The following is a 144,179-nucleotide window of genomic DNA, read 5'->3' as shown; positions in this document are numbered from 1 at the left end:
TATGGTCAGTACTTTTGGGAAAAATAAACATACTGCTTGGCCTTGCTTACCTTGTTAGTTGTAAATATCCTATCATCCCTTTGAAACCCAAACAACCCCTTCACTTAACTAAAAATGCAAATTTCCTTCACACTCTACATGCTAAGTCCTCATCCATGATTACTCATTAGCATTTCAAATGCCTTTTCCCCCCAACTTCTTTTGTTAATTTCAAGCTTGCTGTCTATCTGCCTCTAATTCAGTTAAATCACACAGACAGACCATCTACACTCACACCCATAACCCTACTTTCAATAAACCGCAATAATATTATGAAAAATATAGTTTTGTGACAGGTGGAATACTCTGCACTTGCCTGGATGAATGCAGCTCCAACAACACTGAAGCAATTTAACATCATTCAGGAAAAAGCAGCCCAATTGATTGGAACCACATCCACCCTCTTTAACAGTCACTCCCTCCACCACTGACACACCCATGACCTCTGCCACCTAGAAGGACAAGGGCAGCAAATGCATGGGAACAGCACCACTTGCAACTTCCCTCCAAGCCACACTTCATCCTGACTTGGAACCATGTCACCCTTCCTTCACTGTCATTGAGTCAAAATCCTGGAACTCCCTTCCTAACAGTACTGTTCTTCTAAAGCTTAAGTAGTGAAAACAGCTCTTAGCTGCAAAAGTGAATTATGCCTATTGAGAAAACGCTCCAAGACATCGAAAAGGATTACTTTTCCTACACCATGTGGTGCCTACGCCACATGAACTACAGTGGTTCAAGAAGGTAGCTCACCATCATCTTCTCAAGCGCAATTAGGAATGGGCAATAAATATTGGTTTAGCCAGTGACGCCCACATCCTGTGAACAAGTAAGTTAAAGAAAATTGTGTACATCCCTTTTTAAGTCCATTATCAGCCCATTAACCCTTTTACCACAGTTTTATACCTATATAAGACCTTTCTATTCTCCTTTGTGTTGACTACCAGTCTCTTCTCATACTTTCTCTTTCTCTGATTTGTATTTTCGATTCCCCTCTGAGGCTTCTATATTCAATCTGATTATCAATTGTATTATCCTCCTGTCACCTGTAATGTATACCTTTTTTTCTGCTTCACCTTAGTCCTTATCTCTTTCGGCACCCAGGGTTTAGCTCTGAATTTATTTGGTCTACCTTCCCCCCTCGTATTTGAACTATCTCCTCTTCAAAGGCAGCACATTTTTCAGTTACAGTTTTGCTTGCTAATCTTTTATTCCAACTTATCTTGGCCAAATCAGTTCTCACCCCATTGAAATTGACCCTCCCCCAGACTCTGCACCTGATCTAGGGGCAGCGCTAAAAAAAACTATGTAACAAATTGTATAACTAATGGGCAAAAAGCCCAAATTCACAAATGACAGGTCCCGGTGGAACTGGGCTCTTCCTGGCTCTTCCAGAGCCCAATCATGTGCACCGCACTTCTAGGTTTCGATGTAAATAAGATCACCTGAAGCTACAGTGCTGTTGCATTCCTCAATAGCGGCGAATTTTGCAATGTTCTCCATTATTGGGACTGCAAGAGCAGGCCAGTAAAGCACATAAATAGAGGGATAGAGCCAGAAAGTTGTGCTAAACCTATTGAAAAAAATGAGTTCAGCCCCAGCTAAATTATTGTGTCCAATTCTTTCGGTGGAACATGAAGGCTTTGGAGATGGTTAAAAAAAAACAGATTAACTACAATAATTACGGGAATGAGGATAGGCTGGTGAAGATAGGCTTGTTCTACTTAGTGCAGGGAAGGAGATTTGATAGGCATGTTGAAAATCATGAAGGGTTTCAAAAGTATAATTAAAAAGCTGTTTCCAATGGCTAAAGTGTTGATGACCAGAGGGTGATTCCAATAGAGCTGACTTTGGGCAGTTGAGCAGTTGGTTTGGAGATTCTTGGTTCTGCAGGTTAGCTGAAAGGAGTTGTCCTGTTTCCTTTTTGACTGTGGCTTTGCTGACTTATGACTTGCTTCTAGCAATCAGATGGAGAGGAGTGATTTTTTACTTGCAAATACAGGGATGCCTAGTTGATGTTCTTCAACTGTGATCTTCATAGCACACCTAGCACTGGAACAGAACACAAAACGTAGTACACAGAACTAGAGTTGCAGTTCACTTTTTAGTCATTTTTCTTGTGTATTCCTGAAAGGGAGAAAAACAAACATGTCTTTTGCCTAGATCTGCTTTCTTTTCAACTCACATCATGTCCACAGTCTGGAATATGACTCACAGGAGATGGTTTCTGCTGAGATGGTAATCAACCTTCATTATCTCCACAATCACAGGAAATTACAGCCCAGCTTTTGCATTACATCTTTTCCTTCAAAGTGCCCCCACCTTTGCTTGATTTTCTACATTTTAGTAACATAGTTCTATTATTTGACCAGCACGATGAGTTACAGATGTCATCATTCGAACCTTTGATATGATGCCAATAGCTTGGCTCTTCACAACTGCTGAGATCACCACTGCACTCAGATACTGTGATGATTCCAGACTCATTCTTTCAGTCTGCCAAATAAACCTCTAATTTGGAAATTAATGGAAGTCATGTTTAATAGCGGGTAGGAGAAATGTGTTACAGCATTGTGTACAGTACAGTTTTATCCATGGTGTTGGATACTTTGTCCAGCTAGTTTACTGGATGCATTCTACCTCTTATTGTCTTTATGTTCTTAGCCTGCTGGCATTTCTTCATTGCTGCTGCAAGATCAGTTGTAAATTTTCCTTTAAAAGTGGATGGACAAGTTGATGAGGTTTTATAATTAGGGGGCATAAAGTATAAAAGCAAAGAGATAACAACTAAATCTATATTGGTCAGGTCACACTAAAATATTCTATTCACTTTTGACCATGGAATTATAGCACAAAAGGAGGCAATTCAACCCATCAAGCCTGCACTGGCCCTTTCCCAAACCCTTGCATTTTTCCCTTTCAAATGTTTATCCAATTCCATTTTGAAGGCTACTATTGAAGATGTACCCACCACCCTATCAGGCCGCTCATTCCAAATCCTAAATATTCGTTATGCAAAGAAGCTGTTCCTCAAGTCACTCTGGTTCTGTATCACTCTAGATCTGTGCCCTCTGGTTATTGACACTTCAGCTAATGGAAACAGTTTCTCCTTGTTTACCCTAGCTAAACCCTTCATGATTTTAAAATGTCTCTATTAAATTTACTTAGCCTTCTGTGCTTTAAAGAGAACAACCCCAACTTCTCCCACCTAACCGCTTAAGTGTAATACCTTATCCCTGGAAAAAAGAACACTTTTATAACTTCTCCAACGCCTTGACATCTTCCTACAATGTGGTGTTCAGAATTGGACACAATACTCTGCTTGAGACCGACTTAATTTCTTATATCGGGTCACCATAACCTCCTAGCTTTTGTATGCTATTGTTCTACTTGTAAAATCCAGGATCCCATATACGTCATTACTTTAGAAAAGATGCCTATGCCATGGAGGGGGAACAGCAGAGATTTATGAAGATGATAGCAGCCATGAGAGACTTCAGTTATGAAGAGAGACTAAAGGAATTGCAGCAGACAATGTGAAGAGAACTTCTGGTGGATTCATTCAAAATTATGAGAGATTTTAATAAGGTAAAAAGGGAAAAATATTTCCATTTGTTTGTGAATTGTGACTAAATAGCTAAATTTTGTTAGGTCCCAAATCACTGCACAACCTACGAAGTATATAGTAATGTAGAGAAAGGCAGTAGCCAATTTGTTGCACAGCAATGTCCTACAAACAGCACTGAGATAACTGAACAGGTAAGCTATTTAGTGAAACAAAAGCACATTATTCCAATGTTGGAAATGTGGAATAAAAACAGAAAATGCTGGAAAAACTCAGCAGAGCAGGTAGCATCTGTGAGGTGAGTAACAGAGTTAATTGTTGGAATAATGAGGGGAGAGAGAGACAGCAAGCCCACCCACCCACCCCACCTCCAAACACCACATCGACATGGAGCCAACATGTTCCATGCTGACTCACCCTACAGCCAGAAAGCACTGCAGGGTGGGCTAAGGAGGGCTGAGTGGGACTTCTGCCCTCACAATCGGATTGGCCGGCATCTCTATCAGTCTTGGCAGCGCCCAGAAGGTGTCAGTGGCTGCTGCCAGGACTGCAGAAGGAAAAGAAAATCAAGGCCGTTGATCCCTGGAGCAGGTAGGCCTTGGTCCTAAGAATGGGCGGGTTTGCGTAGGTTAGGGAGAGGGCCTCTGGGTCGAGGTAGTGGGTTTAAGGAAGGAAGCAGATAGGAAAGAAGGGGCTTTCGACCTATGCAGGCCACGCCATGATCAGCCCTTTGACAGTCCCCGAAGAGCGCCCCCCCCCCTCCCCACCCCCCCCACCACCCCCACCCTCTTTTCCTACCCTTTAAACACCTTTAGATGCCCACCCCACTTAAAACATGCCTGCTGGGGGCACAAATAATTCAGCCCAATGTTTCAGGTTGATGGCCTTTCATTAGAACCTATTTATTGATGGTGATTGAAGGATAGTGTTGACCAGGACACCAAGAAAGCTCACCTGTTATTCTTTGAGTAGTTTTAGAATTTTGCCACTTCTTTGGGGGCAGGCAAAGCCTCAGTTGCACATTTCACCCAAAATATGATACCCCTAATAGTGCAGCACTCTCTCAGTTCAGGACTGAAGGGTCTGTCCAGTTTGTTCATTGTCACCATAGCCTCAGTGGAGCTGTTGGCATCATCTTGCTTCTTCTCTGGCTTTCTTCAAGCCTCCTTCAGTCCGCGCCTCAATGTTATCCACCCATCTGATTTTGCTTCTTTGTCTTCTTCGTGTGCTCTTCTATTTTTACCCTTAATTTCTCCTTCAATTATTTCCAGGACAAGACTGTTGGGCCTTCATTTCCAATGTCTGTACTTGACTATCTTTCTCTCCGTAAATGTACTTAGCCGCCCTTTGATTCCTGAACTTCTACTCTTGATCTAATCCATTCATTTGCCTTTCCATCCATCCAGCTGAGTCTGAGCACCATCGGCCATACTCACATTTAAATAGCTGCTCCCCTATTCTCTAAAGCCTGTCTAGACTATACGATTAAATATCCGAAGGAAGGCAAGAACCATTTCTGGAAAGGAAAGTTCCAAGGTGGTCATGTGGTTGAATATAACCTTGTTTATCTGACCCATCATGTTAAATAGTTCAGAAGGGGCATGGTCTCTGCACACCCTGATCTGCATATCATCAGGTAAGTTTGTAAACCATTTGAACATACTTGTCTAAGCATCTGAAAATAAGGACAGCTATTCTCAGAATTCTGACTGTCAAATGCTTTCGTTGTATCAACAAACATATATTAACTCCAACAATTAGAACTTATTCCCATTTGAGGACATATAATTAATCAGAGTTAACCAGTGAATGAGTTAAAAAAAAAGAGCGATTTGGTCCTTAGACTCTCCTTTATCTTTCTGGTATGAATTATTAATGTGTCACAGATACATCAGGACAATTAATCCTGACTCAAATTTGACCACTGTTGCCAAGGGCCTCAAAACTGTGCCAAATACAAGTCAAAAAAAGAAACTAGGTTGATTAGAGGCTGGATGTCCAACGGAAATGGACTGTCATGATTCAACATTGCCAAGTCTTTGCAGGTTAGTTGAATGAGGCCATTGTGCAGAAACAAAAGATTCTTCTGATTGGCTGTCAGCTTACATGGTCTGGAAGAAACTTAAGGCTGCATTCATCCCTAATTTTGCTCGGACACAAATATTAATTAACTTAAACTGCGTTAAATCACCTTAAAATATAATGGGTCCTATTTTCAAAAAGCTAAAATAAAAATATTGCACAACACATACAAAATATTACTTGAGAAAGTTATAGACGTTTATTGCCTGCAATAGATTCTGACACAAGACAGTGTTTACATGCTTTAAATTAACAACAGCTTAAGTATGTATCTCCAACTTACCAAGGACAGATCAGTTACGCAGCATCTTGCTTCCACTTGAACAAGAGTTAGGATTTAAAGCAGTTATCCAGTCAAAGGCATGAATATGAACAGCCCTTACTTTAGCCACATAACAACAGTAAATGCACACTAAAAAACAATTAATTGAGTATGATGCATGTTGGGACAACATGACAAGGTATTATATGAAAGCATGTGTTTGAATTTCTGTAAGGGCTTTCCCAATCATCTGCCCGAGTCACACAGATATGGCAGTTCAAGGCTGAGTTCTTAAACCCGAGAATTTGGTGAATGAGAGAATTCATTGCAGTGAGGGAGGAGGTGTTGTTTTGGCATGTTGCAAAAAGGAGTGGTCCAAGAGAGGGATCTGGGGTCAGCGAGAGCTGAGAGCTGAAGTCTAGAGGTGTTAATTAGGTGTGCAGGTAGGTCATTGGTGAGTTTTAAGTTTTTATTCCCTTGAAGCTGGGTCAGTAGTTTAAACCAGTGCTGGGGAGAAATAAGTTAATTAAACTTATAGCACAACTAGCTAAACTTCATAATATAACTATGGATATTGATTGAGTGATATTCAAAACTTGAAACCTAATTAGTTACATAAAAAAGGTGACAGGGAAGGTACTGTGTTGCAGCTGTAGAATGTGGGTAGGGGAGGTCTACCTGTGTATGCCACGGCAACAACATTTTCAAAAATGTCTACAGCTTGTGGAACTTTGACTCCAAGTTGATGAGCTGGAGTCTGAACTTTGAACATTGCGATGCATCAGGGAGGTGGAAAATTTTCTGTACACTTTATCTCAGGAAGCAGTCACACCCCTTAGGTGCTTTAGATTTGGTCTGTGGTCAGTGACATAAGGGTGTGACTGTAGGGGAGGCAGGTCCAGTGATCCGGAGGATAGAAATAGAGGAGCCTCCATTGTCACAATTGTCCAATCAGTTCAAGGTTCTTGCAGCTTGTGTAGATAAGAGTTGGGTGTTATGGTCCCTGTTGATGGTAATACTGGACAAGTCAAATCCCAGGTTGTAACCTGGCTTGATAGATCCCAACTATTTTTTTTAGAAACTGTGGAGCAAAGTTATTGAACAAATTCACAGAAGTATGCTGATGAACTTTTAACATGAAGAATAAAATATTTATTAAGACAAGCAAAATGAACTATACTACATCAGACAAAAACATTGGAAAGATCTCAATACAAACACAAGAAGATTATTCAATTTCCCAATGTTCCTTTACCCAGCAGTATCTTTACATACACACAAACCAGTGAAGAGTTACCACTAGTTTAACACACGTGACTTGAGAGGCACACATGCAAACAGTTTTCTTGCCATGAGTCCTTGAGCATTGATTTGATGCTTCTTACCCAACTCGTATCTCTCCCCGAGACACTGAAAACCGCATTTTAAACTCACTATTGTTTCAACTGTAGAGAAAACACATGAGTCCCCTAAACTCAGGGCAGAATCTTCCGAGATTTGCACTAAGTGGCTTTTCATGCCACGTCGTCCCAATCCTGCCTCATTAATCATGCATCCCTGTGAAACATGACATTTCGATGCCGGTCAGGCTCTTAATTGCCTGCCATGCTGTCACCTTGCCACTTCATCATGCCAAGTGGCATATTTAAAGTGCAGCCATGAGCATACTTCTCAGTGCTTCCACCCTATTTATCCTGGGATAAAGTCCTACGGTACCGAGGCTGGCCTTTTAAACAGGCCTTTTGTGGGGGAGATGGTGGCACCGTGGTAATTTCACTGAACAAGTAAATCCAGAGGCCCAGGCTAACACTCTAGGGGCATGGGTTCAAATCCCACCACAGCAGCTGGTGGAATTGAAATTCAATTAATAAATCTGGAATATAAAGCTAATCTCAGTAATGGTAACCATGAAGTTGTCATTTAAAAAAAAAAATCTGGTTCACTAATGCCCTTCAGGAGAGGAAATCTACTGTCTTTACCCTGGTCTGGCCTTCATGTTACTCTGGACACACAGTAATGTGGTTGACTCTTAACTGTCCTCTGAAATGTTCAGTTCAAGGGTAATTTGGGATGGGTGGAAAATGCTGACTTTGCCAGTGACATCCACATCCCATGAAAGAATAAAGGAAGGGGAAGATCCTGGCAGTCCCTGTGGCTGCCTCCAAACTTCTTCCCGGGTTGGCTGGCCTGACCCAAGCCCAGCCCCCAGCGATGAAGATCCCCTTTCTCCCGAAGCGGGCAGGGCAAGCCAGGAATTTTCCCAACCCTGTTCCCTGCTTCAAGGGTGAAAATTCAGATCCATGTGTCTGACATAAAAATGCATGGAAAACCTACAGTAGATGCTTACTCAATGCTTTCTGTCAACTCAGTTATTTATAACATTTTTGGAAGCTTTACGTTTTTTCTTTTGAGTTTAACATTTAATAAAACAAAAATGAGAGTTAACCAAGAAAGGCAAAGAAGATAAGAATTAAATACAACACAAGGGCATGTTAGCTTGGGCAAGATGGAGAAAAGGTCACAAAGCTCCAATTAGCAACAATTTTTGAAGCAGATAGCAATATTTTCATTACAGAAGGGGAAGACTGTTCCTGCCTGTTAAATATGACAGCCATGGTCTTCAGGGACTTTTCTAAAAATGGGAGATTACAACAGTTTTTAAAATTTGAAAAAAAAATATTCAAGTCAAAAATTAACTCAGTGATGGCAACTATTCTCATATTAAGACACTTAACATTGACAGTTAGAAAAGTTGATTAGAATCAGCAAAACAGTTACAGTTGCTTTGGTTTTTGCACTCATGGTACCAAGTCCACAATATATTAAACTTATGGATGTCACGCACTTCTTATTGGGGTATCACCATTCCATGACGTATAGCCATGCCTGCAACTGCATACATCTACCCGTAGATGGAGCTTAATAAACTCCAAATGCTAATGAACACCATACCTACAAAAGGTGCTGGAAATAAGAAATAAAAACAAAAAATGCTAGAAATACTCAGCGGGTCAGGCAGCATCTGTGGAGAAAGAAACAGAGTTACTGTTTCAATTCAATGACCTTTCAGCAGCACTGGAAAAAATTAAAGATGTACAGGTTTGAAGCAAGATGCAGGGCAAGGGAGGACAAAAGGGGAGGTCTTTGATGCCATGGAGGGCAGGAGAGATTATATACCAAAAGGGATGATGGTACATGACAAAAAGGGGTGGTAATAGGACAAATAAAGAAACAGAAGATGGGCCTGCAGGGGGTGTGAATGTGAATAATTGAATCATTACCAACATTTACCATCTGAAAAACTAAGGTGAGAGCTTCTGATCTGAAATTGTTGAGCTCAATGATGAGTCTGGAAGGCTATAAAGTTCCCAAATGAAAAGTGAGCTGACGTTCCACAAGGTTACATTGAGCTTCTTTGGACAGTGTAGGAGGCTGAGGACAGAAAGATCAAAGAGGAACTGGGGTAGAGGATTATCATGGTGGTTCAGTATCACACTAGTGAACTGGAGGAGGTGTTCTTTTCTCCATTTGGTCTTCCCAATGTACAGGAACTTACATTGTGAGCAACAAGTACAGTGAATGAGAGTTTCCCAAACTTTATTTATTGTGTGCTCCCTTCCAGCTCCATCAGCTTCCGGCTGCTGTGGATGAGTCAACTGGAGACTCAGCTGTCTCCCAGATCCCATAGTCAATGGTTGGCATCAAAAGTGTGGAGTAGTTGACCACCACCCACCGCCTCCCTGCCCCCATCACTACCCACCACCACTGTTCCCTTCAGACCCCTGCATCTCTAGCCAGAAGCCACAGGTTCTCAGTAAACCTGTGGCAGTGAACAGTTTGCCTCCCTTCTTCAGGCAAAACATCAGGTAATTGTGGGTAGTGGTCTCCTCCTCCTGGATGGTGCTTTGCTCCAGGTGACCTTGTGGGCTCCAAGTAGTTTGGAAGAGCTCAAGTCCTCTGTGGAAACCTAAAACTCGCATGAGGAAGTTCAAAGAGCAGTTTTCCAGTTGATGATGGCCCCTGAGCCATACTCGCCAACCCATACCTGGACCTAATTGCATGCTCTTGCATTTAGGAATATGTAACAGATAAGAAAACGTCCACCAGCTATTTCATTACAAACGTTAAAAAAACACAATGAAGCAATAATATTTTTTTTAAATGAGGGAGAAACTGCTTCATCATTTGCATTAGATCTGAAATTCACAATCTTTTCCGCAGACCCTTGGGGATGTTTCACATACCCCCAGGGGTACATGTAGCATGGTTTAGGAACCTCTGCGGTGTATGAAATAATAGGAATAAATTGTAGTTTCACATAAAGGAGTGTTTGGGATCCTGATGGTGATATGGGACAAGGGTAGGCCCTGCATCTTCTTCGCTTGCAGGGAAAGGGAGCAGGGCGTCAAGGTATGGTTTAAGATTTCAGGAAGGGAACAATCCCTTTGAAATGCTGAGAAGGGAGGGAAGGGGAGATGCATTTGGTGGTAGGGTCACACCGGAGATGGTTGAAATGGCAAAAAATGATCCATTGAATGTGAAGTGAAAGGTGAGGACAAGGGGAGGCCTTTCGTACTTCTGGGAGGAGAATGGATGACAGCCGAAGATGGGGGAATGAGATGGGGTACAGACAAGGACCCTGTCAAACACAGTAGAGGTGAATCCTTGGTTGAGAAGATATATCTGAAGCATTAGTATGAAAAGAGGCACCGTCAATATCGGTATGATGGAGATGGGAGAAACCAGGAAAATAGAATACAGATTCCTTAGGAAGCAGCCTGTGAGGAAGTGTAATCAAGGTAGCTGTATATAGGTTTATAGTGGATATCTGTCATTTGCCTATCCTCAGAAATGAAGACAGAGAAGAAGGAATCAGAGGTGGAGCATGTGAAGGAGAGTTGAAAGGTTGACATTGGAAGGAAGGTTAGCTAAATTTTCCAGTTCAAGGTGAGGACAGACAATAGCATCAATACAGCCATCAATGTGCTAGGTTCCCACAGCAACACCTTTTATTTGACAGAAGCGAATGGAGCCAATGGGAGACCCCATTGTCTTCGCCTGCCATGCCACCAGTCCTCACATTTAACATTCTAACATTTCTATCATCTCCAGCGTGATACCACCATCAAATATATCTTCCCCTCCACTCCTTTACCATTCTTAAGAGATCATTCCATCTGCGACATTGTGATCCACTCCTCAATCACCTCCCGTTCCCACGGCACTTCCGCATTCAAGTGCAGGAGAGGCAGCGCTTGCCCTTTTAGCTCCTCCCTTCTCATTGTCCAGGGTCCTTCTAGGTGAAAAAGCAATTTTCTTTCTATATCCTTCAATTTAGTAAAGCCTTCCCTGTACAGAATGCACCCACTTCTACATTGGGGAAACCAAACGCAGGTTGGGTGTCCGCATTGCAGGATACCTCCATTCATTTGTTAAGAGTGATCCTGAGCCATCCAGTCACCTGTCCTTTTAATTCTCCATTCGCCTCTCCACGTCGTCTCTATCCTTGGCTTCCTACATCAATTAAGGCTCGCCCAGCGTGACGTACACCAGGAAGCGCTATGTGCCATGAAAGGTCCATTAGCGTGCTAATCTCTAACAACATATTGTGCTGGATTTTACCAGCTCAGTGGAGACACGCTGGGAGGTGGGAAAACTGATAAAATGGAACCAGAAGGCGCTAGGAGGGGAGACTGTTGGTTAATTGTACCGGTTAAGGGTCACCATTTGCACCCCCACCCCCCACCCTGCTATTTTACAATCATCAGGAGGGGCTGCTGACACATGGGGAGACTGCCAGGGAAATCCTGACAACCTCCCAGGTTGGGAGTTCTCCTTTATAGCTCCTCCATTGTCCACAGAAGGGCCCACCAGCAGCAGTGGTTGCCCCTGTAGATATGGCACCAATGCTGGAAGGTTCTACCTCCACAAATCATCATGGTCTGCTTGCCTGGCGCTATTCATTTAAAAAACTTTACCTCGTCTTTGAGGGCACATTGGCATTAAGGCACCTTCTCCTTCATCCGAGATAAAAGCACACTCGACCACTCTCTCCAGCAGCACTGACTCACCCTATCTCAAAGCTGTCCTTATCCCCAGTTTCATTTTATTCTTCATCTCATCCGATGCCTTAACAAGAAACTTTTCCTCTTCCTTTCAGGTGCTAAGGAGTGCAAGCTCCAACAATTCATTAATACCAACACACATCCAGGACTCTCCACTATTTCCCGTTCCTCTGACCCCATCCCATCTTCTAATCCCAGCCCTTGCCTTATATTCACCATACACTCTGACCTTCCCCTCTCTGATGCTGAAGGATTCAGTTTCATACCCTTATGCCTTCGCTTCAATGAATTTTGGGCTCTGCACAATGCTGAACTCTTCTTCCACCATGTATCTCTGTGCTCACTTCTTTGGGCAGAAGTTTTTCACCCGCCTCCAATATTCTCCCTCCACCTGGACCCCTCCCTCTGGCCTCTTACCTGCTCTCAATCTTTTCATTGAGAACTGTCGGCATGATATCGGCTGTCTCAGTTTCTTTGCTCCTCTCACCCACTCTAACTTGTCGCCTTCTGACCTTGCTGCACTCCATTTTCTTAAGTTCAACCCTGACATTGTCATCAAACCTGCTGACAAGGGTGGTGCTGTTGTTGTCTGGTGTACTGACCTCTACCTCGCAGAGGCTGAGCGCCAACTCTCACACACTTCCTCCTATATCCCCCGGACCATGACCCCACCTCCGAACATCAAACCATTGTTTCCAGGACTGTCACTGACCTCATCTCCTCTGGAGATCGTCCCTCCACAGCTTCCGACCTCATAGTCTTCCAATCTCACACAGCCTGCCTCTACCTCCTTCCCAAAATCCACAAACAGGACTGTCCTGGTAGACCAATCATGTCAGCCTGTTCCTGCCCCACAGAATTCATTTCTTCCTATCTTGACTTCATTCTCTCTCTTCTTGTCCAGACTCTTCCCACTTACATCCGCAATTCCTCTGATGTCCTATGTCATATCAACATTTCCAATTTCCTGGCCCTAACCACCTCCTCTTCACCACGACGATTGGATGTCCAATCCCTCTACACCTTCATTCCCCACCAGGATGGTCTGAGGGCTCTCCACTTCCTCCTTGAACAGAGGCCCGAACAATCATCATCCATCACCACTCTCCTCCTCCCACTGAACAATTTCTCTGTAAACTTGTCTCACTTCCTCCAAATAAAAGGTGTGGCTATGGGTACCCACATGGGTCCTAGTTATGCCTGTGTCTTTATGGGATATGTAGAACATTCCTTGTTCCAGTCCTACTCAGGCCCCCTCCCACAAATCTTTCTCCGGTACATTGATGACTGTTTTGAAGCCACTTCATGCTCTCGTCTGGACCTGGAAAAATGTATCAATTTTGCTTCCAATTTCCACCCCTCTCACCTTCACATGGTCCATCTCCGATATTTCCCTTCCCTTCCTTGACCTCTCTGTCTCCATTGCGGGTAATAGGCTGTCCACCAATATTCATTACAAGCCGACTGACTCTCACAGCTACCTCGACTACAGCTCCTCACACCCCACTTCCTGTAAGGACTCCATCCCATTCGCTCAGTTCCTTTGCCTCCGTCATATCTGTTCCAATGATGTCACTTTCCAAAACAACGCGTCTGACATGTCTTCCTTCTTCCTTAACCGAGGTTACCCCCTCACTGTGGTTGACAGGTCCCTCAACAATGTCTGACCCATCTCCTCTGTCTCTGCCCTCATACCTTCCCCTCCCTACCAGAACCATGATAGGGCCCCTGTTGTCCTCACTTTTCACCCCACCAGCCTCCGCATTCAAAGGATCATCCTCCGCCATTTGCGCCAACTCCAGCATGATGCCGCCACCAAACCCATCTTCCCCTCATGCCTCCCCACCCACCCGACCCCAGTCAGCATTCCACCGGGACTGTTCCCTCTGGGGCGCCCTGGTTCACTCCTCCATCACCCCCAACTCCTCATCCACTTCCCATGGTACCTTCACATGCAATCGCAGAAGGTGCAACACCTGCCCCTTTACTCCCCCCTCCTCACCATCCTAGAGCCCAAACACTCCTTGCAGATGAAGCAGCGCTTTACTTGCACCTCCTTCAATTTGGTCTACTGCATTCACTGTTCCCAATATGGTCCCTTCTACTTTGGGGAGACCAAACGCAGACTAGGTGACTGCTTTGCGGAACACCTCCAGTCTGTCCGCAAGCATGCCCAGATCTTCCTGTTGTTTGCCATTTCAACACACCACCCTGCTCTCATGCCCACATATCCATCCTTGGCCTGCTGAAATGTTCCAGTGAAGCTCAGCACAAACTTGAGGAACAGCATCTCATCTTCTGATTAGGCACTTTACACCCTTCCAGACTTAACATTGAGTTCAACAACTTCAGAGCATGAACTCTCTCCTCTATCCTCAACACTTTTTTTGATCCCATATTCTCTACATGCATTTTTATTTTTTATCCACTTATTTTTATTTCTATTTTTATTCATTTATGCATGGTTTTATCCCTTTTTTATCCCCCTTCTAACTCATTTTCTATCCTTTTTTTGCTCCACCCCCCCTTAAACAGTATAAATTTCATCACTTCTCTTCAACTCTGAAGGAGGGTCATTCGGACTCGAAACATTAACTCTGTTTCTCTCTTCACAGGTGCTGCTAGACCTGCTAAATTTTCCCAGCATTTTCTGTTTCTGGTTCTCTCCTATATCCTGTAAGCTTAGCAGTGGCGACCTCGCATGTCTGCTAAGGCTCTGATTGGGCCACCAGCTCTGGGAGGCAGGCTGCTAACCTCAATTGAATGGCAGTTCCAATTGTGGCCACTTAATTGAATAACATGAGTGAAATGCCATCTAGGGTCCTGTCACCTAATGACGCTAGCTCAGGTCCTGCTCTCAGTCCAAGCAGTGACTTCTTCAATGGTGATAATATTCAGCCTATTGAGTCTAGGGTTTTTCCTGCCTTGATCATTAGTACTAAAAGTACAGAAATAAGACAATAAACTCTTAGATAATGCAAGCATAGTCCTTATTAATCTACTAAATTTAATTTCACACGTTTATTTGACTAAAAAAGAGAGGTCCAGGCTTCAAACAATTTAACGTTTAATTCAAAGGCACTTCTCCAAGATCCAAGATCAAGTCCTTGTATAAATTACTTTTTTAATATTTCATCTATACAGTAAAAATACATTTCAAGGTGAATGTTTTTCGTTTATCTGGAAATAGTAATTAATTACTTTGAGAAATGATTAGCAGCCTATTGTTGTTGGAAAGCAAGGTCACATTATTTTCTACTCTCTGAAATATATGTTCTGCTACAGGGAACAAATGAATTGAAGGCAGTCAGATTACAGGAACTATTGTCATTAAAATGCCTACTTCCACTTAGTTATTTTTGAAACTGTAATCTGTTAAATAGCCTGGATATGTGCATTGCCCATTCACTCATGCATTTTAATTAGCAGAAATAATGCAACAAAGAATTGAAAATGATCTTTGCAAAGCCACTTTCAACAAGTGGAAAACAATTATTTTGAAACTTTTAATATTAAGTACTCAAGTTCATCAAGCTGTTCAAACACAGATCTGTCCTTTAATCAGCAGTCAGACTCACCACACCCCTTTGATATGCACAGAAAATGTATTTTAAAGATTATATGCAATAGAAATCTATATCTTAATAGCTGTCATGCCCGAATCTTGAGGAAGCACCAGCAAAAAGGGAGGCCTAAAGGGGAAAAAGAAAAAAATATTTAAGCAACTTTGACTGAAGAAGATACTTGATGTTTGTTAGATTGACTACTGCAATGACTTGATAGACCAGGCAGGTTTCAACAAGAAACAGATAAACTTTATTACAGACAGCTTTTCAGGTGCTACATGCTTGTCAGAAAGACCCACACCCTAGATAACCCACGCTTAGGGGTCATTGGTCAGATTTTCCAAGAACATCACGTGACCCTTGATAAACAGCAGGAGAGGCTATACCTTCAGTTATTACATTTCCTCACCCTTTAGTATTTTACAGTTTCTATTTATAGAGAACATTTGAATATCCAACAACATATACATATATACAACTTAAGGTGATTAAAGATTGAGTCTCTGAGGTGCTCTCCTTATTCGGTTAGAGCAGCGTAGCTCTACCACTTGAGTTTCCTCCATAGGATCGACATGGTCAAGAACTGCAGCACAAGATACATCATCAGAAAGTGGCAGTTCTGGGTTAGGCAATTCTACAGAGACATCAGGCATGTCTATTTTAGGTCAACCTGTCACCTCAGGGATTGATGGTTTGACGTTAATCACAGGCGGAATAGTTAGTTGTTGGAATGTCTATCACAAATATGGTCCACGTGTTTTCAAACAATTCTGTCTTCCACTTCCATCTGGAAGGATAAGGGACCAGTCTCTGAAACAATGGTTCCAGGAACCCAACAAGATCCACTTCCAAAATTCTGTACAAACAACCTGTCACCTACAGTGAATGTACGAGCTTTGCTGTGAATATCGTGATTCAATTTTTGATTACTCTGATTCCTTTCTACGTTCCCCTCTAAATTTGGAAATTCCAGACTTAGCCTTGTATACAGGCACATTTCATCAATAATTCAGACAGTATTGAACTCTTTGTCAAATGAGACATTGTACAATAACAGAGAAGAAAGTGGGAAAGCCGAGTTTCTAGGGCACCTTCTGATAATCTCTTCATTCCAGATTTGAAAATTTTCACAGCTCTGTCAGCTAAACTATTTGATGAGGGATGGTATGGGGCTGTTTTAATAAGTCTGATTCAATTTAAACTCATGAATCTCTGAAACCCTGTACCAGTAAAGGCATTATCTGAAACAATGACTTCCAGTAGGCCATGTATACTAAAACATTGACACAGCTTTTCAATGGCTGCGCTCGATGTTGGTGATCTGACTTTGTATATATCCATCCATTTAGAATGTACATCTACAATCAACAAAAGCATGGTCCTTAGGAATGATCCTACATAATCAATATGTAGTCTAACCCAGGGTCAACCAGGCCGCTCCACGGATGCAGTGGAGTTGAAACAGACAACTTCTGTTGTTGCTGACACTGGAGACAGTGCTTAACCATGCTTTCAACATCACTGTCTATGCCTGGCCATCAGACATGGCTTCACGCAAGCATTTACATCTGTGATATGCCTGGGTGCGCACTATGAAGTTCTGTCAAGAGTGGTTCTCTTCCTTGTGAAGGGACAACAACTCTTGATCTCCACAAAAAATTCCATCTTGACAACATAACTCTGTTTTTCGGGCATGGAATGATCTCATCTCTTCAGATACAGGAGAATTTGACCACACTTGCAAAGCAAGGGCCGGAATTTTCCAAGCCCCTGACAGCAGGCGTGATAGGTGGCGTGCGTGGAAAATATGGCGTGAAGGCAGATTGCGATCTTCTGCTCAACCCGCCGACTGTGGGCCATATTTCCCACCATCGGTCGGCGGGGAGCTAATTGTAATACTTTAGCATATAATTAAAAGGCCATTCTGCCAGCTCTTGGAATCCTGCCATATCATCCATCCACATCGGTGGGAAAGCACACCAACGCAACAGCACGCAAGTGACATGCACTTGGCGGCCTTCTCTTTGGGGGAACTGAAGTGAGTGAGCAGCAGTGTTCTCCACAGCTCGCCTGTTGTTTACAGGCCTCAGGGGCACCGGGGTTTGGGGAAACTGATGTCAGGCTCCACAGGCGACAGCTGAAGGGCAGTAAAGTGTCTGGGGGCATGTGCTGGCTAGCCTCGAAGGCGACTGCTGACGGGGGGAGGGTCAAGTGCTGCCCTGGTGCTGCATCCCGCACGCAGGCAATCGAGGTGGGGGGGCAGGGTAGGTGAGGGAAGTGGCCACGCATTAGGGACACCTGAATAAACTGACTACACCTCTGCAACTAAGACAGATCAGGCGCAGCCACAGTGATATGACGGGCCAAGCTCCTAGCCTGCCTGCTCATCCAAGCATCGCGGAGGTACCAAAGGGCCACCAAGCACTCCATACCTTACCCCCCACACCCACCCCACACCCCGGCATAGACTTCGGGTCCGCCCCCCACTTTATTGGACCGCGGAGTTGTTGGTCTGCATACAGTGTACAATCTCCTCGCCAATACTGGCCATGTAACAGTCACTGCTGGAGGTGCTCACAGCCCCTTGCAATCTCAACATCCTGGTTTAGATCAGTGTCCCCCATGTCGCAGGTTGACAGGGCAGCCATGCAGCGCACTCATCTCTGGCCATCTGAGGGGTGACCAGCAGTCTCCGGGAAACATTAATGGGTGGTCACAAAGGGCCTGGAAAGGGGCTAAGTACAGCCATGATAACCACGTCTCTCTCTCTCTTTCATGCTGCAGGAGGGCCATGTCAAGATCATGGATCCTGGTGACCTAGCTGTATGCCTGATGGCCTACAGAGATCGTAGAAGACGGAAAAGAGAGCAACTGAGGCACCTGTTCACGCAAAGACAGGAGCAGCAACCTCATGAAGAAGAGACAATAGGGGCTCCCGCACACACTGCCCAGGAGCGACAGTGAGCCATGGCTGGTCGGTGCCTAGCAACACCCAGGGTCTATAGAAGAAAACCAGTGTCACCGATGACTGCACATGTCTAGGGACCTGGTGGCTCACATCTGCCACTTACTGCAGGACTTGGCACCAAGCGGAAATGGAGGGCATCCACTGCCAGTGGCTGTGAAAATGACCATGGCGCTCAATTTCTATGCCACTGGCTCCTTTCACAGATGACCTCTGTGGGATTTCACAATCCATCACCCACAAATGCATCCATGAGGTTATGGAGAGACCAAGAGCTGATGCACAGCATCACTGGTTACAGGTGCTGGTGTGATGGGGTCCAGCCTCGCCTTACAGGTGCTGAGAGCACACAGAGAGAATGAGAGAACTGTGTGGCACCTGCCCACTACATTCTGGGAGCAATGACCAGCACCGCCGAGATGCAGGCATCAGTAATGTTTCCAGGCAGTGTGAGGCTGGATCATCACTGTGGTCTGAAGGCTGCACAAAGTACAGGGAAGAGGCCCTGGACTAAGACACCAGCCTTTAGCTTGTGCAGAAAGGTTTCACATCTGAGTGACATGAACACTGCTCATCAGAACAAGGAACCATAGGCAGGGTGACATTCTTAGGAGATTATTGGCAATAGTGAACATTATGTACAAGTGATCAACACTCGTAGCCAGGCTGTGCAACTACTTTTACCTAACTTTCCTAACCCTGCCGCTACGTCTTGGTGCTCCCCGGACATCCACAGCAGAGTTGGAGCCAGCCTGCTGACAGTGACACCCTGTCTGTGATGACTTTGGCGGGCATCCTCTGGAGGGCTGAGACTTGGAGGGTCCTGGCCTGCTTTCAGGGTCCTGCTGTGTGGCAGTGGCACCCTCCTAGGCCTGTAAAGCTGGATCTGCGGAGGTCACAGGAAAAGGGGAGTCAGCTGGGCCGGTCACACCCAGGGTGACCTGGGTGGAAGACCCTGGATATGCACCTGCTGATCCTCCTCCCCATGGGTGCCTGAGGGCACCTGGCTGACTCGGTGAGCGGAAGGGGTAGCTGGAGTGATATTGAGCTGCCCAGCACCCCTCTCATGCACACACTGTTGGAGACCAACTATGGCATCAGCGATGGAGTTAAGCCCGCACAGCAGTGCAGTAGTGATGTCCTGGACCAAGGTCTCCTTGGCGACCGCCATCCTACCTGTGTTGACTTAGGTGTATTGGCATGCCAGTGGCTCAGCCTGAAGGCGGACGGACTCCTCCATCGTGCCTTGCAATCTGAGGAGTGCAGTGGACATCCTTTTCTGATGGTCCCTAGCTTGCCTTTGCAGCTCCAGCCACTATAACATGACCAAGTCCAGAGGCTCGTCATCTGACTCAGACTCAGCAACATTCTGGTCTCCAGCAGTCCCCCGAGTGCTAGGGATCTAGGAATTCCCTGCCTCCACCTGCTGTGGATCAGAAAGTATGATGTGCTCACCAGATTGTGGTCCCGAGGCTACTCTAAAGCTAAGTCCCACCGAGGTGTGTGGCTCTGCACTGGTGGACAGTGCGGGTGAGAACTGTAACGGGATTTCAGGGAGGGCGCCTTCAGATTCCTCTTCAGAGGTTTCTTCAGAGCTTGATTGGAGGCCCTGGGTCATGGACTCTGTCGCCTGTTTGGCAGATGTGCCTGCAAAAACAAGGAGAGACAATTAAAGCATGGCAGTGGCCTATGAAAGAGAACACATCACTCACAGCATGGTTGTCTGATGGATGTTCCACTGCTGGATCCTCACTTGGTAGAGCAGCGCCGACCTCATTGTCAGCACAGGGGCGGTCTCAGATAACGCTGACCAGCTGGATGTCTCTGTTTTCAACTTATGTCAGAACTTTGATTTCTGGCATCCCTCCACCTGTCTGCGACCCTTCCCTCCTGTTGTGAGCCAGTTTGTCCTGCATGGATAGAGATGGGGAGAGTGTATCAGGACGCCTGCTGGGCCAGATGATAAGTATGCCTGGCCTGTGTGGGTGGTGAGTGGTCCCATGGACGGGATGAGGACAATGACGGTGTGTGTGTGAAAGAGTGAATGGTGATGTCTCTTGCACTGGCAGTGAGTCAGGGCCCTGTGGATGTGTGATGGGTTTGTGAGTGTGTGAGTTGGGAGTGACGAAAGGAGTGACTTACCCTGGCAGAACAGAGGAGATCATTCATTCTTTTGCAGCACTAGGTGGCTGTCCTCCTCTGCAGGGTGTTCATGCTGACCACCGTTGCCTCTGCTTCCCAAGCCTGGTTGGTGACAGAGCACATCCCGGCAGGTTTCCGCGTCATCCAGCAGTTCCTCGAGGGACTCATCATTGAACCAGGTGTTTCAGTCTTTTTGCCTGTTCTAGCCATGTCTCCCAGGCAGTGGTGGTGAGCTGGAGGCGATGAGTGCTTTGCTGGCAGCTGCCCTTTAAAGATGACGATTGGTGTGCTGCAACAGCAGGGTGGCAAGCGAGCAAATGAGAGCCTGCCTGCCATGGAAATGACGTGTTTCGCAGGGGTGAATACATAATGAGATAGGCTTAGGAAGATACAACATGAAAACCCGCCATTTTCATCAGCGGGTAGGACTGCATTTTACCCGCCCGCTACCGCACTTAGTGCAATTCTGGGAAAATTCCGCTCATTCTCTCTGAGTTTTGACAATATTGGATCTCTGCTCATCCAATTTCTAATTTGCTTTGCACATACGGGTGAAGAATCCAAGAAATTCAATACAAGTACAACTTCTTGTGGCACTGGAGCATGTACAATGCTATCTGGTAATGGGAGACAACTGAGTGCATCCGCATTTGAAAAATGTAAGCCAAGACGGTACATAAAGGTATACTTGTGCATAGATAATATCAAAGCCCAACGTTGTATTCTTGCTGATGCTATTGGCGGAATGACCGTATCCTCACTGAATAAACCCATTAATAGTTTATAGTATGACTGCGGCATCCGATGCTGTTCATTCTAGCTCCTTGAGATCTCGTGTCAAGTTAGCCTTTTCTAACCTGATATCTGTCTTTTCTTTTCCTGTTTGTCGCAGAGTTTTGCCTTGTCCCTCATTTTGATTTCACAGTCAGCCAAATTTCTCTCTGGTGAAATCTTAACTTGGTTCAGTTCGGTAGTTGAAAGCTACCCATGGCTTCATTATCCACTCGCATCTTGGAAAGTTCTAAAACTTTTCTTTCCAATGTTTCCTTTGTTTCATTCAGCTGATTCTCCAGCTCTTCAGTCTCTTTCTTGTATCTCTTGGCTTCCTCCTGATTATTGAACATTGTTGAGTCTTCTCTGTCAACTGTTTCTTTCGTTTGTTCAGAGTGGCTCTAAATTCATTTTGTTCCTCTTCATGATTTTCCAGAGGAACCAATTCTAACCTGAGGAATCCTTGCAGCGTGTGAATGTCCTTCAATCCTTCTGGCTCATCCCAAAATACACTGTCATATTTTGTTCGCAGTTCAGGAACTCCTCCTGTTTTCAGGTAAAATATTTCAGACCAGTCAAGCTTGATTTTCTGTAACCAGTCTCGGCCCGGAAGGCACGGTCCTTCTCCTGTCACTATTATCACTGGAAGCTGGGCGGTCTGTTGCCTATAAGAAACAGGTACTGTGGCGATGCCCTTTACCTGTATGGATTCTTCAGTATTTGTCTTCAATTTAGCAGTTGTCTGGTCCAGATTCAGTGGCTGGGTATCTTCATTTAGCTATTTAAATGTGTGCTCTCCCACCACTGTGGTTGAAGCTCCCATATCTACCTCCATTATTAGTGGCTTCCCATTAACTTGGATCGTGACAGTGATAGATTCATTTTTTACAGCGGTGACATTGTGCAGGGAATAGATGACAGTGTCGGCATCTTCAGGTTCTGCTGTATTTTTCGATTTAGTCACGTTGGTTTGCTGCTTTATGGGCTGTTTCGACTTTGCCCTGCATTGCCTTACTATGTGACCTTTCTTATGGCAGTAATGGCATTCTGCCTCCTTGAATCGGCAGGTGCCCAGTCCGTGATCACCCTCAGATCTATAACAAATAAACATTGGGGTCGCTGCTGAAGTATTTCTACTAGGCCTTTTCATGTTTCTAACAGTGGACATGGCCTTTTGCTTCGCTGCTGTGTCCCTGGTTTTTGCACTTTGCCTGGTGGTAGGTTCCTACCCCACCTGAAGAGTAGCGCCATGTTGTACGTGTTGTAAAGCTGGCGAGTCTCTCACAGCACTTTCTAAGGTGAGAGATATTTCCAGGGCGCGCTTCAAGTTAATGTCGACTTCTGCGAGTAAGCGGCACTGAATGGCATTGTTCTGAACGCCACAAACTAATCGGTCCTGCAGCATATCATTTAGTGTGTCCCCAAAGTCGCAGGGTTCTGTCAACTGCTTCAGCTACATAGGCTGTGATGGACTCTCCCGGGGCCTTAACTCTGGAATTAAACTTAAACCGCTGCATTATTATGGATGGTTTCGGCTGGAAGTGTGTTTTCACAAGGTCCACTAGTTCATTAAAGGATTTAGAATTGGGCGAATTCAGGGCCATCAGACTGTGGACGAGATTGTATGTCTTGCTACCACAAACGCTCAAAAGGATTGCTTTCTGCTTCTCCTCCATGGTAATTTCATTCGCCATGAAATAAAAACCGCTCTACATACTGGCTCCAATCTTTCATAGTTGCAATGTAAGGATTGATTCTGCCGAAAAGTGGCATGACTGGTGAGTAGTCTTTTCTTTTTTCTTAAGATTCGATATACTCATGTTAACAAGGCAAGGTGCAGAGTCAGAGCTATTTTACCCTCATCGTCAAATGTAATGACTTGATGGACCAGACAGGTTTCAACAAGAAACAAAAACATTTATTACAGAGAGCTTTTCAGATGCTACATGCTCGATCAGGACTCCCATCAGATTACCCATGCTTAAGTGTCATTTGTCAGAGCCTCCAAGAACATCACGTGACCCCTGATAGACAGCAGGAGAGGCTATACCTTCAGTTACTACAATTACCTAATTCTAGTAAAGGTTTGGAGAATTTAGAAAGCCTCAAAAGGGCTCATAACATCTCTCAGCTGACTGTTCAAGCACATAATGGGAAGAATTTCCCCGGGAAGCCAATAAACCAGCCAAATCTCTTTTGATAGCAGCAATGTTAGCAGGCTATTAAACCAAGGAGTACGTCACAGCACAGCCCAATTCTCTCATCCAAAACCCACTTATATCACTATCCGGTGGTGCTCAGTGATCCAAGGGTAGTTATTAAGCCAGCAGAAGCCATCTTCCTAACCCTGGAGCGCTGAATTATAAATCAAATAGTACTCCCTGTCAAGGTTAGCTAACTCAACACAGTTCTAAAATTGCCTAGATTTATCTTTTGTATTCTTGTCTTTGTAAAACTGTTAATAAATGCTGGCTGAGTTTAATAAGAGCCACATACAAAATGGTGCAATATATTTTATGGATTTGGACAGATTGGCTTTAAAATGATACTAAATGAGGCAATTAATGATCAAGAGTGGTGAGTCAGCTGCCATAAAGCCATCTTCCTAACCCTGGAGCATTGACTTTTAAATCCTACTAGTACTCCTTGCTGAGATTAGCTAACTCAACACAGAACTAAAATTGTCTAGATTTATCTTTTGTATTAACTCATCTTTGTAAAACTGTTAATAAATGTTGGTCAAGTTTCATAAGATGGTGCAATATCTTTTATGGATTCAAGCAGATTGACTTTAAAATAATACTCAATGAGGCAATTTAAAAAGATAATTACTTGGGGAAAATAAGTATAGTCATATAATTTTTGAACTCAAAATTTAATTGGATTGTGGAAGGAAATTGTTTGATTTTCATGAGGTGTTTGTATAGATTTTAAAAATATCCTATTGTCAACATGGTTGGAAAATTTAGATTGACAGAATAATTAGGTATGAAAATAGCTGCCAAAATAAACCTAAATACACAGGTGTAGAGAAAAAGAAAATGTCTGTGTGTTTCATCAAACAATGACCTGGATAAGGAAAAATGATTCATGATAAATTAAATGATCTGATCTAAGGTTAAGTTTCCACTCCTTTCAATTGGTAGAGCTTAAAATCATACTCATAGTTATGCACACCTACTTTGATCTCAATAGGGCATAAAGCTAAAATTAGAATACATGCTTTCATTGCTCCAAATCAATTAATCCAGAACATTTCAATGAGCACCATTTTGCTCACAATTGGTCCTCTTTAAATTTCCATCGTATGACAAATATCCATCTGTAAATGTTGCTTTCCTGAACATGCAGGCAGGATAGTCACAATACATGTCATTATCCTTTAATGTCTGAAAAAATTACAAATGATCTTTAATCCACATTTTTTTAATTTTTTGAAATATTGCATTGCATCCTTTTCTCACAGATGGCAATGTTTTTCAGCAAACTTTACACAAATGGTTAAAAAGTGTAGGAAAGAATGGTAAATCATGGTTTAGTGGAATCAGCATAAGCATTGAGACCTAAGAAATTGACTTTTCATTTTAATTTTAAGTAGATCATACTTCTAAATGTGATTGAAATTAGATGATCATTATTATTCATACTTCGCAATCACAGTATGAATTCATAATTCAAACTAACTTGTATCTGTAATTTTAAGTGATCCATCATTTGTATAACTTTCAAATGACCTTGAAGGGTAGCTCAGATGATTTGAAAGCATAAATTTGCAACACACCCAAGTTACACAAAATTGAAATACACTGACATCACAGTGGTAGGACACCTTGAAACATTAACTCTGTTTCTTTCTCCACAGATGCTGCCAGACGTGTTGAGTATTTCTGCCATTTTTGTGTATTTTTCTTTCAGACTTCCATTATCCACAGTATTTTGTTTATGTATTCCTGTCACAAATACCCTGTACTTTTGAGGATAATTGTCCAGCCAGATAATGGATTCTGAATAAATATCACACCGTGACCATTCTGAGAGGCATTCAGTGAGCTTGGCCCAGGCCAAAAGACATGATTATTTGATCAGAAAATGACAAGTCATTTCACCCTCAATTAATGCTACTCATTTGTCGGCTAGTTTTCACACTTTGATCAGTAGGATAATTCTTAATACTGTCAGAAATGGTTGATCAGTGTATGAAGGGCTTTTTGCCCATATGTTCAGACCTTTCATATTGCAAATGGATAATGGCCACCCACTACCCTGTAACTACCCTGTGAGATATTCATGTAGACATTCATCTAAAACTTTCTAATGGAGGCATTAACCCATTTAAAATGCGAAACGCGCAACATAGTATCATGAATTTCGTGGATTCTGCCTCCCCTCCCTCACTCCTCAGATCCTCTTGACCCTTCTGCATATACATGGATATTTAAGCTGACACATGTGGTACAAGTTTGATACACTCTCTGTGCAATAATTAGATTCGGGGAAACCAACATTATCCCTTTGTCTCCTTCCACGGCATTATTTTTCTGCTCCTTCTACTTCTGTTCAACAAAGATCTTTTTCCTCCAAGATATTTTCAATTGAGATCAAATTGAGATATCCTTCCTTTGGAGATAGACAAGGTTCACCATTCACAATCTCTAAAGGAGACAATCTTCCCATAGCAGAGACCTAGGGGACATATTTCCTCTGCTTGCTCTATGTCAGCAGAATTGTAAACAAGCAGAAAGGTTTCCTCCAATTGCTATTTCTAGCAAAATCAGAGACATGGTTTTGTTGAATACTCATGATTTTGCTTGAAATAACAAACATATGAAATTTTCCCACACTGTTTGCAATGCCTGCTGTTATAGTGACAAGGATTGTATGAAGGAGCCAGTGGATTCTTGTACAGTGCTCATTACATCCAAGGAGTGGAGACTAACTGCTATTTTTAACCTATTCAATTGAGTTACAGTTATAGAGTAATCAGCATTCAAAAGTGAAATATTTATTACATTTAATAATCATAATAGGATGATAGTGCCCTGTAGATAACAGCATTGAGGTATTTGATCAAACTTATATCAGGCACAGTCTGGTAGTTGGGAGGTGGTGGTGCAGTGGTAGTGTTACTGACCTAGTAATCAAGAGGCCCAGGGTAATGCTCTGGGGGCTACTCAGCTCCTGACCTCATTACAGCCTTCGTTCAAACATGGACAAAAGAGCTGAACTCCAGAGCTGAGGTGAGAGTGACTGCCCTTGACATCAATGCATGCATTTGACTGAGTGTGGCATCAAGGAGCCCCAGCAAAACTGGAGTCACCTGGAATCAGAAGGAAAACTCTCCAATGGTTGGAGTCATACCTGGCACAAAGGAAAATGATTGTGGTTGTTGGAGGTCAATGACCTCAGCTCCAGGGCATCACTGTAGGTGCTCCTCAGGGTAGTGTCCTCGGTCCAACCATCTTCAGCTGCTTCGTCAATGACCTTCCTTCCATCATAAGGTCAGAAGTGGGGATGTTCGCTGATGACTGCACAATGTTCAGCACCATTCATGACTCCAGAGGCACATGGTCCATGTCCAAATGCAGCACAAATGCCAGGCAATAACCATCTCCAACAAGAGAGAATCTAACCATTGCCCCTTGACATTCAATGGCATTACCAACACTGAATCCCCCACTGTCTACATTCTGGGGGGGTTACCATTGACCAAAAACTATCTGGACTAGCCATATAAATACTGTGACTACAAAAGCACGTCAGAGGCTAGAAATCCTATGGCTAGTAACTCACCTCCCGACTCCCCAAAGTCTGTCCATCATCTACAAGGCACAATTCAGGAGCATGATGGAGTACTGCTCACTTGGGTGGCTGAGTGCAGCTCCAACAACACTGAAAAAGCTTGACACTGTCCAGGACAAAACAGCCTTGATTCACACCCCATTCACAAACATTCAGTCCCTCCACCACTGATGTGCAGTAGCAGCAGTGAGCACCATCGACAAGATGCACTGCAGGAATTCACCAAGCCTCCTTAGGCCGCATCTTTCAAACCCACAACCATCTAGAAGGGCAAGGGCAGCAGACACATGGGAACACCACCACCTGGAGGTTTCCCTCCAAGCCATTCACTATCCTGACTTGAAAATATATCACCGTTCCTTCACTGTCACTGGGTCGAAATCCTAGAATTCCCTCCCTAAAAGCATTGTAGGTATACCTACGCCACATGTACTGCAGCAGTTCAAGAAAGAAGCTCACCACCACCTTATCAACGGCAATTAGATATGGGCAATAAATGCTAGCCTAGCCAGTGCTGCCTACACCCCATAAATAAATTTAAAAAACATATTATACTGTAAAAAATTACATAAATATGTGCATCCATTTACCTTTTGGTTATGCATCAATATTCACACGGTAATGGTGAAATTGTTGTTGGCTACTATTTAATTGCCTTTGAAAGTTTGGCCTTGCAATGGACCCAGTTGCTTCCTTCAACAAAAGGGAAGTTCCATTGTGTAGCCCAGCAATGCGGTCAGATTTGAGGGCCTGGATTTTCATCCTTCAGGTAGGAAGTGAGTTGGGAAAATTTCCAGCTCCACCCACCCGCCTTGGGAAAAATCTCCTGCAAAAGTGGGATCTTCATTGCCGGGCGCGGGTGTGGGTTGGAGTGGGCCAGCCGACCCAGGCAAAAGTTTGGAGGTAGCCATAGGGGCTGCCAGGTGCGGAGGTGGGCTGTTTAAAAGGCCCGCCTCGGTGCTGTGGGACTTTATCCCAGTTAAAATCAAAACACAAAGACCCTCTAGCCCTCATCCCTCACCCTCCACACACTTCCCATGCCTCATCCATGCCCTACCCATCCCCAATGCCCCTCATGCCCCCAAGCCAAACTCTGCCTTTCCACCCACCCCCAATGCCCCTCATGCCCCCTATGCCAACTTCCTCCCTTCCATCAACCCCCCAAGCCCCTTATATTCCTCATGCCAATCTATGGCACTTCCATGTCTATTGACCCACTATACAATGCGTAGAACCAATGAACCCTTTACTCTTGATAGGGTGTGTAATAAAAAAGCTTTTAAAAAAGTAATTAATTCATAACTTCATGTTGAGAAGAAAGTCATTTCACTACAAGCTAATAAAAGTGTCAATCATCCAGGTCTTTTAAAATACCAATGACAAAAACCACAAACCCTTGAAGCCACTTAACGCTGTATAAATAAACATTGTGAAATTGACAGTAGAGATCAGAGAGTCTGAGCTGTCAATCAAGCAATGTTTTATCTGGGACGCAAATACTTTAATAAGTGTAATGGTTACCTGATCTCTCAGCTAAGTGTTTGGCTGTTACTATAGGGTTCATTGGTTCTATACAATGTATAGTGGGTCAATGGGCATTGAAGTCCCATAACTTTTCATGGGAGGGGATGAGGGCCATTGGATGTGCATGGAAGGGCAGAGCATAAAAGGAGAATCTTTTTAAATTATCTTTTAAAAGGTCCCCTCATAACTCCTCTGTGTGGCCATGAACCATAACTTTTAAAAACCTAGCCAACGCTTTGAAAATTGCAGAGGAGTGGGACATGCCTGTCTCCGCACTGGAGCCGGCTAGGTCGGGAGTGCCGGATGTGGGCTTTTGACAGGAACCAGCCTGCACCCTTTAAAGACACTGCCAAAAATCAGACAACCCTGAAATGGGGTAAGGAATCCCATAATTGGGACCAATCTGCCATTTTTAAAGGGTTCTCGAGTCATCCTGATTCAGCAAAAATCCAGGCCAGCACTCGTCCTTGATTTTAATACTCAGGAGGTTTTGGTGCAGATAGAAAACAAGTAGCTTTAATGCTGGGGTGGTGTAAGTTTGGTGAGAAGGTGAACAGCACTCCAATTCGAGAACTTGACCTAATATGTTATTTTGGGCCACAGATCCATGAAGCCTCAGGAACCAGATACTAAACTCAAACCTGTGCTTCCATTCATTCACATCTATATCTCAATGGGCAGGTACTAACTGATTTTCATGTTCTAAATAATGGATTTGTCCACCCAGGTCCACCAAATTAAAACAAGGCAAACTGGTAAATAATTGAGCACAAATAGGACTGAGCTCTCTGAGTTGCATCCCAGCCCCAACCTCAATCCCCTCCTCTATTGAAATCAGACATGCAAATCAGGATTAAGAACAGGTTTGTTTCTGTTTCTGTTGTTCAGTTAACTTATATGTGACTCCACGCCTTCTTTTCATCAATAAGCCTGTCAAAATACAACGCTCAGTCAGAAAAGATTGCATAAAACTATAAAACCTCATTATATTAAGGCCACAAGCTTGTTAAGCAATGCTATTTTGTAATGCAGGCCTGTAATCAGTTTTGTTCCAAAGCTCAAAAGCCACTGTGCACGCACAGGCAATGCCACATGGAAATACTTACATGATGCTTTGGGTCTCTGGGTTTTGGAGAAAAGTTGAACCTTCAAGTGTGCAAGGGCCACTTAGTAAATACAGAGGCTTGGCATAGGGAAGGGCGGGGTCTTTTGAGGGGGGAGAGGGGACAGATGGACGGTGATGATGCTTAAAATCTGCAGGGAAACTGCTGGCTGCTATACTCAAATGGGCACAACATTATTCCAGCATCAAGCTCACCACTTAGGTAATCTCAAGAAAGGACAAGCTCCGTAATTGGAGTGTTATTGAGCTATTCTAAACTCAAATTTCTCACCAAAACATACAGCATTCCATCATGTATACAGGATAAAAGCTACAGGATGAAAACAGTAATGTTTTTTTGTTTTGTCTTTACTGTCAGCGCCAGGACCTCCAAAATCTTGAAAGCAGGGAACAGTGCCCAAACACTTCAGCTGACTGTATTACGAGGCTACACAATGGAACTTCCTTTTGTTGAAGGAGAAACTACACATAAACTGCTGTGTTGACCTAATCTTCATCAGCAGGATGCAGTATTTTCCTTTCCAAGCCACATAAAAACTTGCACCTTGCACCATTTCTGGCAAAAAAGCTGAGCATATTTGTATCCACCTTTATGGTATTCTTGGCATTATCCTCTTCATAACACTCTTTGCTGATTCTCATATTCAATGTGATCCATCATCTCTAGTTTCTCTTTTATGCTGTGCTATTTTCTCAAAGCCTAAATACAAACCCAAATCAGAGGTCAGACATTCAGAGCCCAAGGACAAGAGTTGCATTCAACCTTCATTTTTACCGAGGGTGTACATTTGGAATAAGTAGGTAGATTGAGCTTCCTAACTTTTTCTCCTGCCCATCATTGCATAATTGGGCTTAAATATTCCTAAATTTACAATTATTTTTTGTTCCAAACGCAAGTCAGAAATACTGCTTGGATTTTTCTGTGGGAGGAGAAATGTACATCAGGCTCTGGATCTACCAAAATTATGTATGGTCATTCCCATGCTAAATTCAAATCTTCTGCTTTACTGTTTATTCCAGGTGGACACTCAAGTTGCAAAAGGGGCTTAAATAGCTGTACAAGCATAATCAATAATGTGCTTGAATTTGCGGGGTCTCTGCAATGTAGAAGAACTGCCATGCCTTGTCCTTTTGGTGGTTATTTTTCCTGGGTAAATTGATGACATCATTTGCCCTCATGATCAGTGAGTAACACGATGCATCTTCACAAAGTGAATTGACAGATGTTGCAAATGTCCCTTATGGCAGCCTAAAGAAGGCCTTGGATATATAGAAATTGAACACCAGTTACCTTGACTCCTAGCAGTGCAGTTTCAATAGCCAACGCTGTTCAATTAACTTGTTATCACTATATTCTTCATGACTCTTGGTCTTTGAAGTAAAAGTTCTCTTCTAACAGGCCTAGAATGTTATACCTGTGTCTGTAACTAAGGGTTAGTGGAGAATGATTGATTCAATCCCTTTAATTATTTTCTTCTTCAACCACCAAAAAGACTCAAAGAAACACTGAAGAATATTCCCATGTTGGCAAATTTGTGTGCAGCAATCAAACTCCAAACCAATCACCATTAAGAAGCTACTTCTGGAAAAAGGAGAACATAACAGGACCTAAACGTTCATGTTAATCAAGGTTAAAAATATTACATGAATCAGGTACCAGCATCACAGAATTATATTTAAGCTCATTTGTATCAGATTACATATTGGAACATCCCCAGAAGGAAAAAACAGTTCGGACGAGTACTCGTCTTTCTCAGTTTTTACTGGTTTTCCATTTTAAGGTATATAAGACCAGTTCGGATCAGAATTCTTATTTCTCAGTTTTTGCTGTTTTTTTCCTTTTGGGTAGGAACAGGAGGAGGCCATTCAGCTTCTCGAACCTGATTTGTATCTCAGTTCCAGATTCCCACCTTATCTTGATATGCTTAGTGAATAAAAATCTTTTGAGATCAATCATGAAAGCTCCATTTTGTCCCAATACCTTCTGGGGGAAAGGATCCAGATTGCCACTACATCTTGTGTGAAAAAGTGCACCCTAATTTCCCTCCTAAATTGCCTAGCTCTAATTTTAAGGTTATGTCTCCTGGTTTTTGATTCCTCCACCAGATAAAATAGTTTCTTGGCATCTATTCTAACGAATCCTCTTAACATTTAAAGCACCTTGATCAGATCACTCCTCAACCTCCTAAACTTCGAGGAATAAAAGTCAAGTTAACGTAGTATATCCTCAGAATGTAACCCTACAGGCCATATACCATTCTGGTAAAAATAATATGAAAGTGAAGCTGCTGCACCAATTGTGGACAGCACTGCATGCCTGTGTTTAAGGCCTTCTTAGAAGTTGTGTGATAAGTTAATGAAGAACCAGTGAAACATAGATGTGGTAATTATGGTTTTATCTAATGTGTAGTATACCTTTAAGAACAACATTATAAAGGAAGATCAAATGATCTTGTGTAGCCAATAGAAGAGTAGCACAGGCTACCTCTGTAGTCAGAAGTATGGAGATAGGGTTTGGTGCAAAAGCAGACATGTGTAGCTGCTGAGTGCCTTTGTAAATAAACAATGTATTCCACCTAAGAAGTGCCTGCTGATCAACTCTATCTATAGTACCAACTCGGCCATCCCACAATGAGCGTGCAACTGGAATTCAAAAGTCCCAACAATAGGCTTCAACTTAAATCCTATACTAATGGCATGAGATGCATTTTGGTCCAATGGATCAGTTTGTTTTTTCTAAGCCCATTTTTGTTCATCAGCCAAAGTCCTCGGCTGCCTTTCCAATGCATGTGCTGAGTTCTTAGTCAAGGACAGGCTGTGTGTCACCGTAGATCCAAGATATGCTATACAGGGTGGTAGCCCATGCATAGAGACCAGCAGGCCGCCCATAGCTCCGATTCAAGGATGCTGTCAAAAGAGACATGAAAGCCCTCAACCTCATTCACAACAAATGGGAAACTCCTGCTGATTATCAATGCAAGTGGCAACTCCAGCTGCGGGCAGGAGTTCACCACCATGACATGTGGTTTCTGAAGCTCCAAAGCAGACATCAGCCTTGCAAACAAGGGGCCAGCAGAGATCATTCTGCACCACCAACAAGGGACAACTTCATGTGTGGCACTTGTGACAGGCTATGCCTTCCAGATTCGGTTTGTTCAGCTATTAAAAGACATGCAGCAGATGATTCACCTGAACTCACCAAAGTCCTTCAGATGCTTTCCCATCACCGCTCGCAAATGGAAGGATATCAACCAATGGAAGGAGAGTAAGTTATGTACCCTGAGCAGTTATTTTCAGTGTTGTTTACAGAAGGGACAGTGGCTTTATTTTTATCATTTCAAAGTACTTGCTTGCTGGACTCCTGTCCTAATGGGGAGGGGGAAGAGGTGTTTCCATCTTCAATTTAGCTTTTATTTGAAGGAGTTCCTGCACAGAAATAAGTCTGATTTCAAATTGATCTACGGCATCAGGAAAAGGCAGAGACAACCTAGCCAGGCAATCAAAGCATTTCCCTCACTTGATCTATATTTTTGCCAGCCAATAAATTTGTATATGAGCTTTCAAATTTTCCAATTTATGGGCAACAGGCATCTTGCGTTGACTTCCAGCAAAATGAGAAAACTTGGGTCCTATTATAGCTCAAAAACCATTAGAACAAAGTTAAATGAAGAAACAAAGGAAGCTTGAAACGTGTTCAAGTTAGGCAGAGAAAGCGTACTTGATTAGCTTAGGAAGTCAGATTGTTATGTGAATGTGTTTCTCTGAAGTACTTGTTGTTTGTTGTTATTACCCCAGGAAGGACAGTGCTTGATCCCTGAGTGCATAATGTTCTGGGGAAAGCAGCTTTCAATTTTGCTTATGAAGAATAAAACACACAAAATGTTTCCTTTGGGAAAATGAATGGTCGAGACCGAGATTCATGCAGCATGAATTCAGGAAAATTTATTCTGGGTGTGATAAATATATATGAATGGACATTTCAGGCGTGGGGATCGTGATGTGCAATTACGCCGCGGCCATTTCTGTTGAAACAGGCAGCACGTAAACTTTGTGCTGCCAGCTCCTCCACAACATGCTACCCAGCATGGGATACATTGCTGACCGGCTAGCATGATACATTGCTAACATGTACTTTTTAAAGGTAGCCTGGTGGTGCTGCACTCATGATACAGGAGCTGCGTGAATATTTTCAGGAAGAATTTGCTGGAAACTACAGGACAGAAAATGGAGCAATCGGCCAGAGAGGGTTTCCGGGTTCTCAGATGCGACACTGGAGGCCTTAGAAATGGAGGTCAAAAGGAGGAAAGATGTCATGTTTTCACAGGGAGCCAGGAGGTCCTCAAGACCCACCCTGAAGAAGGGAATGAGAGCAGCTAGCCAGGAAAGTCAATCCTAAGAGTCTGTTTGCAGTGCCGGAAAATTTTCAGACTTCACACAGTCATTGTGCTTAAGGTCGGTGAATGCAGCTTCAGAGGTCAATTCCTACCCCACTGCATCAATAACCTCTCACACTGCTCAATGTGCCACAGTCCCACTGCTCACTCATCAGCTGTCAGAACCTGTCTCACCTTCACAATACTTATTAATACTACCGATCTCACAACCACCCCTCACTTCTTCCTCATACCTCCAGATATTCAGTGAAGCACATTGCAATACACTCACTCACATTCTCTCTTGCAGGACAAGATGGCAAATAACCACAGGGAGCAGCACAGAACTGGTGGGAAGCAGGCACGCCTTTATCTCCTGAGTACTATGGAGGACATTGTGCTCTGCAGCAGGGCTACATGCAGAGCTTGGATCCCGTCCTTTGAAATGTGGAAGTGGTGAGCAACTCCATGGCAGTATTTGCAGATCCAGCTTTGATGCAGCACCTGATGGCCAATGTCTCAGCTTTCATTGCATCAGAGGCTGGGGCCACCTAATGCCTCAGTGCTTGCAGTGGAAGCTCAGATTGGCATGAGACCCATGCTGGTTCAGACTGCTGTTATCATGGCTGCAGTACCAACATTCAAAGGGGTTAGCAGGGTCTCACGGCAGTCCAGAAACCTGTGCTCTAATAGATTATTAGGATTATTGAGGTGCTGGGCTGGGGTAGTGTAGTGGTTCCATGGACTGCAAACCTCCTTTCCTCTCTCAGGATTATTTTCACTCCACCAGTGCATTTGTTATTGCTTCCCCTCAAACAGCACAGAATGGTGCTGCCCTTGTCGAGGTAGTGCAGTCCAAAGTCAGGCCCAGAGGACCCAGAGCTGCTCATTATTGCTTTATGAAGCCTCTGCAATCTCCCCCAGTGAAAGTCCACCAGCCATGCTGCAGTCATGGGGTAGCGTGGTAGCACTAGGACAAGGCAAAGGACTATCCACTTTAGTAGGAAAAATTAAGAAGCAGAATGATTTTGAACGGTGAGAGACCAGGAAATGGTTGTATTCAGATGGAGCTTGGTGTCATTGTGCTTGAATCACAGAAAGTTAACATACAGGTACAACAAGCAATTAGAAAGGCAAATGGTATGTTAGCTTTCTTACAAAGGGATTGGAGCAAAATTGGAAAGTGGTCTTACTAGAATTATACAGGGCATCAGTGAGGCTGCACCTGGAATACTTTATGCAGATTTGATCTCATTACTTGCCCTAGAGGGAGTGCAACAAATGTTCATTAAACTGGTTCCTGGGATTAGGAGATTGTCTTATGAGGAGAGATTGAGAAGACTGGACATATATATAGGCATATATGGAGTTTAAAAGAATGAGAGATGATCAAATTGAAACATATAAGCCTGAATTTTACCCTTGGAGTGCGCCCGAACTCTGTGCAGCTGGGAGTGGATATAAAACCCGCTCCCGGCCTAGATCCCACCGTGAATGTGATATTACTCTGGGTGGCCAATTAAGGCCCGTCCAGCGTGAAACATGACTGCTGGTTGGTTTTTCCTTGCCGGGGTCGGTGTGGGGGGGGGGGGAGGCGGCGGGTAGGAACGCAACAGGCGCCGGGTCCAATGGGAACCAAGCGGGTTATTCGAAAATGGAAGATATAGCTCCTTGAAGGCTGCCAAGAGTTGTGGAAAAGGCTGAAGGAGCTGTTTTGAAGCTATCCAAGAAGTGCCCTGGGGTGCAGTCATGGTCTCAGCACCTGGTGGTCAAGGAAGGTGGGAAGGCAAGTTGAATGGGCACTCTGCCGCCCCCCACCCAACCACCATTTCTCCCGGGAGTGCTGGTCAGTGCCAGATGGCATATCTTAATGCCCAGGGGTGGTAAGAGAAAGCCACCCCACTTGACCAAGAAGGCCTGGACAGAGGTGGCCGCCCAGGTCAGTGGGCATGACGTGGAGTGCCGCTCATGGTTTCAGTGCCGCAAAAGGTTCAATGATCTTCTGCAGTCAGTAAGGGTAAGTGTAGAAATAACATGGACCTGTGCGGAGAATTTTAGTCAGGTGCCCGTTGCTCTGAACGTTCAGGGGTCTAAAAGTATGTATGCCAGCTGGGACTGAGGCCTGCCCTGCCAAGGCTTGGATGTCAGCATGACTGGCCTCAGTGCATTGCAGGATGAGATGTGTCACAGTGACAAGACCCACCTAATTCCCGAGAGGGGCAGGAACCAGAAAAGGACCTTCATGGAAACGGAGGAATAATGACACTTTCTATTTATCCCTGTCAGGAGAAAAGCAGTCATAACACTGCGGAACACTGCAGAACTGGTGGAGGAATGCCAAATCTGTGCATTCTCATGAATCACGAGAGTGATACACTGGAGCTGGAGTGCCACCGGTCATGTTGAGGTGGCAGTCTCAGATGAAGGTAAGAGTGCACAGATGCATGCGTGGTGGGTACTGGAAATATAACGGGCTCCTCTCATCAGAAACTGAACTCTTGTAGCCAGATAGCCCAATGAAGCTCCAATGCAGATGGCACCATGCAGCAGGTCTCCACTGTCTCCTCAGCCTGCCTGGCATGCATATTGACTATGATGATTGAATATACTGATCTTTTGCCTTCCTCCCACAGATGCACCATCCACAGAAGCCACCAGCAACCTCGAGGACCCCCCACTGAGCTCCGAGAAAGACATCACACCTGCACCAGTGTCACACCGTCTCTCTGAACCAGGGACCAGCACAGATACTCACATCGATAGTCATTAGGTTTTCGGCTCCATGTGTAATGCACAGCAGTGAGGGCACATCACACTCGCATAAGGAGCTGGCAGAGGCAGAGAGGTCCCACGGACCTGACAGTGGGAGCACAGCTGAAGACCAGGACCATGCTGGGTCTGAGGCAGATGTTGAGCCTCTGGAGTCGCCCATCAGGCGGCAGATGCCGGATGTCCAACAGGATACGCGGGGAGAACTGGCGGAGATCCATGAAGGTCTGCATGCCATGGTTTCCAACAGGGAGGTCACTGCCAGTATGAGAGACGGATGAGGCACCTAGTCTCCCTGCTAGATGCCCGTCCATCAATGGTGAGCAAGGAGGTGCAAACGTACCTCACGTTGGCAGATGAGCTGCTGTCATCTTAGGGTACTCTGGATGAGGGCACCAAATCTTCCAACGCTCTGTCAGTGGCCACCGCATCTGATGATGCCACAATGACTGAGGAGCGCCCAGCTATGGGGCTGGATGCACCCTCCCAGGCAGAGTCCGCTCAGGCTCTGGCTGCCAAAGGACGACCACCAAGGTCATTAGGGCCACCAGGACAGCAGAGCCGGCTGCCTCCAATGCCACTGTCAGTGAGAGGGGGGAAACAAGACGCAGCACCCACAGACGTAAGTTGAAGCACCTTGAGCACAACAGGGGCATGTCACAAGGAACATAATATGCATTAATTATTTTGGCATTTGTGTTAGGGATGGACACTTTGCTTGATTTTTTTTGTTCATATGAAGTAACATAAACATTTATTTGACTTAAATGGACTGAGTTGGTTGGAGGGTATGAAGGGAAACTCGCAGACATCTTTATGATGCATGTAGACAATTTTTTGGGGAGTGTTAATAGCAAATTTGAAACAGTTGTCATTAATGGGCTCAGAACGGAGTTTAAAATTGGAAGTCAAGCTTCTGGTGCGTTTAAGTACATTGGATTGGAAATCAGGCAGAGCAGATCTCACGTCCTTTTACATCAGCTATCCTATTTAGAGAACGTCAATCTCATTGCAATTAGTCATGGCACGGCCTTCCAGAAAGCCACAGTGGCTTCTTAAACAGAAAAAGAGGATCTCAGAGTCTAACTGGGCAACTCAATTGCCTAGGCAAACAAACAAGGCCAGACGTCAGTTTCAACACTTTGGAATTGAGCACTAAAATGGATGATCCCAAGGCTGAAGAAATCGTTCAGGCAAACAAAATATTGACAAAATTAAAAATGGAGCAGTGCGTTTTGAAATTCCCATCTTCGGCTGATGTTAGGAAAATGAAACTGATTTTGTTCAGTCATGCATCTTATGCAAATCTCTGTGATGGATTTTTGGCAGGATTTATTATATTTCTCATGGGGGAAAAGGCAAATGCTGCCCTTTGGCATGGGAATTTAAAAAGATATGAAGAGTTGTAAAAAGTATGTTAGCAGTGGAGACTTCGCCCTTGTTGAGGCGGTAGATATGGCATTCTTTACATCAAAGATATAAGTTTTGGCAGAAGTTTTAAATGGAAAAGTGTATTCAGGAATGTACCTATAGAATGTCTTATAGATAACAAGTCACTTTGAGAGAATGTTCACTCTATGAAGTGCGTTAATGAGAAGAGAATGAGAATTGACATTGCAAACGTAAAACAGATGCTCAAGAATAAGGAGATTGCCAAGATCAAATGGATTGATAGTAGCTACCAATTATCTGACTGCTTCACCAAAAGAGGAGCGAGCACCAAGAAGTTGCTAGAGATCCTCAAAGAGGGACGTCCTTTTCGCGAAGAAAAAATACGTCTTTTGCGTGACATATCTATACATTTTTTTAAGGAGCGGAATAAGGTCAATTTATTGAATGAAAAAAATGTCTTAATGTTTGTTATGACCATTAATTTTGTTTGTGTGTGATTATAGAAACTTAAGGGTTAGTTTCTTTTTAAGAAGAGGGGAATCTGTTAGGGAAGGAAATGGTTAAAGGAGTTCAATTGTTAATTATTAGGTTAACTAAGTACCCATTTGGTTGTATAAAAGGGATAACAACTAAGGCTGGTTATGTCCATGGAGAGTCATATGACAAGCAAAAAAACTTTGTCTGAAGGAGTCTGTCTTGGTTTCAATCTTCATTTCTAAACAACCATTGGAACTTAACAACCACTGCTCTTGCGGAGGTATGACTCATGTTGTATCTCTCCTCAGCCTTAGTTCTTTGGTGACAGAGCAGAATCATCAGCCACCTCTTCAAGGGATAGCCTTTGTCACCCAGGAGCCATCCATCCACTCATGCAGAAGCCATGAGCAGCCTTGGTATATGTGAGTGCTGCAAGATGTAAGCATCATGTGAGCTCCCAGGGTAATGGGCGCAAACTTGGAGAATCTGTGTCCTGTGGTTACAGATGATCTGAACATTCATTGAGTGGAACCCCTTTCTGTTTATGAATGCTCCAGGCTCATCTGCTGGCACTTTAATGGCCATGCCAATACCATCTATTACAGCCTGGATGTGGGGGAACCCAGCCACCGCAGCGAAGACTCATGCTCTAGCCGCCTGGCTCGCCTCGTCTGTCCAGAAGTGGATGAACATGTGGACGTGTCTAAAGATAGCATCAGTCACGAGCTTGACACAATGTGTGCAGCTGATTGAGAAACACTGCACAGATCCCACCCACTGAGCCCTGAAAAGAACCGGAGGCAGAGAAGTTGAGGGCCACTGTGACCTTCAAAGCCACCGGAATGGGGTTTCCGCCCACGCAGTTGGAGGCGATCTTCAGACCTATCATGTGACATAGCATCCAACACTGGACCTCGGACACCTGGAGGTAGTGGGAGCGCTGCCTGAAAACTCTAGCTGCTGGGTAGTGGCATCTTCGGCGTGCCCTCCCACCTTGGCCTCCCTGCTGCCCTGCACCAGCTGAGACCATGCCCCTCCTCTTATAGGTCTGTGCCTGGGATGCTGCCCATGCCAACCTGGCCTCCCCTCACTCTTGCCCCTCTTCTTCAGAGGAGCACATTATCCCCATTAGATGGGATGCAGAGAAGCTGTGCCTTGAAAATGAAGGAGTACTGTGCTGCAATACTCAGAGGAACCTTCCAGGGAAGATGAGGACCTGAGATGCTGAAATACAGGCTTGACAATCAAAGGTCAAAGAAACTCTGGGACAACTCTGTACCCACACAGCAAAGGACTGGCAATGACAAAGAAAGTGCTGCTGCCCCGGGGGCCTTTTATCCCGCTTGTGGATGAAAAAATAATTAAAGCGTGATTTCCGCCCACCTGTTTTGCCTGTGCGATGAGCTAAAAATCACATGGGCAGCAGAAAATCACTATCTATTGGCTTCTTAATAGCATTAATTGGCCCTTTAAATACTGGCAGACATGGATCCGATTTGCACCCGCTGACCGCTAAATTGAGTGCATGTGCAATGACGTCATTTTACAATATTTTATGTTCAGTCGGGTCAGTGCGCACCTTAATTGGTCCACCAGTGTCAAATTGTGGCCGATTGCGGTTGGCTCCGTAACCCTACCGCACCCGTTCGCCCCCACTGAGCGCGCTGGATGAAAGCAAAATCCTGCTCCATGCCTGTAATGTGTCGGCTTGAATTTTGTTGTTGTCACTGAGGAAGTTTTTGAATGTTACACAAGTGCTGCATGTTGTCAAAATGACACATCAAGCTGTTTGGATGCTGCATATTGAAACATTCACACAATATTAGAATGTAGGCTTCAAGCCATCTTAGGTCCAAGTATATATTTGCTGTTTTTAATCAGAGAAAGCTACCCATATCCCGAGACAGAAACTGGCCTTGCAGTCGTCCCACCGACAATTTCTAGTTGATCCGTTATGAGGAGTCAACATTTGTAATCATAGATATGAGGACCGTATATATTTGGACCAGGGAGAGACCATTGACTTGGTACCAACCAAGGCAAATGTGTCTTAAAACTCAACTCGGTAATACAGTAACATCTGCCCAGCAGCAGCAAACCACCCCTGGGTGACTTCCAAATACTCAGGTAATCTGCAGTGTGTAGTATAAGGGTCTGGCAATTACGGAGTTAATGTGGGACAGAGTACAGTACTGCCCACACAGTGATGTAAGAAGGCACATGACCTCCAGTCAGTGGTGTTGAGCAGAGACATGGAGATAATTCCTTGCCTGTACCCTTTACTGTATATATGTATATAGTTACAAGTAGTTAGTAAAGACTTGCTGTTAACAAAAAGACTATGAAGACTTCTTTAACAGACTTGGTCTCTAACCAACTCCATTACAACACACTGCATACATATAACAGAGATGTGAAAATGGCTAAGTTTGGATGGATGAGGACCTTCATTGCTTTTGCTGTGGAAATGAGGCACAGATCATACAGGTTTCACACATGGATCTTGTGTGCATTGGTGCCCTTCTCATCAATCCAATAGTCTTCATGAACAAAAAAGCTTTCAATTAACTGCAGAAACCATTTTCCTGGTTTTCTGGCCATTAACCAGGAAGCTGTCAGTTGGGTGGCAACTCCCAATACTGGCATTGATGATGGACAGGAAATTTGCAGGACACAGCTCTCAGGAGAACAGGGCAATCCTCTACATATATGATTGCTCACCTCTGAGAAATCTTCCAACAGCCCCTCAGCCTAGATAGTTCAACATCTGTTTGTTGTTCTTTAGTTGCCGCCTCCAGCATTTAGAAAAGTGTCCTGTAAAGCTGAGAAAGCACTCAGTTTTTGTTCTGTGTTTCGAATGGTGCATTGCAGCAACTCCCAGTTTAGACTTGTGCTATGAACAGCATGCAAAGATGAAAAGCATACTTGGCTTCACCTTGCTCCTTATAAACTCCTTTCTTATTTGCAGCAAGGTACAAGTAATCTGTTGTTACCTCTCTCTGTGCCACTGATATCAGTGCTTTTATAGGAGGGTGCCATTTGTCCACAAAGAGAGGAATCTTCTTCAGATATACTTCCATCTGCGGGATTTAAAGCTCTTCAGCACTAAAGGGAGAGATGTTGCCCACATCTTTCCACTCTGCTAATGCGAGAAACTAGACTGCTTATTGGCACTGCTACAATTTACCCTTCCATGGTGAGTTAGAGTTTTTTTAAAGTTGCTACCCCTGGCATTTGTGCTTCCAGACAAATTTGCTAGTAGACCAAGCTTTCTATTTGCCAGTCCTATTTATATTAGTGGAAGGAACTCTCATCTTAAAGTTAGGGAAGATTTATTCAGTGAGCACCCAGCTCTCCCATATACACATTTTCATTCTGCACTCCACCAAGGCAATGCTTTATAACTAGATGGTACAAAAATAAATCAGCACTGTAGATTATGATCAGAAAGTTATTTGCTGTAGTTTCAATATGACCTCACCGCCTTACTTGACCAGCACAAAATATAAAACACGGAACACTCCAGCTGCTGACTACGAAGCTGACATTGACTGCAAATGGACTCTCTACACAGGTACACTTTCCATTATAATACAAGTGTAATCTGTTTGAATCAATACAGAAATTAAAGGTAGTAGATTGCTGTGGTTGTATTAAATCAATCAGCATCCATAGAGGCAGCATGTCTCTTCAGTTGAATGGATAGCCAATCTTTAATGATGACAAGGATGTTTCTGATTTGGTCATTGTTCAGGGCGTTCAAACAATTCACATCTATGTCTAAGCAAGTAACGCCTTAGGAAGACTTTGCAGCCAACCTGTCTCTGAACCGTTGAATTTTCTTTAAGAAATACTCAGTGAGCTTAGGGGCTCACATTTAAAAATTCAACATAGACAAAAATCCATTTTTGTCACCGTGGTACATAATAATTGCAAGTGCTTTCTGTGGTGCATGTTTCTGAGGACCTAGAGTTACAAGTGTTACAGTGATTTCTCATTCTGCTCTTCTGATTACCAATAAAGCCATCCCTCTAACACATTTAGAACATAAAAAGGTCAAATCACAGCTTTGAAGGTATAATTTCTGAACCAGTAATCTTAAAAAAGGGTTATTTTGGCTGAAGGATGAAAATTATGCTAATTTAAAGCAGTGTTCATAAGAATAATTTGTCAGTCTGGATTTAGCATACGGTTTTCTCCCTAATTGCTGGTTAACGTAACTTAAAATTACGCAGAGGTACCAAAAAAAGAAATTTGCACTCAAGCATTGATTAGATGCAATTTTCACTGGGCAATATATGTGAGCTCCTTGCATCCACTTCCACGAAAAACATGCAGCTCATTTCAAAATGGTTCAGGGGCTGTAGGAGATGGGATACAGATTCTTGGATACACTGGAGGTCTGTGAAGGAGGTCCAAAGGAGGAGAGATGTCCTGTACCTGTAGGGAGGAAGGATGCCATATCTACCTCCTTGCCTTCCTGTCATCCTCTCCTGCAATGGCTGATGTTGCTCTGCCTGTCCTCCTGTTACTGTTCCAGATTAAGAGGGTGACCTAGCAAGATGCCCATGGCCAAAAACTCTCTGTCTTCTGGTGATTTCTAGAAGGTGTTCAACAGGTGGAATAGCACAGCTCTTGGTATTTTTCAAGTGATTTCCTCAAAGAATTTGCAGAATGAACATTGTTCATGATTTGGTGATATCTTGACAAAGTCTCCCAGTATGTTCCAGAGGTTCTCTTCATAGCCCCAGCAGCAATGACCATGAAATGGTGAATGTCCCTTTAAGTAGTGCTTGAAATTGACATCAACACTGTGTGTACTCCCAAAAATTGGTCACAGGTTAGAGCAGATGATAGTTGAAGTTTTGTCCATCAAAATGCTGTGCAGCCTCTTTAATGAATGCTAGCAGGAATTTTAATTGGTAATCAGGTCTTTAACAAGCCCCTGGGCAGATATTCCTACTGCTGGCTTCAACTCAAGGTGCTTAATGTGGGCTAAACCAGCACTTCAGCTTAAGACCCATCGTCGATATGTTGGAAGCTCCTTAGTTCCTAAAGAATTTGGGGAAAATCGCTCGTTAAATATGAGAAAGAAAATGTGAATGTGACAAGTTTCTGACACATCTTCAAGAAAATCCTAAAAACGAATCTCCTGTCTGAAAATATATTGGCCACAAAAATATATTCCCAAAATTATATGCATAAATATTAAATAAAAATAATTAATATATATATATAAATTATATATGTGTACACATATACACAGCCAAATTTTGATACTCATATCACAGCCAAATATTGCTACTCATATCTATTTCTGCAGTTGCAGTATAAAAGTTCCAAATACACTTGAATCAAAACACTTGCTTTTCTTTTGTCCCTCAAAGTCCATACCAGCAGCAATAATAACATCACTAAACACCACAATCTGAGGAAGTAATTTTGGTTCCAGATTTTAACACCGTCAATGGCTTTATCAATTTGCCACATTTCAAGATCATTCACAGTAGCAAGTGTGCCCCGAACTGACTTTGTGACAAAAATGTTCATCTCAGCACTATTTTTGAACTTAAAGGATGTGTGGTTGCAAGGTCTTGTAATGTTTCAGAGTTAGAAATCACTGAAAGTCCTACCTCAAATCCTTTATGACCTTTCAATGATTAATCTCAGCCAAGGCATTGTTATGTGTTTTTATATTTTATGCATAATTCTCTACATAGGCTGCCACCCAATATGACCCCTGAAGTACAGTAATACAATGAGAGGAGCGCAATCTTACATTTTGCATAACCATTTATTGTGATCAACAAATATTCATATTTCCAGTCTGAAATTTCCATTGCCTGAGTTATAAATGTATTTGTTACATTTTATGCCAAAGTTAATTAACCACAGATGTTCTTCCTAAAAAAAAAATCAGACATTCAATGTAGAAAATGTAAATTTATCTTCAGTGAGTGACAAACGTAAAAAGTGGACGAACTCTGGCAGGTGTGAAATCCTTCCTGTATTGTTTTAATTAAGTTTGAGCTGCATTCTCAGAGCAATACTGTGCAAAGCGTGTTAAAGAGAAATTTAATAAGCTGTGCCACCCCTGATAAGTCCAATTAAGCTGCCTCCAATATTGAGCACGTATTTTGTCCAACTTATTTTATTGCAGAGCCCCACCAGCAGTCGCACAGCTTGACATTTTCCTGTATTTGTGCTCCAGTAAGGGAAAGCAAGCTACTCTTCCTGAGTGCTTCTGATGATACACATTTGATTTCATTGTAGACAGCTAGAGTGTATCTCTCTGGGCCAAGAGACAGTATCCTCTGACCCCATCAGAGCTGCATTTGCTTATCAGATCCTTCACAGGCACCGCAAGGGGAAATGGTTAGGGAGAGGCAGCCCTCACTAGGAAACATATATAAAAATCTGTCAGTGGTAATCACTTCACAGAGTTAAACCACTAATGAAGCTGTGGTTTTAAACTTTTTATTGTTTTAGGAGCAAGTTAAGTGCAGCCTATAAAATGAAGAAAAGATCACAGTCAATGGAAGGTTGTGCATGACTGACTGCTGTTTGAAAGCAGTACGTTCATTGTAATGAATCAAAGAGCTTATAATATTGCATAGCAAGGAAAGAATGATAAGGGAATTCACTGAAACACAATGTTAGAGATAATGGATGAGAAATTAGATTCAGCAGTGTCTGTTTTTTGAGCACTAAGAGTTCTTAGGATCCAAAATGTTGCCAGTGGTTCTTGAGCACAATTCTAAAGTGTATATGTATATGTATCAGTCTTTATCCATAGCCTGTCCCATCAAAGTCCTCATCTGAATCCCCTGCAGCAAAACTCCTCTGTGATCTCATTTTGATCGAGCTGGCTCCTGCACTATCCTAGACCCCTGCCCTGACTGCTGTACATGTTATGAGCTCAAAGAGTACATTGCTTCTTGTACAATGTCTTTATTAGGACTGAATGTAACATGGCTGCCCCATCATCCTGTGCCTTATGGCAGAGGTCACATGACTATAGTAAACCAGGTAGGACCTTTAGTACATGATTGCATTTCAATCTCAAACATCACCCTTTTCATAACAAACAAAAGACAAATTTGCTTGCACTATCATGTGTAACTGTGAATTCCCCAAGTTACCCACTATACATCCAGTATTCTCCTGCATTAACAAATTGTTCATTATTCTGTTCAGTCTCTGCATATGCATTGCATACATAGTTAAACTGTGCAGATCTCTTAATGGTATGTGTGTATGTTGTCATTGGCTATTTGTCTGGGCGATGTTCCCTCTCCAGGGAGTGTCATTCCCGCAGCACTTATTGTTGCATTCATAATAGCTGTTGTTGTTCCATTTCTGTGGTTAGGGACCAGTGGATCCCTGGGAGTGATGTTTGTTCTGTACTCTGTGCAGCTAGTAAGATCCCACCTTCCTGATCAGCTGATTGGCCGCCTACAGTGAAGGAGCAGCTTCTCTAGTTGTTCATGTATGCCTGCAGTTGCGTCGGCATATTTAGTCATTCACATCCACTGCATGCAATCGGGGTGACAATGGTTCTATGCATATCCCAAGCTTTCACATGGGCTGATTCCTGCTGAGAGCATTGAAAGTTTCCACCCTGAATGGCTCTCCAATGCTCAACTCTGGCAATGGTTTGGGAGTTTTGTCAAAATGAAATTTGGCTTTTTGCCATTTCACCTTGATTTTATCACATGTCAGTTACTACTTCTGCTTCAGTAGCTTTTTTGTCATTGGAAGAGTAATTTGGGTGCGGCATGACATTAGTCTTTAGATTGGATTATTTTCCATGCCTTCCCTCAGTGTGTTTCTCCACTTGAAGATTGCCTTGTGTACATCTGTGCTAGATTTACTCGAATTCTTGATTCCTTTGGCGATTTTCACTGCTGCTTCAGCTTTTCCATTCGACTGACGGTAGTCTGGAGATGGCGTGTAGTTTGCTTTTCCCAATCCTTTGTGAAGTGGCTGAATTCTTCATTCATGAACTGAGGGCCATTGTCGCTCATCACAATATCTAGAATGCCACTATAACTGAAGTGTGCTTTCAAGCATTCTACAATCCCACCAGTAGTCACTGAGGCCAACGGGTCTGACTCACAGTAGTCAGAATAGTCAATGGTGATAAGATAATCAGTTCCTGCTACAGAGTGAAGAGGTCTACTCCCAGCTTCATCCATAGTCTGTCTGGAATGTCATGCGTCATCAACAGCTCTCTAGCTTGCTTAGCTTGGTACTCATTACAAGCACTGTACTGGCTGATGTTGTCCTTAATTTAATTGCTCACGTTCGGCCAGTAAAGCACTTCTCTTGCCTTTCTCAGACTCTATTCAATTCCTTGATGGCTTGCATGGATGCACTTCAGCATCTCTCCTCTAATCTCCTTAGGGATAATGACTCTATTTCCTTTATACAAGATGCCACCTTGAGCTGTCAATTCATCTCTGTATGCCCAATATGCTCATATGATCACAGACGCATCCTTGATGCTCTCAGGCCATTCTTTCATCACAACTTTTTGCAGCACTTAGAGAGTTGTATCTTGTTGGGTAGTTTGCTTGATCTGAGCAAGGCGCTTATCTGTCAGATTCAATAGCCGGAATTTTCCAGCCTCATTGGCTTTGGATGTCTAGGCGGGTGGGGAGGACAACAATATGGCGAGTTGGCCAAAAATCAGTTTCAAGCCATTGTGAAACTACTTTGCGATCATCCGCTCCACCCATCAATGATGGGCCACATTTCCCACTGCTGCACACCGGGGACATAATTGCAATACTTTAGCATCTCATTACAATCCCTGCTCACCGGAATCATCCCCCATACTGGATCACCCAGGCATTGCATGTCGATGTGTTTCACAACTGTACATAAATGATGTGCATCTGGCGAGCTGCACTTCCAGAAGGCATCCCAGGATGCGTCACTGAATCAGGGAGTGACACTTTTCTTGGCTTTAGGGGCCATGCCTTCACCAGAGCAGTCCTCAGCTGCAAGCATTGAGAAGTGTCTGCACAGCTGTGGTTTAAATGTGGCGCCCTGCGTAAGGAAGTGTCAAGGTAATGATGTGGCGAGCAAATCAGAGGCCAAACCACCAGCAAGACACCGTGTTTCCTGTGGCTGCATAACTAATAAGGTGAGAATGGGACAATATAGCGTGAAAACCCATCATTGTGGCCAGCGGGTAAAATGGCTATTTTTCCCGCCCACTACCGCACTTTGTGCAAATCTGGGATGATTCCGCCCTAAAGTCTCTGCTGGGTTGATGACTTTGGGGTGTGTCAAGCTGCTGCCTCACATTGAATCTGGAAGATTTCACATTCTGTTTCAACATCCTCAACTTTCTTCAAATGGTGTGCTGCACTCGACAGCATGTCAGTAATGTACATCTGTTTCCCTTGCTTGTGTGTCATGCCCAGATGATATCTCTGTAAATGAAGTAACATTCTTTACAGACACTTTGCAGCAGATAGTAGCGGCTTGAGAAAAATGCTTTGAGGTGGCTTGTGGTCAGACTCCACTGTCACTTTGTTTCTCCCAAGCAGGTATTGATGAAAATGCTCACAAGCAAAGTCAATAGGCAGGCACTCTTTTTTGACCTGAGCGTAGCCTCATTCAGTTTGTGTTAACATCCTGAATACAAATGCAACTGGTTGTCCTTGCTGCATTAGGACTGCGCCTGGACATGTCTCGAAGGCGTCACACTGTAAGGTAACTTCATCATTGGTGTCATAGTACTTCAAGCACTAGTGTTATCATCACTAGTTGTTTGATTTTAGTGAATGCAACTTCTTGTTCTGTGTCTTAATACCACTGCACATCCTTGGCAGTGAGCTGGAGTTCACTCTCCAATGCCAGATTAGGCAAAAAAAAATTACTAATATGTTCATGAATCAAACAAATTGTTGCAATGTTTTCTCATCTGCTGGACATTTCATTGCTGCTACAGGTCTTACTTTTCAGGATCCAGGCGAAAACCATTGGCTGGCAGTACATGACCTATGTATTTGACTTCAGGCATCTTCAATTGCAATTTCTTCTCGTTCAGGCTCATCTGGCAAGCTCTCTCTGATAGCTGCACTAGATTCTGATAATGGTCAGCAATGGCTTCTTCCATTGTGTCTCCACATTCATAGACTAGCAGATCATCCACTACAGCTTCCACTTAAGGAAGATCACTGACATCTCATGTCTGTGTTGATACCCTTCTGGAGTCGTTGAAATGCCAAACCGCATGCCCAACCATCTGTATCTCCCAAATGGCATCCAGAATGTAGTTAGCAAACAGCTGCTTGCATCCAGCTTCACTTGCCAGTAACCATCCTTTGCATCTAGGGTAGTAAAGATCTTTGCCTTGGCAAGTTGCAGCAAAACTCCTTTGATGGCTGGTATGGGGTAGTGAGGTCTATTCAACGCTTCATTTAGATCATTTGAGTCTATGCATACTTGCAGCTTTCCAAGTTGTTTCACTGCTACCATGCTGTTAATCCAGTCTGTAGAAGTTGTCACTTTCTTGATTACTCCCCTTTTTCAGCTTTTCCATCTTGTCTTTTAGGCTTGACTTGAGGGTAGCTGGAACTCTCCTCAGCAGATGCCGAATTGGTCTTATACTTTCATTTGCTTGGAGATGATATTCTGCTGGAAGACATCCAAACCCTGTAAACACGTTTTTGTACTCCTCTAGGATCTGTTCAGCAGTCAATGGTTTAGTGTGCTGCAACACATTGTAAATCTCTTTTGGCATGATTTGGGTTACCAGTCCAGGCCTTTAGACTTGCTCCAGCTGAGATGAGTAACTTTTATTTACCATCGATGATCTGGAACTCTAAACCTTCATTCTCGCCTTTGCATTGGGCTGTCAGATTAATTTATCCTCTCAGCGTGAGTGTCGTGCCATTATATAGCCTTGGCCATAATTTTGAGGGATTGATTTTTGGATCGCCATGTTGAGCCACTTTGCAAAGGTCTGTGAAGGTCATGATGTTGCATGACGCACTGGTGTTTATCTGACACTTCATGTCCACTTGATGTTCTCCTGTTTTTTCTGTTCTTCAAAGAGGTTTAAAGTGGAATACAATTTGTAGCAGTGTCTCCCCAACAGAGTTAAAATTGTTGCTGCTCATATTGGCTCAGGCTCATTAATTAAATCCATTCTAATCCCATAGTTTTGCCATTGCAAGTGGAAAAACTGCCAGTTCTGCCACCTATCAACTTTCATTTCGACAAGAGCTGGGGAAGGAAAATTAACAGCCATTTTGATTCACCTAGTTTGTTTGCCTTCCTTTTCACTGGCTTTCAGTGTATTTTTTTCAGTTTTCTGCAACTCCGAACATTTCTGTAGATAAAAGCAAAATACTGCACTTGCTGGAAATCTAAAACAAAAACAGAAAATGCTGGAAAAACTCAGCAGGTCTAGCAGCATCTGTAGAGAGAGAAACAGAGTTAATATTTCGAGTCTGCATGACCCTTCTTCAGAGCTGAAGAGAAGTGGAAATGTGATGAAATTTATACTGTTTCAGTGGGGTGGGGTAGGTGGAGCTGGAAAGAAGGCCAGCAATAGGTGGGGACAAAGGAGGCATTGACAAAGATGTCATGAACTAAAGGACAAAGGGAGTGTTAATGTAGTGGGAGGTGCTGATAGTGGCATAAAGGTAAGAAAGCAGAAAGTGATAATAGCAGAACAAGGGTGGCATTGTGTGAAAGAACAACATGGAACAAGTAAAAATGGCCCTGTAGAGGGTGGTGTGGGAAAAAGGGATAGAAAATGGGATAAAAAGGGGATAAAACCAAGGATAAATGAATAAAAATTAAAATAAGTGGATAATAAATAAAAGTGAACGTAGAAGAAAAGGGATTTAAAAAGGCAGTGAGGATGGAGGAGAGAGTTCATGGTCTGAAGTAGTTGAACTCAATGTTAAGTTCAGAAGGCTATAAAGTGCCTGATCGGAAGATGAGGTGCTGTTCCTTCAGTTTGCATTGAGCTTCACTGAAACATTTCAACAGGACAAGGACAGACATGTGGGCATGAGAGCAGGATGGTGTGTTGAAATGGTAAGCGACCAGAAGGTCTGGGTCATGCTTGCAGACAGACCAGAGGTGTTCTGCAAAGTGGTCACCCAGTCCACGTTTGGTCTCCCCAGTGTAGAGGAGGCCACTTTGGGAGCAGCGGATGCAGTAGACCAAATTGAAGGAGGTGCAAGTGAAGTGCTGCCTCACCTTAAAGGAGTGTTTGGACCCCTGGGCGGTGAGAAGGAAGGAGGTAAAGGGGCAGGTGTTGCACCTTCTGCGATCGCATGAGAAGGTGCCATGTGAAGGGGATGAGGTGTTGGGGTTGATGGAGGAATGGACCAGGGTGTCCCAGAGAGAACGTTCCATATGGAATGGTGACCGGGCGGCGGCGAGGCGGGGTGGGTGGAAGATGTGCTTGGTGGTAGCATCATGCTGGAGTTGGCGGAAATGGCAGAGGTTGATCCTTTGAATGCGGAGGCTGGTGGGGTAATAAGTGAGGATGAGGGGGACCCTATCATGGTTCTGGGAGGGAGGGGAAGGTGTGAAGACAGAGGCATAGGAGATAGGTTGGACATGGCTGAGAGCCCTGTCAACTACAGTGTGGGGGAACATCCATTAAGGAAGGAAGAAGACATGTCAGAAGTGCTGTTTTGAAAAGTGACATCGGAACAGATGCGACAGAGGCGAAAGGACTGAGAGAATGGGATGGACTCTTTACAGGAAGCAGAGTGTGAGGAACTGTAGCTGAGGTAGCTGCGGGAGTCGGTGAGCTTGTAACGAATAATTCGGTGGCTGTGGCTCCTTTCCAGCTCTTCAAAATTTAATCTCAGCTCCATTTCTGACACCGTGTTACAAGCTCCAAGAGTACATTGCTTCTAGTACAATGTCCTCATTAGAACTGAATGTAATATGGCTGCTCCCAGCCTGTGCCTCATGGCAGAGGTCAAATAATGACTGCAAGCCAGGTAGGACATTTAGTACATAATTGCATTTCAATCCCAAACAAAAAATGCTCAACGTTTTACCATGTGCAGATCCTGTCTTGAAGCTACACTCTAAGATACGCATAGTGTCAGTATCAGACTCCCTCATTAACAACACTGTGGGTGTACCTACAACACATGGCCTACAATGGTTCCAGAAGGCAGCTCACCACCACCTTCTCAAGGGCAATTAAGGATGGGCAATAAACGCTGGCCTAGCCAGCGACATGAATGAATTTTTAAAAATCCAATAGCTGCAGGCGTGAAAACAAGTGACAGTGTGTCTTCATCATTACTCTCTTCTTGGACTTCCTCCACTGCCTTCACAGCAAGGTTGCAGTTTTTGAGTATCTGAAAGGGAAAAGGACAGGCGTAAGTTTATGGTGAGGAGAGAAAGTTAAGTAAGAAATATACACTTAGACCATCTGCAAATTTCAAATCAGAAGAGACTTTGTGTTGAAGGGGCAAGCTGAATATAAGAAACAGGAGTAAGAATGAGGACATTGTCATCATCAATGGATTCAGCCATGTTACTAGTCACAGCCTCGTCCAGGCCCTTCCAATAATGGCCAGTACCATGTCCTCAATGGGGGTTAGAACATGAAGACATATCTCTTCCCCCTCTATTCCTGTTGCCTTTGGGGTGTCATCTTCTGCTGTAGGAGGGAGGGACATGTGCCAGTGAGTGTTGTAGAATGTGCTGTTGTGATGTGGCTGAATAGTGTGTGCAAACTGAAATGTGGATGTGAGACTTAGAACAATACTAATTGTGTGAGGGTGAGGTGTAGTATGTAAATATTGGGTACGGGTTTTGATTGATAGGTATTGCTGGAAGGTGAATGATGGGCATGTGGTGAATTAATTGCTGAGGCTAGTAGTGCAGTTAGTACATATGGGCTTTTGAAAATGCACTCATTGACCTTGGCCACTCTCGTGGGATCTTTGAACTTCTTGGGGCTACATTCCTGGCATTTATCTCCATGGCTATCTCTTCCCACATGCATGAAACAACCTTTCATGCAGCACCTTCTTGAAGGCTTTTTGAAAGGTCAAGTGTACCATGTCCACTGCTTCCCCTTTGTCTAGAATTCAAAAATTCAGTTGTCAGGAAAATCTGTTACATTCCTAAAAACTTGAATAGATTTATCAAATACAATTTCCCTTTCACAAACCCATGTTGCCTCTATCTATTCATATCATGCTATTCGAAGCGCTTTGTTACCACTTCCTTATAGATTCCAAAAAGGAAGAAAAAAATGAAGGATTTGAATTTCATAAAATAGTTTTCATGACCACAGGATATTTCAAAGTGTTTTACAGCCAATGAAGTGCCTTTGAGTTGTAGTCACTGTTGTAATGTAACTAATGAGGCAGCCAATTTGCATATAGCTCAAGCTCCTGCAAACAGTGATGTGATAGTGACCAGATAATCTGGGTTTTTTTGCTGATTAAGGGATAAATATTGATTAGCATGCCAAGGATAATTTCTTCAAAATAGTACCACGAGGTCTTTTACAGCCACTTGAAAGAACAAATGGGGCCTCAGTTTAACATCTCACCCAAAAGACATCACCTCTGACAGTGCAGCAATGCCTCCTTAGTACTGCATTCAAGTGACAACTTTGACACTGCACTCAAGTGCTGGAGTAGGTTTGGAACCTACACTTTTCTAACTAAGGAACAAAAGTGCTACCAACTGAGCCATAGTTGACAGCATTTTCCTGACAACTGAAGTCAGACTATCTGGCTGTAGTTCTTTGTTTTATCTCTCCCTCCTTTCTTGAATAGCTGTGTTATATTTGCTAACTTCCAAGCCACTGAAACTGTTCCAGAATCTAGGGAAATTTGGATGATCGCAACCAGTGTAAGCATTATCCCTGAAGCTGCCTCTTTTAGAACATTAGGATGTAAGCAGTTGGATCCAGGGGATTTCATTCCCATTAACTCCTCCAGCACATTTTCTTTACTAATATTAATTCATTTAAGTTCCCTCACTCTCATTAGACCCTTGGATCTCCACTATTTCTGGGATTTTCTTTGTGCTTTCTACTATGGAGACAGGGAAAATATTTGTTCTCAGGCATTTCTCTTTTGCATACTTCTAGAAGTTCAATTTGTTTTGTTTGACTGACTGGGTTACTCTCATATTCTGTTTCCTCCCTCTTCATCGCTTGTTTGGATATACGTTACTGGTATCTAAAGGTATATAAAACTTCACCAATCATTGAGAATGTATGACGACTTCATTCCCTCTGGTCCTGGCGCAACTCTGGCCTCTTCATGAACTACCAGTGCATCCTGGACCTCCTGATTTGCCCTTTTTCCTCTCACTCTCCTCCTCTCCTCACTGGAGGTTGTGTCTCCAATATCACAATGTCTATTTTTCTCAGCTATGTAAAAGCCTGGGATGATGTACAAGGTCTAGGTGGAGCACTCAGCAGGAGGAAAGAGGCCTCTAATGAATATAAGTTTTAAATGAAAACTCTGTTTCTTGAGTGAGGCACTTCCAGCAGTAACAGAACTCTGAGCTGTTAAGATGAAACTCAGGGTTCAGCTGAACTTTTTAATCCCGCCCTAATAGGCTGCCTCATAAAAAAACAGGAACTCCACATGACGTCAAGCAGATTCTGCAAGGGTGTTATTGCGGACATTACATATTATCTCAGTCAATTGGGTCATTAACAAGCTTAAATATCCACTTTAATTAAATTTGAATGACGTGGGTGGGATCCCAATTTTTCACCCCATCTGCTTGCCTTATTATTCAGAACTGGTGGCGACATTGGGAGCGTGACCCAATGTCATCACGCCTGATAACATGTCGGCGTGGGCAGGGATAGCTTCCAATTTCAGAGCGTGGTATTCAGATCTATAAACCTCTTCTTTTAATCTAATATCCTTAACCTCTTTAGTTAACTATGAATGGGTTACTTTTCCAATGAAGTTTATATTTCTCAATGGAATTTGAAGCGGGAAAGAAAAAGTATACCACAAAAATATCTAAGTAACAAATAAAATAGCAGAAAATTGGTCATCTTTTGTTTCGTGAGAAGTGAAGTAATGTAAGAGTTAGGGGTTTGACTTTTCAATGCTGATTGAAGATGCAGTGTACCAACATTGCTTTTCTGTTGGTTAAATGGTGTATAATTGTTTTATTGTTCTCACTGTCAGCATTAGCTGCACCAGGTATCCAGGTAGACTGCTAACTCTGGGTGTTCAAGTTACAAGATCAGCCAGATCTCTCTCATGCACACGCGCACACACACCACACCACACCCACACCAGGATTTTTATCTCGGCGGGTGGGTCCAGGAGTGGTCACAAAGCTGACCGCCGCCCGCGATTGAGCCCCAACCTCAATTTCACATTGGCTGGCCAATTAAAGGCCAGCCAGCATGACTCATGTGCTGCAATGCTGAGCGCTGCCTGGGTGGGGGAGGAAGGCAAGCATGGAAGTTTGCTCATGCGCATGGGTGCATGCGCTGTAAGCTTCCTGAAGGCACAGAGCTGCCTCAGGGAGCTGAAGATATTTACATACACAAGTGAAGAATTTTAAAATGTTGAAAGCACATCCACTCATGTGACCTCTGTCACATGGAGCAGGGACATGTTCTAAATGAGATTTGAACATTTTTATCATATTTTTAATTCCTGTTGGAAACCTCATCCCGTCCGTGGATGAGGTTTCATTAAATAATCCAAAGGTCGCCTGGCGATTTGCCTGGATGGGCAGGGAAAATTTCTATTTAATTATTAATTTAATTGCCTTAATAGGCCTGTTAATTGTTGGTGGGCACGCTGCCGACCAAAATATTGCACGAGTGCACGATGACATCGGGACGCTCACATAGCATCATCGCGTGTTATTTTACGCTCGAGTGGGTCGAGCGCGTGCCTGCCCGTTCAGCTAAAAATTCTGCCCATGGAGACATTTACAGTTGAAACAGCTTCAATTCATAGTGAATGGAGTTTTAAAAATCTATTTTTATTTGGCATTGCAACTGAAATGTCCCACACACTTTACTGCACCTTCAAGTTTCTGGCAGAACACTACAGGCAAACTCAATGCAAATGTAAGCAAATGTTATCTGAAAGAAATATATTGACCCTGAACAGAGGAGTGATGAAAATGGACCTCTAGTACAGTTTGACAGGAAACAGAATGGGAGGCACTGACAACCAACCAGCTGTCCCAACAGGAGGAACAGACAGGAACAAATAGAATGCGTGAGGGCCTTGATGCATCTCTCCATGGATCTTCAACAATTGGACAAACTCCAACACCACCTGGCCTCTCCACTACAGATTCTCACACCAAAATCAACAAAGTTACATCATCTGTGGCAAACACATGACTTTGGACCACAGGGCAATAAAACTACAACAGAAAGAAACAAAGAAAGACATAGTTAATCATGTCTTGTTATGCTATACAACAGTTTACTTTGAAGTGTGGTTACTGATTTTATGGAGATAAATGTGGCAAGTACTTCATGCACAATAAAATCCCATGAATAGTAAGTAGATGCATGACCCAATCTATGTCAACTAACCGAGCCTTGGTAGTTTTGGTTCAAAGATGACTGTTGGCAGGAGACCAGGAGAACACATGGCTCCTCTTCAAATATCATTTATCAGTGCATTTACACTACATCAGAAGTGTCAGTGTGGAGTAGTTTCAATTGATACTGAGGCTGCAATAGTAGGAATAAATGTTCTTAGACCTTGCCTGTGAGCATGAGGATCAGAAATAGGAGCTGAACGAGGCTATCTGACCCCTTGAACCTGCTCTGCCATTCAATAAAATCATGACTGATCTTTGATTGCAACTCCATTTTCCCAAATCATAATATCCGTTGATTCCCTTAGATTCCAAGAATCTATTGATCTCAGTCGTGAATATGCTCAACAACTGAGCATCCACACGTCTCTGCAATAGAGAATTCCAAAGATTCACGACCCACTTGCCTTGTTATCATAATGATATAATACATTGAGCTTATTTGCTATATAAGACACAAGGCACCAATCACTCGTAAGGGGTTGGGTGAACACATTGTGGGTTCATATATTAAGACTAGGCACATGAGAATAGTCTGTTGTATAACTTGGAGACTTTTGGAACCGTGTGAGCGCTTTGCTCAAAGCAAAAGTGAAACTAAGGCTGGATCACATGACACACTAGTGATGTCATGCTGATATCCCTTAAAGGCATATTACAACAGCACTAAGTGAAGAAATTTCTACTCAATCCTGAATAGCTGACCCTTTATCCTGAGACTGTGCTCCTTACTTCCGGATGCTCCAGTCAGGGGAAACAGCAAGCTTGATTTTAAACCCATGGTGGAGGCAGTTTGGAGGTGGGCATGCTGGCAAATTGGAATCCCTGAGTCCCATCTCCCAGCAATTTTGATGGAGGCACTTTATCGGATCATGGCAACCTGCCTGAAAATAGCAGATCATTAATTCAGCCAGTGAACCAGCCACCTGAGAACTCATTGCAGGGCTGTATAAGATTTTTGAGGGCAGGATGTGATGTATAATCCCACAACTCTGTAGACAGAACACACCAGCAACAGATTACCACTACAGGTCAGACATGTTTACATAGCCTCCCAGTTACTGTTGTATGTATATGATCTTATCTTTGAATAAGGAACCCACATTTGATTTACCGATACTTATTGCATGATTGGCACATTTGTGACAAGTATAAGAATGCAACAGTCCAAGGAGACGAGACAGCTGTGCAGCAGGGAGCCAGTCAGAGAAGCGCGAGCTGTCCTGACACAGCAGAAATGGTGGCAGGAGCAGAGAGGAGCTCATCCATTCCACAGGGTGGTCATTGTGTGAGCAGATTCACAAAGTGTTTCAGGTGTCGGTGCTGGGACAATATTAAATAAATGTACCTGCAGCAGTCAGTGAAGCACATCAGGACAGTTGACCATTTTCATGCAGCTGGTGGTAAGTGAGGCCATCCCTGGACAAGAGGCTCGCCTACTCCGATGTGGTGATGGGTAGTGATGAGGAATAGCAGCACCAATAGAAAATGCAGCCCCTTGGTGCAGAGGGACACAGAGGTGGCGCCCCAGGGACAGGGAGGAGACAAAGGTGCTACACTCACCATCACCAAGACTCAGTTTCCTGGCCGTGTCAGAGCAGCAGTGCTGCTGGAGGATGAGCATATTGAGGCCGGTGATTGCTGTCGTGTGTGCCCTCGTGGAGGAGGAACTCGGGCCTCGCCAGTCACATGGGCAAACCCTGCCAGAACCTGTGAAAGTGACAGTGGCGCTGAACTTCTTTGTCTCTGGCTTGTTTCAAGGGGCAACAGTGGACCTGTGTGGCACATCACAAGCCACCACCCATCATAGCATCAGTGAGGTGACTTGTGCACTCTAAGAGAGGGCATCAAAGCACATTGAGATCCAGACTGAGGGGGCCAAACAGACATAGAGGGCCATGGGCTTGACCTCAGGTGCAGGCCATGATCGACTAAACCCATGAGGCCATCAAGGCCCCAGGGGAGCAGCCAGAGGAATTTATAATTTGGAAGGGATTCCACTCTCTCAGTACACAGCTGGTGTGTCACCATCACAAACATTTTCTGCAGCTGTGTGCCAGGTTTCCTGCAGTTGCCATGACACCTTCATCCTGATGCAATTGCAAGTGCTGAAGCTGTTCGTGCCACCAGAGAGACTACATGGATGACTGAGAGGGGTCAAAGGTTATCTGCTGAAGAAATGGCTGATGATACCTGTGCACAACCCAACGGATGCAGATAGTCACTACAACTGCCTCCATCTCAGCACAAGGGCTACCATAGAGCAGGTTATCAGACCACTGAAGATGTGATTCCTGTGTCTGGATGGTTCAGAGGGCTGCCTACCAGTGCACTCCCTCAAGGGTTTCTCACATGGTGGTGATCTGCTGAGCTCGGCACCTCATGGCCCTCCAGAGTGGTGTCAACCTTAAGGAGGAAGATGGGGACGAGCATCCATCTTCAGTGGAAGAGGAGGAGCAGGATGAGGACATGGTGGAGCCCATTGATTCCGCACTGCAAGGCCTTTCAGAGGTCAGCTGACCTGGGTGGCAGAGAAGCTCGGGTGACACTGATCCAGGCACGCTTCTCCAGAGGATGGCACATCCTGGATTGCAATTGACCCAGTACCACACCTTTCCCACAATGAGCAGACACATCCAAAGACCCATGGTTGCATGTGGCTGAGATGCCTGTGGTGCCAGTGGGGGCACCGGTATAGGCTACTCCACTTGCGCATTGCAGAGGGAGCCCCAGGTGCAGATGCTTTCTGTATAGATGGTGCCTCAGTCCATGCATCTTTGCACCATCAGTGCAACTAAGCAGTCAGTGCTTCAGAATGTGGAGTGCATTTTGTATAAGTCAGTTCAATGTTCTTGCAGCCACTCCACTAACAGTTGAACCTCTTTCTCTCTCATGCTGTGTCCTCTCACCCACAATACTCAAGATCAAGCGAATTAAGACCATGGTGTCCTCTGTAACTGCATCCCGTGGCTCATTCTCATGTAATGTTCATGGCTCCAGTGCCAAGTGCTTGAAGTGTGAGCTTTGCCCACAGCCCACAAGTTATGGAGATTTACAAATCATAATGCTTTCTTCTTCTCTTGAATGTGATAGCTGATTTTCATCTTAAAAATGGCATGCATTTTGAACTTGGAAGGTTTATGATGAGGGCATCATCACATTGCAGAACTTCAGTAAGCCTGCATGGACACTGTAACAGAGCTTCAATCAGAGAGAGGGAGGTTTATAATAATGAAGATTTCAGCCACACAATACCAGGCCTGTTATATCTGGAAATGTTAGCTGAGGAATTGTCAGGAGAATTTGTGAGCATATATAGTATCCTTTATTACCTACCCCTAGAAATTGTAGTAAAAATGAATCAATTTCCTTTCTGTTTTAGTTGTTGCTTGGTTGAATTCAACAGTAATTTGAGAAGAACTTTTCCACAATGTTTCATTTGGACTAGATGATGTGAATATTTGTGTTTGGGAAAACTGCAGAGCAGCTGACAGTCGCCAATGCCAGTTCATTGCTATTCATTCCTGACCTGTCTTTGACATTAATAAAAGCAGAACATCAGTTTATAACAATGATTTAATTAGCTTGCTGTTTGTTCTTGTTGAAGCCATCTTGAAGAAATGTCACAATCTTTAACACGATAATGGGCAGTTTTTAATGGAAGTGATGGGAGTCCCACCTGCAGGCTGGAGAGCTGGTGAGATCCCTGCATTGCCTCTTTTCAAGAAGTCCCACCCCCCAGAGAGCTGCCAGCCAATCAGAGGTCAGCAGCTGTTCATTGATCAGCAGCACCACTGAGGAGGCAGTGACTGCTGCAAGTACTACACCCATCTGAGGCCAAGGATTGCCATGGATCCAGGAACAGGTGAATGATGGTAGGAGGGAGGTTGTGAGTTGGGGGTTGTGGGGATGGGATTTGGCAGCAAGGGTAGGGGGTGTGAGTCTTAGAGCATCTCCCCTCACCCCACCCCCTTGAACCACCTTCCCAATGTCAGGTTCCTCCATCAGGAACTGAGTGTATTTGAATAAGAAAATAAGAAACCTCGCCCACTCTCCCCTCCAGGAGTCTGCAAACATGCCAGGGTTCGTTTATTGGTCTTCCCGCATGGCAAGTCCCTGTCTGCCGCCCAGTTAATTGCCCACTTAAGGACCTCAGTTGGCCATCCACAAGCCTTCCCACCACAGACTTAATCTGCAGCAGCGGGAAGACAACAGGGTCTCCAGCTGCTACCCTCCTGCCTGACTAAATGCCCCCACAAACAAACTCACCACAGGGAAGAACATTAAATTCCACCCAATGGGTCAGTTCTGCTTTTTCTTTAAGATATATGATGGCACTGTCCTTTTAATCTTTAGATACATATTTCTAGTTTCACTAACAAACATGAAGAGTATCATATGCTGGACACAACCATTGCTATGATGGCAGCAGTTTGAACCGGCATGGCAACAGGCACGGATCTCATGGAGCTTAAAGGGGCATGCAGGCTCACACAGTAGTCCAGTAATCTGTCCTTCAGCAGATTACTAGGATTGTTGCGGCACCAACCCGAGTGAGTGTCAGTGGTTCCTTAGTGCATGGATCTGCTGGTACATTCTGATGATGACAGCATTCATGGCCCCACTGCTGCTACTCTGCCCATGTTCTTGCTGTTAGCCCACTGTCTGAAGCTATTAATGTATATATTATTGAAAACTATTTTTTTAGAATAGAGGTTTAGTCTGTGGGTGTATCTTAATTGGATTAAAACCAGCTAGTCTGGATGCTTTGCTGTGTTCTAGCTTTGAGGTGTGAAGAGAGGTAGAGTGTATTTGCATTTTCTGAATGGAGCATTCAAGAAGTGGGGTGAAAACTGCCACCTATCTAGCAAATACCAAGCAATATGTTTATATCACTAATAAAATTGGTACTATGAAAGGGGTTTTATTGTTAGAGAGCTTTAGTTCAGAGGTCGGTTATACAATGAGAACTTACATTCAACGAGCGGTGCTAGGTATAACTTCAGCAGTGTTCTGTGTGCAAAGCAGAGGCAATGTAAGATCATAAGGCAGTAGTAAGCCTCCAACTGTCTCCATAGAAATCAAAATGAAAAGAACCTCATTTTGAATTTGTAAGGTGAAAATGCTTTGCCTGGTGTTTGGTTAAGTCTATGGGTTGCTGTTGCCTTAATGGCGATTAGTTTGGGAATTTCCTAAAAGTTAGGATAATAGATATTTGAAGCCATGTGTATATATTTTAACCTGTGTAAATTAATAGAATGTTTCATTTAGTTTAATGTAAAATAAGAACTGGTGATCTGACTCCTGAATTTAGAGTTGCATCTCAAACATAACACTTAAAATTATAGGTTATGACAGTTGTTTGAAGTTTCCCTCTGGGATTTTTAAATAACTCTGCTGTACCAACTGCATTGGTCTTAACACTCACATTGAGCCAGCCCAGATTGCTGCCACCCAAGGCCAAGTTCATAGCCTGGCCTTCAAGGCCCAGAATTGCTTGAGGAATTCTTGCAAGGCCATCTACAGTTTTCCTCACAGGAAGTCAGCGGCCTTCCACCAACTATAATGCAAGCACTGGCATTTGTAGGGTTTTGGTGCCATAATGGAATGTCACAGATGCATGGGAAGGTAGGGAATTGTGGAGCAACGGTGATGAAACAATGACATCCAAAGGGAACCTGAGTATCAGTAGTTTCTGTCTGAGTTTCTGCTGCAGCAATGAGTCATTGGCTGGAATTTTACCAGCCCGCTGGAGCTGGGCTGCGAGGCAGGATGTCTTGTAAAACAGCAGCAGAAGACTTCGGATGAGAAGATCAATATCTTCACGCCACTGCAGGATATCCCCAGATGCAGCAACAGCAGCAACTTGGCTTCCCACTAACTGGAAGCTAATTTGGATGGCGATGACTTCTTAATTGGCTGCCGTTGCTAACAGTGCACCCCTGGTCCTACCGTTCACCTGTGCGAGATCAGGACCTGATTTCAGTCCTGCAGTGGGGCTTCCCTCCTGGAGGTAAAATTCAGTACATTGGGTGACTCCAACTGGGTTACAATGGAAGCTGTGACAATGGCCAGCAGGATTGGTTTGGCAGTACTGCCATGGGGATGCCTGTCATTTCCACATTGGATGAAATGTACTCCAAGCTCTGAGCAATGCCTTGTGCCGTGTTGGTGTCGGACTCCTCCATGCTTCTTGACAGTGCCAAGAGACTGGCAGCCCTTCCAAAGCACCAAATATCAATGTGTGCATGCTTACCAGTGTTTTCCTGTTGGCTGCCCCATCAAAGTCCTCATTTGAGTCCCCTGCTACAGAACCCTTCTATAACCTCATCCTCTGGAGAGCTGACACACAAATTGTCTTTCCCCTTGGTCTGGCTGCAACCAACAGATGCCTGGTGATTCAATATGCACAGATTCTGACTCTATAATACCCTTTAAGGTACATGCAGTGCCACTATGAGAGCTGGTCACTCCAAGTAACAGATCAAGTGACTGCTTCTTCCTCAGACATCAGTAGCAGTTCTCTCTCTTCCTCATGAGACAGCAATAACTGGTCAAGTATGGCAGTTCTTGGATATAGGAAAGCTGATTATCAGAAGGGGAGGACTGGGTGAGGGAAGAGGGGTGGGATGGAAAGAGAGAGATTCATGGTCACATGATCTGCAGTTTGTACTTAGTGCCAGATAACAAGATAAGGATGAGGTGGGGTTTATGAAGGAATATAAGGCAGGAATGTAGCATTATCCTGAATGTTCTCGGCAGCACCGGATGCAAAGTCCTCTGTGATGTCAGCCCTATGACGTGGTGCTAAATCTTCTCCAGGGTGTTAGGTGTTGCTGGTGTGCCTGGCCCCCTCAGTTTCAGCCATTCTCCCCAGGTTGTAGGCCACATTATCCTACAGGAGAGAGGGAAGAATGGCTGTGGTTGTGTTACACTGTGTTCAGGTAATGTGCCTGCCATTGCTGAATGGTACGTGGAAGCTAGTGAGAGGTGGGTGTGAGACTGTCATCATCGGAATGTGTATAACGGGGAGATGGAGCATCCAAATGTTAGGCTTGATTTCTGAGAGCTACGGCCTGCTGAACTGTTAGAGATAGGGCTGGTATGGTGGGTAGGAAATGTTATGTGTAGATTCACTGATCTTGACCATCCGCTTTCCGGCACTGTTATCCAAGCACTTGGGTCTGGACTCTGGAATTGACCTTCCTGGCCACCAGCTCCCAACCCCTCTGGAGGTGTTCTCCTATCCACTGTTCCCTCCCATCCCACTGCAGAAATGGCTTCCCTCCTCCTGTTGATATCCTGAACTAAGGCGTCTGGCACCACATCCAAGAACCTGGGAGCCCTCTATTGCTCCATCTGGCGTATTTCTCCTTACAGCTAATTCCTGTGGAGACAGTTAGAAGCAGCTTCCTTAGAATCAGTGGAGATCCTCTTTATCAGGTTCATGCTGGGCCTCTTTTTGAATGTTGAGCCAGGCAGTAGAGCAGCTTATGCTCAGATGAATGCTCCAATCACGGAAATGAGGAGGAAGCATAAAGTCTGCATATTCCTGCCTCAACAGGACCAGGGCTGATCACAAATTGTGATACCCAACACCCCAAAATGGGAGCATCCTAAATTTTCATCCCATAATTTTCCTTTATGCATTTGTCGTGACTATTATTTACCAGGTGGTTATTTTTCAGATAATCCTCAAATTTACTCCCATTAATAGATTGTTATTTTAAACCTGAATCGCAGTGAGGCAAATGGTAATCATTGTAAAGGGATGTTTTCATTTTAAAGGACCCCACCCACTCTCTTAACGAGAACAATCTTGAAGACTACCCCAACACAATGGGCTATCATCTGCAGCAGAAAGGAAAGATGACATCATCTTCTTAATTTTGTATGATATTAATATGCAGCTCCTTATGTCAGCTTTTTGTACATATGAACTTCATAGACCCCTAGAGAGTACAGTCTAATCAGACCATAAAATAATATACCCTTTGTAACACACTGTATTGAAAAACCATTCACCGCTATCATGCCATATAGTGCAAAATGGAAAATACAGCAACTTGCACACCGATTATATGGAAGATAACAATCAAATTAGATATTTTCATTCGACAAGTTTAAAAAATGTCCCAAAGAGTATCTTTCAGCCTTTGTTTATTGAAGTTAACAAGCATTGACTTGCTGAATTTGTCTTTGAAATTAAACTGGTAATTATACAATCCCCACAGACTGGACAAATCTACTGTTCCAGTTCAGAATATGTTCAAGAGTTAATTTGCAAGAGAAAATTAATTGATTAGTAATTTGTAGTAAGTTGTACTTTTGTGCTCACTACCATTTCTCTACCTCAGATTTCAGGATAAACAAATGAGAGGGGAGAAAAGACATTTTGTTTTTGCTCTCTACGGCACAGCTGTATTGAGATATATCAACATCTCACTAGCATAATGCAATATTTATGTGAAATTTGAATACAGTGTGAAAACTCAGCAACATAAATACAGAAACAGGACTGTTTCCATCTGTCCTCGTGATTGCAAAGCTAGTCACAGCAGTGGACACATGCTGTTAGATCAATTTTCCTTCTGTCTTTTATGTCGTTCAGCTGCATAAAGTTACATTTTTCTGCACAATTCACAATCTTTACAAAAATTGTTTAAGTCAAGCTAAAAGTAGCATCAGAGGAATTTTAAAACATCTACAACATGGAAAAAGTGTTCAATTTGTAAATTTTGCATACATTGATCAGAGTGTTCGATATAAATCTGAAATGGCTGAAACATCTCTGACCTTTATTTTTAGAAGAGTTAATCATTCTTCAACATGTTAAATATTCAAATACTTTAGGTGACATATAACTCCAATTTGTGCTGCAATTCAGATTCATATTCATCTATCTACAATTACTGTTGGCTCCAGGAACTGTAATCACAAGGTGGGCCTGAATGAAGGCCTTTAGCACTTTTAATCTCCTCCTTCCAGAATACAAATCTTAGTGTTGGGTCTTTGCACTATTTAAGTGTTCTAAATCTCCCCATCAACCTTAGCAACTCTCTATAAACCTCTACATGCACAAATACTTCCTAATTTAAAATTGAGGCCGGGCAGGAAGTGAACCCGTAAGTGACAAATAATTGGCCACTTAATGGCCTCAATTGGTGCAAGCCCAGAACGAAAAAAACATTTTGGACCAGTACTCTTATTTCCCAGTTTTTACTGATGTTCCATTGTAAAATATACCAGCCAGTTTGGACCAGTATTCTTATTTTCCAGTTTTTACTGTAATTTCCTTCTGGGAGGGCAGGCCCTAGGCCTCTCCCACCACCCCACGTAAAATTTAGAACAGGTCAGGGGCGGTGGTGGAAAGGCCACCTGGGGAGTTGGATGGGCCCCTCTGTTTGCAAAGATGCCAGCTAGGGACTGCAAAATTCCACCAGTAGTCACTATTGTAGGTAAACAAGGCAGTCAATTTGCATGCAGCAAGGTCTCACAAACAGCAGTGTGATAAATGACCAGAAAATCTGTCTTTGTGATGTTTAAGGGTGCAATGTTAAACAGAATAACACCACTTCTCTTTTCATATAGTACCATAGGGTCACCTTGAGAAGATAGATATGGCCTCAGTTTGACATTTCATCCCAAAGACAGCACTTACAACAATGCACTGCTTTCTCAATACTGCACCCAGATGTCAGCTTACATTAAGTGCTTCAGTCTTTGGAGTGGGACTTGAAACCACAATTAACTGACTCAAGGGCAAGCAATACCACTGATTCAAAGCTTACAATATTTACTGAGCCTAGTTCCCTGACAATTTCCATTTTTGCCTCCTAAAGATGCATATTTTCTCGAGTTCATAGCTTTAAAATAATAACCTGCCACTGAGAATATATAATTCTGCCTAATCACATCTACCAAAATCAACCAATCACATGTGCTTTTCTCCATTTGATGTTCACACTCATGGCCTGCCTCCTTCATGCCGGTGTTGGTACAAGAGAACATAATAAGATTCAATTTTGTTAGGGCAAACCTTTTTTTGGCAGTCATTAAGCTTTGAAAAATACATTAGAATATTAATAACTCTCAGTAATTGTCATTTTTTTGTGGGCTAAATACCACTATTCGGCTTCTCACACACCTCTAACTGAGGACCTTAACTGCGATGAGTCTGCAAAACAAATTCCTCTCTGCTGCAAGTGTTCCTGTCTTTGTTTCAACTTCTCTCTACTGGTATTTCTACCTCTTCATCTTCACATCTATCCTTCTCCTCCACTACTGTTTCTTGTCCTCTTCCTCAATTTCATGTTTTTTTTTTCCTCCTCATTTCCTTTAATGCATCTCCTTGTACTTTTCCTCACTCATTTTCCTGTTTTTCTCTGTAACAGTTTTATTTTCTCCTTTATTTTGACATACTGCATAGGAAGGCTTGGGCAGCACAAGGTATCTGGTTGGGATTAGACTGGCACTCTGACTACAGGAAATGTTTGATCATTCTGAATGTGACTTGGAACATTAACACTGAGTTATATTTACAGCATTTTGTGAATCTTTCTGCCAGTTCCACAAAATGGGTAAGGCACAATACCCACAGCTAAGTTATTGTTTAACCACATGGCTTTCAGAGATGGCTTTTTTTTAAAAAAACAGGAAATGTTGAAACACTGGTGTTCTACTGATTAACACTGAACTAAAAAAGAACTGTTACTGACCAAATGCCATCGTTTTAAATATGCTCTACGGAAGTAATGCAGGAGCTATGCTTTTATCTGCTTCAGTGTGATTTTTTCTCTTTTGGGAAGGAGGTGGTCAGGGAAGCACTGAAATAATATCAAAGTAAAGGATATGCACTCTTCCGCGTCTAGCTGAACTTGCCAATCTGTTGGCAAATCGTACCCTGCAAAATTCGCTACAATTTAACATGTAAAATCTTATGCACCGATGAAGTCTATTTCTTGAGAATTATGTATCAAACTTTTTATAAGTTAGAATTATTGGGTCCAAAATTTTGTAGGTTCTTGGGTACAAAAATTGGATATTTTTGAAAAAGGGGAATCAGAATTTATGGAGGTTGTGCCAGAACTATGCCCTGAAATGGAGACCAAATCCAGATGGAACTAATTGCTGTCAGAAGAGTCTGCCTTTCCAAAGTAATCCATGGGAAAAATTTTCCCTTTGGGGGGGGTGGAGGGGGTGGGGATTATGTGGAGGCGGGTGCAAACCCGATCGGAGCCCCCATTCGGGGCCGTGCCACCATTTTATGTGGGCAAGCCAATTAAGGCCCGCCCGTGGATGAGGTTTCATGAAAAATGCAAAGGCTGCCTGGGCTCTTCGCCTGCCCACCAACCTTAAAGTTGGATGGGCAGCTCATTTAATTGCTTAAATTAGTTTTTATAAGGCTCTAACTGGAAATCTAAATGATGCACAGTGACGTCGGGACACCCGCCCCAACGTTAACGCGTGTCATTTTATCTGTTGGCGAGCGGGCCCCGCCTCCGCTCACTGACCGGAGAATTCAGCCCCATCTATTCAAATAGCAAGATATTGGGGCAAAAGATGCCACCCAGGAATGTCATTACTTATGCCAGATTTGCCCTCACTTTCTTCAGAAGTATAGAAGAGAGGAATAAGTCAGCAGCGTTACTATCTAAAATAGCAAGTGGTTGAGTGCACACAGATTTTGCCTGAGGTGCCAATTTTGCCTGGAGCAATTAGAAAAAACATTTGCATATATATGATGCAAAGTAAGTCAGCCAGCTCCCTTTCAGTAAATTTAGGCAGGGAAATCTTTTGCTTTCCACCCATATGTCACATAAAATCTTAACATGGGATTCACCATAGGAATTGCCATTTCTATGTGCTTTTCAAAGGTAGAACATGAGCAGGAGGAAGTGATAGGGATCCAGATGACAAGGAAGGTTACGTCAAAGGAGATTATGACCAATTGGAAGATACCCTTCTGCTGGATCCCACACTATTTCTTCAAGGATGTATCAGAACACATCTTAACGAGGTAACATTTCCACAAGCAAAGTACAGCTCTGCATCCCGTTACAAACGGATGTCTAAACATCCTCAGAAACCTATAAACCCAAACAAACAACAGGCATCCACGGAGAACTGAAATTGATATCACAAGGTAGTTTTACTATACATTTTTTGTTACTACCATCAGTATTCCCTGATTCTTCTCTGTGATGTTCTTAAACCCATCTGAAAACTAATGATGCATTGAAGTGATACCTGAGGGTTGGAGACAATAGAGGGACTTGAGTGTACTTCCGGGACCAAAGTAACTCTCCCATGAAGACACCTCAACAGACTTCATCATCAGGGCAGGCTTGTAGGCAGCATATAGCCAACTATATGATCGAGTATAAAAACAAAGGGCAGGGGTCAGGCCCCGCACGTCAGCATGTAAAATAACGCGCTGTGATGTCGGGCGAGCTTCCAAACATCACCATGCGCCATCGCAATTTTTCGCTGGGCCGGCACGCGATGAAGTCCGACGCGTGCCAGCCATTAATTATATGGGCCACTTAAGGCCCTTTAGTTGTCAATCGACGGTGATTTTTAGGCGCCCATGCGATCTTCGGGTTGGCGCACAGGCGCAACGGGCAGGCAGGTAAGTGACTTTTCTATGAACCTCATCCACGGACGGGATAAGAGGGCTCAGCAGGGTTGTCAATCTGCTTTGTGGAGTATTTATTGGAGAAGATATTTTAAATGTCTCTGTGTGATCTGCTGTAGTTCACAATGCATTCCAGCAGCTTTGTGTACTTTGAACCTTCAGGTTAGCACTCTGAAGTCAGGAATCTTTAGCGGGCCTGCAGCTTTCCAGAAGCCTCCTTAGCCTGGGTATGGGATCTGATATGTCCATCTGATATGGAGGCAGCTCCTCTGAGGAGGGAGGGCTAGAATAAGGAGGAGGCCAGGACTGGACAATCAGCCTCCAGGGGAGCCACCTTTGGGAGTAAAGGTGCAGGCACAAGGGGCGCTGGGCCAATAGTAGTCTAAGGTGGAAGGGGCTTCAGAAGACGCCACTATCCTGCTGCCAGGGTATACAGGCAGCGAAGCAGCTACCTCAATATGTCTGAGGTGCAGTGCCGAAGGAGGCTCCGTCTGTCAAGGGAGACAGTCAACTCCATCTGTCAGATGATAGGCCCTGAGATCTCCCCGAACTGTGTGGGCGGACACCCCATGCCAGTGGCTCTGAAGGGCACAGCTGCCCTCACCTTTTCTGCATCTGGCTCCTTCCAGGGATCCGTGGGTGATCTTTGCAGTGTCCCCCAATCTGCTGTCCACACTTGTATCAAGCAAGTTACAGAAACTCTGTTGAGGTGTGCATTGACCTTCATCCACTTCCACTGGGAGTAGGCAAGCCAAACACAGTGAGCCAGAGGCTTCGCAGCGATTGCTGGCTTCCCCCACATCCAGAGTGCTATAGACTGCACACATGTGGCCATCAAAGCACCAGCGGGTAAGCCTGGTGCCTTCGTCAACAGGAAGGGCTTCCACTTCATGAACGTGCAGATAGTGTGTGACCACAGGATGCTGATTCTACAAGTTTATACAAGGTAGCCAGGCAGCTCCCACGAGGCCTACATCATCAGACAATCCCAGGTGCCGGGGCTCTTCAGTGCTCCAACCCAGCTGGATGGATGGCTGCTGGGTGACAAGGGCTATCCCCTCAGAGGGTGGCTCATGACGCCTCTCCGCCATCCAGAAACAGAAGCTGAGCAGCGTTACAATAGGAGTCAGGGCACCACAAGGGCTGTCATGGAGAGAGCCATCAGTGGGACCACTCATGGGGTGCACTCCAGTACCCCCAGATTGTGTGTCGGTGATAGTGGTTGCATGCTGCACTCTCCACAATCTTGTGCTGGAAAGGGGGGACGCAGTGGATGACGAAGACGTCGACGCAGTGTATGCGGCTTCACACGATGAGTCCAGCACTGATTCTGAGGATGAGGAAGCACAGGGGAATGACAAGAGACTAAATGCTGACCCGGGACTACACCAAGGAGACAGGGACACCTGGGAGGCTTTAATCCAATGAGTCTTCAGTTAGTACAACATAAATGGATCAGCAGCACTAGCCTTGCCTGGTGCATCCATACTCGGTACCTAAGTGCAAAATCTGCCAGGTCATCAGCCGGAACTAAGGACCTTGGACATAAAGTTGAATGTCCAAACAAACAGTCATGATACTTTTCTTAAACATACACATGCAGAAAAAAAACAAGCCGCCCTCAGCCATGGTCACACATCAGATTTTTAATTTTAACATCAGATGTTCTCCCAATTGCAAAACAATGCTGTAAGCTAGCAAAAATAAATTATAAGGACCTAATTTCGGGCCAACGCAAAAGCAACAGTGAAAAACCCATGGTGTGCCTAAGATGCCTTATGTTTTCATTTGTGGGAGCTACATTTTGGTGCTGCCCCATCGCTCTGAGTGACATCTGAGACAGCATGCTGACTCTGCTGCCCTGTTGGCCTCAATGATCTTGGTGGACATCCTCTGGCCCTGCCTGGCAAGGATCTGCCAGTTGCACAGCTGGCATCTTCTCAGTCGTCGCAGCCTCACCTGATGAAACGGTCACTGGGTGAGGGGCGGAGGAGCTGGTGCCCTCATCCGGAGCGCCATGAGAGGAGTCCGCAGAGACGACAAGAAGCTGCTGACTGACGTGAGGTCACCTTGGACCTCCCTGCTCACCATGGGTGGATGGGCAACGAGCTGGGAAGCTTGAAGCCCACACCATCTCCCACATTGGCACCAACCAGCTGTGGCCAATGCTGCTGTGAGGGCTTGCAGGTCCAAGCGTAACCCCAGGAGAACCAGATTGTTCTCCTGGAGGAGCCTCTCCACAAGAGTCACCACTCTCTCCATGGAGGAAGCATGATGCTCTTCCATGAGGCTCATTGCATCAGCAGTGGTACTCTGCGTGGATTCCCCCACCACAGACACCAAGCGAAGCACAGACTCACGTATCACTCCCAGACGCTCCCCCGCACACCCAGCGGCATTTCCTGCAGCTGCTGCATCGCAGGCGATTCCAGAGGCACATCGTCAGGCACCAACTGAGTTTGTGCCTGGTCCCCTGCAGTCCTCCGACTGCTGGCGCCATGGGCACTCTGTCTCTGCCAGCTCCTCCAGTGTATCTTAAGTGCACTCTCCACTGTGCCCTGGGACACTAGCCGATGTTCCAATGCCCACCGAGGTCCTAATATCTGTTCTGGTGCCTGCCTCGTAGAAATGGTGTGACGCAGGTGACACTTGAGAGCCCTCAGGTGTGAGAGGGAGCAGCTGCAGCTCCTCCTGCCAGCCATGCTCTGATAATGCTGAAATGAACAATAAGAACAGTGGATCGGTTAGCGTGCCCAGAGTAACAAACTTCATCCCTTTCCCCCGGCTCATTATGCGCTTAACCTTCCACTACCAATGGACACAAACATTGGTGGGATGGTAAATAGTGAGGAGGATAGCCTTATATTACAGGTGGATATAGACGGGCTGGTCAGATGGGCTGATGAATGCCAAATGGAATTTAATGTGGATAAGTGTGAGGCGATGCACTTGGGCAGGACAAACTAGGCACAGGAATACACAATGAATGGTAGGGAAGTAACAAGGATGCATGTCGACTGGTCCCTTAAGGTAGCGGGACAAGTACGTAAGGTATTTAAGAAGGCATATGGCATACTTTATTAGCCGAGGCTTAGAATATAGGAGCAGGGAGGTTCCAACTGCAGAAAACGCTGCTTAGACCACAGCTATAGTTCTGCTTGCAGTTCTGAAATGCGCTTTATGTGAGGGATGTGATTGCAGCGGAGAGAGTGTAGAGGATGTTTACCAGAATGTTGGCTGGCCTGGGGAGTTTCACTTATGAGGAGATTGCATAGACTGGGGTCATTTCCCCTGAAGCAGAGGAGATTGAGGGGGGACATGATTGAGGTGTATAAACTTATGAGGGGCATAGATAGGGTCAACAGAAAGGAACTTTTTCCCTTGGCAAAGGGATCAGTAACTAGGTGGCATAGGCTTAAGGTAAGGGGCATGAGGTTTACAGGGGATGTGGTGAGCAACTTTTGCACACAGAGGGTGGTGGGAATCTGGAACGCGCTGCCTGAAAGGGTGGTAGACGCAGAAACCCTCCTAACGTGTAATAAGTATTTGGATGTGCACTGGCGATGCCATGGCATACAAGGCCATGGGCCTAGTGCTGGGAAATGGGATTAGAAGACTTAGGTACGTGTTTGACCTGTGCACCCTCGAAGGGCCGAAAGGCCTTTTTCTGTGCTCCACACCTCTGTCTCTATCACTCTGTGACCGAGTAATATTGCAACAATAACAAATTTAACAATCATCAGTGCTATGGATGTTGGGAGGACATTGCAGATCTCACTGTTGGCCTCAAATATCTGACCGTGCCACCCAGCCTCACCGACACCAGTTGACCTGGGTGCATGGCGCCTCTCAAGCTCAAGGTCCTCCTGCTCAAAGCGGCTTGACATGAGGAGGTGTGCATGGCTGCCTCCAGTCCTCGCATGCTCCAAGGCATTATGAGCATTCTTCTCCTGGGAAAGAGAGAACACCATTCATTACAGCAAATTGCACATTGACCCTGCACCCCAACCACAGTGGGCCATATCAGGCCTCCAGTGCCTCCTCTCCCCACGACTGCTGATCTGTCACACAAAGATAGTACGCCTGTTCCCAACCTCCCCCCCAACGGCCACCTTGGACACATGCTGCTGCAAACATCACTTTAGGACACAGACGGTCTTTACTCCCACAGCAAGGAAGCGCAACTATGTGCAGCATTGAAGGCAGCAGATGGCTCTTGGCCACGATGCGTTGAGGCTCCCCTTCCACCATCTCATCACCCTGAATAGGACATGTGCTGGAGTTCTGAGTATGCGCCTAGCTGCATCTCCTGCAGGTTGCCCTCAGACTAGTCATGTGTGACTAAGGGCAACACATGGTGCGGGGGAGAACCATTCATGAATCACTCAGGCTGATCTAAGCATGGGCACTATCTACTTGTCCACCCAGCATTGGAAAAATGCCCAGCATGATTCAATGCAATCACGACAGTAAGACTTGGGCGGGGTGGGGGGTGCCGCAGAGGGTAACCCTGTAGTTCTGGACTCACCCACAAAAGGAAACATCCTTTCAGCGTCCACCTTGTCAATGCCATTCAAGATCTTGAAAACTTAAATCAAATCACCCCTCGCTCTTCTAAACTTCAGTGTCCAACCTTTCCTCATAAGTCAACCCACTCATTCCAGGTAGCAGTCCAGTAATCCTCCATTGAACCACCTCCAATGTATTTGTATCATTCCTTAAATAAGGAGACCAAAACTGCACACAATATTTGATGTCCTGCATAACTGAAGCATAACATCCTTACTTTTAAATTTTATCCCTCTTGTAATGAAGGATAGCATTCCATTAGCCTTCTTACTCACTTGCTGTACCTGCGTACTAACTTAGTGACTCATGTACTAGAAAAGCTAGATCCCTCTGCACCTCAGAATTATGCAACCATTCTCCATTTAAATAGTAGTCTGTTTTTTTGTTCTTTCTGCCAAAGTGAACAACTTCACATTTTTCCCACATTAAACTCCATTTGCCAAATCTTTGCCCGCTCACACAACCTATCTATATCCATCTGCAACCTCATGTCCTCTTCACAACATACTTTCCTACCTATCTTCGTGTCATCTGCAAATTTAGCATGTCTTCACTCCTCTCATCTAAATCATATATATAAATCATAAAAAGTTGAGATTCCAGTACAGACCCCTGTGGGATGCCACTTGCCACATCCTGCCAATCCAAAAAAGACCCATTTATGCATACTCTTTGCTTTCTGACAACCAGCCAATCTTCTGCCCATGCTAATGGATATAAACTAAGCCTTAAAAATTGTGGCTGTTTTTGTTAGAACAAAAAGGATTATGAGGGTTTTTGAAAAAGGTATTTAAAATTATGACTGAATGAGACTGTTCACAGCGATTGAAGGATCAGGGGATACAGATATAAGATTAATTGCAAGAGATTTAAAACAGAGACCTTGAGAAACATTTTTAGTTAGTGGATTGTGGAGCTGTGGAATTGACGATCAAAGTTAATGGGAGGGTAAATGATTGACAATGTGTTGGTCGCCCATTATACATCCTGCCCCAATTTCTCTTTGACTGCTAAAACCTGTTCATGCACAAAAGAGTAATATATTCACCCATAATAAATCAGTAATGGTAATTATCCATCTTGCTTAAATGTAAGGTCACATTCATCCTTAGAAATTAGGGAGAGGAGGTTTACCAGGATGTTACCAAGGATGAGAGAATCGCTTACTCCTGCTCTTAGCTCTTGTGTTCCTTAGAGGTTGGAAAAGGTAAAGCTGTTCTCCTGAAAACAGAGAAGGTAACTGATAGAGGTTTTCAAGATGGTGAGAGGTTTTGATAGGGTAAATAGAGAAAACTATTCCCTCTGGCGAGTAGGTCAGTAAGCAGAGATCATAGACTCAAAATCATTGGCAAAATATCTGGAGCGGAGATGAGGAGAACTTCTTTCAACCAGAGTTGCTGGAATCTCAAACGCTTTACCTGAAAAGGTGATGGAAGCTGATGCCGTAAATAACTTTAAGAGGGAGTTGGACAGATACTTGAGGATGAGGAACTTACCAGGTTACAAATAAAAAATGGGGCTGTGGGCCTAAATATGAGTATTCTTTCAAAGAGACAACACAGGCATGATGACTGAGTGGACTCCTTCTGTGCTGTAAGTTTCTATAATTCTATGGTTCTATCTTCAAGTGACATCCTGCAGCATAACATCTAATAATGGATGTTGTACGTCTGGATTTTCAGAAGGATCTTATTCAGGTGCCAGATGAGATGCTATGAAAATGAAGACACATAGCGTTAAAGGAGTTGCAGCTGCATAGATAGAAGGACAGGACAAGGAGGCAATGCAAAAGTATGTGTAAATGAATATTTTTTGGACTGGCATTTGGTAGTGATGTGCCCTGGGGAACGATATTGTACTGTTTCTTTGTCTTTGATTTACATAAGAAATGTAGAAATTATGGTAAGAGCAACAATATGTGCTGATGCCAAATTTGGGGACATTAGAGACTATGGTGAAGAAAGCAGTAAACTGCTGGAAAAAAAATCAACAGAGGTGACATACTGTTTCATCCAGAGAAATGAGAGATGGAGTACTTTGGGAATAATAGCAATGAAAGGGCATGCATCTTAAATCGCTTCATTTAGCAGAATGGAGACAAGCTAAAAGATTAAAGTTTGTAGCTCTTCTATCTTCAAGCATTTCAAGGAAGACACACACACAAATGTGACAGAGCAGCTCAACATCTATCACTGCTTCTCCAGATGGAATAAATCTCTACCAGAAGAAACCAGACTTCAACCTGTCATCAGGTGCTGGTAAAAGGCAAGAAATCTGGCTCTTTCACCTTCTGATATAAAAGAGATACCTTTTATAAATCAAACTGTGGCAGGAAGATGCAACACACACACACACAGGGTTCTCTGCAAACAGATAATTCTGCAGGGTCTGAATTTGGAAGCCACCAAGCATACCAGCAACAGACTGTCCTTCTTATGTGAGAGACAGAATCCCTGCAAGTGCCTTTGTACCTTTGTCCTCCCCACAGATTTTCTATTTAATAAGCAAATATTAACAAAAGTTGTTTGTTGACAAAAAGACCGTGAATTAATGTTGAGTGCTTATTTGTTCCTGATTGTGAGCTTTTGAATTCAATCTGGTGACTTCAGCAGTGGAGGCCTCCTGTTTCTGAAAAGATATCGGTATTTAACCCAATAGTTAATTTGGAGGCCAGCCAGTAATCTTCCTCCATTACAAGATCCACATCCTGTCTATGAACCTAAGCTTCCATATTAATTTTATTATTGTCCTGCTACTGATATTACTGCATAGTCTTTTGAAAATAGAATTGTAGGCTTTGCTTCTGGCTTTTCCACCATTTAACTGTGAATACTGCTGATGATTAAATGATTGAATTTACTATTAGTAGGAGGTTTAGTAGATATGGATTGGAATTTGATGGTAAAAACTTTGCTGTATCATTCCTTGCCACGTACCAGAAGTGGACATCTCAAAATTATACACTCCCTGCTCCTCAATAATGGATGGAAAATTACCAATTTAGAGTTCACAATTTTGCAATATATGTATTAGGATAGCCCAGCATAATTTATATCCAATGGTGCTTTACCAGTTCAGTGGTTTCTATGCAGTATGTTTATTTCTGTAAATCATAAAAAAAATTGTTATTCCTATTCCAAATGCACAAATTTCAAATAAGGCTTCATTTAGGCTTCATTTGCTACTTTGAAGGCCCAATAATGATAGTTATTTACAATAATGCTTCTTCTGCTTATTTTTGTGTCTTTTCAATCTAATTGCTGTTGCATACCTGTTGCAAATAAAACATTACAAATGCTGGGCTTTACAAGGTGGTTATGTTTTAAAATGTCTCCATTCATTTAAGATGAAACAGAATGTTCTGGAAAGGGAGATGATGATATCACACTAAATACCTCTGCTCAGAGACTGGCCCATGTAATCTGGTTGCCATAGGGAAAAAAAAAACTCAAACAGAAACCTATTAAAATCTGAAGTGGCAGTTTGTATACATTTCCATAATGACTCACAGCAAAGGGACAGCTGTTCTTGTAAGACACAGGGAGAGAGACACAGAGACAGAGAGAGAAAGAGAGAGAGAGAGAGAGAGACGAAAGACATGAGGCAAAACCTTGCTGATGCATTAGGGGCTGGCAAGAGACCCACACTGCCTCCTTTTGAGTAGGCCCAATGAACCACAGGACAATCAAGCAGTGGTGAGGCCAACAGTGGCCCTTACCCAGGATCAGGGGCCAGCATATTTTGTGCTCAGCAGCACCACTGGGGAGACAGTGACTGCACAGAAAAAGGCACTTCGGCCCATCGAGTCTATGCCAGTCAAACAAGTACCTAACTAACTTTATTTAACTTTGGTTTGCTTATATTAAATTTACTTGGCCTTAACATAATAAACGTTACAACTAATAATAAACCTTACTAGTACTGATAAATCTGACTGACAATTAACATATTTTACAAGTCGCAATAAACTTTACTTAAAGCACCTCTTGCCCCCGTGCACTGAATTCCCATGTGAACCTAATTCGTAAGGGTCAGCAGCAAGGGTAGGGGTGGCTCTCAGTGGGCTCACCCCTTCCTAATGTTGAGTCCCAGGATCAGGATCCTGAGTGCCTTTGATCAAGGAACCAGCCTCCCAACCCCGGCCAGCAGGTGACAAGCAGCCCACACAGGTTTGCCTATTGTAGAGTAAAAGTTAACAGCAGAAGCGTACATGATGCTGATAGAATAATGGTGTCAGATCACGTGACTGAAAAATAAGAGATCATTAGAGTAGAAGCTCTTATCTCTTGTGGTGGTTGAAGGCTATGGACTTGGAGCAGCCTACTTTTGGAAGACTAGGCAACCCACAATCCCCATCTAAACCCCTACTACCACACAGCAAAACACCTGTCATGCATGCCACATGGTTAATACCAGCGGTGGCAGAATGAGGCCCTTAAGTGGTCATTAATTGGCAACTTACATGCCTCAATTGCAGTGGGAAAGTCAACCATTGTCCTTCCCACCCAGAATTTAGTCCAGCTGGATGCGGGAATGTGGCATGGTTCCGGTACACCACCATCCTGCCTAAGCACATGCCTTTCCCTTCTCTAAGCTTGCCACCAATGAGAGCACGAGATTCCATCCAAAACAACTCCTGTTGTGTAGAGAAACAAAGCAGCTGCTGCTATGAACAGCCGAGTAGTAACCAAATAGAATGCTTATGAGAGCTTGTTTTCTGTTGAAAAGGGAACAGGACTTTTGGAAATTAAGGAACAAGGAGTCACTGAGGTGGGCCTTACTGATGGAAGTTGAATCCGGAAGACTCTGGCTGAGTGGAACGACTTTTGAAGGACACTGGAAGTTTTAACCTAATGTGGATGGAGGAAGTAAGGCTGCTGGGGAGCCAGGAGTAACTTTGGACTTGTTCCTGTAATGCTACACATCTGCCAGAAGTGTGGTGCACAGCTAGAGGGGTTATAAGACGTATCTCGTTCACGTTAGTTAATTCACGTAGAAGTACATATTCTTTAGTTTGGTGTATTAATTGCGTGTTAACTAATGTTTGATCATATTGATTTTAGTTTTTTTTTAAAACAGTACAGATCTTAATACGTGAAATCTTGTCCATCAGTTATTTCTGATGGTTGTTTAGGAAATTCATTGGACTCCATAACACAATGAGGGATTTTGCCACCATAGAGAAACTTCTATTCTTCCTCATGCATGGTCAAGAGGTATGTATCAGCACAAAACTATGTGGGAGAGCAAATTTTGGCCAGGGTTTTCCAGCATGATCCTGAACAATTAAAGAGGGGAATGAAGGAAACTGTCTAACTTGCATTTCCCTTCCATTAATCACTGCTAGGACTGTCATTGGCCTGTCCTTCCCTGTCCATTACATGTAAACAGTTGCAGGGCTAGATGCCTGGTGGATTCTTTCTTGTCTGCCCTTCTAATAGTCACTTTCTGGGGACTAATATCCTATTCCATATTACAAACTTGGAAAACAGTAATAACAGCTCTGAAGTCACCTCATGGAGGGAGATAGCTTTATAGTGGCCTTCTATCCCTTCATTCAGCCTCTTTTTACCTTACATTGTAGCACCCCATCTCTCCTGCTCTTCCAATCTTCAGTGCTGTCACTTTTTTAATGTCTGTCTACCTCTTCTAGTGCTGCAGTTTTTTTCACAGCCAGGCCATGATGGGCTCCCCTTTGATTGCCATGAATTTCAAATTAATCTTGAACCAATCAATTGGTTAGGATTGCAGCAGTGTTGAGGGTCCAAGTGGAAGGTCCACTTCAAGGTTCTAAAATATCAGCGCTGAGGGGAACATCTTGGTCTACATTTTACAATTAAAGCACGATCTCTTGAAAACAACATTGTCGATGTTTCTCAACTCAATAGCCTACCTTAAGAAATAATTAGCTAGCTTTTGTTCAGAGTCAAAATATTACACTACTTTCCTCTATAATGCAGGTGTGGAAAATAAAGTGGACCTCAGGTAAATTTTTTGGTCATTATTAGGACAACTGTTGATTGAGGCTCCCAAGGTTTAGACAAGTGAATTGATGAATAGAATTTTTCCATTTCTGTGGCTAATTGTGTAGGTAATGGCATATCTGCCAATAGGCATGCCCCCTTGATATTAAATTCTGCGTGCTGATTCCTGCATAACATTTGATCTTATTTTGTGGAAAAATGTCCATCTTGCCAATCACAGCTTGAAGCATGAATAGATGCAGGAAGGTTAGGTTAGCACATGAAATAATTACTGAAATAAAGTAACATTCATTAAAACAGGAATTGTACACCAGAATGACCAAAATCCATTGATAATAAAAGCATAAAGTTAATGGCCGCAAAATTTGATAAGACCTGAAAACGTACGCGGGGAGTCACTATGTGTGATTACCCTTCACCCAATACTTCCGATGAGTAGGCCACACTAAATGGTGAGAGGCAAGCACAAATTAAAGCTAGCCTACACTATGGAAGGCAGACTACATCTTTTAAAGCAGAGTTGCATTTTGGCAGAAGCTGGTGTTGCAAGTCATTGTAAAAGTGGTTTTGACTTGGGGAAGACAAAGGAATGACACAACAAGGCAGGGAGCAAGCTCCAAGATTGTACTTGGTGGAGGAAGTGCAGAGGAGGAGAGATGACATCTATCCATAGGGTCCAGAAGGCCTTCCAGACAAGCTCTCAGAAGGCACAGGGATCAAATATCTGGCAGTCAATGCCACTGGATGCACTGCTATAAGAACTGGAACGACCTCACATGAATGGTCAAGGCCAGGAATTTTATCTTCTAATATCATATTCCATCAACCACACCATTAACCTCAGACCCTATTACACTCACCTATCAATAATTTCAGTCAATCACAGCTCATACTTAGCTTCACTGCACCCTCATATCCTCTACTGCAAGTCTTACACCCACATCTCACACATTGCACATGCTGTCAGCTATTCATCCATGATAGCCACATCACCCAAAGAAATTTCACCACATTCACCAACACACTTTCTTCTCTCTTGCAAGACACAGTGGTACATATCCAGAGGCAGCAGTACCAAACTAGCTGGGGACAGGTACAGCTGCTTGTCCTCACCCCACATAGAAGGGCCATCAAGTGACCATGACAGAGGTTGTGGCCAGTGGCAATTGAAACAATTGAAGATGATGGTATCTTCATACTGAATCCTCCTTCTCACATCCCACTTCCTAATATCCCATAGTTTCTTCAGATTTACAACCTGCACCTCTTGCTTTCACCCCCTCCCATCAATAAAATCCTACCTTGTATCCTTCCTCTTTCAGATACCCAAGAACTGCTACTTGGCAAAGCTGTGGTGGAAGAGAAAGAAGTGGAAGAGTCGGAAGACAGTAATCACGAAGAAACACCATCACTCACCCTCACACTTGCAGCCACCTGCTCAGATACTGACACGGTGCATACTTCAGAAGGTAGCTAAGAGGCAGGATCTGCATGTGGTGAGACACTGGGCAAAAGAAGCCTGCAGCCAGGGCAAGAGACAATGGCACAAGTTCCAGCTCACCCAAGGGGGAGATCACACATTAGTTCTGCTTCACTGGACTCAGAAGATTTCATTGGGCACAGCATCCAGATAAAGCTGATGGATATGCACACTAAAAAGTTGATGCTTTGGCAGGTCTGTCAGAAAGCCTGACGTTACTGTCAAGGAGCATCACGCAGTCTGGCACAAACTTGGCACAAGGCTTCATGCAGAGCTTGAGGCCCAACCTTCCCAGCACGGAAGTTGTGGCCAACTTTAATAGTGCACTGGCAGACCCATCCATGCTGCAGCGTCTGATGGCCAATGTTTCAGCTTCCATTGCAGCATAAGCAGAAGACAGTCAATGACTGGGTGCTGCAGTGGAAGCTCAGACTGAAATCACGCAAACCAAGCTTGGTGACACAATGCCTAGACTGCTGCCCCCATAGCTGCAAATACCAGTGTTCAAAGGAGTCTGCAGGATCACAAAGCAATCCATGTGTTTGTCCTCTATCAAATTACTAAGATTGCTGTGGTGGTCCCCCTGGGGAATTGACAGTGGCTCTATGCAGCATAAGCCTACTGTTCTCTCTGAGGATAACAGCATTCTACCCCTCACCACAGCCTCCTCAGTGCCCTTGTCGTTGCCTATCAGCCAAGACTGGTCAGCCGCCCATGCTGGTGGTGCAGTTGAATACCGGACCTTCATGGCCAAGATAAAATCAAAATACTGTGGATGCTGGAAATCTGAAACAAAAGCAGAAAATGCTGGAAAAACTCATCAGGTCTAACAGCATCTGTGGAGAGAAAGACAGAGTTAATGTTTCAAGTCCGTATGACTTCTTCAGAGCTCTGAAGAAGTCATAAGGACTTGAAACATTAACTCTGTCTTTCTCTCCACAGATGCTGTTAGACCTGATGAGTTTTTCCTTCATGGTCAAGAGCTGCCAGAGATCATCCTCTAAGGCCATCTGTAGTCTCCTCCACTGAAAGCCAGCAGCCTTCCACAGCCACATTGTAGCCACCTGTGTAGCACTGCATAACAGCACTAGGCCAGGTGCTATGGGAATGCACAGCATTGACTGTTTTATGCAATATCACATGGTTTAATTTTTAAAGTTAGTTTGAATGTTTGTTTTGTGGTGATTTTATTTTTTTGCATTTTAACCAAGAGGACCCTGTAAAGGCCAATAACAGGGGTTTGGCAAGTTGTAGGATTATTGGGCAATGGGGAATGGTGGTTGTGTTCACTGGTACTATAATCAGATCAGCCAACCACAGGCAGCCTTGACCAAAAAGAGCATGTATTGGTTGCCACCTCCATCCTCTTCTTCCCTTTCTCCTCCTCCTCATCTCCTTTTACTTCTCCTCCTCAGCTGGCCAATGTATAACTGATGGCAAGAGCTGTGACCTCATGTTGGCCAGGTTGTGGAGCATGCAGCAGAGCATGACAAATATTGAATGCACTCTGTTGAGTACTTCAGGGTTCCTCTGGAGTGGTCCAGACAGTGAAAGCATTGTCTGGTGGTCTACTTGACTACATTTTATGTGCCAGCATGTCTTTTGTTGTACACATGATGTGCTATTCCTGGAAATCCAGGTGATGAAGGATGGGATTGAGGCCTAACCTTCACACACTTTTATAAGCTTTTATTTACTGTGATACGCTCTGCAAACATACACTTCTTAACCTAGCTCCCACAATTTCAGTCAGTTCCTATTTATATTCTTTTGAAAATACAAATAAACCAAAGCGTCTCTTTCTTTTGAGTAAAGTCAAATAAACAAATAAACTAATTAAATGATGAACCACCTCTTAAAGAGCACCATAACAAAAAATAAAAATTTAAAGGAAAGTTATCAAATTAAATTAAAATATAATTCCGGGTGGAGATGATGCACACCAGACCCGCAGTCGCCATTAGTCACGGAAGGCCTCAAGCGTGCCGGCAGACACTACATGCTCCCCCTCCAAGGACACCTAGGCACCGATGTAACTATGAAAGAGGGGCAGACAGATTGAACAACCTCCTCAACTTCCCACTGCCTGAGCCTGTTAATGGCAATGTTGGCCAGGCCCAGGTGCAGACCCCGGAGATCATCTGATCTGCCCGTCCCGCCCCCCTCCATACCGGATGGCCAAAGATCAGGAGCGTGGGGCTAAAGTGCAACCAAACATTGAGGAGCAGCCCCCTGATGTAACTCCTCAAAGCAACAAAAATTACAGGTGGCCTTGGAGTCCGTGAACTATCTTAATCCTCTATGCATGGGACTACAGTGTACAACACCTGTTCCTATTTATAGGATCACAAGTGAATTCACAGTTAAAGACCACTACTGGTGTACAATTAAATGCACAATTGATATAAAGTTAACATATACAGTTACTACTACTACTACAACAACAACAATACCTGGAAAAACTCAGCAGGTCTGGCAGCATCTGCGGAGAGGGACACAGTTAACATTTCATGTCCAAATGACCCTTCAACAGAACTAAGTAAAAATAGAAGAGAGTTGAAATATAAGCTGGTTTAAGGGGGGGGGGGGGACAAGTAGAGCTGGATAGAGGGCCAGTGATAGATGGAGATAACCAAAAGATGTCAAAGACAAAAGGACAAAGAGGTGGTGAAGGTGGTGCTATTATCTAAAGAAATGTGCTAATTAAGGGTAGAAAGCAGGACATGCAAGGTACAGATAGCGCTAGTAGGGGTGGGGAGGGCTGAAGGAATCGAGAAAAGCTAAAAGGTAGAGATAAAACAATGGATGGAAATACATTTAAAAATAATGGAAATAGGTGGGAAAAGAAAAATCTATATGAATTATTGGAACAAAAAGGGGGGGATCGGAAAGGGGGTGGGGATGGAGGACAGAGATCATGATCTAAAATTGCTGAACTCAATATTCAGTCCGGAAGGCTGTAAAGTGCCTAGTCGGAAGATGAGGTGCTGTTCCTCCAGTTTGCGATGAGCTTCACTGGAACAATGCAGCAGGCCAAGGACAGACATGTGGGCATGACAGCAGGGTGGAGTGTTGAAATGGCAAGTGATAGGGATGTCTGGGTAATGCTTGCGGACAGACCGAAGGTGTTCTGAAAAGCAGTCACCTAGTCTGTGTTTGGTCTCTCCAATGTAGTGGAAACCGCATTGGGAGCAATGAATGCAGTAGACTAAATTGAGGGAAGTGCAAGTGAAATGCTGCTTCACTTGAAAGGAGTGTTTGGGTCCTTGGATGGTGAGAAGAGGGGAAGTAAAAGGGCAGGTGTTGCACCTTCTGCGGTTGCATGGGAAGGTGCCGTGGGAGGGGGTTGAGGTGTAGGGGGTAATGGAGGAGTGAAGCAGGGTGTCCCAGAGGAACGATCCCCACGGAATGCTGCCGGGGGGGGGGGGGGGGGGGCGGTTGGTGAAGGGAAGATGTGTTTGGTGGTGGCATCATGGTGGAGTTGGCAGAAATGGTGGAGGATGATCCTTTGAATGCGGAGGCTGGTGGGGTGATAAGTGAGGACAAGGGGGACCCTATCTTGTTTCTGGGAGGGAGAGGAAGGTGTGAGGGCAGATGTGTGGGAGATGGACTAGACACAGTTGAGGGCCCTGTCAACCACCATGGATGGAAAACCTCGGTTAAGGAAGAAGGAAGACATGTCAGAGGAACTGTTTTTGAAAGTGGCATCATCAGAACAGATGCGACGTTAACATATGCCGCCCATGTGTATGTGGGTTGCTGTTATGGACAGATGAGGAGAAGTAGGATTGCTCACCATTTTTCCCCACTTCTCAACTGACCGCAACAGGTTTTATAAAAAATAAAAGCAAAAACACAGCAGATGCTGGAAATGCTCTGAAGGGTGTATGACTCTGTGTGGGACCCGAAACATTAACTCTGTTTCTCTCTCCTATGATGCTGCTAGACCTACTAAGCTTTTCCTGCATTTTCTGCTTTTGTTTCAGTTGTTTTTAAAAGGATGTGCTTGCCAATTCAGTGAATGTTTAACTGTTTGTGTGTGGTGATTGTAAAAGACACAAACAGACTGGTTTCCATGAGTTATTTTCTTAAAAGGAAATAGTTTTTATTGCATTTAACCCAGTCCAAGTAAAATAATAAAAATGCTCCAACTTTCATGCACACACACTCAGATTCACACATACAAAAATAGGTTAAAAAGTGGGAGGATAGATTAAGTGATACTTTTAAAAGTCCATGAAGACTAAAGCTATTTGGATCTCATAGTTTGATGATTTGAGTGGATCTAGGCTGATTCCGTTGGTCCTTCTGGTTTTGGCATTGAGGCAGTTTAAAGACTTAAACAGACAATTCATCTGTTCCTCTGGAGATAGCAGCTGTTGGATTGAGTTCTTTTAAAACTTCTCTGCCTGCGGCCCATGGATAGTCAAGCAGCAGGCGGGGTTCGAGCTTGTGAAAATAGGTGGAGAGAGAGAAAGAGAGAGATAGGAGGAGGAAGAGAGAGTGGGGAAGAGAGAGGAAGAAAGAGAAAAAGAGAGAGAGAGAAAGAGAGAGAAAGAGAGAGAGAGAGAGAGAGAAAGAGAGAGAGAAAGAGAGAGAGAAAGAGAGAGAAGGAGAGAGGGAGGGAGAGAGAGGGAGAGAGAGAAAGATAGAGGGGGAGAGAGAGAAAGAGAGAGGGGGAGAGAGAGAGAGAAAGAGAGAGAGAGAGAAAAAGAGAGAAAGAGAAAGAGAGAGAGGGAGAGAGAGAGGGAGAGAGAGAGAGGGAGGGGGGAGTGAAAAAGAAAGAAAGAGAGAGAAAGAGAGGGAGAGAGAGAGAAAGAAAGAGAGAGAAAGAAAGAGAGAGAAAGAAAGAAGAGAGATAGAGAGAGAGACAGAGACACACACACCCCCAGGGGTCTTCTGTTCTGTTTATTTTTAAACTGACTTATTTCTTCCTGGTTCTTGGAATAAATAAGATTTGTTATCTGACGCCAGTTTTGATCATATGACCACCTGATCAATATTTCCATTGTCCACATAAATGATTCAAAGTTAGAATATGTTGCTACACAATGGGGAATGCATGGTGGCTGTTCACACCTACTTATGATGAACTGTTTTTTCTGCAGTAAGTGTCGAGTTCAGAGACAGTAGGCAGAATTTTCCCTTAACTGCAATAAGTGTGGCGGGAGACATGAAAAAAAGACATTTTCCTGCCAGCCACAATGGCAGGTTTTTGTGCCTTATCAACAACTTCCCGGCATGTCCCACCTCATTAATAATGCATACACAGGAAACATGTCGGATCACTGGTGGGCAGAATTGGATTTGCCCACCACACCATGACCCAAGCAATTGCTCGTTCTGGCTGTCATATTTAAAGCACACCAGAGCACAGCTTCCTTCATGTCTACAGACCAGGACTGTTCCAGGCGACAGATGGCCCCGAAAGCAAAGAAGATGCAGCCCCTAAATTCAGCAACACCTCTTTGGCATGCCTGCTGGACACAGTGGAAGCCCGCCATGAACTCTTCTACCCCCGCCCTGGCGAAGACCAGCCACCAAACTCACGAATCCAGCATGGGAGACAGTGGCAGCAGTGGTAAGTGCCAACACCCTCCAGACAAGGACAGCCACCCAGTGCCACAAGAGGATGAATTATCTCCTCTGTTCCACAAGGGTAAGTCATTCTTCTCATCACTCGCAGCTCACAGTTACAAACACATCACAGATCCACAGGGTTCACACTCACCGCCAGCTCAAGGGACATCACCACTCATTCTTTCACAGATACCCTCGTTCCCCTGCCCATTGAGTCCTCATGCTGTCCATAGCACCACTCACACTCCAGGCATCCTTCTCATGAAGAGGTGTCTGTAGAAGAGTCATACAGACTCGGAACGTTAACGTTTCTCTCCATAGATGCTGTCAGTGCTGCTGAGTTTTTCCAGCATTTTTTTGTTTTTGTTTCAGATTTTCAGCATTTGCAGTATTTCGCCTTTATGCTTCTCATCTGGCCTGCCAGGCATCTTGCTTACACTCTCTCCATCTGTCTCCATACGATGAGCTAGCCCACAACAAGAGGGAGGTGTCCCAAACTAGGGGAAGCATGCTCAAGCTGAAGATCAACCAAGTGAAGATCCTGTACTGCATAATCCATCAGACAGCCATACTGTGAGTGGTGTCCCCTTTTTCACAGTCCCCCGACATGCACTAATTATCTCTTTTCTCTCGCAGGTACATCCAGGAAGCAGCTGAGGGCAGCCATGGACCAGGCCATCGGCTCCAGCCCCGCAGACATCTCGGAAGAGGAATCTGCAGACATGCCAATGGAAGGCCTGTCACAGCCTCATCCACACCAACACAGAGACACACACCTCAATGGGACCTAGTTCTAGATTAGCCTCAGGGTCACAATCTGATGTGCAGACTGCACTGTCTGATCCACAGCAGGTGGAGGCAGGGAGCATACAAAAATACGGAACAGGAGCAGATGTAAGCTATTCAATAAGATCATGGCTGATCTGTTTGTGTTTTGAATTCCAATTCCCATCTAACCGTGATAACCTTTGATTCCCTTGCCTAACAAGAATCTATCTACCTCTTCCTTAAAGATATTCAATGTCTCCACCTTCACCACTGTCTGTGGCAGAGTTCCAAAGTCGCACAACCCTCAGAAAAAATTCCCTTCGCCTTTGTCCTAAAAGGGCGACACCTAATTTTAAAACTGTACCCACTGGTTCTGGACTCATCCACAAGAGGGAATATCATTTCCACATCTTATATACTTCAATCAAGCCTTCTAAATTCTAGTGAAAATCTAAGGATGCCAGCATTTGGAAGACAGCTGGAGGCCAGGAATCTGCTGAGTCCGAGTCAGATGACGAGCCTCTGGACTTGGTTCTATCTCAGTTTCTGGAGCAGCAAAGACATACTTGGGGACATCAGGAAGGGATGTCTGCTGCACCCCTCAGATTGCAAGGCACGATGGAGGTGTCCATCAGCCTTCAGCCTAAGGTGATAGCACCAGCATGCCAATGCACCAAGGTCAACACTGTTAGGATAGCGGCCGCCATGGAAACCTTGGTCCAGGACATTGGTTCTGCACTGCTTCAAGAGCTGCACTCCATAGCTGAGGCACTTGCTGATGCTCAGTGGCAACATAAGACAGGGGTGGGGCATCTTGAACTCATTCCAGCTGCTCCTTCCTCTCACTTCAATGTGGCTTGTCATTGTTGCCAGAATGTTGTGGGCAGGCATCACAGAGTTCTGTCATTCTCCCTGTGTGCTCTCAGCACCTTTAAGGTGGGGCTGGCCCCCTCTCTTCAGCATCTGTGACTGGTGACGCTGTACTCCTGAAGGGAACAGGGGATGAAGGCTGCGAAAGGATCAGGTGCTGTTAAATTATCACTGCTGCATCTCCATGATATGACCCTGTTCACAGAGCACAAGCGAGCTGCCCACATCTAGACAGGAGTCAAGCATTGAGAGGTGCAATCTGAAGATCTACAGAGTGTCCTCACTGCACGTCATCATCACCCTCCTGGAATCTAGTGACTATTAGGTCCCCAGCTGCATCTCTGCTGAGCCTGATCACAGAGGGGGTATGTGCCCTGCCATTTGCCATACTGATGTCAGAAGTTCACAGATGCAAAGTGAGGATGTCAGGAGTGTCCTCGCTGCATGTCGTCATCATCCTCCACAAGTCACACGGCTATTAGGGTCTCACGAGCATGCCTGCCTCGACTAGCCAATAAGATGGCCTCATTGCCAGCATCTTCGCCTTCCAGGACCTCATCACCCTCATCCTCTTTGACATCATCTTCATCGGAGGAGACCTGCAGCTCTTCCATCTCCTCCTCAGCCAGGTCTTCCCTTTGTTGCAGCACCAGGCTGTGTAGCATGCAGCAAGCTACGATGGTGCATAACACCCTCTGGGGTCTGTACTAGAGTGCTCCGCCGAACCTGTCGAGGCACCAGAACATCATTTTCCAGATACCAATCTTGTGCTCCAGCAAAGTCCGGGTCACGCATAAGCCTCATTATACCATCTCTCTGATGCAGTCTCAGCCACTGCATGGGCGTCATCAAGCACATCCTCAGTGGCTAGCCCTTGTCCCTGAGGAGCCAACCCTGCAGCCTCTGTGGACTCTAGAGGATGTCAGTGATCTGAGACCTGCTGAGGAGGTAGGAGTTGTGGACACTTCTGGGTATCATGAGCAGACTTGCATGATATATTTGTTGTGGTTGCAGGCCAGATGAACATTCAGCGAGTGGAAGCTCTTGCAGTTGACGTACTTGATTGCATATTGCCATGGAGATCTAAGCACAACATGAGTGCAGTCGATGACACCCTGCACCTATGGAAAACTAGAGATCTCCAAAAATCCCAGCGCTCTTGCTTCCTGGTTTTCTTGATCCCAGGCGAAATGCACAAAGTTCTGTGCCTTGACAAAAATGGTGTCTGTGACCTCCAGGTACACCTTTGTGTGGAGGTTTGTGATATCCCATACAGGTAACCTGTGGAGCCCTGGAAAGAGCCATTGACAAAAATTGAGCACTGTGGTCACTTTCACTACCACTGTCAGTGGATGCCCTTCAAGTCCCCATAGTGCCAAATCCTGCAGAAGGTGGCATATGTGACTGACCAGTTCCCTAGACATGCACTGTCTTCAGTGACACTGGTTCTCGCTCATCTACAGGAATGTTATGCACTGCCAATAGACCCTGGGTCTAGTGAGGCTCTTACGAGCAACGGCTCGCCATGGATCTTCAGATGTGTCCGGGGGAGGCCCTGCTGTCCCTTCAACTTGAAAGCGTTGCTCCTCCCTTTGCTGAGCAAGGCACCACTGTCACAATCTTCTCCTTCTTCTCTGCTCCCTGTAAGCCATGAGGCATACAACCAGATCGCCAGGCTCCATGATTCTGATGTTCTCCTCATGCAGTATCAAAGAGAAAGACACAAGGGTTAGCATATGTCTCCTAAGGACCTATCTTAGTTAAGCCTCCGGCTCCGACCGCATCTCAAGGCCCCTTCACGCATGCCGGGGAGTGCTGGCCACCACTTGGATGGCCAGTGTTTAGGGTGCTTCATGGCTATCCAAAACTCCACCCACCTCTGCTCCACTCCACTTGACCAATGGCAGAAGCTTTGGCCACCTGACTGCTTGCTGTGCTCTCAGGTGTAGGCATTAATCTAATCTGCACTGCAAGGCTGCACTGTTCACTGTTAGCTTGAACTATGAGGGTTACTGGTCCAAACCTGAATAAATACATTGCAAGGGGCTCAGAGACTGTTCCATGCCCATCTTTCACAAGGGATTCTAAAACTTGCCCAGTCGTCCAATTGTTCTGCAGTCCCCTAAAACTCACATTAATTTTCAGTCTGTGCTTGAAGGTTGAGAAATTCTGGAGCATTTGGTGGCATATTAATGCTTTTGCATTGCTTGAGTGGGCAAAAATGCTTCATAGGCCTGACCCCAAGCATGTCAACGGAGGTGCGGAAGAATGCTCACTTTTGACAAGCTCTTCCAAATGCGTGGCCGTTTCCCTCACCATCCATCCTCAACCCCTGCACCTCACCTAGTATGTGCTTGTGTATTTCCATCATTCTGTGCTGCCTTGCCCCACCCCAGCCTCACATCACTGGAGCCCTTGCCCCGGTACCACACTAAAAGCCAGCTGGTAAAAAGACTGTGCCATCCCCCGAGAATGCGTTGATATCCTTGATGTCCTACAGGCGATCCTCGCGAGTGCTTTGCGAGGTTGTTTGCACTCACGTATGAGTTCCCCTCGAAGTTCAACTCATCAGATGAACGCCTTTTAAAGGCAGTTGTAAATCACGCTGTTCTGAAGTCACACATGGGAATTAAGTTTGATGCTGAGGGATCATTCCAGCTTATGGGAAAAATAGTAAGATGCACCTGCATTAAATTTAAGTTCCCACCATTGGACAGTGGGAAACATGGCCCGCCATTGACAGGGAGAGGGGACAATCACATCCTGGATTTATGTCGCTGGGAAATGCAACTAGGGCCATCTTATGATATTTTCTACTCACGCCGCCAAAAGCACTCACCACAAATGGCAGTGGAAAGTTCTGCCTAATGTGTCTGGGAGTCCATGGATTTTTAGTTTTGATAAGTCCACAGACAATAGGTGTAAATTCCACAAATCATTTCACCTCAGCATGTCCATTCAAGGAAGGGCACTCCAGCCAGGGCCACTTAATTAAGAACTTTCTGGAGACTTGAGATAATTCTGAATGTGTGCAGAAATTTCAAAAGTCACCTTACTTTCAGTATATTAACAGCTTGCTGCATTAGTCCTTTTAAAGCATGTAGTAATCACCGGATTACTCCCAGTACCATGTGTCGGTGAGTACAGAAATAGGGGGATAAGGCTTATCAATGTGCGGCTGGAAAGATGGTGCAGGAGAGAGGGCTTTAGATTCCTGGGACTGGTTCTGGGAGAGATGGCACCTTTACAAGCTGGACGGGTTGCACCGAGCTGGAATCGAGTTCCCTGCGGATCGTTTTGCTAGTGTTGTTGGGAGGGCTTTAAACTAACTCAGCAGGGGTGTGGGAACCAAGAGAAAATAGTAGAGAGGAATACCAAGGTGCACAAATTACTGGAGGGACAAATAGCACTAGCATAGAGAATAGTAAATGAATAGGTGAAGTCGGGGTCAGGAAGAAAGTAACAAAATCTAAATCAGGGTTACTATGCATGTACGTGAATGGACGGAGTATAATAAATAAGATTGGGTTACAGGTGCAGATTGCCATGTGGAAATATGATGTTGTGGCGATAACAGAGACCTGGCTCAGGGAAGGGCAGGACTGGGTGTGAAATATTCCTGGGTACAAGGTGTTCAGAAAAGATAGGAAAGGAAAGGAGGGATCGTGGTATCGGTTAAGGAGGGCATTGCAGTGCTGGAGAAAGAGGATGTCCCAGAGAGTTCAAGGACAGAATCAATTTGGCTAGATCTAAGGAACAAAAAAGGTGCAATTACATTGCTCGGTGTAATATACAGACTGGCAACTAGTGAGAAGGATGTAGAAGAACAATTCTGCAGGGAAATTACAGAGAGATGCAAGCATTATAGAGTAGTTATAACGGGTGACTTTAATTACCCGAATATAAACTGGAACAGTGGTAGTGTAAAGGGTGGAGAGGGGCAAAAGTTCCTAGATTGTGTTCAGGAAAATTTTCTACAGCATTATGTGTCCAGTCCAGCAAGAAAGGATGTACTGTTGGACCAGGTTCTTGGAAATGAGGCCGGCCAAGTAGGTCAAGTGTCAGTGGGGGAACATTTAGGAGACAGTGATCACTGTATTGTATGTTCTAGGATGATGATAGAAAAGGACGATAGGCAATCCAGGGTAAGAATAATTAACTGGATGAGAGCCAACTTCAATGGGGCAAGAACAGAGCTGGGCCAGGTAGACTGGAACAAAAGATTGGCAGGAAAAACTGTAGCTGAACAATGGGCTACGTTCAAAAAAGAATTGGTTCAGGCACAATCAAGGTATATTCCATTGAAAGGGAAAGGTAAGGAAAACAAATCCAGAGCTCCCTGGGTGAAAAAGGAGATGGTATTTAAGATAAAGAAGAAAAAGTGTGCTTATGACAGGTGTCAGGTAGAAAATAGAGTTGAGAACCAAGAGGGATACAAAAGGTTCAGAGGGAGTGAACAAGCATATTAGAGAAACGAAGAGAAAAGACTGGCAGCCAATATAAAGGGGAATCCCAAAGTCTTCTATAGGCATATAAATAATAGAGTGGTAAAAGGAGGAGTAGGGCCAATTAGGGATCTAAAAGGGAATTTACACATGGATGAAGAGGCCATGGCTGAGGCATTAAATGAATATTTTGCATCCATCTTTACGAAGGAGGTAGATGCTACCCAAACCATGGGGTGACAGATGAGGAAACTCTGTCACTAGAAGGGTTCAAAATTGATAAGGAGGAAGTGTTGAATAGATTATCAGTACTTAAAATTGACAAGGCACCAGGACCGGATGAGATTTATCCAAGAATATTGAAGGAAGTGAGAACAGAAATTGCAGGGGCACTGGCCATAGTTCAGTGTGGAGAAGTGAGAGTGATGCATTTTGGTAGGAAGAACATGGACAGGCAATACAAAATAAGGGGTGAAATTTTGAAGGGGGTGCAGGAGCAGAAAACCTGGGTGTATATGTGCATAGATCATTGAAGGACAGGCGGAGAGAGCAGTTAATAAAGCATATGGCATCCTGGGCTTTATTAAAAGGGGTATAGAGTACAAGAGCAAGAAGGTTATGCTGAACTTATATAAGACACTCGTTAGACCTCAGCTGGAGTATTATGCACAGTTCTGGGCATCACATTATAGAAAGGATGTGAACACATTGGAGAGAGTGCAGAATAGGTTTACAAGAATGGTTCCAGGATTGAGAAACTTCAGTTCCAAAGTACCAAAGATAGTCACAAAGATAGATTGGGACAGTTCTCCTTGGAGCGAGGGCGGCTAAGAGAAAATTTGATAAAGATGTTAAAAATCATGAGTGGGTTGGACAGAGTAAATAGGGAGCTGTTCCCACTTGTAACAGGATCAAGAACGAGAGGGCACAGATCTAAAGTGATTTGCAAAAGAAGCAAATGTGATGTGAGAATTTTTTTTTCATGCAAGGAGTGGTTTGGGTTTGGAATGCACTGCCTGGAAGCGCGGTGGAGGCAGGCTCAATTGAGGCATTCAAGAATTTGAATAGAAACAATATGTAGGGGTACAGGGACGAGGCAGGGCAATGGCACAAGGTCATAATGTTCATTTGGAGAGCCGGTGCAGACACAAAGGGCTGAATGGCCGCCTTTTGTGCCATTAAAATTCTGTGATTTTCAGCCACTAAATATACAAAGCTATTTTTGATATAAAGCATGGCTTCATAACAGCTGTGTACCACAGTCATCAGCCAGGTTCTCTGCCAAAAGTGCTCCTCATAGAGTAACTACCCTCTGGTTTGCCATGGTGACTCAAACGCAGATAATATGGTGGAATACCACAGATGCAGGCATGATGACCAGGATTATTGGGCATTGACCAGCATGGCACATTGTGTATGGTTACACACCAGCTACAATTGAGGAAGTGGAAACCCTTTTGATTGTAGTACATCTCAGAGTTAATAGTTGCTGCTTGCAAACCGATGTCCATGCAGCCAATGGCACTATGTACCATGGGGAAGCCTGCAATCCTCACAAAGCTGTGTTCACGTGCTTCTCTCTGAAAAGAATGAAATCTATTCAGCTGTCTTGAAATAGAGGGCTTCAGTGACCACCCTGATGCATCAATGGATTGCGAAGTCCACAATGTTGCAAATATTTCCAGCTCCAGCAGGGCCACCGTCACCTTCACAAGTTATTGTGAATATTTTCTGTGCTCCACCCTAAGGCTGCAACTGTGGCTGCCACAAGGAGGCGGACTTCACTTAGAACCTCCCAAGTGGAGATGTCAGCATACTGTTCCTTGTTGAGGTTCAGGCAGAAGAATTGCTCCCTGAAGACCCTGGGTGGGTTTGGCCTCCTGCTGAGAGCCCTTTTCCCTTTTCTCCTCCTCCCTCTTCCAAAATCATGTTCTACTTTTTGCCTCCTCTGCTCATTCTCCCCATCATGCTGTAGGTCAAGGGTGTTATGACGTGGCAGATGCTGTGTGCCAGGTGGATCAGAACCATGAGGGAAACTTGATCCTGCTATCACAACCATTTTGCAATTTGAATTTATTTCGAGATGAGATAATTGAATTCAGAAGTAATGAGTCCACTAAGACCTTTAGAGATTTTTTAAAAATAGATTAAAATATTTATTAACAAAAGGAAAGATGTCAAACACATAAATAAGACTCCAGTTACTTAATACTATAGTAAATACTAAAATTCCTACCTAACCCGACTTCCAAATACACCTCTTTGTAAGGCAACCATCCAAAATAGATTTTAAAGTAGAAAGACAAGTTAGCACAATTATCACCTTTAAGGGCTGAATGCAGCAGACTTATGCAGACATGGCTGGAGGCGTTCCTGAGGATGTTTCACCAAAATCTGCTAGATGTATACAGGGTCTCCCTCAAAATGGCCTTTCATTCTCCTTTATATACGTTTTCTCTTTTTTTAATCTATAAATTCCAATGTCCCATTTGTATTTGAAAATATGCCTTCCCATAATATAAAAAACTTTTCAAGGTGCTAATATTGTCAGTAACCTTTGGGAAAAATAAACACACTGCTATCTCTTTGAAATTCAAACTTCCCCGATTTATCCAAAAATGCAAATTCTCCTCACACCTCACATTCTAAGACTTCAGCCATGTTTACGTATTTAGCATTTCAAACCCCTCTCTGCCTAACTGCTTTTGATACCTCCAAACCTCCAGACCAGCTGTCTCCAAATCAATTAAATCACACACACACACAAACCCATTATTAATCAACTTTTACAATAAATAACAATAATATTACGAAAATTATACTTTGTAACAGGTGTACAAACTAATGCAGGCCTGTTTGGGAGAAAATGGCTTGTGTAAAATCCTTGAAGTCAGAACAAAGTCCATCAGCACATGCCATTCTACTCCCTGTAGACTTTAACAACTTCAAACAATTTTGCAAACTACTAAACACTTGTATAATTGCATCAAGAACCAGTAGAAATCAATTACTAACTAACCTGAGAACAGTTGATGATCCCTTTAATTAGCACTAGTGGTCCTTCCTGGTGTTGCATGCAGGTTCAGCAGTGTGATATTAAGAAAAGGCATTAGCTGGAAAGTTGAAGTCCAAAATAACAGCTCTGGTGTCAAATCAATGTTACACGCTGATTAACATCATTTACTCCGCATCCTTCCAGTGGACGGTCCCTGCACACATACTAACATCCTCACCAAAATGGTGTCCAATATGGCCAACACTAGAAGTGTGTGTGAGTGCCATGGATGTTATTTTGGAGCCAAACAGTACCGATAGCACCAATAAAAGAATACGACAAATCTAAATTCTGTGACCAAAGACTGGAATTGTGACAACTGTGTGTTTGTTTATCTCAGTCAGGTGCAGATATTGATATTTTATCAAAATAACTTTTAATAACAACTTTAGAAAGCGTTTTCAAATAGGAAATAAGAGCATTGTAATATAAATAGTTAAATAAATATACAAGTACCCAGTTTTCTGTTAACTATAATCCTTCAAATCAGGGTGTTCAAACCATTTGAAATAATGGATATAACACAAATTTACACTAATTACGAGATGGTTAATAAGTTGTAATTAATAACCACAGTTGGACCGATCAGGATCCAAATTCTAGGCTGTAATCTTGTTTTATATTAGTTTGTGTTAAAATCCAGAGACAGATGCTCACTCTGATTTTTCTATTTTTGACCACCCATCTAGAAGATCATAACAGGATGTGTGATACTTGGCGTTATGTCAGCTCCTTGGGGCCATATGGAATAGTCCAACATTTGCCAAGTGGATCACCTGCGGTGAAAGGGAAAGGAACCAAAAAGTCATGCTGGTTTTTGAAGAATGTGGCCAAAATAAATGCCAACAATATAAATCTTTCTTTCCTGCATTTCTAGGGATAATATGACATGTCTGAGGTAAAAAAAAAACATTTTCTATAGTGATTCAAGGAGTCACCATTAATACTGGATTCTGGAACAAACTCCTAATATTATTATGGGGATTGGATGATGCTTTGGGTCGATACTCTTCCCTTTCAGCTATGAACCCTAATGTTAGTTCCAAATGACATTAAATTTTTCTCCCTGATAGTAAGGACCCAAGTGAAACTAGCTTAGGCAGTCTAAACATAGATCCTAGAAATGACTGCATTAATTAGCAAAAGAATTAATAATCTTGAGCAGGCTAGCTAATGTAGAAAGTAGGAAAACAAAAAGCTGGTACAGTCAGTGTGTTGTTCTGAGGCAGGATCTAAAAGACATTGTTGGGACAGCATAAAATAAGAAGCATAAATTTCAGACAACAGAGAAAAAAAATCACTACATCAGTAGTTACAATTTGTGTAATTATTATCAACAAATTTTTCAGAGCTGCAAAAACTTCACCCAATGTTCAGTGGAAACGATCCATATTTTTACCAAATATGGATCAGCAGAGAGGAAGGTTTCCAGCCTAACAATGACAGGCTTCTACTCTATGATATTATTTCTATTTGTTCGCAGGATAGGTGTGTGGTGTTTAAGCTACTGAATTTATTTAGACAACATGTCTGTAGGAAGTCTCATGGTTTCAGGTCAAATGTACCCCAGGAAGCCTTCAACTGATACACCATTCCCTCAGCTAATGAATTCCTCCATGTTAAGCATCATTTGAAAGAAGCACCGAGGGTAACAAGAGCACAAAATGTCCTCTGGGTTGGGATCTTAAATGTCCATCACTAAGAGTGGATTGATAGCTGCCTGAGTCCTGAAGGACATAGCTGTCAGACTAGGCTTACAGCAGTTGGTGAGGTAACCGACGTATTGAAATAACTCGGTTGACCTCATTCTCACTAATCTACCAGTTACAGATGTGTCTGTGTAACCAAACTACTACAATTTTCCACACCCCTCCCCTCCTTTCTTAAAACCCACTTTGATTAATGTTTTGGTCACCCATCCTAACCAGCCCCTTTCTTGGCCTGGTGTCAATTTTTTCCTATTTTTCTATGTTAATAGTACTACATAAATGCAAGTCTCTGTAGTACTATGTAATGACAGGGTCTGGCTCTTGAACAAATTTAAGCATGTGAATTCACTGAGACACCCTTTACTGTTTCCTTCTGTTAAATAAAGAGCAGTTTCTATTCCATTTGCTTTGTTAACACACCGGAACACTTCTGCTAATTCTATCAAGTTCCAGGCACATATGCAAGTGGGAAAATTGACAAATAAATCATTACCTTTCCCATGAGCAAAGCCACTTACATTTATTTCCGGAAACATGCTAGAAAAGTTTAGCTTCCCTTCCTGTGAAAACCGCCTTGCCCAATGGTATCTGTTGGCTGTTTCTCTCCCTATCACTTCATCATCAAGGCTAGAAAGTGTGAAACAGCCAATCTAAATAATACAACTGCACATATGAAAGTTATGTTCCCATTGGAGTGTCAGTTTTCTGAAAGCTTTTTTCTGGCTTTTCTTCTTAAACATTTACCCTATCTGTTGTGTGTTTCTGTAAATGGACACAGGGATCGTAATGTGCGATTATCCAGTGCCCATTTGATCTGATACAGGCAGCACACAAACTTTATGCTCTCCGCTCATTTACATGACTGTAGTCTGTAATAAGTGCTGAGCGCATTGCTGAGTGGCTACATGTCTAAGTAACAGATGCAAAATTGTAACAGGCTAGCATAAATTCAAACTAGTCTGTGTGACTTAAAGCCAGCTTGCAAATCTTAAAAGGAAAGCTGCATTTTGAATGGAGCAGATGTTGGAATTCATTGCATGTGTAATTTTAACCTCAGAAAGGCAAAAGAACAGTGCAACATGGCAAGAGAGCGGGCTCAAAGATTCTCTGCAGCATTGGAGAGCTCGGTGCAGCAGACCAACTAGAAGGGAGGTTTGAAGGTGCTCCGGCCAAAATCTATAAGGCAGTAGAAGCAGATAGGCATGGAAATTGTCATGACCACAGATCCTATCCCCAAGTTACTTATGGAAATATTGAACTTTTAAGTAAGGCATATGTTTTTTTTAAAGGGACATGCAAGGAAAAGTTGGCTGAGACTATAAGGTAAACATTTGCTGGAAAATTCTTATGTGGATGACTTGACCAACTAGTTCAAAGAGAATGGAACTTCACACCTAAAATGTGTGACACGGCCTACTTCAGACAGAGGCACTTCAAAGGAAAGTTTACAATGCAAACTGAACTGTAATCTCCTTTAGTTGTGGGGATAATGGAAAATGATTACCATCTCAGCCCAAACAACCTCCTATTGAATCATATCCCAGAATGTGAACATGAACTGAGTTGAAAAGAAAACGAATCCTGGTAAAAGACACATTTGTTTTTTTTTTTCCCTTCCAGGAATACACAAGGAAAGGGATTTAAAACTGCAACCCTAGTTGTGTGTGCTAGTCTGGTGTACTGTGTGCTGTGAAGATCACAGCTGAAGAACACCAACAATCCCCTCCAACTGGGAAATTTATGGAACATAATTTCAAACCCTCACACGTGTTTTGACCTCATGATTAGAACTATAAATTACAAAAAGCCAAGCTGCAGTCAGCAGTACAGGATTGCACAGTTAGGGCTTTATTCAAACATTTAGTGAAAACACAGTGACTCATCCATCAAACGGGTTCGGACATTGACTAATGCAATCAAGAAGTCTGATTACCCAATACAATGGCACAAAGGACATATCATCAATATAATTCACTCAAGGAATTATGCAACTAAGATCTGCATCACAGACAATAGTACTGGAAATAGGGTCATTCAAACACTCACTAGCTTTGGAGCCAGGTGTCGTTACTGAGCTATTACTGTGCCATTTCAAACAGCAGGAGAATTGCTCATACAATAACAACTGATAATATTCATCTGGATACATCTTCCATAGAAAACCCCATTTTGTTTCAATCAGCAGGAGCTGGTGACATTTGTCTGGACTTCGCATATAAGTAACTAAATGGACATTAAAATAACAGGAAATATGTTCACCATGGACGTCCAATCCCTCTACACCTCCATCCCCCACCAGGATGGTCTGAGGGCCCTTAGCTTCTTCCTCGAACAGAGGCCCGAACAATCCCCATCCACCACTACTCTCCTCCGTCTGGCTGAACTTGTTCTCACGCTGAACAATTTCTCCTTCAACTCCTCTCACTTCCTCCAAATAAAAGGTGTGGCTATGGGTACCCGCATGGGCCCCAGCTATGCCTGTCTCTTTATGGGGTATGTGGAACATTCCTTGTTGCAGTCCTACTCCGGCCCCCTTCCACAACTCTTTCTCCGGTACATCGATGATTACTTTGGTGCTGCTTCATGCTCTCGTCAGGACTTGGAAAAATTTATTAATTTTGCTTCCAATCTCCACCCCTCCATCATTTTCACGTGGTCCATCTCTGACACTTCCCTTCCCTTCCTTGACCTCTCTGTCTCAATCTCTGGTGATAGACTGTCCACCAATATCCATTACAAACCCACCGACACCCACAGCTATCTCGACTACAGCTCCTCACACCCCACTTCCTGTAAGGACTCCATCCCATTCTCTCAGTTCCTTCGCCTCCGTCGCATCTGTTCCGATGATGCTACATTCAAAAACAGTTCCTCTGACATGTCCTCCTTCTTCCTTAACCGAGGTTTTCCACCCACGGTCGTTGACAGGGCCCTCAACCGTGTCCGGTCCATCTCCCGCGCATCCGCCCTCACTCCTTCTCCTCCCTCCCAGAAACATGATAGGGTCCCCCTTGTCCTCACCTATCACCCCACCAGCCTCCGCATTCAAAGGATCATCCTCCGCCATTTCCGCCAACTCCAGCATGATGCCACTACCAAACACATCTTCCCTTCACCCCCCTTATCGGCATTCCGTAGGGATCGCTCCCTCCGGGACACCCTGGTCCACTCCTCCATCACCCCCTACTCCTCAACCCCCTCCTATGGCACAACCCCTTGCCCACGCAAAAGATGCAACACCTGCCCCTTCACCTCCTCTCTCCTCACCGTCCAAGGACCCAAACACTCCTTTCAAGTGAAGCAGCATTTCACTTGCATTTCCCCCAACTTAGTCTACTGCATTCGTTGCTCCCAATGTGGTCTCCTCTACATTGGAGAGACCAAACGTAAACTGGGCGACCGCTTTGCAGAACACCTGCGGTCTGTCCGCAAGAATGACCCAAACCTCCCTGTCGCTTGCCATTTTAACACTCCACCCTGCTCTCTTGCCCACATGTCTGTCCTTGGCTTGCTGCATTGTTCCAGTGAAGCCCAACGCAAACTGGAGGAACAACACCTCATCTTCCGACTAGGGACTTTACAGCCTTCCGGACTGAATATTGAATTCAACAACTTTAGGTCGTGAGTCCCCTCCCCCATCCCCACCCCCTTTCTGTTTCCCCCCTTTTTTTTTTTCCCAATAAATTATAAAGATTTTCCTTTTCCCACCTATTTCCATTATATAAAATAAAAAAAAACCCACTAGAGCTATACCTTGAGTGCCCTACCATCCATTCTTAATTAGCACATTCGTTTAGATAATATCACCAACTTTAACTTTAACACCTATGTGTTCTATTGTACTATTGTTGTTGACATCTTTTGATGATCTGCTTCTATCACTGCTTGTTTGTCGCTACAACCACACCAACCCCCTCCACCTCTCTGTCTCTCTATCTCTCCGCCCCCCACACACACACCTTAAACCAGCTTATATTTCAGCTCTTTCCTGGACTCGAACTCAAGTTCTGTCGAAGGGTCATGAGGACTCGAAACGTCAACTCTTTTCTTCTCCGCCGATGCTGCCAGACCTGCTGAGTTTTTCCAGGTAATTCTGTTTTTGTTTTGGATTTCCAGCATCCGCAGTTTTTTAGTTTTATTCTCTGTGTTTAATTGACTGCCACTGCTCTTCAAGAAATGCCTACCTCCTTGAAGAAGTTCTGTTCCTCTCTGCGACAAGATTTCCGGATTTCTCTGTTGCCTTGTTCACCTTCATTGCTTTCCATTTCTCTCCTAGTGTTTGACAAGGTGTTTACTAAAACCCGCTTTCACAGCCATATCTCCTTTCTCAGTGACTGTCTCCGTCTCCGACTTACCCCACATGGATTTCAACTGAAATTCCACCCCTCATGTTTCGAACCCACCCAGGATTACAGGTATCTCCGGGACATAAAACGTTTCTCGGACTGCTGTTCCCGTCACATTCTGAAATCCACTCTCAGTGCCATGCGCCGCCATATGAACACACTCGACCTCTCCCTCCAGCAGCACCGCCGTACCCTTTTTCAAAGCTGCGCGTGCCCCCAGTTTCATTTTATCCTTCGGCTCATCCGACGCCTCAACAAGAAACTTTTTCTCTTTCTCTCAAGTGCTAAGGAACGCAAGCTCCAACAACTCATCGACACCAACACCCATCTAGGACCCTCCACCCCTGCCTGTCCCTCCGTCCCCACCCCATCTTCCAATCCCAGCCCCAGCCGTGTATTCACTATACCCCCTGACCTTCCCCTCTCCGATGCTGAACGTTCAGTGCTCAGCAAAGGACTTAGTTTCATACCCTTACGCCCTCACCTCAATGAATTTCGGGCTCGGCATGATACTGAACTCTTCTTCCGCCGTCTTCGTCTCCGGGCTCACTTCTTTGGGCAGGAGTCCTCTCCCAGTTCAACGGATCCTTTTACCCATCTTCAATATTCTCCCTCCACCTGGACCCCTCCCTCTGGATTCTTACCTTCTCTCGATCTTTTCATTGAGAACTGTCGGCGCGACATTAGTCGTCTCAATTTCTCTGCTCCTCTCACCCATTCTAACCTGTCTCTCTCTGAACTTACTGCACTCCATTCTCTCAGGTCCAACCCTGACATTGTCATCAAACCCGCTGACAAGGGTGGTGCTGTTGTTGTCTGGCGCACTGACCTCTACCACGCGGAGGCTGAGCGTCAACTCGCAGACACTTCCTCCTACCTCTCCCTGGACCATGACCCCACCACTGAACATCAAGCCACTGTTTCCAGGACTGTCACTGACCTCATCTCCTCTGGGGATCTCCCTCCCACAGCTTCCAACCTGATAGTTGCCCAACCTCGGACGGCCCGCTTCTATCTCCTACCCAAAATCCACAAACAGAACTGCCCCGGTAGACCGATCGTCTCAGCTTGCTCCTGCCCCACAGAACTCATTTCTCGTTATCTTGACTCCCTTCTCTCTCCCCTTGTCCAGTCCCTTCCCACCTACATCCGTGATTCCTCTGACACCTTACGTCACATCAACAATTTCCAGTTCCCTGGCCCCTACCGCTTCCTCTTCACCATGGACGTCCAATCCCTCTACACCTCCATCCCCCACCAGGATGGTCTGAGGGCCCTTAGCTTCTTCCTCGAACAGAGGCCCGAACAATCCCCATCCACCACTACTCTCCTCCGTCTGGCTGAACTTGTTCTCACGCTGAACAATTTCTCCTTCAACTCCTCTCACTTCCTCCAAATAAAAGGTGTGGCTATGGGTACCCGCATGGGCCCCAGCTATGCCTGTCTCTTTATGGGGTATGTGGAACATTCCTTGTTGCAGTCCTACTCCGGCCCCCTTCCACAACTCTTTCTCCGGTACATCGATGATTACTTTGGTGCTGCTTCATGCTCTCGTCAGGACTTGGAAAAATTTATTAATTTTGCTTCCAATCTCCACCCCTCCATCATTTTCACGTGGTCCATCTCTGACACTTCCCTTCCCTTCCTTGACCTCTCTGTCTCAATCTCTGGTGATAGACTGTCCACCAATATCCATTACAAACCCACCGACACCCACAGCTATCTCGACTACAGCTCCTCACACCCCACTTCCTGTAAGGACTCCATCCCATTCTCTCAGTTCCTTCGCCTCCGTCGCATCTGTTCCGATGATGCTACATTCAAAAACAGTTCCTCTGACATGTCCTCCTTCTTCCTTAACCGAGGTTTTCCACCCACGGTCGTTGACAGGGCCCTCAACCGTGTCCGGCCCATCTCCCGCGCATCCGCCCTCACTCCTTCTCCTCCCTCCCAGAAACATGATAGGGTCCCCCTTGTCCTCACTTATCACCCCACCAGCCTCCGCATTCAAAGGATCATCCTCCGCCATTTCCGCCAACTCCAGCATGATGCCACTACCAAACACATCTTCCCTTCACCCCCCTTATCGGCATTCCGTAGGGATCGCTCCCTCCGGGACACCCTGGTCCACTCCTCCATCACCCCCTACTCCTCAACCCCCTCCTATGGCACAACCCCTTGCCCACGCAAAAGATGCAACACCTGCCCCTTCACTTCCTCTCTCCTCACCGTCCAAGGACCCAAACACTCCTTTCAAGTGAAGCAGCATTTCACTTGCATTTCCCCCAACTTAGTCTACTGCATTCGTTGCTCCCAATGTGGTCTCCTCTACATTGGAGAGACCAAACGTAAACTGGGCGACCGCTTTGCAGAACACCTGCGGTCTGTCCGCAAGAATGACCCAAACCTCCCTGTCGCTTGCCATTTTAACACTCCACCCTGCTCTCTTGCCCACATGTCTGTCCTTGGCTTGCTGCATTGTTCCAGTGAAGCCCAACGCAAACTGGAGGAACAACACCTCATCTTCCGACTAGGGACTTTACAGCCTTCCGGACTGAATATTGAATTCAACAACTTTAGGTCGTGAGTCCCCTCCCCCATCCCCACCCCCTTTCTGTTTCCCCCCCATTTTTTTTTCCCAATAAATTATAAAGATTTTCCTTTTCCCACCTATTTCCATTATATAAAATAAAAAAAAACCCACTAGAGCTATACCTTGAGTGCCCTACCATCCATTCTTAATTAGCACATTCGTTTAGATAATATCACCAACTTTAACTTTAACACCTATGTGTTCTATTGTACTATTGTTGTTGACATCTTTTGATGATCTGCTTCTATCACTGCTTGTTTGTCGCTACAACCACACCAACCCCCTCCACCTCTCTGTCTCTCTATCTCTCCGCCCCCCACACACACACCTTAAACCAGCTTATATTTCAGCTCTTTCCTGGACTCGAACTCAAGTTCTGTCGAAGGGTCATGAGGACTCGAAACGTCAACTCTTTTCTTCTCCGCCGATGCTGCCAGACCTGCTGAGTTTTTCCAGGTAATTCTGTTTTTGTTTAGGAAATATATTTTGATGTGTCTGAGTTAAATTATTATAAAAGAAGTGCAGACTTGAGTATCTGAGTTGTAGTTGGAAGGAGGGTCAAGCTGGTCACCTTGATTCAGGTCTACATTCTACACCGGACAGACCAGTCGTATTGGGGATTGTAAGTTTTTTCAGCCATATTGTGGTGATATTGGCCTGAAGGTTTTGACCTGCAGTCAGGAGAAAGGTCAAGTTTGGTCGCTAAGACTCAGGTCTACAGTCAACACTGCACAAACCAGCTATGTTGAGGATTGTAAGTTTCAGCCAAACCATAGTGATATTGGTCTGAGGGTTTTGTAAAGGTTTGGGGCCAAAACTTGGTGTTTTTTGCCAGTAACTTGTAACTTGTTTCAGCCATATCTTGGTGATTTTGGTCTGAGGGTTCTTAAAGTTTCAGGACAAGACATGGTGTTTTGCCAGTGTTTTTGTAAGTCTAAACCAAGTCGTGGGGACTTTGTGTGGAGTTAGCATTTTTGTAAGCTTAAACCAGAGTTGTGGTGACTTCATGTCAGGCACTGGGAATAGATTGTTTTAAATTTTGAGATTTTGTTCTTTGGGGCTGTGGATAATTCAATAAAGCAAGTGTGAATTATCAGAAGAAACTTGTGTCACTGGTCATTCTGTTCACGCCATACACTTGTGAACCTGGTATCATGAACCTGAGCGTGGTGAGGGCCTCTGAGGAAAAAGGGGAACCCCTACACAACTGGGCATCTCTGTGCTTGCAGATAAAAAAAACTCTCTCTCCGATTGCTGGAAGCAAATCAGAAATCAGTGAAGCTACAGTCGAAAAGGAAACAGGATAACTCTGCAGGACCAAGAATCTCCAAACCCAACTGCTCAACTGCCAAAGTCAGCTCTACCAGAATCACCCCAACTTAACGTTTTACCATCTACTCCTCATGGATAAGCCAAAGGATGGAATTGTATGAATTCAAATTCTCATTTCTAATGTGTGTGTATATGTGTGTTGCATTTTTATTATTTCTTCTCGCATTTAATAACTAATAAACTCGCTCTTTCTTTGACTCAAGACAGCCTGGTTAAACTGGCTCCTTTTAAAACATAAATACTTTTGGAGCAGGAAAAGGTATCTATGAGGAAAGAGGTCCTTTTTAAATTAACTTTATTACCACCTGTAATGACGTGGCAGATAATGTGTGCCAGGTGGACCAAATCCACAAGGGAAACTTGGTTGCGCTATCACAACGGTTTTGCAATTTTATTTATTACGAGATGTGTGCACTAAATTCAGAAGCAATAAGTCCACCAAGACCTTTAGAGATTTTAAAAGTTAAATTAAATTTATTAACATATAAAAGATGTAAAGCATATATGTAAGACTACAATTACTTACTGCAATAATAACTCCTAAAATTCCTAATTACCTGACTCCCAGTTACACTCCCTTTAAGGTAACAGTCCAAAATAGATTTTAGATTTAAAACAAACTCAACAAATTAACACACTACCCTGGTCAGTGAAATTCCAAATGGCTTTTCCCTAACCTAAGTTTCATTAGATAGCAGACTTATGTGCACATGCTGGAGGCTTCATTAAAGCAATTTCAACACACTGTTAGGTTTTACATAGACTTCGGACATATAACCTTTCATTCTCCTTTATATAAGTTTCTTTCCCCTTAATATGTAAATTCTATTGTTCCATATGTCTTTGAAACTGTATCTTCCTCATAATATAAAAACTTTCATGCTGCCAATATTTTCATGTTTCCACCTTTGGGAGCAATAAATACATTCCTTAGCTTTGCTTATCTGGCTAGTTGTAAACAGACTAGATCCCTTTGAAATCCAAATATCCCTTCATTTATCTAAAAATGCAAGCTCCCTTCACATCTCACATGCTAAGCTAGCATCCATGTTTACTCATTAGCATGTCAAGCACCTAGCTTCTTTTGATGATTTCAAACTTATAGCCCACTGGACTACAAAATGTAATTAAATCGCACACAAACCAAACAATACTTACCACCATAAGACTACTCCACAATAGGATCGAAGATGACAGTTTCTAATCTTCCTCTTCATATCCCACCTCCCCCTTATTCTTATACAACATATTCTGATTCCCAAGCCGCAGATGGTATACACACACACCTCTTGCTTTATCTCCTTACCCCCACTGCAATCCCAGCCTTTTGCCTTTCTCCTTTCAGCTACGCAAGAGTTATCAGCTAGCCAGTCAGCGGTGCAGAATCAAGAAGTGGAAGAGCAAGAAGAGACCAATGATGAAGAAACAGTGTCACTAGATCTCACACTTAGAGCTATAAGCTACTGACACTGCACATACTTTAGGGGGGAGTTTAAAGGTAGGATCAGCACATGGTGAGATACCTGGCATGAATGCCATGTAGCCAGGACAGGGGGAAAGGGACTTGCAGGTAGCAGCTCCTCAGGTGGTGAGGTTACACAGGGACTTAATTTTATGCTGGGGGCTGGCTTGCTGCCCCCAAAGAAAAGAGTCGATGGTGGGCCCACTTCAATTGACCAGCTCACCCCACAACTATTTAATAGCCATCAAGCTGTTAGTTGACTCGAGGTGGGCTTTCTGCCCCTTCCAAGAAGAAGCCCCATCTCTGTGAGCTGCCAGCCACTTAGAGGGCTGGCAGCTCTCTTGTCCCAACAGCGCCACCAGGAATGCTGCCCACTGCTGGGATTGTAGGCAGTCCCAAAGAGGACACCCCAATGGAGCCCAAGCTTATGCGTAAGTCTGAGTCTCCCAGGGATAGGCTGGCAGGCCCCGGAGAGAGGAATGGGTGGCCAAGATTGTCAGAGTAAAGGGGGAGGGAAAGTTGGGCAGGGAATTACCTTGGCGGGGGGGGGGGGGGGAGTCTGATCAGCACAGGGGTCACAAAAAGGAAGCATCCACCTTCCTGGCCCAGACACTACTTGGCGCCAACTTCTCCCGCCCCAGGTAAATTCCCAGAAGTGTTGGGAGGAGTCCTTTAAGTGGTCATTAATTGGCCACATAAAGGTCTCAACTGCTCTATGGATGAGCAGGCCATCCAACGCTTCGACCGCTACTGGTTAAACTGTAGCAGGGGCAGGTGGGGCTGGGTAGGCAGTGGGCACTGTTCCACTGTCATGGCACCCAACTTGACATCCCCCCCCCCAACCCCCCCCAACTGCCATCCTGTCCCCAGAGGCTGTAAAATTCTGGCCAGGAGTTCTGCTGCTGAGGACTCAAAAGAGGACATTGTTGGGGAAGGAATTGGCTGATGGCTATGCACCCAGAAATGCTTGATGTATTGGCAACCTTGCTAGGAAACCTGCATTCGCTGTCAAGGAGTATGGAGGAGTCCGACACCAATCTCGCACAGGGCTTTACACAGAAATTGGGGCCCATCCTTTTCAGGGTGAAAATGGTGACCATCTCCCAGGAAATATTTGCAGACCCAATCAGATGCATTGTCTGACAGCTGATGTCACAATTTCCATTGCAGCAAGGATGATTAGTTAACTTTTATACAGAATGTTTGCTGTTTTTTTTCCCAGTCGGTTTGGAATATTTATTTTGTGATAGTTTTTATTTCAGTGTTGTGGCTAAGAAAGTGCCTTGGCCATCAGTAACAGGGAGATGGTAAGATGTTGGACTGATGTCGGATGAGGAATGGGATTATGTCCACTGGTACGACAATCAGATTGGTTGCCCGCTCCTCTTCCTCTTTCTGCTCCTCAGCTTCTCCCTATATATGTGGTAGCAAAGGATGTAAATTGACAATAACAAGGTTGGACAGGATTTGAAGAACGGGTGGAAGAGTGGAATTGAGATCAAACCAACAACATCGATAGGACTAGAAAGGGGATTCTGCTGAAAGAATTTGAACAGTTAGGAGCTAAGTTAAAAAGCAGAAACTCCCAGGTAATAATTTCAAGATTACTACCTGAGCCACAGGTAAACTGGCATAAGGTAAATAAAGTCAAGGAGTTAAATGCGTGGCTCAAAGATTGGTGTGGGAGGAATGGGTTTCAGTTCATGTGGCACTGGCACTAGTACTGGGGTAGAAGGGAGCTGTTCCGGTGCGACGGGCTTCACTTCAACAGCACTGGAACCAGTGTCCTAGTGAATCGAATAACTAGGGCTGTAGGGAGGGCTTTAAACTAAATTGAGGAGGGAGGGTTCGGGAAAGAGGATACGTAGATTTAAAAAGCAAAAGGCTATGGCAGCTTTGCAGGGCGACTATTTAGGTAATGATATTTAGGAAGGGACAGAGTGTACAAACAATAAAAAGAAAGCAGCAAAAAGGGTCAAAGGGGGAAAAATGGTTGGAAAGGCAAAATTAATGGCTCTTTACATAAACACATGCAGTATTTGGAACAAAATTAATTAATTCATGCCACAAATAGGGGTTAATGGGTATGATCTTATAGCCATTACAGAGATGTGGTTACAAGGAGATCAAAGCTGGAAACCATATATTCAGGGGTATGTTACCTTTCAAAAGGACAGGCTGGAAGGAAAGAGAGGCCAGGTAGCTTTGTTAGTACTGGATGGAATAAGTAAGATAGCAAGAAATAACCTTCGATCAGAAGATGAAGAATCCATGAGTGGAGATGAGAAATAACAAGGGAAGGAAGACACTGGTTGGTGTAGTCTATAGGCTCCCTAACAGTAGCTATACTATAGGACAGAGAATAAATCAGGAGATAATGGTGGCATGTAAAAGTGGCAGTATGTTAACCATGGGTGACCTTAATCTTCATGTACATTGGAAAATCAAATTGGCAGAGATAGCCACTAGCAATAATTCATAGTCTATTTGGGACCGTTTCCTAGAACAATATGTTGTGGATCCAAACAGGGGTCAGGCTATTTTGGATCTGGTAATGTGTAATGAGACAGGTTAATAAATGATCTCAGAGTAAAAGATCCCTAGGAAACAGTGACCATAACATGCTAGAATTTAGCATTCATTTTGAGAGTGAGAAACTTGGGTTGGAAACAATTGTACTGAACTTAACTAAGGGTAATTACAAAGAATTGAGGGCAGACTTGGCTGGAGTGGACCGGAAAAGGAGTTTAGCAGAAAAGGCGGTTGTCAAACAATGGCAGACGTTTAAGAAAATGGTTCATGACTCACAAAGATATATCCCAGTGAGGAAGAAGGATATGAGGAAGGGGGGAAAACCAACTATGGTTAACCAAAGATCGCATCAAAATGAAAGAAAAAACATACAATGTGGCTAAGATTAGTGGTAAGCCAGAGAATTGGGAAAGCTTCAAAAGCCAACAAAAGATGACCAAAAAAATAAAGAGGGAGAAAATAAACTTTGAAGGTAAACTAGCAAGTAATATAAAAACAGACTGTAAGAGCTTCTTTAAATATATAAAAAGGAAGAGAGAGGCCAAAGAGAACATAGGCCCCTTAGAGAATGAGGCTGGGAAAATAATAATGGGGAACCAGGAAATGGCAGAGGAGTTGAATAAATACTTTGCAGCAGTCTTCATGGTAGAAGACAGTAATAGCATTCCAGAAATACTAAATAATCAAAGGGCAAAAGGTGGGGAAGAAATAAATACAATAATTATCACTAGAGAAAAAGTACTAGGGAAAGTGATGGGGCAAAAGGCCGATAAGTCCCCTTGACCTGATGGGTTGCATCTAAGACATTAAAGGAAGTGGCCGCACAAATACTGGATGTACTGGTAGTAATTTTCCAAGAATCCTTAGATTCTGGAAAAGTCTCAAAGGATTAGAAAACTGCAAATGTAACATCCTTATCCAAAAAGAGAGGGAGACAAAGAATAGGTAACTATAGGCCAGTTAGCTTAACATCTGTCATTGGGAAAATGTTAGCGTCTATTATGAAGAATGTAATCACAGAACATTTAGAAATGCAGAATCTAATCAAGCAGAGTCAGCATGGCTTCATGAAGGGGAAATCATGCCTGACAAATTTATTAGAATTCTTTGAGGAGGTAACAAGCAGAATAGATGAAGGGGAACCAGTAGATTTGGATTTCCAAAAGGCGTTCGATAAGGTACCGCACATAAGGCTAGTTAATAAGATAAGAGCCCATAGTGTTGGGGGTAGTATATTAGCATGGATAGAGGATTGGCTAACTAATAGAAGACAGAGAGTTGGGATAAGGGGGACATTTTCGGGATGTCAGCTTCGGGATGTAACAAGTGCAGTGCCACAGGGATCAGTGCTGGGGCCATAATTATTTACAATATATATTAATGACTTGGATGAGGGAAGTGAATGTACTATCGCCAAGTTTGCAGATGACACAAAAATAGGCAGGGAGGCAAGTAGTGAGGATGACGCAAAGAGTCTCTAGAGGGATATAGGCAGGTTAAGTGAGTGGGCAAAAACTTGGCAAATGGAATATAATGTGGGAAAATGTGAGGTAATGCATTTTGGCAGGAAGAATAACGGAGCTGAATATTACTTAAATGGAGAAAGACTGCAGAAAGCAGTAGCACAGAGGGATTTGGGGATCCTCGTATGTGAATCACAAAAAAGCTAGCATAGAATTTCAACAGGTAATAGGGAAGGCAAATGGAATGTTGGCCTTTATATCAAAGAGAATGGAGCATAAAAATAGGGAAGTCTTGCTAAAACTATACAAGGCACTAGTTAGGCCACACCTAGAATACTGTGAACAGTTTTGGTCCCCTTATTTAAGGAAAGATATACTGGCATTGGAGGCAGTCCACAGAAGGTTCTCTAGGTTGATCCCGGGTATGGAGGGATTTTCTTATGAGGAGAAGTTGAGTAGGTTGGGTCTGTACTCATTAGAGTTTAAAAGAACGAGAGACGACCTTATTGAAACATATAAGATTCTTAGGGGGCTTCACAGGGTGGATGCTGAGAGGCTGTTTCCCCTTGTGGGAGAGTCTAGGACCAGAGAGCTAATCTCAGAGCAAGGGCTCACCTGTTTAAGACAGATATGAGGAAGAATTTCTTCTTAGTTTTAGGAAAAAATGCTTTTTCTCTAGTGATAGTTATTGTATTTATTTCCTCCCAGCCTTTTGCCCTTTGATTATTTAGTACTTCTGGAATGCTATTACTGTCTTCTACCGTGAAGACTGTGAAGGGTGGTGAATCTGTGGAATTCTTTACCGCAAAATGCTTTAGAGGTTGGGTCGTTCAGTATATTCAAGGTTGAGAAAGACAGGTTTTTAATCAGTAAGGGAACCAAGGGCTATGAAGAAAAGGCAGGAAAGTGGAATTGAGGATTATCAGATCAGCCATGATCTAATTGAGAGGCGGAACAGATTAGATCGTCCAAATGGCCTACTTATGCTCCTACGTCTTATGGTCTTATAAATGCCAGCCATGATCATATTGAATTATAGAGCAGGTTTGAGGGGACGTATGGCGCACAGCTGCTCCTAATTCTCCTGTTATTATTGTGACTGCTGTGAGGATACCAGGCACTCACCCACATAGTGTGCTGAACATGGTCACACACTGTACGTTCAAGGATTGGAACACTTTGCAATTGGGTATATCCCTGTATTTAGATGCAGCGCCCACAAAGCAACATGTGTGCAGCTCATATCACGCCCCCCCCACCCAACCCCCCAGGGTTAAGCCCGCTATCCTGATGAAGCCACGTGCACCCTCTGCCTGCTTCTCCCTGGAAAGAGAGAACGCAATGTATTTCTTTCTCTCGGCGTACAGAACATCAGTGACTTCCCTTATACAATGCTAGACGATGAACTGTGAGAAGTCAAATGTCACCTGCTCCAGCCTGGAAGGAACTAATGCAAAGAAGTTCATCTTTACAGCCACTGGCAGTGCTGTCCTAGCCCTGGTCTGAGGCTGCAGGTATGCCAGAAGAGATGGCACATTTCAATGGCCACCACTGTTCTAAAACAGAAACATCACACACATTATTCCTCACCATAGCTGAGATAATAGAATTGCTCCCTCAAGATCCTGAGTGTATATGGCTTCCTGCTGAGACCTTTTCTCCATTTCCTTCTCCTCCTCCCTATTCAAGCAGTTTGACCTCCTCTGTATTGTCTCTGCTCAATCCCCCTTTCATGCTGTGAGCCAAGGGGTTGGTTATGTCAGCATCCACAACTAAGAGTAAGTTGCTTGACCCTTGAAGTGAGAACTAAGGCCTTCACCACGTGCAACACCATTCCCTGTAGACTACGTAATGGTACAGACCATCAAATACTTCTACTAACACAGCAACAGCCATTTGAAATCAATCAGCAACAAGCCTGAAAATAGTTCTAATAGGAGGTCTTTCCTGCTGCTGAAACTATGTTTGCTGGGATTAGCTGGAGTGTTGAGATTGAAACTAGCACTCCTACCATGAAATCAACGTTAAACACAGACTGACGTCACAGTCTGCCACCTGTACATGCTTCTAAATGCCCATGTTAAAACCCTCACCAAAATGATGTCTGCAGTAGCCCATACAGGAAATGTGCATGACACCAGTTTGCACACAAAACACCAGCCATACAGTGAGGAGAAAAATGAACACTGTGAAGCCAAAATTTTTGGCTCAATAGTCTAATTGTAACATATGCTTCAATCCCATTTCAATGGCCAGTCCTTAAATTAGGACTTGCTGAGACTGGAAAAGCACACTGATAATACATATCCAACCTTTTTCTGTTGTCAAATGTATATACAAAGGAAATGTGTTTAGGCAGTTTAAGGCAGATACTATCGAGCTTGGGTCCACTATTCTTAAATCAACACTGTACTGGTAATCGCATTCAGAAAATCTCAGGGAGAGAGATGGAAAATGTCACCTGACTACAGTATAAAATGGTTTACTAGAGTTGGGTGTAAGGCATGTTGCTTAAAAAATAGACAAAACTTCCCTCTGCATCTAAATATATATGATCTCTAAGTGTCTTCAACGGAAATGTTCCATTTTCTGAAATCCCTCACCTTAGTGTGTATAGTATTCGATTATTCAGTGTTTGATTGTGTGTGTCTATTGACTTTTTGCTGTTCTGTCTGCTGTTAGTTAAGCCTTAGAACAGTTACTGAGAAAGAGGAACTGAACTGAAGCAAGAAGCTAGAAGATTGTGGTTGCTGCAGACATTTAAACTCCTGTTGAGAGACAGCAACTGATGTCATCACTGCATATCTCTGAAGCATAAAACATAAGTGGGCACAAAATCCATTGTTTTTTTTTGTTTGTGCCCACTGATAAGATCAAAAGAAATAGGAGCAGGGTATAGACCTCAATATTTAACTTTGTGCAAAATTAGCTGCTTTTCAAGTAATTTTGTTTAAAAGTTTTCAAATAGGGGAAGCATTTAGCACTTTCTCCCCCAGCCTAATTTTACATTTGGGTGGCTATAACTGAAGATCTTAGGAACGGTGGTAGTGAATTCCCAATATTCATCGGAAACTGGATGAGCGAGTTAAAAATGAATGGCTCTTTTTCTCACTCCAGTTTTATTGCCTTGCTGATCTCAGTTCTAATAGGACTCGGAAGTATATTTAATGACCAACTGACTGCTCACTCTGACTGACAAAATTTGCTTGATACCTCAAGAAGGCCCCAATAGGTCAATGTAGAAACTTTTCTTTGTGGGACCAGGACAAATGTTGCTTCCCTCTCCTCTTTGACAGTCAGTGGAATCCGCTAACTCCCCTCCTACCCACCCCCAACCACCTGAAAGCTAATGAGTAACCTCTAGATGACCTGATCTTGGCCAGCTGCCTCTTTACACCCATTTTATATTTGCAGGAAGCTCGGCCATTAAAATCATTTGGGCCTGTCATGGAGATTCCTGGACTCTCTAACTGTTGGTTAAAATCCACACGATAAATTCAAAGACTGGTGTATCACACAGTGGAAAATTGTGATTCTTATTATACTACTAGAGAACATGCATACATAGTCTGACATTAAATTCCTGGAATCAACCAATTAGACTGACACTGCACTGTCATTTGGTCTACTGAATTAAAGTGAAATATATGTATTTAGAAAAAGCTCCTGTTGCTATGGTTCCTGTAGCTGAATCCAGTATTATCTGTCTTGGTGATGGGAAACTAATGATGTTGTAGCGATGACACATAAGCCAAGCTCTTTTATTTCGTTAGTTAGAGTTACAATCAGTTCAACTTGTCCATGCCTCCTTTGATCTCTCTTTATCTAACCCTATTAGCATTATCCTTCTAATCCTCTCTCTCTCGTGTACCTGACTAGCTTCCTCCTGAATATGTCATACCATTTGCCTCAAGTGTTCCTTTTAGTAGCTCATTCCACACCTACCACTTAGTTTCTCCTGCATTCCCCATTGGATTTATTAGTGGCTATCTCATATTTATGTCCTCTAATTTTGGACACTCCCCACTTGTGGAAACATTTTCTCTGACTCTGCCCTATCTTAAAAATCTCTATCAGGACACCCCAAAATGTTCTCTTTTCTGGAGAAAAGAGCCCCTGCCAAGTCAGTCTCTCCTGATAGGTATATCCTCTCAGCTCTGATATCATCCTTGTTAATCTTTCTTGCACATTCACAAATGCTTCAATATCTTTTTAATAATATGGAGAACATGGAAGGAAATCTGCTGTCCTTACCTGGTCTGGCCTAAATGTAACTTCAGACCCACAGCAATGTGGTTGGCTCTTAAATGCCCTCTGAAATGGCCTAGCAAGCCACTCAGTTCTCAAGGGCAATCAGGGATGGGCAATAAATGCCAGTGACACCCATATCCCATGGACGAATTTTTTAAAAATCTGACCTTAGCTTAAAATAAAAGAAAAATACTATGGATGCTGGAAATCTGAAATAAAAACAGATAATGCTGGAAAAACTCAGCAGGTCTAGCAGCATCTGTGGAGCGAGAAACAGAATTAATTTTTCGAGTCTGTATGACTTCTTCAGAGCTGGCCTTAGCTTGCCGTGTAGCCATTTTTTTGCATCTGCTCTTACATAGGTAATTGATGAGCCAGGGGCCATGGTTTGTATCCAGTATTTCTGGCCTGCACTGGTGACCATCCTAAATGTCACAGATGCTGCCTGAACTGCTGAGCGTTTCCAGTATTTCCCCTTTTCATTGCTACTTTTAATGATTTGTGTATCTGTAGTCCTAGGTCCCTTTGCTCCTTCACCCCATTTAGACTTACTATCCAAGCATCATGTGGCCTCTTTACTCTTTCTACTAAAACTTTATTACCTCACCATTAGCTACGTTGAAATTAATTTGCCAGTTACATGCCCATTCTGCAAACGTATTAAAGTCTTCTTGTATTTTGTCATATTTTCCCTTTGTATTAAGTGCTTCTCCAAATTGGTGCTGAAATTTATCTTCCAATTCCCATAGAACCATAGAAAGGTTACAGCACAGAAAGAGGCCATTCAGCTCATCGTGGCTGCGCTGATCGTAAAAAGAGAAACAAGAAACTAGTCGCTCATTTTTAATCCCACTTTCCAGCACCTGGTCCATAGCCTTGCAGGTTACAGCACTGCAGGTGCAGATCCAGGTACCTTTTAAATGAGTTGAGCATTTCAACCTCAACCACCAATTTAGGCAGTGAATTCCAGACGACCACCACCCTCTGGGTGAAAAAGTTTTTCCTCATGTCCCCTCTACTCCTTCTACCAATCACCTTAAATCGATACCTCCTGGTAATTGGCCCCTCAGTTAAGGAAAAAGTGACTGCGCTGTCTACCCTACCTGGGCCCCTCAATTTTGTACACCTCAATTAGGTCACCCCTCAGACTCTTCTGTTCTAAGGAAAACAACCCTAGCCCATCCACTCTTTCTTCATAGCTGCAAATATCAAGCCCAGGCAACATTCTTGTAAATCTCCCCTGTACTCTCTCCAGAGCATTTATGTCCTTCCTGTAGTGTGATGACCAGAACTGTACACAAAATTCCAGCTGTGGCCCAACCAGCATTTTATAAAGTTCCAGCATTACATCCCTGCCTTCGTATTCTAAACCTTGTCCACTAAAGGAAAGCATTCCATATGCTTTGTTTACCACCTTATCCATCAGTCCTGCCACCTTCAGGGACCAGTGGACATGCACTCCAAGGTCTCGCACTTCCCCTAATCCACTCAATATCCTCCCATTTATTGTGTATTTCCTAGCTTTGTTTACCCTCCCCAAATGCATTACTTCACACTTCTCTAGATTGAATTCCATTTGCCACTTTGCTGCCCACTCAAGCAAACTACATTTCATTCTGGAGACAACATTCTCTTCACCATCAACAATGCCACCAATTTTTGTGTGGTCTGCAAATTTCCCAATCATGGCTCCCACATTTAAGTCTAAATCATTAATACATACAACAAACAGCAAGGCTCCCAACACTGATCCCTGTGGAACACCACTGGGAACTGCTTTCCACTCGCAAAAACGTCCACCAACCATAACCCTTTGTTTTCTATTGCTGAGCCAATTTTAGATCCAACTCATCACCTTCCCCTGTATCACACGGGATCTCACTTTCCTGAGCAGTCTGCCATGTGAGACTTTGTCAAATGCCTGTTTAAAATCCATGTAGACGACATCCACTGCACTACGCTCATCAATCCTCCTTGATACTTCATTAAAAAATTCTATTAAGTTATTAAGGCACGACCTTCCCCTAACAAAACCATGCTGATTATCCCTGATCAATACGTGCCTTTCTAAGTGACAGTTTATCCTGTCTCTCAGAATTGATTCCAATAATTTGTCCACCACCGAAGTCAGGCTGATTGACCTATAATTTTCAGGCCTATCCCTCACACCTTTTTTAAATATTGGAGCAACATTTGCAGACCTCCAATCCTCTGGTACCTCACCTGTATCTACTGAGGATTGAAAAATGATCCTCAGAGCATCCGTTATTTCCTCCCTGGCTTCCTTTAACAACCTGGGATATAAACTATCTGGCCCTGGTGATTTATCCACCTTCAAGAATGCCAGTCCCTCCAGTACTTCCTCTCATAATGCTTGTTGTTCCAATATTTCCAAGTCCAAATGACTCATGTAACTTGTGAAAAACAGCAGTTCCAGAGCAGGTCCTTGTGGTATACCACTCCCCATCTTTTGCCAGTCTGAGTAGCTACCCTTAATGGCTACTCTCTATTTTCTGCTTTGTTGCCAACTTGTCATCCATTCTGTTACCTCAATTAAGAGACTACATTGAAGTACCTTAACAATTCATCCATCTCGTTACAAATGCTGTGTACATTCAGATGAAGAACCTTTAATTCTGTCATTCTACTATCTTTCTCTACTTTGACTCTTTTTGCTATTGCACTCTTATGTTTGTACGGCTCTGCCTCTTCCTGTCACACTCTGGTTATCATTACCCATATTGTTATCCTGCACTGTTGCCTTGTCCTTTCTCATTAATTTTCTTATTCTCCCCTTACATGAACCCTCCCCACACTATTTCATTTAAAGCTCTCTCTACAGCCCTAGGTATACAATTCACCAGGACATAGGTCCCAGTGCGGTTTAGGTAAAGGTCATCCCAAAGCTACAGCTCCCTCTTTCCCCAGTACTGGTGCCAGTGCCCCATGAATCAAAACCTATTTCTCCCATTCCAATCTTTGAGTCATGCATTCAACTCTCTGAGCTTATTTACCGTGTGCCAATTTGCCCATGGCTCAGGTAGTAATCCAGAAATTATTACCTTGTGGTTCTACTTTTTAATTTAGACTGTAGCTGCTCACTTTCCCTGAACAGAACCTCCTTCCTAGTCCTACCTATGGCATTGGTACCCATGTGAATCACAACAACCGGATCCTTCCCCTCAGACTCCAAGTTCCTGTCCGGTCCAAAGGAGCTGTCCTTACCCTTTAATTAAGAGATTATGGGGATAATCATGGAAGGTGGAGTTGAAGTAGAAGATCAGCCATGCTCTTAATGAATGGCAGAACAGGCTCAAAGGACCAAATGGCCTACTCCTGTTTCTATTTCTGATGCTCTTATGAAAGTTAGGTATAAGTTGTGATCGATAGAGATTGTTGGTGGATGAGTGCTGAGTGAATGAAGTAGTATCTTAAGCTGGTAGTGCAGTTAAAAAGGAAAGATAAATCTATATAGTGCTTTCATGACCACCAGGCATCCCAAAGCTTTACAGCCAATGAGGTACATTTGAAGTGTAGTCACTACCATAATGTAGGAAATGCAGCAGACAATTTGTGCATAGCAAACTTCCACAAATAGCAATGTGAAGATGACCAGATAATCTGTTTTTGTAATGCTGATTGAGGAATAAATATTGGCCAGGGCACCGGGGATAACTCTCCTCTTCTTCAAAATAATGCCTTGGGATCTATTTACATCCACCTGAGAAGGCAGATGTGACTTTGGTTTAAAATCTTATCCAAAAGGCAGCAACTCCAACAAGGCAGCACTCCCTCAGCACTGTGGTGGAATGTCAGCCTAGTTTGTTGTGCTCAAGGCTTGGAGGGGGTAATGATTCCACAACTTTCTGACTCATAGGCAAGAGTGCTAGATGCCATCTAGGATAGTTAGTGCGATATAGCACGTTAAGAAACATTCACTGAATTTGACTACTCATGTGAGGTCATTGAACTGCTTGGGGCACTTCTCAGGGCTAGACACCTGGCATTGATCTCCAGAGCTATATGCTCAGGTGTATGAAAGACCATCATCCCCACTGTGGAGACCGGACTTCTCTCCTCCTTTCCACTTCCTCCACTAGGGCCTCCAGTGCAATGTTGGAAAATCTTTGACCCTGCACTCTCCCACGCTATGACATTTTTTTCAGTGTTCCAGATCAGATTCACTTCCTGCATGACTCAAAGCACTTGCTCCAGCTACAATGATCCGCCTGTTTAAAGGGTACACGCTGACTTTAAATTATGCCAGGAACTTACAATTTTGGGCACCCAAAAATGAACAGCATATGGCTAGCATTGTCTGTACACAGAAATTATGCTGATTAAAATGAAGTCAATGTGCACCTACATTTCAAACCATGGGTGCACCTGTTTTGGGGCTATCCAATTTAATTCATTATCTCTTTTGCTCATTTAATCGATTTTCCTACATTGTTCTTCCTCCATCCTCTTTCCACTATTAGCTGGTCTGTAGAGCTCCCCAATTAACATGATCAATCCCTCCTTATCCTGTGTCGCAATCTATATTATGTTTCTACTTTAAAGTTAGTTATTTGCCCTCCTTCAACATAGTACCCAGCCCATTTCTAATTAGTTCAGCTACCTGAGCCGCCCTTTCTTCCTTCCCTACCTTTCTAAAGATATTTCATCTTGCAATGTCTAATTGCCAGCTCTAGTTTTTATTAAGCCACGTTTCAGGCATCATCTGGCTCCTTGTTACAAATTATTGCCTCTAGTTCCCTGGTTTATTACGGACACTGTGCGCATTGCTGTACAGGCAATTTAATTTGTATTTGTTGATCGTTGCACTCACATTATTTTTAAGGCCAAGATTTTACTGCCCCACCACGCCGTGTTTCCCCTGGCAAATGCGTCGAGCCATTTAAAACTTCATTTGACGGGACCGTAATATCTCGCCGGGCAGGAGGAGCCTTAAAATCCTGACCTAAGTGATTTAGACTTGTGTTCTGTAACTAAATCTGTTCTCTGAACATTGTGTTACCCTTATTTTTTTTAACTTAGTCAGATGTTGTTTATTGCACCGGAGTAAGACTAACACATGCTCCGCTCCAGGCAGCCATTATTAAACTACCTTTATTTACCCCTCCACAGAGAGGGCAGCAGAGAGGCACCTCAAATTGCCAGTTTAAAGTCCTATCCACAATCCTATTGATTCTTTCCATGAGGGTGTTGTCCACCAGGACCAGAAGGGACCAATGTCCCAGCACTGCAGCTCCTTCCTGTCTCAGTATTGTGTATGCACAGCTTAATTTAATAAGTGATGAAAATGTGCTTTCTAACTTCTTCTCACAATGTGCCTGACTATGGCAAGGCTACATTTACTGTCCATTTTTAGTTACACTCAGAAGAAAATACTGGGCCTACTCCTTGATTACTTGATGTACTGATGGTACTCCTATAATGATAAGTAAAGAATTCCTTATACAATGAAGGAAAGGAAATGTGTGCCCAAGTCAGGATGGTGTGTGACTTGGGGAGGAACTGGGAGGAAATGGTGTTTCCATAACTTTGCTGCTTTTGTCCTGCTTGGTGGTAAAGGTTGAGGAGTTGAGAGGTGCTGTCATTGTAACCTTGGTGAGTTGCTGTAATGCATCCTGTGAAATCACAGAACATTGGTGGAGGAAGGATGGGTTGAGTCTAGTTGCAGGGTATCAATCAAGCAAACTGCTCTGTCCTGGTGTTGCGCTTCTTGAGTATTGTGGTCAAGCCTATATAAGTAACTGCTAAATATTGTAGATAATAGAGAGGCTTTGAGGTGAGTGACTGTTTCCAGAGTACCTAGCCCCTTTGTTACTTTTGTAGCCACAGTTATGAGAAAACTGTTTAAGTTAAGCATCTGGTCAATGGTGATCCCAAAAGTATGGATGACTTGTGATAGTGGTGCTGGTGAAGATCAGGCAAAGGACTGGGATTTCTCTTCTTCAGGGTGGTTATTATCTGGCACTGTATGGCATGAATATTATCCAACTCTGGATGTTATTCAGGTCCTGTTCTAGGCTGACATGGGCTGCTTCGGAGAGGAATTGTAAATGGAGCTGAATACTATGCAATTATCAGCAAGCAGCCTTAGCTTTCATCTTATGATGGAGGGAAGGTAATTTGTGAAACAGCTGAAGATAGTTGGATCACAGGTCCTTCTCTGAACTGAGCAACATTTAAGTGTTGGCAAATGAATAAAAAGCATGTCAAGGTAGGCCAATTTGGGTTGTCAATCAGGATATGTGTCTAAATTCATATTCTAATGTTCTAAAATTTAACAGGATACGAAAAAAATCTCCACTTCTCTCAACACCAGCTGTAGTGTGTGCTATTTACTGGATGCACTGCAGCAACTCAGTCATGCATGACCTTAGTTACCTAGAGGATAAGTGCAGCAGGTGGGCAGGAGCATCCTCACCTGTTAAGTTCCTCTTCAGGACATACATTTTGACTTGGACATAATGCCATTTTTTCATTGTCACTGGGTCAAAATCCTGGAACTCCTTACTTTACAGTATTTTGGGAGCACCTTCAACTCATGGACTGCAGTATTTCAAGAAGATGACCCACCATCAACTTATCAGGACACCTAGTGATAGGCAATAAAATATTGGCTATGCAATAAAATATTGGCTATGCTAGGATGTCCACATGCTAAGAATGAGTCAAGAAAATAATTAAAGGCATGAGTGAATGTAAGTTAATATTTAATTTAAAAAATAATCTGAACAGTATTTTTTTGTCTATTTATTCATTCCCAGGACGTGGGCAGCACTGGCAAGGCCAAAATATACTTTCCAATCCTAATTGCCCTTGAGAAGTTGGCAGTAAGCCAACTTCTTAAACTTTTCAGTCAATTGTTATACTTCTGATACAACTAAGTGGCTTGCTGGGCTATTTCAGAGGGTACAATCCAATGTGATTATCTTAAATTGGTTGTCAGTGTAATCTTAGCACAATCAAGATTGTTTAGCTAGTGCTGTCCAATCATGGAATCACATCAGATATTGGACACTATGTTTTGAGTTTTGAAAGCATGGCAAGCAATGCGACTCACTTCCACATACTAGAAGCTTCATATGTTCACACAGGACCCTGTACTTTGAAGCCAGCAGGAGCATGTCCACACATTGCACCTTTTTCAACTAAACAGAAGCTTGGGGGACAGCCATTCCCAATGGCAATGCCTTGACCAGTGTTGACCTCCCTGGTTTGATTTTAAACAAAAGCTTGGCAGTTAATTGTTCCCTGTTGCATCCTTCTCAGCAATGCCTCTACCAATTAGATTCCACTTGCCATCCAATCAGCATTATTTCCTCATGCAGTATAAATTGTTGTTCCCTTTGCCATTGGTATACTTGCTAATATGTCCTGATGAGTGCAAGACAAAAAGCTTCAACAGCATCTCTCTTTTCTCAGTAATACTCAAATTTGTAGTAATAATGGAATACATCTGAGATAGTTTTCTTGTATGGTATGTCAAGGAACCAACTGAGAGATAGTTATTTCAGATTTGATATTGTGCAGTGAGTCAGGGTTAATTAATAACTTTGTCGTGAAAGAGCCTTTGGGGGAGATTGATCATAATTGATTAAACCAAGAACTTAAAGGCGAACAATGTATGAGGGGCTAAGATAGATTGAGGACTTAATGTTAAAGATTTAAAAAGATTGGCAATGGCAAACAATTAAAGTATTAATTCATAAGTCCCAACAGTTATAAATTTCCATGGGAACCGTGACCGAATTGTGTTAACAAAAGGAGCTAAAGATTATATAAGATTCAAAGAAGAAGGTTATGATGTTGCCAGTAAGAGTAATAAACCTGAGTATTGGGAAGATTTTAGAATTCAGCGAAGGATGACCAAGAGATTCACTAAGAAATAAATAGTGGGAGAGGGATCAAAGCTTGAGCAAGTGGAACAAGGATCTTGCTGCTGCTTAATGAGGCAAGGTGAAGGAAAGATTAAGAAGCTAATCACTGAGATAGGAGATGGGAGATGGGATCCAAGAGCTATTTTTTTTATGTGGCTGCAATCTACAGATTTAAGAACTATGGCTTAGGCAGGTCATTTGGTGAGTGATTGAGCAGACTTTGAGAACAAATGCTGGCAGGTGAAATGAATGACATGTGGCTTGGGCGTGAACTGGAGAGTTTGGGGAATTAACTGGTTGCATTTCTCAGGGTCAGTCACAGGATGATATAGTGGGGTTGGCTAATTTGGTTGCCAGTACTGAAGAGTTTCTATGGGAAAAGGACATTGGCAGGGAGAGATGGGAGGAAGTTCAATAAAGCTGTGAAAGGGCCAATATTTTTACAAAAAATATTAAATTTCCTTAAAAACTTAAACACATACTTCCTATACTTGGCCATGCCAAGAAAGGTGGTAGCTAAAAAGAACCACATAAACTGCTGCACAGCAACACTCAGTGGCCAGAGCCTGAATTTGCACGCAACCTGTTTTGGTCTGAGCTTTCATTGTAGTTGTTTCAACGTCTAGGCCTGAATCTTACGTTTGTCGGGCGTGCGCAACCGGCGGGCTTGGAAGCAGACACGAAATGCGCTTCCACCTGTGATCGGCCCCCGATCACGATTTTACACTGGCTGGCCAATTAATGCAAGACGAAAAGCTTCAACAGCATCTCTCTTTTCTCAGTAATACTCAAATTTGTAGTAATAATGGAATGCATTTGAGATAGTTTTCTTGTATGGTATGTCAGTGAAAGAGCCTTTGGGGGAGATTGATCATAATTGATCAAACCAAGAACTTAAAGGCTCAGGACTGCCGGTGAGAGCAGGAAGAGGGTGGGCACCAACGTCACCGTGAGTGCTGGTGAACGCTTCCACTGAGCTCCCTGAAAGCAGACAGATGCCTCAGGGAGCTGCAGACCTCCAACTAATTAAAGAAAGCACAAAAATGCTGCAAAAAATGTCCATGCAGCACAATCAAGCACCTGAAAGCATACCTCTTTAAAAAAAAACGGTCCCCAGATTTTTTTAAATTTTAAATCCTAATGGAGATTTCATCCCGCCCTTGGATGAGGTTTCACCAAAAACTTAAAGCCCAGCTGTCCAACTGGCCCATTTGCCAACCGTAAGGTTGGACAGGCCACAAAAAATTACTGACAACTGGGCCATTAATGAGCTTAATTGCCCGTTTAATTGTCAGCAGGCACACTTCTGACTTTTGTGAAATATCATGCAAATGCACGATGATATCAGGGTGCTCGCCCAGCGCCATCTTGCGCGATTTTACGCCCATTTGGGTCGGGTGCACGCCCGCCTGCAGGGCGTAAAATTCTGATACTATCACAGTACCATCTAGCAGTATAACAGGTACTGCAGTTAAACACTGGTGCTTTTACATTGTATTTTGCCATAGGTGGAATCTGACGTAGGAGATTTGAAGTGGAATTTTGTGATCACTTTGATAGTTTTAGTACATAGTGAATGTCACTTTCACAGGTTGTAAAGTAATAATTACTGAATACTCTGCAGAAATACCTTTAGGGAATGTTTCAACAGCTCTGATAGTGCATATTCTGTAATCATTATCCTATTATAATCTTCTCTTCCTCTTTTAAAGTGATGTGGATGACTTGAAAATATATTTTGCAATAAAACATTATTGTGCAAATCAATATTTTTCCAAGGGCTACCTGCATAAGGTCAATGTCCTGTGTTTAGATCACATTATGGCTGGGAGTTTCCTCCAAGTTACATCTGCTGAAAGTGTAGCATAAAGAGGACTTCAGCCATATCTCCAATGAAGCTACACAACAGAACGGGAGCAGCTCCAAGGAAATCATGGCCTAACTGACATTTTGAAGCTGTCTGAATTCAGATATATTTAACTTTTGTTTGTGGGAGTAGGCACAGAGGGCATGTAAATTCTGATTGTTTTATCACATTAAGTGCATTTTGATTAATCACAAACATAAACATGGTAGGTGGGTTTGTATTAACGAATTGAGATATTGATATATGGATAGGATAGGATAGAGGGGTTGAGGTCAAAGATCAGCTATGACTTTATTTAAAGTAGAGCAGGCTTGAGGGATAGTATGGCCTACTCTTGCCTCGGTTTCTTATGTTGTTACGTAATGGATCCTGAACAGCAGGGCTGCTATTTATTGAAAAATCAGAATCCAGGCAGCGTGAGAGGGTATTACTAATTAAACAGAACCATGAACAGATCAGTGGATCAGTAAAAATTCATTGGAAAATTGAAGAGCAACTCTGTTGCCAATGCCTTTTTTATCAGGTAAAATACCAAGAGCTAGAAATTCGTACATCCCCGTTTTTGGGCCCAGGCATTGTGATTTGCAACTTGCCCGTATTGGTTCTGGACAAAATGGTCAGCACGCAAACTCACCTCACCCCACCTCAACTACAAGATTGAGGTGCATGGCTGAACAGGTCCCACATGTTGCTCTGGCTCCACCTCATTCTGACTGCTCCTGCTGTGCTCAGCATGGGGAGCCAAGCAGAGTTGTGCGGAAGACACTTGATACAGCCAGTCTGCTCTTCTTAACACAGGATGTCCCTGTTAATGGGAAACTGCACTGAATAACACTGGTGAAATTTAAATGGTGGAAAAGTGAACGCTAGCGTAGAGAATGGGTTCAGGGTGATGGATGCGGCATTGGGGGCGTTAGTAGTGGAGATGGACAGGAAAAGATGCCATGGTTCTGCAGGGGACTAAGAGACTTTCAAGGAGCATCCCCCGAAGGGAGTGGGAGCAGGTAGCTAGGGAATGAACTCCCAGGTTCTGAACCCCAGGTCCTGGCAGCAGTACCATAAGAAGTTTAATAAACTCATAGGGTGGTCAATGTCAAGGAATCTTCACATGACATCTCCGACCCATCATAATACCAAATTATCAAATTGCTCAGTAAATCTCACACATCAATCATTCACCCATCAGCACTCCCTAGCATTCAGGATTCACACCTAACATCCAGATACTCCACCTCACTCTCACACACCGACCTATGTGACTAGCCTCACACCCACCACTCACTGACTAAACATTATCCAGCTCTTCAGCTATGGTAGTCATAAAAATAGGGAAGTCTTGCTAAAACTATACAAGGCACTAGTTTGACCACACCTAGAATACTGTGAACAATTTTGGTCCCCTTATCTAAGGGGATATATACTAGCATTGGAGGCAGTCCAGAGAAGGTTGACTAGGTTGATCCTGGGTATGGAGGGATTTTCTTATGAGGAAAGGTTGAGCAGGTTGTGCCTGTACTCATTGGAATTTAGAACAATGAGAGGCAACCTTATTGAAACATATAAGACTCTTAGGGGGCTTGACAGGGTAGATGCTGAGAGGTTGTTTCCCCTTGTAGGAGAGTGTAGGACCAGAGAGCATAATCTCAGAGTAAGGGGGGTGGGGGGGGGGTGCCAATTTACAATGGAGATGAGGAGGAATTTCTTCTCACAGAGGGTAGTGAATCTGTGGAATTCTTTGCAGCAGAGGGCTGTAGAAACTGGGTCGTTAACTTTATTCAAGGATGAGATAGACAGATTTTTAATCAGTAAGGGAATCAAGGGTTATGGGGGAAAGTGGAGTTGAGGATTGTCAGATCAGCCATGATCTCGCTGAATGGCGGAGCAGACTCAATGGACTGAATGGCCTACGTCTGCCTCTATATCTTATGGTCTTATATCACCCAGACACAGTGTAACACAATCACTGACACTCTGCCCTCTCTTGCAGGACAAAGTGGCATACAATAAAAGGGAAAATAGCAGGACCACTAGGCACAAGGATATCTGTAACTCCTGAGCCCCAGTGGGTTGTGGGGGGGAAGAGAGAGAAATGGTTCTCAGCATCATGGGCATGACAGTCATGACAGTGACAGAACCAGTAGCATCCTGCATCACTAGGAACATTGAGTTTGATGGTACACTCCTGCATGATGAAACTTCTCAACTCTCAGCTCAACCTTAACCTACTAACAGGCGTGATGATCAACTTGCTGATGCTGTGACCAGGGATCTCTTAATTTCCTCCCCAAACTCCTTCCCTCACAATAAAATACTGCTTCTGAGTTCCTCCTTTCAGAGCCAAGAACTGCCACCTGCTAGTCACAGCTGACCCAAGAAGGAAGAGAAGTGATCATCAGCACAAGGCCCCAACTCTAGATCTGACAATCACAGCCACTTGTTCAGATACTAACATTGCACACACTTTGGAGGCTAGCATAGAGTTGGAATCAGCATGAGGTGAGCCTTCGTGCCATAAGTGGACTGCAACCAGTCAATGGGAAAAGGATTGTTCATTTGCTGACTCACTGGAGGGTGAGGTCACTGACAAGTTCTGCTGCAGAGGACTCAAATGAAGATCTCAATGGGGCAGCGTACAGGAGGGTGCTAATGGTCATGCACACAGAGATGCTTGGTGCATTGGTTGGTCTGCCAGACAGCATCCTGTCACTGTCAAGGCGCATGGAGGAGTTCAAACCCAACTTAGCAGATGGCATAGAAACACAGAAAATAGAAGCAGGAATAGGTCATTCGGCCCTTCGAGCCTGCTCTGCCATTCAATATGATCATGGCTGATCCTCTATTTCAACACCACACTCCCGCTCTCTCCCCTTCCCCTTGACGCCTTGAGAGTCTAGAAATCTACTATTTCCTTTTTTAATATATTCAGTGACTTGGCCTCCACAGTCCTCTGTGGTAGAGAATTCAACAGGTTCACCATTCTCTGAGTGAAGAAGTTACTCCTCACTGCAGTCCTAAATTGCCTACACCATATCCTGAGACTATGACCCCTTGTTCTAGATGCCCCCCAGCCAGAGGAAACATCATCCCTGCATCTAGCCTGTCCAGCCCTGTCAGAATTTTATACATTTCATTGAGGTCCGCTCTCATTCTCCTAAACTCCAGTGAATACAGGCCTAGTCAATCTCTCCTCATACAACAATCCTGCCATCCCAGGGATGAGTCTGGTGAACCTTTGCTGCACTCCCTCTATGGCAAGTATATCCTTTCTTGGGTACGATAACCAAAACTGCAAATAATAGTCCAGGTGTGGTCTCACCAAGACCCTGTATAGCTGCAGTAAGACATCCTTGCTCCTGTACTCCAGTCCTCTTACAATGAAGGCCAACATATCATTTGCCTTCAAAACTGCTTGCTGCACCTGCATGCTTGCTTCCAGTGATTGGTGTACAAGGACACCCAGGGTCCCTTTGTACATCAACATTTCCCAATCTATCACAATTTAAATAATGCTCTGCCATTATGTTTTTCCTACCAAAGTGGATAACTTCACACTTATCAATGTTATACTGCATCTGCCATGTATTTGCCCATTCACTCAACCTGTCTAAATCAACTTGAATGCCTCTTAACATCCTCCTCACCACTCACATTCCTACCTAGTTTTGTGTTATCGTGCAGAGCTCTGCTCTGCCTCACTGTCATGCTGCAAGCCCAGAGTAATGTCGCTGCTGCCTCATGCCCATTGCGCCCTTTGCGGGGTCAGGTCACCTGCTAAACTGGCTTCCCTGTGAGGATGCAGCAACACTCCCTCACAAATCCATAAGATCGCCAAAAACACTCCAGGGTACTTTCAAACACTTTGCAATAGAAGTTGTTCTTAAAAATTACTTTACCTGCAATTGGGATGCCTGTTCCTTTTAATTATGCTAATACAAGGCCCATTTTGCAGCAGAATATTTCTTGTTTGCAGACCGATCCACAAATATGGTCTAAACTTTGCATCCTTGCAACACAATAGGTTGGCTGCGTGACATCAGCATACTGTTAACTCAGGCAGGGAATGCCCCCTGACGTGCCCCTTTTTTGATGGAACTCCAGTGCATGGTGCTCCGGTAAAGCAGTTTCAAGCCCGTGTAGCACTGTTAAGATTTAACAGTGCAAGGATGACTTTTTATCCTCCAAAGTTGAGATGATATAACTCAAATTGATTACAAGAAATTGTTGATCACAATATATTTCTGAATTGTTAGCAAAATAGAACTCTTTGTCTGACTGTAAATCCCAGCCAAACTAATGATCGATGTTTCTTTCAGCCTTAGCACTGATTCTCTTTTTGTTGGAATCCACCACGTCAATTTTAGCAGTCAGTGAAAAGACATCACCATTACTTGGAAAATAAAAGTCACCAAAGTGAACCTTTCTTTTTGGTTTATTACCAGTACAGATCTAACTAGATGAAATTCAGTCAGGCAGCACAGGTACAACCCTTTCTTACAGATAATTCTTGCACATCAAAGTGTTGAGCATACATTACCAGGACAAGATGCCTCATTGTTGTGGCTCAAGGCATCACATGTGAATGCTTAGCTCAATAATTGGCTTACCCAGCTGTCTCACACATCCAGCTCCCTAGAAATACCTCAATATTTTGCCTGTGTACAGTTGGTTTAATGACACTGCAGCCTTTGCGGTATATCATAATCAAGGCCAATGATTCTGAGCAGAATTGTCTGCCACAGCAGGTTGCTAGGTACAATTTTACCTGTTCAATGGGCCTTATAATGACTTGTCAAGGTTCTAGCCAGTTTTAAGGAAAAGCCTCCAATAAATCCATAGATTAAAATTCAAGGCTGTTTAAATTCATAACAAGAGTGGAGCTCCAGTCTGAATTTAAAATAAAGGTTTAGCTTTATTGTGTGTGTGTTAATTGGATTAAAACCAGCTAGTCTAGGTGCTTTGATGTACAATAGTTTTGAGATGTAAACAGTAAGGTAGAGGGTACATTTGCATTTTGCTGAATACAGCATTCAAGAGTGGGAGTGAAATCTTGCACCTAGCTAGGAGACATAGAGCAATGTTTATATTACTAATAAAATTGGTACTATGAAAGAGGTTCAAAGGGCCTGATGCTATAATGAGAATTTACATTCAAAGGGGAAGGAGTTTGTGAGTATAGGTCAGAGGCATGTAAGATCTAAGCCTGTAGCCTACCACTGTCTGTGAAGGAACTAATTGAAAGGAACCTCATTTTGAACTTGTAAGGTGAAAACTGCTTTGCCAGGTGTCCGTTTAAGTCTATTGGTTATTGTTGACTTAGTGGAGATTAATTAGGGAATTTGTTAAAAGTTATGATAGTAGTAATTTGTAGCCATGTGTATGTGTTTAATTTGTTGTAGATTAATAAATGTTTCATTTAGTTTGATATAAAAACCTTTCGAGAACTGGTGATCTTATTCCTGAATTTAGAGTTGCAACTCTCTGATTTTGCTCTATCTTGAGTTTGCTGTTGGGTGATTAATAGAGGATTAGATCACTCCAAAACTGAGGGGTTGAGGAAAATACACCACCACTTATAAAGGGGGAAATCAAAAACACTTTTCTGTTTATGGATAGGTGAGAGGAGAAATCAGGGCTGCTTAAATTCATCCCCCTCCTGCCCAGATCACTCTCATCTGCCCTAATACCAGGTTTATGCAGAAAATGTTTACAAAACCCAAGAGCTTTTGAACATTGTTATAAAGTGGCAGATGATGTGTGCCCAGTAGATCAAATCCACGAGGAAAACTTGATCACGTGGTCACAACGGTTTTTCAATTTGTATTTTATTTCGAGATGCATGTCCTGAATTCAGAAGTAATAAGTCTACCAAGACTTCAGAGATTTTTAGAAAACTAAATTAAACACTTATTAACAAAAGATTTCAAGCACATACATAGGTCTACAAATTACTACTATAATAATTCCTAAAACACCTAATTAATCTGGCTTCCAGTTACACCCCCATTAAGACAACAGTAAAAAGTAGATTTAAACAGATCTAGGCAAGTCAACACAATACCCTGGACAGTAGAATTCAGAGTGGCTTTTCCCAGATTTGGTTTCTGTAGACAGCAGGCTTAATGCACAAATACAGGAGGCTTTTCATGATTCTGGTAGATTGTACAATTGCCTCTTCTCCTTTACACATGTTTCTCCCTTTTAATGTAAATCCCATTGTTCCCATATGTCTTTGGAACTTTACCTTTCTCATAATAAAAATGAGTTCATGGTGCTAATATTATCAGTAACCTTTGGAAAAAATAAACACACTGATTGGCCTAACTTCTCTGGCCAGGTGCAACATCCTACCATTTCTTTGAAATTCAAGCTACCCTAATTTATCAAAAAATACAAATTATCCTCACTTCACATGCTAAGGCTTCAACCATGTTTACATATTTAACATTTCAAACCTAGCTTCTTTTGATGAGACAAAGCCTCCAGACCAGCTGTCTCCAATTCAATTAAATCCCACACATACATACCCACACACAGAAACTATCCAAAACCCACTATTTACCTACTTTTACAATAAATCACAATAGTATTATGAGAATTATTATACTTGCACAACATGTGTACATCCTCTGATGAGCGCTGCAATTTTTAAATACGATCTCGACCCTGAGATTGATACCTTCTCTGGGTTTATCCAACCAGCTGAGATCTGTCTATATAAAGGATGAATGATTATTAGAAGAGAAATGTTTGCATTTTGCTGTTCTCATCTGTCTAATGTCTTTTTAAATATGTATGTAAGCTACTTTTGCCATAATAATATTATTGAAATATTTGAGTCATTATTACTTCTCCCTGATAGAATACAGACAACAAAATTGTAGCTCAGCAGGAGACAGAGAATTTAAATTCATTCTCAAGATGTGGGCGTCATTGGCAAGGCTGCCATTTCTTACCCATCTCTAGCTGTCCTGAGTAGGTCATGGTTGGCCTTCTTCTTAATATGATACAACTGAGTGGAGTGTTTGACAATTCACAAGGTAATTGAAAGTCAAGTAGTACTGGAGACTGGGCAGGAATTACAAGTTTTATTGTCTTTTCATAGATGTTAATCCTGTTGGGTTATTATAATTTTCTACTAATATCAGCTATTTTTATTTACAGGTTCTTTTTTCAACTGAATCCTGATTCCCAAGCTGTCATAATGGGATTTAAATTCAAGGTGCTCCCCAAATTATAGATCCAGGCCTTTGGATTACTAGTCCAAGGATATAGAGTGAAATTCTAACCCAAAAAAATGGTTGGATTTGTGTGGGGCAAAATATAAAAAGTTTGAAAACCTCAAACATGAACTTAAAACTCCCTCGAACCCACCCACTTCTGCTTTTAACAAAGGTGAGAAAGGGCTGGGTGACCAGGTTTTAATAAGAATGTGAGCCTCAAATTTTATCGCCATTTTAAGTATCACCCTAACCAACCAGGTTTCCCAAGTCTCAGGAAAGCAGCCAGCTTAAGGAATACAAGGCCTGTCGCATGCAACAGGTAAGTGCTTTTCCAGCACTGCTTGTGTTCTGGGAAGAGGAGTGCATCCCCCAAGCACCCAAGTTGCCTCCCTACTCCTCCTCCCCCCACATTAGGACCATCCCTCAACTCCCAACAATATCACCAACCATCCCTCCCCGATCAAGGACCCATCCACAATCACTGAGTTCTCCCCCCGCCATGCCCCCACCTCCCAACAATTAGACACCGCACCTCGATAACTGACCTGCCCCATCCCTCACTGTCATTGCCTCGGATCTGTCTCCAAACCACCAAGATCACTGTCAGTGCTACAAGCCATTCTCCTGCACTGTGGATTCCGCTGCAGTGCTCCTCACTTAGCAGGGGGCCAAGCCTGTCAATCAGGTTCACTTCCAGATGGGGATCTTATTCAAAAACACACATGCGTGGTCAAAATTCAGTGGAAATCTTGACCAGGACTCCGCCCACATCCTCCCCCAACCGAACTCCTCAATCTGGAAATCCAACTCAGTGAACATTGGGATCATAATTTCTTAAGAGAAGAAAATTTTAAAAATTAAACTGCGGTATTGTTAATTGCCTTTCCTTGCTGATTAGCACATACTTATAATTAGTGGCAGTGGGAGCAGAACTGGAAGGTGATCCAAGTGCGTAGTTTGTAGCTTAACAGACATGTTTTTCAGCCAAGAATAGTTACTTATTAGTGGTAATATCTGAATTACAGCAAAATATAATATATATTTAATGGACTTATAGGCCAGTTTTAATCAGGAATTACAGCTTTCTATTTAAGTGTAACTTTAGTACAAATGTCCTCAAATCAGTTGACTTCTCAACAAGGCTTTTAAAAACATTTAATTTTATTCAGAACCTTTTGCAGTTTCTACTGGTCCGCTAGAATTTCAACTATGCCGCTCGTAAAGAAAATGTGAGATTTTAAATCAATCAAAACCCACCCACTTGCACAGAGTTAAAATCAGGATCAATTACATCACATGGCGTCAGAAGTTCCAAGCACAACTCCTTGTCAGTTGTACTCATGGGAAACAAAGTAGTATCAAGGCCTTTGTGTAACTCTTGGGTATCTCTGATATGTCAACGATGCATTTTTATTTCAATTGCAAACAATGCACCATCTGTGATTCACATTTGTCACTACCACTTCCAAGACCATATTAATGAAGGTTTATTTATCCCCCATATCCTGCATATCAACCGAACACCAATAGGGTGGGTTGGGCAAAAAGGAAAGAAATGTGTTGGATGTTAATATGCACCCCAGCAAGTTATGGATCTAACATCATTTACTAATGCCGTCATTGTAAAGCTAGCTCATCCTTTTCTGCAATGTAATTACTTGGGCAGGTAAGTTAAAGGAAAAGGGATGCCTTACTTTATAAATGTTGTTTCCATTGTCAAGCAAATGGAAAGATGCATGCCAAAAAGTAATTTTGAATGCTCCTTTATGACAAGGAATCAGTTTTCTGGTAATTAGGGAATAGTTAGGAATCTGTGATTGTGTCCCTAACACAAAGCTCTATGGATAACTAACATTAGTTTCTCCTGATCAGAGAGAGAACAAGTCCAGAATATTAAAAAGACATTCCCATTAGGATGCTTTTGATTGAGCATCTGCAATAAATATTTTTAACTGCATTGCAGCTAAGCTCTGCGTCATTACTTCTTATTCAAAATATCCCAATCCCAGGCCACCATCACTACAAAAGGAGGCACTAGAATTCTGGGGTATGAGTCAATTAACCCCTTCACTCTCAAGTTCTGAAATTATTCTTATTGTGACAGTGGTTATATTTAGAGCAGTAGTATCAAAGTACAATAGCATTACCATCTTGTCGTGGGTACAAGCATGATCTCCATGTGACTACTCCCTGGTCATGCCCCAGGTGACATCACGCCAGTCAGTATGACACATAATACCTTTACAATCTCTGTCCTTGGGGAATCCTATCTTATACTTTCTTTACACGGCAAAGCCTATAGAGGCTGATTTAACCCAATCATTAATTGTTATTATTTGGATGTCCCAAATATAAAAGATATCTTATACCCACCTGCCCGCCCAAGCAAGGTCTGAGTCTCAGGATCTCTGACTTCCACACTTGGACTCTTATCAACTCCTAAATATTCCAATGCGAATGAACAATAACATGGTGGTCTTGGTGCTCAAGTTGTTTTGTCTTGGCTCTAACTGGGTCTTTGAGATTCTGATAAGGTGTTTCTCTTTTAGTTCTCATATAGCAGTCTGTCTGTTTTCATTCTCTGCTATATTTAGGCTGAGGTTTACCTACTTACCAGATGATTCCTTTCAAAAGTTTCAGGTTCAAAAAAACATTTGGCCTAAACCACAATTTCTCATCAAATCACCTCTCAGTCATATTTACCGAGGGCATATTACAAGCAGGAATAATAAAAAATGTTCAGTATAAGATTTAATACAACAATGAAATCGAAGCAGTTACAGTCAGTCATGGTATTTAAGTGTGAAGGGTCATGAGGACTCGAAACGTCAACTCTTTTCTTCTCCGCCGATGCTGCCAGACCTGCTGAGTTTTTCCAGGTAATTCTGTTTTTGTTATGGTATTCAAATTGTTTTTTGTTAATTAGCAGAAAATTTGGTGTAAGGATTTCCCAGGATTCTTCCATACTTAATTCCAAAATTTGGTCAAAGAGGAAGTAAGGAAAAATGTTCCTGGTGTCACTATAAATGGAGTAAATGGAAATTCCTGAAGATAAGAAGCAAAAGATGAAACTATCTAACATTCTATACACTGCTGGTAGATTACTAGGCATATACATAATTCTATCATATATCACGCAGGCATGCTCCATAACTACTGTGACAAAGTTTAGTCTGGTGTAATCTCCCTTCGTTCAGTCTCAGTAGATAAAGGGTTAAAAAAACAGCTTTATTCACATCCCAGCTTAACTCAGTACAGCATTTTTATGACTAGTCAGTTGTCTTCAGGGAGACTAAGGAAGGGGCCAAGACATTCATTTCAAACAGAAACACATGATTTAATCAGCTATGCATCTCATCTTGAAGTTAGAAGATAGTTTTTTGTATTCAGTGAAGTCATGGTAACCATCTTGATGTATTTATTAGCTTACATTTTTAAAACCAATGTTATTTGAAGCCTTCAAGTCTATCCTGGACATTTTAAAGAAAATTAGTTAAGGCAGATAAATCTTGTAGATCAAAAAAGGAGAAAAAGAGTCATTCTATAAGAAAATTGATTCCAAAATTTTAGCATAGATTTTCAAACTGTCAAGTTCTACTGTACAAGAAGTTAGAAAAGACTGACTACCATTGTGAAGATATATCTGTGTTAAGCTGAGCAGAGCTGGGAAGGCTCAATGCCTTCCAACAGGGATTCTCCATTGCTGTACCTGTCTCCAGTATCTGCTCCTGCTCATCTGTGATGTGCACTTCATTGGGTGACAACCCAACTAACTACCTATCTTGGTGAGATGTGTATCTGAGCTGGTGGAGAGTGCGCATGAGTCACGTGATGGTGTTTACTCATGACCTCCTTTGAAAAGTTTTCACCTTCCTCCTTCACCAACTTCTGATGGACACCCAGAGGACCTGTGGGAGATGAAAGGCAAAAATTAGAATTGACAAGGTGAAAAGATTCTAAAATTATCATTGTTCAGATCATTATATTTCAGCGGCTGCAAAGGTCACATTATTGTTGTTTACTATGTGGCTCTGTTATACTTTATTCTGTCAACAGATATCTGGGAGACCCTATCTCTCCATCTTCAATGTCCAGTCATGCTGAGACCCAGCTTATCTCCATTGTCTCCTCCTCTGGAGCTGTCAAAGCAAAGATAACTTAAGGGCCACCTCCAGTTCTCAATCTCTCCATGGTGTTCTTTGCTTTCTACTCCTGGGAAGGCCAACTTATTTGCCTATGCCTAATTGCCTTTGAGAAGATGACAGTGCCAACTGAGCTGGTGCTTTGTCCTGGATAGTGTTGAACTTCTTGAGTACTGCGGGAGCTGCACTCATTGAGGGAAATGGAGAGTATCCTATCACATTCCTGACCAGTGCCTTGTTATATGGTGGACAGGCTTTGGGAAGTCAGGAGGTGAGTTACTCACCACAGAATTTCCAGTCACCTTCTTGAATCGCTGCAGTCCCTTTGGTGCAGATGTTAGGGAAGGAGTTCCATCTTTTTGACCAAGCAATAGTGAAAGAACGGTGATATAGATTCAAGTCAGGATGGTTTATGGCTTAGAGCAGAACTTACAGTAATATGCACAAGCCTCTGCTGTACCTGTCCTTCCAAGAGGTAGAGCCACAGATTAATGGAAAGTGCTGTCAAAGGAAGCTTGGAGAGTTGCTGCAGGACAACTTGTAGATGGTACACACTGCAGGCAGAATGATAGAGGGACATTTAGGGCAGTGGATAGGGTGCCGATAGAGTGGGTGCTTTGTCCTGAATGGTGTCAAACTTCTTGAGTATTGTTGGGGCTGCATTCATACAGCCAAATGGAGAATATACTACTACACTCCTGACTCAGTGCCCTGTGGATGGTGGACAGGCTTTGGGGAATCAGAAGGTGAGTTACTTGTTGCAGAATTCCAAGCCTCAGATCAGCTCTTGCAGCCTTAAAGATTATTTGGCTAGTCCAGTTAAGTTCCTGGTCAATGGTGACACCTTGGATGTTTGTAGTTGCCTCAGTATGAAAAGACTTTATTGCCAGTCAATTAGTATCAGAGTTTACAGCACGGAAAGAGGCCCTTTCTAGTCCCAATGAATTCTTTGCCTTGTTTTACCTGGCGAATTCCTGGAAGGCCAAAAAAAAACCGATGCACTCAAGAGTTAAAGTCTAATCATGAGTTAAACTGCAGGCAATTAGAATTAGCATATTTTTAAATGGCAGACCTTATATCCCCTGGAAGTTTCTCGCTCCCCGAAGCATATGCTCGGGCTAAAGGCAAAAGTCAGTAGATTTTTGCTGGCTTCCTGACACAGGTAGTTTCAGCTCTTCTAATTTGCTGCCCTCACGGAAACCCAACCGGCACTCCGCCTCAAAGAAGAATATCACAATATTATAAGCATCTGAAGTGACATTTGAGTTAAGCCGTCATATATCGGGTCAATTAACTTGTATGAAAGGTAATAGACTCAAACACTACAATAAATACATGTTTAATTGACCTTAAAGGCTTTAAACATGGTCTGAGAAAAGAATATAAAGGCACATCGCTACGATAAAACATTTCTTTGTGGAAACCCAGTTGTAATTTTGTAACAGGCAACAGTTGCCGACACAACTGTCTGCCCTAAAAATAACAATGAAGCACTTCAGGAAGATGCTGCAAAGAAAGTCATTATACCTGGCGTCTGTGAAACAACATCAGGACTTCCACTAGATTGAATTCTTAGAGATGGATTTAACGCTGCTTGGCAGTGGGTAGAGGGGAGTACGACCCAGAAGTGTGTGGATCGCCAACTCCCACCTCACCCTTGAAAGATGTCAGAAAGTACATGTAGAGGCCAATCAAAGGCTGTGCAACGGGAAGCCGGCCAACTACGTGAAGGAAGGGTGGACAGTCCCCTTAATCAGCGATCGCACGGCCCAGGCAGGGATAGAGGGGTCAGGCTGTGAACCAGAAGTTGGTCACGGCCACCCATTTAAAGGCATCCCTAGCCAATTCCAGTGACTATTGCAGGAGGTAGGAGCTTTGTTTTAAATGACTATTGTGCTAGTTTCGAAGCATTCAGGACTTTTGCCAGGAAGGAAAGGACATTTGAATGCAGCTGACCCATTCCCATTATGAATAGCAAGTGTTTGTGAGAAGACAAGCATTGAGCCCTTTAACTTCCTTTGTCTCTCCACAGATACAGTCAGGAGCTGGGATAGGCCCCAAACCAAGGATGGACCCAAGGGTTTGATGATGTCTCCCTGCAAGAGCTCTTCCAGGCTGTGAGTGTTCAGTGAGAGGTCTTCATGCCCACTGATGGGAGCACGAGACCTCCCAGCCAGACCAAAAGTAACCTGGGTGGAAGTGAGCAGTCTTGGGTTCATCCAAACAACCTGACTCCAGTACTGAAAGGGCCAAATGAGCCCTTGACATCTGCAAAAGTGAGTGTTTGACCATTCTGGGGATGGACATATATGGAAGGCTGTGATGTGGGTCAGTTATGGAATTGTCTTCTGTGTTGACCAAGTGTGTAAGGTGGCAGGGCAGTGGGGGTTGTGGGGGCTGAGGTTGCAGTTGCAACCTAAAAAACCCGTTAGTAAAGAGCTTTGAGAAATGTTGGCCGCTGACAAAATACATATTGTCCACACATTTTAAGGCATGATTGTAGCACAGCATCATCATTACAATTTTCCATCTTTATTTGCAGAAGAGGGTGCACAATGCTCGAATGAGGAACAGAATGAAAGGTGGTGTACGAAACCTGGCCATATTGACAACCATTGAGAAGGTGATCCTGGAGTTGGCTGCCAACAATTGGAGTTGAGCCATTGGTCAATGTGAGGTTGGAGGAGGGTCCTGGGGTGGAGAGATTCCAAGGGTACACATCAATAATTCCCAAAACAATGCTGTGGGGGCTGGAGTGGGTAAGGTGTTGGAAACTGGGGGAGCTGGGGAAAGCATAGTATTGATAGTCCTGTGGCCTGCAGAATTCACATAGGAAGGTGGGTCTTTATGTTGAAGTGTCTAAGGTTCAAACAATGGTTAACATCTCCCAATGGTTCCAGTGTTTGTTTTGAGGAAGTGCGCCTCAACAAACTTAGCTCAAATGATAAGGAAGCCATGAATTCTCGTTCTTGATTTTCCCCCATGGGTGCTACATTGGCCACAGCAGCCACTTGCCCCGAGGAATCAACTTTAATCTCTGAGGGAGAAGAGGAAGCCTCAGAGGGTGGACCATCACATCCTTGCTCTGCACCTGGCACCAGCGCAGAAACATGCACTTCGGTAGGTATGTGCAACGTGGCTGTAAGGGATAGGCATATTGGTGAGAGCACATCACAGTCACAAGAACAGCTGTTGGAGACTGAGATGGAGCAAGCCTCTGGGAGAGACAGAGGGAGGGAAGAGGGGGAGAGGGGAGTGGGAGTGGGGGGAGGAGAGGGGGAAAGGAGAGGGGGAGGGGGAGAGAGAGAGGGGGAAATGGGGGGAGAGATGGAGGGGGGAAGTGGGGAGAGGAGGGGAGGGGGGAAGTGGGGTGAGGAGGGGAGGGGAAGTGGGGTGAGGAGAGGAAGGGGGAGAAGGGGAGGGGGAGAGAAGGAGTGGGAAATGAGAGGAGGAGAGGGGGAGAGAAGGAGGGGGGAAGTGAGGAGAGGAGGGGAGGGGGAGAGAAGGAGTGAGGGATGGGGGGAGGAGGGGAGGGGAGAGGGGGAGCCTGGAGTCACATCCAGCTCCTGGATCCTCTCATGAAAGCAGGGAGGGCCAAATTGACCTCACAGCGGTGGATAAACATCTGCTGATGCCATTGGCAGGCATCTGTCAGGGCACCTCTGATCAGATCAGCCTATCCTCCACCCTTCACAGATGCCTCTGAGTGCCACGGCAACAGATGATCCCCTTGCCACTGTGCAGGAGACACCCACCATGCCGAGGCTTTCACAGAGGACAGCTGCCTATGTCATCCAGGCAAGGGGGTATAACAGGTCAGCAGCCTGTTGCCAGCACAGCTAGCAGTGTTAGGGGGGGGAGGAGTGGAGTGGGGGCATGGGGGTGATCAGCACACAGCAGCACCCAGAAAGGAGTCAAGAAAACCCCACATTAGGTGCACATGGGTGCTTCTCTATCTCAGAGTGCAGTGGATGCTGGGACGCTGAATAAATTTAAGGAGTAGATAGACAGATTTTTAATTAGTATTGGGTTGAAAGGTTATGGAGAGAGGGCAGGAAATTGGAGTTGAGGCCGAAATGAGAATAGCCATGATCATATTGAATGGCGAGGCAGGTTTGAGGGGATGAATTGCCTACTTCTGCTCTTAGTTCTTATGTTATGTTCTTATTTGCGACATTTGAACATTATTTTCACTTGGTCTGAACATAAATGAGTTTCTTTTCACATAATGCTCTAGCTGCATTCATACATTATCTGCGTGTGATGGGATGGTATTGAATTGGCTATATTAGCTGCTGTAATGAGAGCTTGTATTCATGCTCAACATTATTTGGTGACTCACATTGCCCTTACCTGGCCCTGGTATTTGTGAGAGGGAGATAACAAGAGAAGTTGCCAATGTCCAGGAAGGTATTATTGGGCTGGAGACACTTTGCTATTAGATTCTTCTAAGTATAAGAGAATCTCGTATCTTCCGGACATCCAGACCCTCCCATGGACCAGCTTGCACTGAAGCCTGGCATGGTTCACCCTAGTCTTCATCAGAGGATGGGATCAAATCGTCTTCTGCCAGGGCTTCCCCTCTCTGGAGGGCCAGGTTGTGCAAGTCACAGCAGACAACAACCATAAGTGACACTCTTGCGGAGCACCCGCCACCTGATCTGTCCAAACATCTGAAGCAAAGAAAGGTGCATCTCGTGAGCAAATTCAGCACAAACAAAAAAAGACCACAGCAGCAATTTTAATAAAAATCTGCGAATTTCCCGCTGTTCTGAAACTTGACATTTCAATTCAGTGCTTGTTCCTTACAGGAAATTGACAGAATAATCTGGGATTTGTCAGAGCAATTTCAGTTTCAATTCATTCCTGGCAGACAAAGGAGAGGAGTATGGAATGTGTAGGGGGGAACTTAAAAAGGAAATTAGGAGAGCATTGGCAGGTAAAATAAAGGAAAATCCAAAGTTATTTTACAAGTACATTAAAGCATGGGCGGACACGCCTCCGACTGCCATTTTACGTGGGTGGCCCAGTGTGACGTCTGCCAGGAAGCGCTATGCACTCCCTGTGCAGGTGGGGGGAGGATTCCTTCAGCTGGGAATGAGAGCAAAAAGAGCAAAAGAGCGCACAGATCTCCCTGAGGCTAAGTGCTGCCTCAGGGAGATAGCCTCGGAATTAAACTTTTTAATACAACTGATAAAAAAATTTCTCTGACATGTCCCCTCATGTGACAGTTGGGACATGTCCATAACTTTTACTGAAATATTGGATAAAAATTTAAATACTCTCATGAAACCTCATCCCGCCCGTGGATGAGGTTTCATGCTCTTTCCGAAGCCCGCCAAGGCTCCCAGCCTGCCCGCCAACCTTGAGGTTGGACGGGCAGGCCCATTGCTGACCTTAGTTAGTTTTTAAGTGGCCTCAATAGGCTGTTGACAGGTCGGTGGGCACGCAGCTGACTCGGCTGCATCCCCGCCGACCTGAAGATGGAAATGACACAGGGATGACGTCGTAAGTTCCACCTGATGTCATCCTACAGTTATTTGACACATCAGCGAGTGGGCCCCGCACCCGCTCACTGATCGGATGATCCTGCCCCAAGATTAAGAGGATAACTAGGGAAAGAGTAGGGCCCATTAAGGACCATAGTGGTAATTTGTATGTGGAGCCAGAAGACGTAGGTAGGGTTCTAAATGAAGACTTTGTGTCGGTGTTCAGAAGTGAGAGTGATGACTAGGGTATGGAAATGAGGCAGAAGGACTGTGATAGAATTAAAGAAATTAGCATAGAAAGAGAGGAGGTCCTAAGTGGTCTGGCAGGCTTAAAAGTAGATAAATTACCAGGCCCAGATGAACTGTATCCCAGGTTGTTGAGTGATGCAAGGGAGGAGATAGCAGGGGTGCTGGGAGTAATTTTCAATGTGACTGGATGCCTTTGTCTAGTGGGGTTCCACAGGGATTGGTGTTGGGTCCCTTGCTGTTTGTGGTATATATAAATGATTTAGACTTGAATGTAGGAGGGTTGATCGGTAAGTTCGCAGATGACACGAAAATTGGTGGGGTGGTAAATAGTGAGGATGATAGCTTTAGATTACAGGAGGAGATAGACGGGCTGGTCAGATGGACTGATCGCTGGCAAATGGAATTTAATCCAGATAAGTATGTGATGATGCACTTAGGCAGGACAAACAAGACGTGGGAATACACGATGAACGGTAGGACCCTGGGAAGTACCAAGGATCAGAGGAACCTTGGTATGTCCACCGGTCCCTTAAGATAGATGGACAGGTAGATAGGGTGGTTAAGAAGGCATATGGGATACTTGCCTTTATTAGCCAAGACATAGAATATAAGAGCAAGGAGGCTATGCTGGAACTTATAAAATGCTGGTTAGGCCACAGCTAGAGAATTGCGTGCTGTACTGGAATCCACATTATAGGAAAAATGTGATTGCACTAGAGAGTGTGCAGAGGAGATTTATCAGGATGTTGCCTGGGTTGGAGAGTTTTAGTTATGAGGAGAGATTGGGTATACTGGGGTTATTTTCCCTGGAGCAGAGGAGATTGAGGAGGGACATGATTATGAGGGGCATAGATAGGGTAGACAGGAAGGAACATTCCCCCTTGGTGGAGGGATCAATAACCAGAGGGCATAGATTTGAGGTAAGGGGCAGGAGGTTTAGAGGGGATGTGAGGAAGAATTTTTTTCACCCAGAGGTTGGTGGGAATCTGGAACTCACTGCCTGAAAAGGTGGTAGAGGCAGAACTCCTTATAACATTTAAGAAGTATTTGGCTGTGCATTTGCGATGCCGTGGCATATAAGGGTCTGGGCCTAGTGCTGGAAAATGGGATTAGAATAGTTAGGTACTTGTTTGACTCTCACAGACTTAATGGGCCGAAAGGTCTTTTCCTGTGCTGTAGACCTTATGACTCTATGACTATGAAATGTGCATGTACTCTGCACTTAATAGATGATTCTGCCATTAACACTTACTCTGGACCAATGCTTTGTTTCTTTACTGCAATCATTATCACTCCCTTTGCCTTTTATTCCATGACATCTTTGTTATTTAATCTCTCCCGCCTCTACTCTATCTCCAAGCTTACCTTTTGTTCTTCCTCCCCTTCCCCCATCCCCACCTTTCAACAGTATAAAACCCATTACATTTCTACCCTTTCAGATCCAAAGAAGAGTCATATTAAACTCAAAACCTTAACTCTGTTTCTCTCTCCACAGATGCTGCCAGACATGCTGGCTTTTTCCAGCATTTTCTATTTTATTTCAGACTTCCAGCATCCACAGTACTTTGCTGTTATTTGACACTTGAAGTGTGCCACTATTGACACACACAGGGTTATGGAACCAGGGCAAGTAGGTGGAGTTGAGGTACAGATTTTGTTTTTATTTATTTTTTCATGGGGTGTGTGCGTCACTAGCTGGGCCAGCATTTGTTGCCCATCCCTAAAAGCCCTTGAGAAGGCAGTTGTGAGCCGCCTTCTTGAA

This window comes from Carcharodon carcharias, chromosome 12 (genome assembly GCF_017639515.1).
Source record: "Carcharodon carcharias isolate sCarCar2 chromosome 12, sCarCar2.pri, whole genome shotgun sequence".
In the NCBI taxonomy this organism is placed as follows: domain Eukaryota; kingdom Metazoa; phylum Chordata; class Chondrichthyes; order Lamniformes; family Lamnidae; genus Carcharodon; species Carcharodon carcharias.
The sequence above is the reverse complement of the archived record's forward strand: the minus strand, read 5'-3'. Positions refer to the sequence as shown.